The sequence below is a fragment of the Tyto alba genome, unplaced genomic scaffold (assembly GCF_018691265.1).
Source record: "Tyto alba isolate M040663 unplaced genomic scaffold, T.alba_DEE_v4.0 Super-Scaffold_13, whole genome shotgun sequence".
NCBI lineage: Eukaryota > Metazoa > Chordata > Aves > Strigiformes > Tytonidae > Tyto > Tyto alba.
This window is the reverse complement of record NW_024881275.1, coordinates 20,728,648-20,872,826: the sequence shown is the minus strand read 5'-3', so window position 1 is coordinate 20,872,826 and position 144,179 is coordinate 20,728,648. Positions and strand designations below refer to the sequence as shown.

The following is a 144,179-nucleotide window of genomic DNA, read 5'->3' as shown; positions in this document are numbered from 1 at the left end:
AGCGTGGCAATATTAAGCCCCCTGTGATTCCAGTTTTAAAAATAAAGTCACACTCAGAGATAACAAATCTGTGATTACTGTGCCCATTTCTGGGATATACTTTTCTGGGATATAACAGGATAGGTAGAAATGTGCTGGCATCATAGGTATTGCCTCTATAAGTATATGATCATCCAACAGCTTTGTGGAACTATAAAGAACCTGGTATGTTGCTCCAGTTAATGATTGAAGAGAAGAAACTCTAAAATTTAGGTGTTTTAAAAAGAATTCAAAAATAAAGCCAACTAAAGGAAAACATCAAAGCTAGATTTATCTCAAATTTACTTGTACTCAGCCTGAACCAGATACAACTTCCAATTACTTAGTAATCGGTGGTGCTATTTACATTAAAGGTAGGTAGTAGAGCTTATACCTATGGTGCCCCTGTAAACCTACAACAAAATGCAGTCGCATAGCATCCATTATGAAAATTAGTGAGGGAAGGCAAATCCCAGAAAACCTAAAAATTATAATACCAAAGTCATTTTTTTCGACAACATAAACAAAAAGCTACGGGAACAGGAGTAACTGGTTACAATATCAATTTGGGATTAAAAAAAAAAAAAAAATTCAGGAGTATCTATGTACAATAAAGTACTTTTTCATCCCTCCCCTTTCTGAATACTAGATGTGTGACTGACAAACATTTTTTCCCCATCAAAATCTTGACAGACATGTGTAGTTCTTCCCTGATCTCAGGGAAAGATGTGTTGTTAGCACGTAACGGCAAAGAGTGCAAAGTGTGTATCTGAAGAACAGAACTGATGGAAGCACAAAACAGTGACATGCAAAAAGAAAAATTCAGTTTCTTTTTTTTTTTCCTGTCTACCTACTGTCTAGTCAAGTTCTGTTGGGAGCCTGTTTTGTCTTGCTAAACCTGTGATTAAACCTATAATGGTACACACGAAAGGTTACCGCTTCTCAGAGCTGGAGCAGGGCAAGGAAATCTCCTCTGCATGATGGGAGAAGAGGTGCAGTGTCAGCAGTGACAAGGTAGGTAGCAGGCATCTTGGTGAGGGATTGTTGTGGTTAAAGCTCAGAGGGCAACTGAGCATCACACAGCTGCTCACACCCCCCTTCCTACTCCCCAGTGTTGAGAAGGAGACAATGAAGCAAAAGTCTCAGGATCCAAGATAAGAACAGGGAGGGATGACTCACCCATTATGGTCAAGGGCAAAAGACAGGCCTGTTAGGGGAAGAAAAAAAGAAGGTAAATTTAATATAGGCACTAACAACAACACTACTTAACAGACAGTATAGGACAGTGAGAAGCATCACCAGATCTTGAGAACACCTCTCCCCACCCCTCCTTCTGTCCCGGGCTCAGCTTTGCTCTCAATATCTCTACATCCTTCCCCAGTGGTGCAGGGAGCAGGAAATGGGGGATGCAGTCAGTGATGCTGCTTCTTCCATTTCGGGGCCAGGGCAGGTAGGGAACTTCTGGCATTGTCTCCCTTCTCCAGCATGGTCCCCCTCTCACAGGAGACAATCCTCCATAATATTTCTCTGACTTGAGTCCCTCCAATGGGCCACAGCATTTCCTGAGCTGCTCTGATGTGGGACACACTCACATGTTTCAGTCCTCTCAGCGCCAAACTACAACAGCAGAGGCTGATTCTTCCCGCAGAGTCCCAGCCTCCTTCGGGTACAATTGCCTGTGCTGACATGGATCCCACCACAGACTGCAGGCAGGCAACTGCTCCACCATAAACCTCCATGGGTGGTGTTGCGGGTCACAGCCTTGCCATCTCACCACAGGCTGCGTGGAGGTCTCTGCTCCAGTGCACCTCCCCCTGCTCTCCTTCTTCGGTCTTCCACTGACCTCCGTGTTCACACAGATGTCACAACATCTCCTCATAACTCCAACTCCTTCACCAGGTTCCCCTTCTTAAATACATTACCACAGAGACACGGCCACCATTGCTAATTGGCTTGACCTTGGTCAGAGATGGGTCTGACTTGGAGCCAGGGGAGCTTTCAAGAAGCTTCTCACAGGGGCCACTGCTGTAGCCCCCTCCCCCACTACCAAAAACCCCACCACTCACACAAACCCAGGACAGGGATTAAAACAACTCATAGACTCCATGTAGTAGCAAAAGCCACCATAGCAGTGACTTCCTGTGAGAATCCTGAGAGGGCTTACTGGTATTACCAGTGTCACAGCCAGAGTGAGAATTGTTTACTTGAAAAAAACAGGCCCTATCTAGTGCACCTTTCAACAAAACAATTACAAAATTAAAGAATTCAGTGGCATTAAGATATTTTTTTTTCCTGATCAATCAGAGTCAAACTGTGTGTTGCATTAACTAAGCTGTGCAAGAGTGTTTGCACCTCAGATGATGCTTGCAAGAATTCCTGTACTCCTAATGTTAAAAGTGTGATTTTTAAAGTAAAATCAGAATGAACAACCTTAAATTTTTCTACATCTGTCACACCCACCTTAAAGCTATTAGTTAGTACACATGAGGACTTATCCAAATGACATGACCCTTCTGACCTGCTTCCACAACATATCTTCTCACTTATGTCCTACGCTGCTTTTCCTCTAGCATACTCCTGAACTCCCATTTGACTGTTTTCAGAGGTATGAGAGTACTTTTTTTTCCAATTAGCCCCATACTCTGTTACCAGCTGTGCTTCTGGCAACCCTGGCTGTACGTTTTGCACCCACCATTGTTATGTGTCTATTGACATGACCCCTGTCCTGATGGTAATGTCAAGGAAGTTATTGGAAATTATCATTTTTTAATAAACGCCTACATACCTGTCGTGCTGTGGACTATTGCCCTCTGGAGTTCAAAGCTGGGATGAGCTTTTTCTCAACATAAAATGTCTTTCCCCCCCAGGCAGAAGATTTGCCACTATTTGTCTCTTTTCCCTCCATTAAGTGAGTTTACAACTAAACAGGAATTTTTCTGGCTTTCACTCAGCCTGATCTACCTGTATAAAGAGTGCTGAAATATTTGCTCCTTGACATTGCATCTTTTTTGCTTTAAGACCAAGCCAGCAGTGGAGTTAATCTTGGTTCATTACATCGCTAATGTTTATATTGACTTTAGGACTATTTCAAAGAAGTTTAGAAGTCTTTGGCATTTTGGGGCATCAGTGATTTCTTGTTCCCACACATTGCCATTAATTATGGAAATTATTGTTTGAGCTCTAATAGGCGGTCCCAGCTATCATAGAGGGAAAAAAGTAAAAAAAGATAAAAAACTCAACTAAATTTTTGCAGCATTTTGAAGTAAAATTATAGAAAATCAAGTTGAGAAATAAGTAAGACCCTCTGAGATTCTATTGCATTCCGTGGGAATTTGACTGTTCAGAGCCACAGGTTTTTGTTTGTATTCAAAGATGCTCACACAACTTAATTGGTAAAAGCTCTGGTCTTGAAATACAAGTTTGAGAGAGTGGGATTTCTTTTACTCATACTTGCCAGTGAAAGAAGTGAAAAAAAAAAAAAAAACATAAATTGGAAGGAAAGGAAAATACAGATAGAAGTGTTTATTCCAGTGTCTGTGCCAAAGTCCATAGGTTTGCAGGGACTACAAGAAATCACTATGGGCTAGAGGATTAACTGCTATCCACAGTGGATGTGCTAGTGAAATAAATGGAACACCAAGTTCTGTACACGTTTCTCAGTGAGATATGCATGTCTGTGGTGTGTGCATTATTTTAAACAGTAATGAAGTAATGAAATTACACATTTTCCTGCCATATTTTCCTTGTGCTGAATTTAGTGTAAATTAAGTAGTGTACAGACACAGAAGACTGGTAACTGAAACATTTATCAAAGCAAGCTAGGCTTCTGGAAACCCTAAAGCTTTCTGCTTAATAATACCAATGGATCTTGGTTTATTGTATTTTTCTATAGCTTATGGAGTCATGCTCTTTAAGTATGTGTAATGTTTACCTGTATATTCCCTTATAACAGCATTTGAACCCCTGATTACATAGTTATGGGAGATGTAGGGAAAGTGGTCTGAAAGAGAGTCAAACTCCTTAAGATTTTGTGAAAAGAGGTGCCAAGGCAAGGCACAGAGACCTATAAATAATCTGACAGGGGAAATGGCTGTGCCAGACACTATCCTTCTTGGACTACTAAATGAATCAACCAGGAGACACACATCCATAGGAAAACAGACTCCTGAAGTTCTAGTTGTCTTCAAATTACCTATTTTTAAGTCAGTGGTTTGTAGAAAAGCGCTACTCCTAGCCCAGGTTCAGAAATACACTCAGAATGTTCACAATATGCTTAACTAGATTTAGCTGCTGGCTTTCCCCCCTGACCTGGAGACACATTCCTTCTCCTCCCTTTTGTTGGATCTAGCTATCAGAACTAACCTTCATTTGTTTTGGGTTTGGTAGGGTTGGCTGGTGGTGAAATTAGGCAATGCGCAGCCAGTGTCGTAAGGGGTCTATGGGAGTGTGGGCATGAGTGAGGCAAAATCTCTGGTGGTGTTCCTTTGGGGAAACAAGTTAGGCAGCCATCCTGCTGCCATTGGCATATACAAGGAGCTTCACTGGACCAAATGAGACCATTCACAAATAGGCAAGTCAGCAGGACGTAGATGTCTAAATAGTATTGGAAAATCTGTCCCTTAAAGTCACTGATAAGGAATATTTCACTTGACAGGAGCAACATAATATAATCCTTGCTTTACTATGGAGTCTGAATAAAATTGCAGGCAGCCAGTGTTGTTAGTACTGTTCCTAATGAAGATATACAGAGCTCTATTTTTGGAGAGTCTATAACAGGCCTCGTGACAGCCCATGGAGATTTATACTGCAGGATGTCCTCAGATATCTACTGGTTTCCCTCCCACAAAGGTATTCCACGGTCCTACAGACTTTGTTCTGATGCATCTCAGGAGAAAAAGCTGCTTATTAACTGGTCTAGTGTGAAGTATTAACTGATGGCCTTGCATTACATTTTGTCATGCATTAAGCTTTATACAGTCACTTAAAAAATCAAATCCATGCCCATTTATTCTGAATTCTTAATAGATATTTTAGCAATAGTAACAGGAGCATTTCTTGGTTTAGCACCAAAAAAAATCAGATTTTAAAGAAGCTGAAATACTAATCAATGATTCTTTAGGCTGGCTTGGTTTTTTACTATATCAAAAAAGTTCTGCAAATGCTTAAATCCCCCGAAGTCTGTTGAAAAAAAATGAAATCTTCTTCTCCCAGACCACAGTGTGGTGAAATAAATTAGTATAATGATTTATGTTTACGGTTTTAGTCAATTCTGATAGAGATTATAGAGACAAAATGACAAACTGCCTTAGAGGTAAACTTAAATCATGTCAGCCAATCTTTAGTTTTTCCTTACTCTAATTGCTCCTCTTGTTCATTTATCTTCCTAGGCAATCTTTAGAAGAAATACTAGTTCAATCAGTGCATGTGCAAACCACCAGAGATAAAAAGTTTAGCCTAATTTGTCTCACTAAATTGTAATGCCTCTAGTAAACAAATCTTAGTTTGAGAGGAAAGCAAGAAAATCTAAATAAACACCCTCCACAAAATATTCCTCTTCCCTTTGCTACACATAGGGTTGCTGATGTTTTATAAATCTTGCCTTTTCATGCAAGCAAAACAAAAACATATGCACAATATGCTTTTGCAGTTACTTGGTGTAGTTGTTTTCAACTATTCATGATAGTTGTTAAGCACAAGTAATTTTGTGTTATTAGGGAAAAATAATGCAAATAATTAAATGGCAAAATAAAATACTGTATTGCAACAGTTGTGTAGTATGTAGTCATAAGAGATTAATTTTAATTGCTTTTTCTATGATTTTGAAACCAATACAGTTTTGCTGCTTGTAACATGCAGAATTTCTTAACTTGGTATAGCTTTATTGCTGTTAATCTTATCTTCCTCTCACTCAAGTGAACAGTTTTTGCCACTCACTTTGAGAGAAGTAGGTTCAGCCAATTAAACTCTGCTTCCACTAATGTATATCCTTCTTCAACAGAAGTGCTTGGCATGAAAAAGCATGAAAGTGTGTGAATCTTTGCAGAGCAGAGGTATAAGACAATGAACACTCACTGAATTGAAAGCATCCATGGTATAGATTAATTCAGACCGTTCATTTGATTTCTGGAAAGTTAAGAACCCTGAATGCAGACTGTGTTTTCTAAAAAAAGTCCGCAGCTCTATTCAACTGCATGCAGTGGCTCATTTTTAGAGGACTATTTCAACGGCTACACTTTTGTTGTCTTTTTAAAGCAAGAGTCCTATCAACAGGAGAAATCTCATTAAAGGGAATTTTGCCCTTATAAGGCTTTCAGGTTCCAGACTTTCTGGGCATCTCAGATTAGAATCTGATCTCAATAGCTAGGTTTTCAAAATACATGTGTGTGTCATTACTCATATAACTAATACCAGCAACATGAATCAGACCATATATGTGAGAAAATGAACATGTATTTTCAAAAGCTTGCCGGATTGGGCCCTAATCTTTCTTTTCTTGTAAATCATTAGGATCCCATCAGATTTTATGTGTAGCAATTTTTGTTATATATCACTGCATAAACCTTGGTCCTGTGGCTCATACTCTATAGGGAGGAGAGACATTTTTAAACAAAAAATTACAGCAGTATCCATAATAAGGTCATTGTCTGAGACATCTTGTTATTAGACAGCATGCTTGCCAAATACATATGCACTGGGTGGAAAATATGCTTTCTTTCTAATTAAGAAATTAGAGAGTAAAGATAAAAGTAGAGCATCTCCATTTCTGGACAACAGAGACATAACTCATGTCAGATACTGCAATTCTTATCACTTTCTCATTATGCACATTTATCATGGTCATTCATCTACTTATCAGGTCTGCATGATGGTGCAAACATCAAAAAAGCACAAACAGCCATAAGACCTCTAAAGGAGCATGACTTTGGGCCTGACCTTTGAAAACATATCAAAAATACATCATGTTCTGTCTTGGAGACAGCAAAAGATTAAAACTTTAAAGATTAAAGACAAGCCTGCAGTATATATATATATATATATATATAAAATCTCTATTATCAACATATTTTTAATGATCTGTGTCTCTTTTTCGCTCTCACATTTCTCATTCCTCTGCCTGGGAGTAAGGCTCTCACATGTTTTAAATTGCCACAGTTCCCCACTAAAGTTTATCACAGCTGTGGCAGTTTACACAAAATGAGGATCAAGCCCAGCATCATTTCTGAAAAAGAGTTGGTCTTGTCTACATCCCGCTGTCTAGGGGCTTTAAAAGGACCTGACTACACTCTTGTGCATTGCCTCTGCAACTCTGGGAACAGCAGAACTATACGAATGAGAAATCAGAAACAGGTCCTCTTCACACTACCTCAACACTCATGGAAGCATAACAGGACTTCTTTTTGTGTGTGTCTTGCAGAGTCCTTACACAGACACTCATAGCCTGACTACACAGACGACCTAATAAAAATAAAGGTTTCTCTCTGCTAACTTTGTCAAGTGATCAGCAGGTTCAATAAATCAGAACAGTATGCTCAAAGAAAACCAAACTCTGTTCCCAGAGTGCATTGACATGCTGAGTTTTATAGCTCTTCTTTGTAAGGATGGCTGTCAGAAGAGCTATACATAAGAGTATAATTAGGAAAAAGCACATCAAGACCTGTTGGTTGCTGCAACTGCAACCTGGTGGAAAACAGAGCAAGTAGTTGAGCTCCAGCAAGTTGGTGTCCTTGCATTCATCTCTCATATCCTTTGACCAGCCTCTGGGGGAAATTAAAGGTGAGCAAGGGCAGCCTGCCTCCTTACCTTGTAAGGCACAGGGAAGATAACACTGCACATTAGAAATGGCAGTTGACATGGTGTGTCACATCTTCACTGAATGGATTCAGCATCATACTCGTAATGAGCATCTGAAAAACCATATGGAACTGGGAGATGATCAGGCAAGGGGTGGCAAGATCCCATCCTTAATCATTGCTTTAAGTTCCAGGCATTGCAGAAATATATGTACCCTGGCTGCTTTAATTGTAAACAGTACTGTCCCACTAGTACCTAGCTATATGGACAGTGATGTTTGTGGTCCTGAAAGTAACAATTGCAGATGGGAAAAATGTCACTGAGAGCTCCATCTTAGATTTATATCACTTTGATGGGGTTGCCTGGAGACCCACTGTGACACCAAACATACGGGTGTTCTCAGCAGTTTTTCTAATATCCCCAGTGAGGGCCCTTAAATGATATGGCATATCTGACCCATAATGGAGAGACAAGGATGAAACAATGAATGTGAAGAAAAAAAGATGGAAGAGTAGTGGTCTTGGAAGTCACCAAGAAAGGGCAAAGAAAGCCCTTTCCCATTGATCTGAGATTCACAGGATAGGACTTGTCAACATCTTCAGCCTAACAATGCTGCCCTGCAAGAACTGCTTTTATGAGAAAGACCATGTTCAACCTCTAGAGTTATTAAAATACAGATTTTTTTTCCTGAGAGTGACAGCAAAAGTCTAAATAAAAATGGTCATAATTTTGCTATGGAGATGTCTGACTATTACAACCAGGATGTGACTATAATGCCATGTAAAATAGGCCACCAAGGGCTTACTCTAGAATAAGACTATCAGTGGTGAGAGAAGGTGCACCACAGAACCCATATGAAAGAAAATCTGTGTTTCTGTTACTGATCCCTAGAGCCTCAGGTTCCTCAAGGTTTTACAATGTTAGCACAGGACAATCAATTCAAATACCGAAGCACAGCTCTGAAACTATCCAAACAAAACCAAACCAACAGTCACAAAGAGATAAATTATGTGTTTGAGCGCTGTACACTGGAGTTACCAGAGCTAGATAGAGTAGTGGCATTGTATCACTGGAGTTAAAATGCATGGGCAGAAGACAGATTACTAATGCACACAGAAAAATCAGGTTAAAACTGAAAGATGACAAGCTAAGCATCACTGTTTTACAGACTGAAGTCTGGGCAGATGGTTAAAGACTCTGATCTTTTTACACTACTTCACACGCACATGTGATGAACCTGTAGCCTTGGGGAAAAAAAGGAAAACACACCTACATTGCTGAAATTACAATATAGCAATAAGTTTTCCTCTTCGCCCATGTTTGTTGGGTTTTGGTTATATTGCCAGACCTTATCACACTCAATCTGTTACATTTTACAGAAAACACTGAACATGTTAACCTGAAGGTCCAATAAATTATACACAGCATATTCTGAGGAGGTTTAATGAAAAAAAGTATCCTTTAAAGTTTAATTCATGGCAGTTTTTTAAAGCAAGACTTATGGTCCCAAATGCCTTTAAGTGGATCTCTCAAGCCCCAGAATGGAAAATGCAATGCAATATAATTGCATAATCTGACTTCAGTGACGGTATTAAGACCACCTGCTGGTATTAAATATGAAACCCTTTGTGAATCTCAAATCTAATTCTGGGGGATTCATTTACTACTCTATTTGCACTGCTGTAGGGTATAGGCTGCATTTGTAGTTTTCTGCTCCTAAAAAATTTACCTTCCTGGAAGGATAATTTAACTTGTAATTAAGAAGATAGTCTTCTAAATAATACATTTAAAAGGAAAGGAGCGAAAACTGTCTTGTAACAGACCTGTTTCATAGATATGCAAAACAAAACAATTGAAATAAACTGCTGCTCCTGCAGCTTTGTACAGCAATTAAACTAACTGTAGAAGAAGATGCACATACTGAGAGAAGATACACAATTGTTCTAGGAAGATCATTGGCAACATTTAATCAACCAGAACAAGATCTCTTTGAGTATGAAATTTTAAACACACAAAACTAACACCTAGAGATTGCTATAGAAATATATAAAACATAGAATTTAAAAATAAATGCTATCTTGGTCAGTGACAGAAGCCCTCAGTTGTTGCGGGCTGCAAAATGGCATAAGCAGTATAGACAAAGCACGATGGGGCAATAGATCACAGTAATAACATTTGCAATAAACAATCACAGAACAAAGCAGACATCTATAAAAATCCCATGAGGAATTTGCCTTATCCATAATTTTTCTTTACATTTGAGAAAGTGTGTCAGGAAAGGCCATTACAGCCAATGGCACCAATTAATTTCTGCAACTTTTAATGACATCTTTCTGGGTAAAAACCTCAGATAATACCCCAGGCTCATGATTGATAGAAGCCTGTGTTTGATTTGTACCAGACTGTTGATTTTTTTAGTATTTTTAAAGAGTCCCAGTGCAGCCAATCAAGCAATCAACATGAAATACTCAGATCTTCTCTTGTAAAGTACAAGAAAACAGAAAGACAATGGGACTTCCTTCATAGTGTTGATAGAGTATTGGTGATTTTATTTCGGTAGCTCTCCAGATGATGGATTACTAGAATTTTTATTCCAGAAGAAGACGATAACCAAAAAGAAATCTTTGATTCTCATACCATTCTGGATATTATTTTACCCTTAAAAGGACTGTTGAAATGAAGAAGAGATAAAAATAATTGATTCTGAGGGACAAATCATAAGAATAAACTGATTTCATGTTTGTTTTTCTCATCTTCAGCTAACCAACAGGTTTCAAGCATATGATAAAATCCAGGCTGGAGTTCTCTCATAGATAAATATTTGGACAATTTAGAAAATGCAAACACAATTCTCATTTTTTTTCTGGAAGAGTTTAGCAACAACATTCCCTTATACATTGAGATCAACTGTAGAATTAAACAGAGCCTGAAGACAGAGGTAGACAGCTCTTCTTGGCTGTCTAGCAAGCTTCCTACACCCATGAGAATAAATCCTGATGTCCTCACTTCTGTAGCAGTTAAGACATATAGAACTACTGTGATATTAAAAATAAATAAACAAACAGGCAAACAAGCAAACAAATAAATAAGATTTCTCAATGAAGCCAGGGAAAATCTGGTATTTGTGGATTCATTCTACAGTGCGGCTGAGCATGCAGGAACAGTGTTCGTGCACATTTTTCTCTTTGTGTGTATGAGCACTGGGGGGTGATGCCGGGATATCACAGCTTTTAGCAAGAACAAAAACACAGCGGGGAAAGTGACAGGGGCTGGTTTGCTTAGCTACCTGCTTAGAATGTGAGCACCACAATCGCCTTGCACTGTTCTCATGCATAGCTGGCCAGGCCTACATGCATCAGAAAGATACGGCAGACAGTCCTGTGAACTCTGGTTTATTGCACTGGCATAATCGTGCAAGCCTGGTAACGCGGCGCGGGGAGAAGCAGTCACACAGCTACGGGTCTCCTATGCTCATGAGAATGCCTGTGGAAGTGTCCGACACCCGACGTCCGAAACTTCGGATGGAGGTTTGGACACGTGTCCTCCACAACGGCTCAGGCACTTTCTGAGTCTCTGTGCTGACCTTCCTGTATCTGTTGGTGCCTGCCTCCACATGCCTTTTTAATTGCTGTAGATGAGATGCTTGTCCACATGTAGACTACACCACAGGATGATTTCTCTCAGGTTTAGCTCTCAGAACAGCCTAACAATAATTTTTGCAGTTATGAGCTCAAATTAATTTCTGCAATCTGTGGCTTTGACATTTGATGATTGTTAAGGGTATGTAAATAAGCAATGGGAGAATGGATCTCACCCACAAAACTACTTTGAAGTGTCCTAATAACATATATTTAATTGATTTATTTGGAATATTTTCTGAATGTTAGAAAGTTTTGAAATACTATAGATAAGAAGGCATGTACCATCTAAATTTGATCTTCTAATGAGCAGCAAATAACAGGTCACAGTAATGATCCTAGATGTACTGTATTTCTCAAGATTAATACTGTAACCTTGTGAGGTAATAGTTTATTCCCCTCTCACTGCTGATTAAGAACCCAAACTGCTGGTGCAAATGGTAATAAGCTGTTTAGCTAAGTGGTCTCACCTGGACTGCCATCAAGGATTGTACCAGCACACAGAAATGGGCTAATCCTAGCCAATTCAATTCATTAGTGGGGAGTTCAGAACTGTAAATTCTATGAAGCTGATGTATCTCATTCCCTCCAAGCTTTGTATACACAGTATTAACATTACTTCTTTTTAAAAGACCTCTCCATTACACTATACTTATTTTAATCAGTACTCCAAAGTCTTGCAATTTAAAATACCTCTCTACAAAACTGAATTTTCTTTTACTGTTCTAGTTCATTAAAAAAAAAAAAAAAAGAAAATAACTTTGTCTACTAGTCCCTCCCTGACTTAAAAAAGTTACAGTTATCTCTCTACAAACAAGCTAATATTTCCATGTTTCCTTTGGCAAAAATAATTTTCCATGACAGTTTTATAGTTAATACTTCTTTCATTACAGGAATTCCTTCTTATATTATCCATTATAGGAGTCATATCTGCTATCCTTGCATACCATATAGCTATCATGTAACTATGATTGCACCAGAGGTTAAAATTTGACTCTCATAATATGTATTCAGTAAAAATCTTCAAGTTCTTCTTTTCCCAATCATTTCCCCTCTCCATTGCTTAGTGCCATCTCTTTGAAGAATAATTATCTACCATACAAATATAGTATCTGCTCTTGTGAATATCAGCTATGACAAATTCAAAGACTAGGATTATTACCAGTAATTATATTTACTTTTGTTGGCAGAGCTACTCAGAAGAATAGCTCAGTAAATGCAGTTCAGATATGAATTACTGTGTAATGATCAGGAAAGAGATTTTGGAAAAAATGTCACTGAATTTTGGATACAAGTGCCATATTTTTCTCTCCTGCTGCCTTTGTGAACTACTGGGAATACTCAAACTAAAAAGTGAAATATGTCACAGATGACTCAAGTAAGCATGAGTTTGTTTTGTGAAAAGACGGGTGTTTCATCCCAGAGCCTAATTCAGCAGATTTATCTGCTACAATTACAGCGCTTTGATCACTCCAGAATAGGTGGTGTAGTGCAGGGTGTAGCTGTCCTTTTCCAATTCACTCTCCTTATCAGGATACATGTCTGTTGATTTGTGGGAAGCTGGCTGTTTTTCGTTCCTGACAAACTCCAGTGATTAAAATGTAGTGGCTTGCTCTTGTTCCCCTGATAAAGGTGACAGCTGCAGAGTTTCCAGTGTTAGTGGATATGGTCCATGCAGATTGCTTTTTAATGAAAGCAATATATTATCTTACCTAGAGACCCTGCAGCCTTACCTTGTTAATGTATTCTGCCTTGGCACCACATTCATCTATAAATTAGTTGTATTAAACATGCTTCTTACTATTTATCCAGTCTCTAAAGAGTTGTGTTTTTTTTTTTTTTTCCTAGTTTATTTTGTTTGTAACTTTGTTTCATACCTCCTCCAGCAGCAGCATCATACACACAATGAACAGTGGTGTAGATTTTTCATAAAAATTACCATTAAATAATATAGTCACAGACACCTCCATACCTGATGACTTGATAATCCTTCACATTTGTCCATTAAAATGTGCACTAAAGCATGTGGAATCAACAACACTTGATTATAGAAGTCCTATCTGTAAAGGTTTTCACCTTCACTGTAATTTTAAAATCAAAATGATAGAAGTAAGTTATAAAATAAAACAAAAACTAAGATTAATTTAAACAAAGTTGTACTTCAGTTTTGTAGCCTTGTCTCTTTCAAATTGTCTGAAATAAGGCAGACTGAAAATTCCAGCTATGCTATACATATCCTTTGACAAAATCTTCATGTCTCTGGAACATTCAAATGCCAAATTCATTATCACCATGAATGGTCTGTTCCTCAGATATAAGCAGTGCATTCACTGTCAATAATTTAAATTATTTCCACCAACATTCATCTTGAAGTAAATTTCAGAAAAGTACTGGAGTATCATTTAGGGACCAACTTCTGTTTTTCTTCTACTGGAATATAACTTCTGTTTTTCTTCTAGTGGAATATATTGTCCATTTTCTTCTGTTTTTCTTCTACTAGCATTTTTCTAGCAAAAGATAAATATTTTACCTCAATTTCTCTCATAAAATATGCATAAAAATATAGATGTTTAATTACATTCCTGTTATTTATTCCTACATTATAATGAGAAACTAGTACATTGATATAAGTCAAAGGTGATCATTATATTATCTTTAAAAATCTCCTATATCTATCATAATAAAAAAAAAGATAAATGCTTCAATAACCCAGAAATATACATACGTGAGCTACTAACTACTGTGAAAATGTTTTATAAATCTTAAAATTTAAATATGTTATGGTCAGTACAAAGACTTTTTCAGTGGATGGTATTCTGAATTTTGTACTTGAAATACCGGAATTTAACTCCTTTCAAGTGCCTGTGTGTCTCTGCTCCATTTGTATCTTTGTTAACAATGCATGTACAGTAGGAGAGATAAGTAAGGGATTACTAAAGGATTAAAGTAAAGCCTTTGGCTTTTACACACTCTGAACACTGCCTCCACAGTTAATTTTTTAAATTTTTACATTTTGTCAGAAAGATAACAAAATACCATACCTGTTTATTTCCTCCATCTAAGCCAGTACCCTGCTTGTCTACTCATTCCCTTAGAAAATATTCTTCACTTGTCTAGATATTTTACAAAAAGAAGGATGCTCTTGAATTTCTCTTAGCAGCATCTTTGATGCTAGAGAATTATGTTATTTTCTGTCTTGCTTTTGTTGCATTGTAAATTTCAAATTACCTGGACCTGTGAAGATTTCTTGCTTCAAGAGAATACATTATCATCTTTTGGTTAAATACCTAACATCCACTGAGTCTGTGAATGCAGAGATAAAGACAGAGAAAAAGAGTATGTAAACCTGTAATTCTGAGTAGGGCCATCAAGCCTTCTGGTCTCTTAACCTGGAAATATGAATTCGCAGCTTGGGTGCAAACTGCACTTTCTCATGCTCCATTTTCTCTGGCAAAGTTTTTTTCTAAAAATAGATTAACTTATTCTCCCTGAAAAATATGTGAGATGTATTAAAGGTATAAGCAAACCTCATGCAATATTGTACTATTATCCAGGCCCTCCAAAGCTCTTTGAAATCAACAAAAAGGCTCCAGCTTCCTAGGTTATTTCAGACACATGTATTTGCTCCTTGTCAATAGAGGTAATTTTATTTTTGTTTTCTTTCTTTTTCCTATAACCATCTAAAGTCCTGATTATATCATGCTGACATGTGAATCATATGTACAATAAGTAACAGAGGTCATAATTAGAGATTTAATTCTTTAACAGATAAATTAATTCTATCCATGAATTTGAGTCCCTGCAGAAGCCAATTTCATTTTGCTATTACCAGAAACAGGATGATGAATTCATACAAGTACAAAACTGAACTGCACCAGTTTAACACTGTGTTTATGTGCTCTGTAGCGATCTAAGGAGGCTGCCTGTATGTACTATACACCATCATTCAACTGCTTGGAATGAGAGTTGATTATTTGAATGGGTGCCTGTCTTATCAGAATTAGTTCTAATAAAATGGAATACATTTAATACGAAATTTTCTTTTAAGCATTGGATATCTTTACAAGATAACTTTACCTCTTTACTTTGTATAATAGTATTGGCATTGCTGTCACTGCACTGCCATATTTGGCGGAGAGTTCATAGTAAACCATGTGTTTCACAGGTCTAAAGTGTATTTTATTTAATTTCAGTAATTTCTTACTTTTTGGTAGTTTTCATAAATAACAAACTCAGTAAGTGATCAGTGAAAGAGCTTGTAAAGTGATGTATTATGATTTAAAATTTTGATACCCATGTAGAAAGAGATCAAATGAAGCACCTGCATTCTCAACTTTCTAGGAGATATTAAGGACCATAATTAACTTATTTTTCTACATTTTGACTTTGGCATGCATGCATAGCCTCTTGAACACACTGTCTTGAATGCTTAGGATCCATTCCATCCCCTTTTCTTTCATCAGCTGTGACTCAGGGTTACAAAGCCACCAAATCAGACAAAAACTGCTAAACCTCCCAAGTCTGCAGCCATAGCCTGTGTAGCAGGGAAAGGCAAGAGCCAGGCCTTGTACTGTTCCTGTGCTTGGTCCCAGATAAATCTACAAAGGTGAGGAGAAAGTGTGATGCAGCAAAGACAGAGGATATGACTCCACCATCAGGAGAGAGAAGGGAAAATTACAAAGGCTCAAAAGGAAAAAAAAAGAATTTTCATTTTGTTCTCATTAATCATTTAGACAACTGTACAGATCCACAAAATGTATGCAAGCAAACCCACAGAGTGCTGATTGCAGCATTTGTTCTTTACATATAACCAACCATTGCTTTGCAAATTGGTTCCTCCGATATATTTCCCCATAAATAATCTGTTTAAAGCAAACATTAGATACACTCTATGGGTTGTTCTCCACTATCTTTTTTGTATATCGCTGTTGCACAAAGAGATTTTGACTGACAAAATAACATGCTGGTATAAAACAAGCAGAAATTCCATCTCATAAATCACAACAGAAAGAAAAGAGATTATCAAACAACTAAATAATGCAACCCACAGCAAAACATACCAGTAAATCATACAAACCAGGGTAAATTAGATAACACTGTCCATATACAATTACACCGGTTGGCTCCCACGACAGCCTTTAAATGTGACATGTTATTTGACATGTATGCAATTAGGGCTTAAAATCAATTTTTTTCTATTCCATTTAAAATAAAAAATGTACTGTTTCCAAATCAAATGCTACCTTTTTAGTCAAGATGGACAAGAAATATCAGGTTAGCAGCACCTCAGCAGCATAATGCAAGCCAGTAAAGGACAGTTTTCCTGGTTACTGTGAAAGACCAGATCCCAGGTCATTACTGAACACTATTTACGCTCATTTATTATTCCAACTTTTTTTTTTTTTTTTTCCACTGGACCTATTGTGAAACACAGGATCCACTGAAAAGCAAAAACTCTAATGCATAATTATATTGATGACATGGTAAGTATCAAAGAGGATTTAGCTCTTTCCAGGTAGATGTGCAATATAACACCCATAGCATCTCTAGAGCGTGGTCCCATGGGAAAGTGACAGAAGGGACACCCTGGTGCACACTGAGCACAGAGCTGGCAGGAGGGACATTGCTGATGTGACGTTTCAAGGCTGTAAGTGTCACATACCTACTCCGCTTCCTTCATCAGGAAACTCAGAGCAGCAGTGTCTCCATACCCATCTCAGTGGAGCATTAGAAACGCTGACTGGTTTCAGTGAAATTTTGAAGAATAAGATCCCTGGAAATGTGTTCAGTGTCACAGCATCACTGGGTGATAATTTCCAGCCCGAGTCCCAGCCTCCATTTTTGGCTACACACTGGCACATGGGCACATCAAATGGCTCCAAGGCTCTAGGCTGACAGATGGGGAAACACAAAGTGACCAAAAGGCCACACAGGTGCAAGCAATATCTAGATTTCTACATTTTCCTTACTTCCACCTGCTCTTTCTCTCCAGCCCTTCTTGCTGCCCCTGGGTTCAGAGCCTGTTGCACGGCCCTCCCAAAAGCACTCCTTTCCCTCCCCATGAGCTGCTTCCCCTCCCTGTGACTCCAGTTCTGCCACAACTGCCCAGACACCTAAGGAGAGGTAGGCAGACAGAGAAGAAGGGAACTGACAGTAGCTTGGGCAGATGAGAAACATGCAAAATCCAGGAACCTGGAAAGGTTCCTGACCTGCAAGGGGCTGCAAACCTAGTCTCATCTCTTAATCTCTGTGGAGTTTATGTTCCTTGTGGTGGGGACACATGAGGGCTATGCATAGGGTATACCCATGCTGTGCTGTGAGGTGCAGCAGACTGATGCTCCAGCTGGTCCTAAGCAAGTTCAGCTTGATGCTACCTTGTGATGCCTTCCTAGAGATGGACTTGACGCACAACTCTAGAGAGGATAGGTAGCTTTCATCTCAAAGTCTTGATTTGTATTCTGTTTCACACACTTTCCCCTCACCTTTCCTCCATAGCAGTCATTAAAAGCTAGTATCTTCTTGCTAGCTTCTCACTGTTTATTCAAAGCAGGGTGTCCTGACATATGGGCAGTGCTGACAGTTTAAGGACTCCACCTGAATTATTATTGTGTGCTCAACATCTTCCTCTCTCCTCCATGTGTTTGTCAAAGAAGCAAAACCTTCCTGATCCCCAAAAGAGCAAGATGGCAAAATTAATCACAAAAATTTTCTTTTAAAAATGTACGGATATTCCCTTTAAGTTTCATGAAGATTTTTGTGCAGTAACTTTGACATTTCTTGTGAATTTTCCTGTAGAGAAAAAATTGCTCAGAAATACATGTTAATCATAGCTTTTAATCAGATGACTACTTTAAAACTATGAAAAATAAAATTATGATCTCCTTTATGTGTAAAACCGCTAAACTGATATTAAAATAGTATTATGTAGCCTGGTGCCTTTATCCCTTTTTTTTCCCCTTGCAGTCTCTCTGTTGTCCAGACACTTGAAAAAAGTAGTAAGGAAGTACTTTACAATTTCTGAAAAAATACTTTTCCAGGTCATAATGACAATTTTTGGCCTATTCGAGAAATCAAACACAATGTATTACATTGCATCTGACAAGAGAACACTCCAAGAAGTGAGACAACTGTACAAGGTGGAATCCCAGGGAATGGATAAACATTTCAAGTAAATAAAAATAGTTTCTGTTGCCATTCACTAATTCTTTCCTTTCTGTCTCTGTCTTGTGTCTGAATTGTAGGCTGTTGCATCAGGGATAGATTGTCTTTCATGCTAGTTCTTGCTTAATAAACACAAATGGACTAAGTGTGAATTATACATAACAACTCTTCACTCTTTTATTCCTGTAGAGAGCATGAAACCTCAGGAAATAATAATTACTAAAACAAACTCTTCTGCAGTGATCGTGGTAATAATGACTGTACTTTATGACAGGGTCTTCTTACAACGAGGTTCCCTCTCAAATACTTCCGTGCACTATGCTGTTGGCATTAATTCTGTGCTGTTGAATCAGGCCCAGAGATAAGATGAATTCTGGTGATGAGTGCTAAATCAATTCTTCACTACCTATCCTTTAATTCTATGTGTGATTAAAAAAAAATGCTGCCTTGTGAGTGAAAACTCATTCTGTAGTTTTTATCAGTTTCATCCAACACACTTGATATGCAAAGGGCAAATATTCTGGGAAGCTGTCAAGTCATGTTCTTGACTCACCATGGATGCAAACACATGCTATTCAAAATTACTTTCTTGGAAAATCAGACAGGGTTGAGAGCATGACACACTTTGTGGCTGATTTTTTCTGAATATAGAGGAAGCAATACAGTCTCACTGGATTTCTCTTCTTTTTCAGACCTGCCCATTCCAAAAACACGCAAGACCAAACTGTGCATTAGTAGAAGGAGCAAAGTCAAGTCATCAGATGTGCCTGTACTAGTCACCAGGGCGTGATGGGGAAGAACATTTTCTCAGATTGCCTCTTGCAGGGAAGGAGGATGGGTGCAGGGAACGGATAAAGGACACAGCTGCACACGGTAGTGCTTCTCTTGGGTTGCTAATTTTAATTTTGGCTTTGCAAAGGGCAGCGCAGACCGGAGCCTGGCGAGCACTGTCTCCCATGTCACAGAAACGTTTCAGCGCATCCTTAAGCTGGGGGACAGCACCTGGCAAACTGTATTTCCCCCCTCCGCGCCCTCCCCGCTCGCAGAGGACCACACAAGGCGGCAGGCGAGGCGGGCGGGGGGCAGCGCCGGGGCGGGAGCGGGGCATCCCCCCGCGGCGGGCGGGGCGAGGGGGGCGGCGGGGTGACCCCCGGCTCCTGACCGACCCCGCGCCCCGGCGGGCGGGGGGCCCCGCCCGGCGGACCCAGGCGGACCCGCCGGCCGCCTGCGGGCGGTGGAACCCCGGCTCGGAGGGCGGAGGCGGTGGCCCGCTGCCCCACTGCGGGGCAAGGGCCCCCTCTGCTGCCTGCCTCGAGGAAATGATTTTCCGGGGGAAACACGCTTTTTCGGTCGGCGCCGGCGCTCTCGGACACGGCGGTGTTGCTTCAGGGGGCATGTGAAAGCCTGGCATCTGTCCTGCTGGAAGGATGCCCAAAGGAAGGTTTGGTATCTGTTCTTTGCAGCAAGGCTGTTTGGGAGGAAAGAGGCGATGAGGTCACTTCACAAGCGTTTTTCTCCACCTGTGCCCGTTGCTACCTGGTCATGCCACAATCTTACCTTATGACACATGAGATAACTGGTTATTTTTCTCCCCTTTGCTGCTGTTACCCATGCCTGGATGGGAGAACGCGGCAGCGCACTCATCACGTGCAGGCAGTCCCTTCTCTTAGCCAGTGCTGTGAAAAAGTGGGCAGATTTACAGATCTTATTTATGATGTTAGCAGTAAGCCAATATACCATACAATCAATGCACAATCAATTTTCATATCTGGAGGCAGACAGAAGGGCAAAACTCAGCAGTCATCTTCCCAGCCGTACAGTGACAAATGACTGTGTGACAGTTCTGCTTATAAAACATTCCTGGTGCTTCATGTAAAAGATCAGGTAGGTCATCTACTCCATGCATGAGAAGGGGCACTGATCTTACTACAGTAAGGCAATTCTGGGCCAGTCTGCCTCCCCTGTTGTGACTGTGGCTGTATTTTCTTACCGAGTAACACAGCTTCTTACTGAACCTCCTTGCTTTGCTGTTGTCCTTTGACAAGCTTATCTGCTCTCAGTCTCTGCCTGGGCATCTTGTTGCTCATCGTTACAGTCAAGAAGCTGGAAGGAAATTCCATAAGAGTTCAGATAAGCTCTTACCAATTATTTGCAAGGCACACACTTCTCACTTTTACTCTTTAATTTTACCAGCCTTATGGGCAGCTGCAGGCAGCCTCTACTGTAGGAAGAACTGGGCTCAGCGACAATCAGGAAGCATAACTCAGTAACACCAAATAGCAAAGAGCAAAAGTGGAGAGAATCAGATAAAGCAAAAATCATCACCTTACATATTACCCTTCCTGTCTCCTAGGGTCTACCTGATATATTTGATGGCTTTTTCCAAGCGTTTCATTTAAGCTTCATGCATTTGTAAAACTACAGTAAGTGTAACTGGAGGACCAGCCTCATCTGAATAAAGGTAAGCCAAACATTCTTGTGAAGTCTTGCTGTCAGTGCTGAAGCAGTAGCAAAGCTGAGGACCTGTTGTGAGAGAAGTTACTACTATTCCCATGTCTTTTTTAGGTAACAACGAAAGAGAAAAGATATTTTAGGTTGGATTAGCTGTGGTAAATGCTTGGGCTCTCATGTACTAGTGTGAAAACCAGACTTAAGGGTACCATGCTCCTCCAAGCTGATTCCTCTGTAACAGGTGGACATGCACTGATAATTCTGGCTAACGGAAGAAATCAGACCAGGACACTACCTGTTCCTCTGCCTGTCTAAAAAAGCTGCAGTGTTGCCTGAGAGGGCAATGGTCTTTTCCAAATAACACATTTTCTCTGTCATACATTCTCTTCAATAAAGGTGTTAAATTTGGGTGGCATTTGTTCCTGAAGAAAACTGACAACAGAAAAACAAATGCATCTCCAGCAGAGGCCAGTGGATATTTCAAAATAAAACAACTTATCAAAATATGTGCTAAATGCTGTTTCAGAGACCTGTATAGACTTGTTTCTAGAAGCGCTCTCCGCACTTGTTGTTCATTGTTTCACAGTCCTCTCTGCCAGTTTGTTTCTTTTCCTGCAGTTCTGCTTCACACTTTATTTTCTGACACCAAGTTTTGTATTTGTCAGTGCATAAATAGAACCGGGATTGTAAAAATATTCCGCTTGGCAGCCAGGCTTGGCAGTTCCAATCAATTAGGACCATTAGTCATGATGGGATGGAGAAGGCATCCCAGGCCCAGGGTGTATAAATGTTCTCAGGGCCCAAAAATTCTCTTGGCAGCCCAAGCCCCAAGTGATTCAGTCTACTTAAATTACTGTTTTCCACTGTGCCTGTGTTGGTCTAGTGTGGTTTGCCTCACACTTCTGGAGTGAGTGGGACCTGGAGAATTGTTTCTGCAATGCTGACAAGTCACCTACTTATCTTGGGCCCTGACGGTGAGCACCAGGGATAGGGGAGGTGGTTGACAGGTCTCTGGTGCACAGTCCTTGTGGATGCGGGTGGGCAGCCTGAAGCATATGATGGTAGAGAAACTGCAGAAGTGCCTAGCTTCCTATACCCACACTGTAGTTATGGTCAGTATTCATAAAAGTAATGAAGGTAGAACTTCTAGATCAGCTTCATCTGCAACCCTACTCAGCTTCTACAGTGAAGTATGGTCCAACCCAGCCAAGCCAAGAAGCAAAGCTCCATAGGAAATACATTAAAACAAAGAAACACTGGTTGCACTCCAGCCAACAGCTCACCCTTTCCCTCTGACTAATTGCTGAACAATTCCTACAACTGATTTTAGGGGCATGTAGTGTGCCAGTGCAACGTGTGGTAAATTAGTATTAGTTGTTCGTCACAATTGTGTTGATATCTACCACACAAGTGAATCACAATCAAGATAACTTCCTTACATGTTTACTTACATGCCTTACATACACAGATTCAGCCACAAGGCAAAAAGGTGTTTCCAACAGCGATCTGTCTGCCTGCAGCTGGGGAGCATGTGGGTGCATTGCAACACCATGTCATGTTAGTTCACCTCAGCTGTTGCACAGAGAACAGGGAGAGACCAGGACCAAAAATAACTCCATTGCCATCATAGCTAAGGATTCCTTGGTTTTGCTTGGCAGCAGATGCATCTTGTGAAACGTAGGTTCAATTTCTCCCACATGGGCTGCACGACCTGATACCAGATCTAGCACCCAGCTTTCGGAAATAGTCCTGGGTGCAGCAGACTGTGATTAAGGCAAGCACAGAAGAGATCAAATTCATCAGCTCACTCAACACAGGGTATAGTTTTGAATTTAACATGGACTATGGTCAATGAGAAAAAGAAAGCATTCTTTGTCCCAGCTCTGCCTATACTGCAGTCAGTGGGTACCCTCCTGCAGCACAGAATGTATACTGTACTCACAGAGCTGTGTCTGTTATATACATGTATTAATAGCTGATCCTTTCTATCAAATTTTAAAATGTTGGTTTTGGAAGACCATTCCGCTGGAAATAGTGCTCTGGTTCCCGCAGCAGTCTTATTTTGCTGAATTGATGGTTCAGGTGCTGTTCTTGTGTACAGGTTAGTTTCAAGCTATGAGGACAGCCAGACATGACCGTATCCTGATCTCTGCTCCATTTCTCAAACTGGTCACTTCGGGCAGCCCTTCTCCAGTTCTCAATACAGTTCCTAGAGTTTCCACGTCCTAACAAGCCCAAGACCAAATTTATGATCACAGGATCCAGGCAACAGATTCAGATCATCTCTCAGATTAACCTGAATGTGGACCCATCCTCTTGGTTGATAACTGCAGTCTACCTTATAAGCATCTTCTGTTGAAAGTCATAACAGACTTATTCACTTGAGTGAGGTATTTTGTCAGTTTTGCTTCTTGCCCAGAAAAAAGCATGCTTTAAATTAACATTTTTTTTTCCCTCTGGCATTGTAAGACCTATTTGACCTACTATTACTTTTTTTCTCCTCTCAAGGAATTCTACTTTGTGTCCCTGTACTATAAGTATTCACATTCTTTATTAGCCTCTGCTTAAGCTTTGCTAAACCCAGGATTGCTTACTTGCCCTACAAATATATGGGTCTCATTTACCTTTTACAGTAACCAAAACTGAAATTATTGATTACCTGTTTCCTTCAGGACACGTTGTTAAACTGCTTCACTTCCAAACCAGAGAAACTGCACACAGCAGAAAATCCCCCTGAAAATGTAAAAAGGTCAATGGTGCATTTGATGACATGAGTGCTTATGAAGCCACATAATTCATCATTTGTTACTACAGAACTTGTTCCTAGGGGGATTAACATTTGCCAATAAATATACCATATGCTGGATTCTGTATGGAGATTTTTTAAGCTACCTTACTAAGTCATTAAGGATCTCCCATGACAACTATGACTAAAATGGGCCAAACCCACCAGGGTTCCCTAGACCAGTGAAGCATGTGGGTTAAGGGATGAAGTCATGTCTCATTCGTGTACCAATTCTTCAGTGAGACGTTTACAATTAAATAGCTTTCTTGTGACTTGTCTTTTGGGAAGAACTATTACTCCTCTGTGAAGACATGGATTTAACCCTTCCTTCCCTCCAGAAGGAGAGGAAAGGAGAAAGAACACAGGTGAAGGTAAAGAAGAATTTGAGCAGCAATTAGTGGCCATTATAGTTTAGATTCCAACAAGAACCATGGAAATCAAAGAAAGGTTATTAGCAGTTTCTTATTACTATCAAAATGTAACTTATTTTTAAATCAAAAGACCAAATAAAAGGAATAAAGCTAATTTAGGAAGTTGGCCTCTCATAGGAAGGTCTCGTGTGTTCCACTTTCGTGCTGTTACGGTCTTTCCTTAGCGAAGCTGCCTGAAGCTGCAGAGGGAGAAAATGGGCTTTCCAGTGACTGCAGGAGGAAGCTCTGTGAGACAGACACAGGCATGAGCTCAGTCACGGTCTGTAGCAGCCTGTACCAACCAGCTGAGAAAATCTTTTTTGCAGATGGTGAGAAAGCATCAAATTGCTTCTTTGGATCTCAGCTATCTTTCCTGACTCCCAGAGCAAGATAGTTAATACCTCTGTTGCCTCCTGTCAGGCTCTCCTGTGCTATGCTCTGCCAGTGAATGAAACGATGGCTCTCTAAAAGACACAACCTGTCTTTATACATGTACAGACTGAAGTGCTCACACAGAGCTGTGTTTACTTTTGATGTATAAACATTATATATAGACACCCAACACTGCATGTGCTGAACTTAAAGCTAAATCCCATCACTAGAGACAAATTCTTTAAAGAACTAAGAATGACTGAAGGCAGGTCCACAGCATGTGAGAGACTGTGAGGATCTCTGGAGATGAAAGACATTTCTTAATTGTAAACACTGGAAATAATTCCCAGTATAGCTGAAAATTAATGACAAAATTCCCAAGGAACTTCATTACAAGGAATATTTGGTTCATTTGATACAGTACAGATGGCTAAATTTTATCATGATGGATACAGAGTAAATGACTGAATAAAAGAGGCAAAGAAATTATGAAATAAAAGCAATAGTAGTTTATATTTTCTTAAGTGATCTTAAATGGATGCTCAAAATGGATATAATATTAGGCTTTTGACTTCTTGAAAAACATTTTGCCCTGTTTAAGTTTCTGTTTGCACTAACAGAGAGATTTCCTGAAAAAAAAAAAATGTTAAAATTGCACAGAAACTTCCAGCTCAGGTAATATTCAGATGAATGCAGGTACTACTATAATAATATATATGTCTCATTTTCTTTACCCACTATGTAGAATTCATGTGAGAATTAGCAGTAACTCAGCAAATCTGAGAGGAAATAGAATAAGAGAACAGTACGTGTCTACTCATCTATTTAAGCATATTCTTAAATTTGAAAAACTTTAAATAAAGCCAAACCCAAGCAATTAACAACCAGGTAATCCCATTGGCCTGACCAACTCAGAAATGGCATTATTTCAGTGATACAAAAGAAAAAACTTCATAAAACTGTCATATGGGACATTTTTTCCAAACTAAATTTGAAACAGTTGCTATAGCCACAACAAACCAAGGCCAGATCCATACATGAAGGCACTATTCTGAACCGAACAAAATGAGCTATCTGATCAACAGATTTTTTTTGCCTTTCCATGCTGTGGAAGTTGCTGTGTCTTCCTTTTTTCTCTCCTAATACTTTAAATAACTCTTCATGCCACTGTTTGAATAGTTTAAAGTTGTAGTGTACCTGGTAATATAAAATGAGTGCTATGTAAGCAAACAATGCCTCCTGCAGTCATGGGTGGTACTCAGGAGAAATGATAGATTTTCTGCGTGTGTTTTGGAATACAGAGCACCTGAAAGTCCACATTACCTTGACCATTACAGAATGGGTCTGCTCTGAGACACGTCAGGGAAATGACACCGAATGAGCTTTCAGCGAAAAACAGTGCCTGACAGCCCAACTACTTGCAAATCTTTAAGTTATCAATTTTTTCTTTCCTATCAATAAGGCAAGAAAGAAAGCAGAACGAAGACATTTCACTAGATAGGCAGTTAGCAAATCCAACTTCTTGAGAGCAAAGGATGTTGACTAGCTGTGATAGCTGTGAGAAGCCATCTCATCCAAGTAATTATGATACCTCTGAGATCTGCAGGTCTATTGCCTGTAGCAGGACCATGATTTTTGGCTGCCAGAATTTTTTTTCCAGCAGTCATTGCTACAACCTCTGTAGACTTCTAAATGATTATTTTGGCTGATGAATCAGGGATGGCTTGAGGTCATCATCTACAGGCTGATCTCACTGCTCTGCAGGTGTCAGGCCCTGGCACCCAGGCAGAGATGATCACTGCTGTCTTTTCAGCCGTGTTGTAACACAAGCTAATTACAAGCACCGTGGTTATAAAAGGGAATGAACTTTTCCCCCCAGTATTCTGGCCACCAAAATTTACATTACTACTAGCAAGTTTTGAAATAATTAAATATCAATGTAGAAATTCCCTTTTTAATAACAACAGATTTCCTCTGGTTTGAAGATGAGGTCTCAAACACCCTTTCAGTTCTCTCTCAACAAGGCTGCATCCCAAAAAAGCACATACACATGTGCTTCTATGTTGATTTCGTCAAACCATTTATGTTACTCTTCCCTCTCTTGCCATATGCACACCCACCCTACAGAAAACGGAGCAAAGCGGTGAAGTCTCATTATCAGGCACAGCTATCAGTGTTTTGGAAACCTGCATAATCTTGTGCTACCTTAACCCCGAGCACTGTTTGCCACTTTCAGAGCTATCCTGAAATGTTACACGCTCTGTCTCCCTCTGGTGATCAACAAGGCCGCGCAGCAGTGAGCATCTCTGTGATGCTCTGGTTTGTCTGTCACTAGTTTCTCTATCACTAGTGTTCCACATGCAGAATGCTGTTAGTTTTCCACTTAAAACCCAAATGATTGTATGCAAACAGTGTTCACATTCTTCCCTGCAAACTTTAGATTTTGCAGCTTGGTCCCTGCCATAATAATTTTGTCAACAGTTTGCTGAAATATATTCCTGTCATACTTTAATGCCAGAAGCTGGAGGCCACATTAAAGAGCTATGGTTTAAAACCTGGAGCATGCTGCACTTGAAGTGACACCAAAAAAACCCATCTGGAATACAGAAACCAATACTCTAAGAATAGTTGTTAACTGGATGATCATACTACTGACTTACAATTTTGCAGTTACTGGGTTTCAAATAATTTCAATGCACACACTTTGAACTTAACTTCTAAAAGGTTTCTATGTGAAGATCTTTCCAAACTTATGTTGAATCAAGTTCTAAATATATCATTAGGAAAATTTTGGCTCTGAAAAAGGCTTTTATGTGAAATATTTCTTAAACAGCTCTCTGGTGCCTTGCACAGCATGCTTTCACTGCTTTGAAGTTACCATTATTCTGAACAAGCAGTGTTTGACTGACATATGTTCCGCTACATAAGTGCATACAAGGAGCACAAAATGCCAGAGAAAAGCTGTTAGGTTAACAGGTAGCTGCCAAGTTATATCTTATAACTATGTGACATCTTAAATTCTTCTGATATATATCTATACACTTACATATATATGTAAAAGAATATCTATCAATCCATCTATCTATCTATCTATCTATCTATCTATCTATCTATCTATCTATCTATCTATCTATCTATCTATCTATCTATCTATCTATCTATCTATCTATCTATCTATCTATCTATCTATCTATCTATCTATCTATCTATCTATCTATCTATCTATCTATCTATCTATCTATCTATCTATCTATCTATCTATCTATCTATCTATCTAATCTATCTATCTATCTATCTATCTATCTATCTATCTATCTATCTATCTATCTATCTATCTATCTATCTATCTATCTATCATCTATCTATCATCTATCTATATATCTATCCATTCATCCATCCATCTAGAGGACAAGGGTAGAAGTGAAAAAAACCTCTCTCTCAGAAATTGATTTCTCCTGTTTCTGGACCCCATGTTCTTTCTGCTTTCAGAATAAAATAAGATTGTTCCAGTAACTTAACAGTCCAAGAGCTAGTGAGTTCCAACAGCTTTAAAAGGTGCACTTAGAGGAGAAGTATGAAGAGGGCTCTTGACTGCCAAGAACTTATCTAAGAGACAGTAATGGAGATTTCTGAGTGTCTTGGCTTCTTTGGTTTTAATCAACACCAAATTGTCTTCCCCTTAGTCTCTGCTGGATATGGCCTGGTCCTTGTTTTAAAGGCTGTTCAGAGCAGATAATGGATCTGTTAAACACACTCAGATAATAGCCTAAAAAATTTATGCTGAAATAGAAATATCTCCTAACTTTCTATTGAAAAAGACTGGAAAAGGATGAATAACAGCTCCCTAACAATGCCTACTATTTTTCATGTGGTAAATTTCTTTACCCAAGGAAACCAGAAATTCAAAGAGTGAGCGTCACTACTTTTCCAGTAGTGAACTTTTATAAATAAAACCTCAAAATAAATTGGAACATACATAGGCATTTGATCCCCATATGGTTGTTTTGTCTGTTTAACACTGTCTAATGAAATCTGTGCATATTTTATGTTTGCTGCAGAAGTATAATAAAAAGCAAAGGAGGAGAATGCCTGTTTGTTTTATTGCTACAGCATAAAAATAATTTTCTTCCTGTTTCTTTTCTGTGGACTCTGTTGCAGCATTTGCTTAGCTTGTTCATATGAAGACACCAAAAGCATTCAGTGTGGATACATACACTGGAATTTCTTTGTGAGTAATCTTTCTACACAGTGTCTTTTAATGTTTTGAAGTATTCTTTAAAACACATTTAGCACCATCAGGTTTGTGGAGACACAGCAACTTCTACTGAAAACTAGCAAACATTTTCTTCAGTGCTGACACTGGATGTCACTGGATGGCAATTTTCCTTCACAGAATTAGAGATGCTCATTAATATGGTTGACTGTTTTCTAACTACTTCATGTGGTAGAGGGAAAAAACCTTCAGAAAAGCATCTTAAGATATGATGCCCAGGAATGTATCAGGCAGACACATTCAAGCCAGTCAGACATCCAAGTGACTTTTAGGTGAGAAGAGTCAACACTGTGCACACAGCACTGCTCGTACTTTGTTTAAAATAAATGCACTTATTTCTTGCAAATGCATTCCCAGGGGATCCAGAAATTATAGGTTATCGATTTTGAGGATATTTATTTCTCCTGTTAACATTTTATGAAGTCAAAGTACATTTGTGAACTGAAACATCATCTGTAAGTGGTGCTCTAAATGGTATTCTCATTATCAAGTGTCTCAGAATGTAATTCATACAAATGCAGCTGCCTCAGCTACTGTTTTCGGGTGTAAATCTTCACTCTAAGATAAAGTTTTTTGTCTTGTCTAAGAAAACTGTCAGGTGTCATGCTCCATGAAACAAAAGAACTTGGTTGATTTATTTACCTGGTCCCGACCAAGTAAATAGAAGACCTGGAGCAACACAGATGTAACCAGCATCTTACTGTGTATTACCAAGCGAGACCTTCTTGAGCAACATCAGAGAATCAGCCCCTGATGTCAGCAGTAAACAGTGAGCAATGCGGCAAGTGCCCTGCAGAGCAAGGTACCCAAGAGAGCAAGCAGTACCTGTAACAGATTTACCCAATGACATCTTACAAACATTTTCCCGAACAACAGGAAAAGTCTCACCAACATCCTGCTTTACACAGGTACGCTCTCAGTGCTGCTCTGTTCTGCACACGCCTTGCCCCATTACTGGTAAAGCAGGCAAATGTGTAGGGCACCAGCACTGCTGCCACTTTGCAGGCGTCAGAGCAGTGGAAAGAATAGTGGCTATAGCTAGGTGAGAGGTGGAAGTATTTTCAGCAGCAGCTACTGATGAAGATGCAACTCTCCTGTCCTCTTTTCCTACCAGAACCTGGCAGTAAGAGCAGCAAGTCTGGTTTTCAAGAACCACTTGCCAATGCACCTGTTTCATGCCAAGAAGTCAATCATTTACCACTGGGACAGCAAAAGTAACTTTTTACTCTGCTGCTTGAAGAAGCCACATTTATCATCTTGATATCTGTAGGATGCTTTTCTATGCGTATCTCCGGCACGGGAAAGGCAGAATCCACATTTGAACAACAGGGAAGGGAACTGAGGGCTAAGTACAGGATCAGGATCACTCCCAGGATTGCCACTCTCATCTCACATTTGGTCTACTGTCTTGCTTGGGCAGTGGCAACTTCTCTTCACCAAAATGGGCACATTTAGTTGGTGGTAGAGGCTCTTCCTTTTCACTAAACCTGGACTGATCATTTACCCTCAGTGAGTGATCTCTCCTCTCTTCTCCTGTGCCACTACTGCACGTACAGTGAAATCTGAAGAATATTTTCTTATAGCTCAGAAACTGGTGCCTGGTGAAAACTGGCCTTGCACTGAGCAAAAGGATTTTCTCTGTTTTCTTAATGGACCAGAAACATACTTCAGAAGCTGCCATAATTTGAATAGACAGTTTCAAGGAAGCCTAAAGTTACATCATCTATTTGATTCCTTTGCAAACTTATATGTGGATATTATTTGATCAATGTTCTCAAATAATAAATGCCACACCACAGACCTGTGGCAGGACTGTTGGATGTCTTGACAGTGTTATAAAATCCATGAGTTGTAAAGACCTCAACAGTTTTGTCTCTTAAGCTAATTCTGCCACAATTGAATCACAGACCCATTAAAAGAGAGCAGCCTGAAAGAGATCTCAGGAGGTCACCCAAGTTCAAACACGTGCCCCATGGCATTTCTGATGGTTGTTGCTGGCATGTAATTTCTGACAGTTGTTTCTCCCACCTGCTCTTAAAATCATCCAATTATGACTTTCTCGTCCCCCAGACTGTCGATTCCAGTGCTATCATTACTTGCGGAAAGTTTTGCTAACACATAACCGCCCCCTTTGTTACAGTTCTATAAGCATTGCTTCGTGTTCTACCCACAGTAAACAGTATGCAGAGCAACAAGGAGGGGCATTCATTCCCATTCTCCATTTTAGCTGTGTACTGGAAGACAGTTGTCTTGTCTTTCTCACTTGTATTTTTTATTTTTTTTTTCACTAAGTAACTCCTTTTCAGTGTTTCCTCATGGCTTTGCAGTTGTGCACTTTTGTGTTTCATTGTTTAATGTATTTCTAGGTTTGCTGTCCATATCCAAAATGTAAATATTGTCTTCATAAAATCATAGAATGGTTTGGGTTGGAAGGGACCTTAGAGATTATCTAGTTCCAACCCCCTGCCATGGACACCTTCCACTAGACCAGGTTGCTTAAAGCCCCATCCAACCTGGCCTTGAACATTTCCAGGGATCAGGCAGCCACAGCTTCTCTGGGCAACCTGTTCCAGTGTCTCAACACTTGTACAGTAAAGAATTTATTCCTTATACCTAATCTAAATCAACCCTCTTTCAGCTTAAAACTGTTACCCCTCATCCTATCACTGCACTCCCTGCTAAAGAATCCCTCCCTATCTTTCTTGTAGGCTCCCATTAAGAACTGGAAAGCTGCTAGAAGGTCTCCCCAGAGACTTCTCTTCTCTAGGCTGAACAAGCCTAACTGTCTCAGCCTGTCCTCATAAGAGAGGTGATCCAGCCCTCTGATCATCTTCATGGCCATCCTCTAGGCTCACTCAAGCAGGTCTATGTCCATCTTATACCAAGGGCCTGAGAGCTGGACACGGCACTGAAGGTGGGGGCTTGTGAGAGCGGAGTGGAGGAGGAGAATCACCTCCCTTGACCTACTGGCTACATGTCTCTTGATGCAGCCCAGTATACGGTTGGCTTTCTGGGCTGAAAGCGCACGTTGCTGGCTCACAGGCAGTATAACATCCATTAGCACTCCTAAGTCCTTCTCTGCAGGGCTGCTCTCCATCCACTCATTGTCCAGCCTGTATTTGTGTATGGTATTGCCCCAGCTCAGATGCAGGACCTTGTACTTGGCCTTGTTGAACTTCAGGAGATTTGCATGGGCCCACCTCTCAAGCCTGTCAAGGTCCCTCTGAATGGCAGCCCTTACCTCCAGCATGTCAACCCCACCACACAGCTTGGTGTCATTGGTGAACTTGCTGAGGGTGCACTCAATCCCACTGTCCATGTTTCCAACAAAGCTGTTAAACAGCACTGGCTGCAACACCGACCTCTGAGGAACACCACTCTACATAGAGAGTAACACCCCTCATCTCTGCCTGTCGTTTCTAAAGAGCCTGTATATTTCCATCCCACCACTTCTCCAAGATGCCAGTAAGATTGCAGCCCTACAGGTGTGTACACATCTCTAGCTCCCCTTGCTTATTCCCCATGCTATGTGTGTTTGCATAGAGACATTTAAGTTGGGCCCCTGGTTAAGCTGACTCTCTGGCTGTAATTCCTTTGTGCTGCTCCTCAGGTGCTCTCCTGCTGACCTGTGACCCCTCTCCAGGCTCTGGGCACCTATTGATGACATTGACATTGAGCTGGTAGTAGTGGGATGGATTGAGGTTCTCCTCCCCTGGCAACTTTGGTTTAAAGCCCTCTTCACCAGATTGTCAAGCCTATGACCAAAATGCTCTTCCCCTTCTCTGACAGTGGACCCCATCAGCCCCCAGTAGGCTAGGTTTATCAAAGCAAAGTCTTCTCCTACTACATGTTAATACAGGTATCTATATGCATGCATACACAGACACATATGTATATGACCGGTCCATAGCTTTTTGCATTGCAAAACTCCTGAGTTGATCCCTATTCTGCAGTTTTTCAAGTTCCTACAGATATCTCTATGCCATCTACATGTTAGTTTAAGTTCATGTCTATACAGGAAGGAGGGTAAATCAGGCCTCTTTCCTTCCAGACCCACACAATTTTGTTGTTTCTTGGAACAGTATTGCTGACTGACAAGAGAGATATGTAAAAGTTAGCTCTGTTCCAACAGCCTCAGGATTTCTTATCAGTTTCCCAAATATACCCAGAATAATTATTTTCCTTCCTCCCGTACACTGCTTGCCACTAAGCACACTGGCAAAACACCTAGCAGTTAGACTGGGAAAGGAAGTGGCTGTGCAGACGTCAAAAACAGAGTAATGTTTCTTTCAGGAAACAGATGGCTTGAGCTAGTATTTATAGCTGCCCATATATATGAGACAAAAGCAGTCCATGTTGCAAAATCTGGAGTATCTGGAAAACTGGTGATGCATTATTAAATGTGTGCAAGGAGGATGGAAGTTGGATGGTGTGTACGTAGTACCCCTTCGTTAGTTGAAAGAGGTTGTGCAGCATATTAAGAACCTACCTGCTTTCTCCTGGCTGAAGTCTCTGTTACTTGGGTCAAAGTTACATATTGACTGGCCAATATAATGAAGAAAAGATGGGTACAAATAGTGTGCAGTATGTCTGGTGTATGCAAGAAGGTGGTATGACAGTGATATTGTGCAGAGACAGAGGATGAACTGCAGGTTATCCAGTGATTGGGCTTTTTCACTTGGGCAATTTATACTCAATATAGTCGTGTTTGACAGACATTTTTGGTTACAGGGCATGTACTATACTTAATTCTCATGCACAACTGTGTACTTACTTTCAAACTCAAAATTAACTTATAAACTGAGAAACAGGGTTATACAAAAGCTAATTATGTAACAGGTTATACTTGGGTACAGGTGATGTACAGTTAGAATAACAGTTCTGAACTTACAATAAGAAATGCAATATAATTTGAGAAATTATTCCTATTGTGTCATTGAGAAACATTTTCATGACAAACAAGCCTTGCAGTTTGATGCTACAAATGCAGGGACTACATTTTTCACAGACCTTTCTGTCAAATTTCATCAAGTAGGTTTTTAAAAGGCTAAGAAATATTTAAAGAGTACTGGGAGCTGAATCTTAGTCTACATGCAGACAAAAGTTGTCTTACCATGAGATCCATTCACTAATCCAATAATTCATACCTAGCATATGATGTGCTGACATTTTTACTTTACCTTTGACTGTGCTGCATGGCCACATTCTGACACCGTTGTAATGGAAGGTGATGAAACGTGCAACAAATCTGCTCTCAGAGAACGTGTTTCTGAGACAGTTACCATTTTGTTATAAATAAGTGGATGTTGGAGTATTTTTTTTGCTGTTATGCTGTCAATTGTATTTTGTTATGCCATTGATCTTATGTCAGGTTGATGTTACCAAAAGGTTTCTGAATGACAGTTACAGTGAAATGAATATTAAATCTAAACTGTCTAACTTGTCTCCTTCATTGCCTTCATACACCAGCTATGCTGACTACAGTTATTTTATTCATTAGTAACCTAATAAACCAATGTATTTGCCCTCTAATATGGAGATTGAAAAGCAAAAAGATAAAAAAATTACTAAAATGCTGCTTTACTAATACAGGACAAACCATAGCCCGCCATCCTGCTGATGAAATAAAGTACCATACTTGCAGTTTTGATACTGAATGTGATCCATATGTTGCTCATCTCAAATACCTGAAACAAATGAATCAGCCAACCATGAAAAAAACAAGGCTCCTAACAAATGATTTTCATTCTGCAAAAGAGGAGAGCCAGAGATTACATGAAATTGGGAATTCACTACTGGTCTCCAAAACCTTTGATACAGAACTACAGGACAAACACAGACGTCTTATTCTGACATCTTTGAAGGTTAAAGAATATGAAAAACCATTCTTTGTGGTAACCACAGGTACAGTTTTACTAGGACACACATCGGTTCACTAGCAAATGACTTCGCTACCTCCTTTTGATCAGAAATTTCTGAGTGGAAAGTGGAGGACCTTTTCTGCCAGGGGTTGCAATTGGAAGTTTTGTGCTCCTGTTAAAAGCACTGTCTAACCAGTATTTTCTGAAGATGTTTGCTGAAAAATTCTTGATCAACTCTTCTGCCTCTGGGAAATGCTTACGCTTTGCTGACAGAAGCCTGACTTACACTCATGCTAGGAGGGATCTGCCTGGAGGATTATAAACCAAACAGAAGGAGTTATGGCACCTGAATTCTGTAGCTACTAAGGATACAAATATGCAGAGCACACACTTCAGCCAGATGAAGATCACAGAATCAGCATTTCTCCAATAGGCATGACATCAGTGTACCACATGTAGGCTTTGGGGCCCTAGGTAGGAAAGAAACTACAAATTAGGAACAATAAAATCAGCAGTTTATAGAACGTGAGTTCACCTTCTCCAGAGACAGAACCCTCCAGACACTACTTTTCATGCTTACATCAAGTTGGCCTCTTTTCCACTAGCTAGCTTTGAAACTGGTTTCAGGCCCCATGTGCTCAGGAACTGTGGATAGCCATATGAACAGCACGTGTAGCTCTCACTGGAAACACCCAGCCCTTTCCAGCTGTATTCAATTACTCAATTATCTGGGAGTCTTTGACACAACGTCAATAACCTAGCAGATATCTTTAACCACAGACCCTGAACATCTTCTGGCATCCCTATCCTATCTTATTTAGTAATGTTTATTGCCATATGATACTTGCATAATTTGATTCACCATGTACTGCATGAGAATATACTCTGTAGAAACTGCTACCCAGCAGAGAGCAGGTGACTTTTAATTCCTGTCTCCAGAATAGGTAACTTCTTTCTTCCAGGATTTGACAATTCTTACATCTTGATCAGTTTCAAGTCCTTTCATCGAAGTTCAGTTTTATCCCCTGCTACAGATAGATACGGCAGCCTTTACACATCTCCAGTCAGCCAAGACCACTCAGCAGGACTGCTGCTTCTGCCATTCACATGACCATAGTCCACACTCCTCACACTCTCAAAAATGCCAATTGCCGATTTGTTTTAAGACCATCTACAAAACACAGGATCTCTCCTTCCTATGCTCTCTTTCAGCACTCTGGCAACTGCAGCACATGTGTCTCTTCTCACTTTGCATTCAGATTTTTCATACACACACAGACGACAGGAGGCCCAGTTAGAGGTATTACTGTTCCTGGCTGACAGATATTTCTGGAGGTTTGATTGTTTCTTTAAACAACACAGCTCAGGTCAGCTAGAGTGCTAGGTTTATTACTTTAGCTCAAAAATCAAAATGTTGCCAAGCGACAGATAAGAACTGTGGAAAGAAAGTCAGAATTTCATTTCTGTAAGTGCATACTTTTATTATTTCTATTTGTGGGTTTTTCTGCTGATCCCTCTGTTGGCTCCATTTTATCCAGTAGTACTGTGTGCTTATCCAAAGGCTATAAGCAGGGTGCCTGGGGCATTCAGTCATCTTGGTCCATGGTGGCTGTACAGCCAAACATGACATCACTCTGAAGACTGATCCAAAGAAAGACATTTATCTCACTTAATTAAAGGCATCCAAATACTAAATAACTCTTCCAAGAGCTCTACTACCTCAGCTTTCCCTGTAGTAAGTAGGAAGGGACTGGTATTCGTGTAAATGAGATCCTGTAACAGGTAGAATGAATTATATTCACAAAGTCCCTCTCTCTTCTCACTGACCAGAAAGGAAGCCCAATAGCCAAGATGAACACAGCAAAAAACAGGTAACAGAAACTGCATAGGAAGCAACTCCACTGTACTTAGTCAAAATCCTCTTGAAGTGCCCACGTCATTTATTTACTAGTTCTTCAACTGCAGGAATTTAATTTGCCTAATCTCATGATTTTTTATGTCCCTGCTGACCGCAGAGAGCTCAAACTACATGATCTTTAAAGGTTCCTTCCAACTCAGATCACTCTATGATTCTCTTTGTGATAAAAATTTTATTTGGCAATCTTCCTATGGCTTCCCTGTGTTCCATTACAACAGTCAGTAAAATATCCCACGTGTATTTGGATCTTTCTCATCAAACTGTAGCAGTCTTCAAATGGAAATATATCAATATAATCAAAATAAAACAAACATGCACATACATATTTGATATAAATAAATGTGTCAAGTAAAGATTGTCTAGTAGTGTGCTTTTGGATGTTGTGCTATATGACAACCTTGCAGAATGTACTCATAGTTTACCATAAATAAAGTGAATTCAATAAGAGATTGCATTTTCTCTGAAAGGTTCAAAGAACATTCAATAAAAGGATCATGACAGCTTTGAGTGAATATGGACTAGGTTTTAGCAGATTACTTGGTAATTTTAACAGAGCTGAGCATGTTGCCAGTGTTTAGCAAGTAACAATAAATGGTAATTTCAAATTGCATTTATGCTTTCTTTTTATTTCTATACATTTTAAAGCTGAAAAGGGACCACTAAATGTTAAAGCAATTCTTGATTCAAATGATTGACTGAACTGAAATCCTGGTACTGGACAGTGTGTCATTATCAGATGAACACCCAAAAGACCAATAAAACACTTAAAAGCATAAAAGTTGAACACTGAAGTATGAGAAGTATCTGCACTCCATAAGTCCTATTAACATCATCTTTATTTCCTTTTTACAAAAAGTAGAAATAACAACAGACAAAACGTACTCAGAAAAATCAATGCTTTTGCCTTGGTCTCATTGAGGAGCTGAGCAGGCAGAGTCCTGGCTGAAACTTTGACAGTATATGCCATTGACAAAAGAAATAAAGATATATGACAATATATCCATGCAAGACACAAAGTACAAAATGTGTTCTGTGGCCCAACAAACATTTTGGAGGTTGCCTGTGTCATAACAATTTTCAAACTGTTACTTTTGCGCACCCATGCCTTTACACAGCACAGCTTACAAACAAGTTACATATACACACATATCATAAAAAAGTTTTGTATATGGTCTAAACTGCTACAAATTAAGGCATCCTAACAGCTGCTGTTTTGCTGGTGAGGGGTATGTCTCATATTAGTGTTTCAAAAGGATATATTTCAGGTATTTCAAAGTGAGACATCATGAGATGTGGTTTAGAGGAAGAACTCCTGCAGCTCTGGTTCTTCAGTACTCTTTTGACTGTCAGATCTCCAGCTTTTCCTATTGAAGTCATCATGCCTGGAGAAAAAAAGAAGAAAATTACTTTTGGTAACACTAACAATATAGTGGGATTTGCCTTGTGTTTGAGTACCCTGTTTTATTCAATTTGTGAGTATTGAACTCTGAATTAATCTTTCTCTCTGGGCTTATTTCTGTGGACATGTATTACACAAAATACTTTTAATACTGTGGATTCTTACTGGCTTTCTTGTAGCTCCTATTCTGAAATCAAAACTGGAAACCAATGGAACGATGAGGAGCTTTTTAAGTCATGGCATTAAGTAGTACACTGTCATAATGTTCTAGTGATGATGGACAGAATGTCCAAAAATTCCTCATCCTTTAGGGTGAAGTACCATAGTAATAAAAAGATCCACTACAACAAACATTAGACATATCCTATTTGTTTCTGTAAGGACTTGTAAGGGAATCATTTAGTCCTCATTAATAATCACCAAAGACAAATAAACACTTTCAGAAGATGATTCATCAGACTTACTGCATGTGACTACTTAAGTAGAAGATAGTGGCAAAGGCCATAGGAAAAATGGCAAGCAATAATTTTCTTTCTGACACAGGGCCTATATCTCCTTTAACATCATAATTTATGTAAAACCTCCATTAAAATAATTAAGATTTTATTAGAGACACAGATAAGGATAATTTCTCTATTGTGTGTCTTAATTTCCACACTAGGTAAACTTAAATTAAAAAAAAAAAAATTTAAAAATCTATCTATTGTGTATGAGACTCAAATGATAGCTTATCAGCTAAAGTAGAAAAATTAAACACTAAGTATCGGCAACACTCAGTTTCTTCACTTCCTTTCTTATGCCCTTGTTCTGAATCCCCAGTATGTTCCCACCCTCTTCAATTAATCTTCCAGCTGAAGGATTTTTGATTACGTATCCAGCCCACAGCAACTTCCAAACAGGTTAAAAGGCTCATTTTTAGTTATTACTGCTGAACAGTAAAACTCCCACAAAACAATCATGACTAGTTGGTTTGTTCCTGCAAAGGGCAGATACTAGCAGGAGGTTAAAAACCCACAGCAAAGGGCAAGAGTATGTGTATAAAAAACTTGCCTTAAACTCACATATTTGTGAGCCTGATTCTTGCAAGCCGTAATAGCTTTATTTCAGTCTACAATCACCACAGTGAACCGAATATCCCCAAGAGACTGATACTTAGGATGCTTAGATAACCTTGTGGCCACTTCAGGATTTAACAGAAGCTGACCTTCTCAGAGACTTGTGGGTCATAATAAGAGGGCATGAGGGATCATTTTATTTTAAAATTCCCTTCATTCATCTAAATTACTGTTGTCATATACCCAAAGCAAGAGCAAAAGACTCAGAATTGAGATAAGGGAGGTAGAATTCATAGCACTGGGTTTGGGGGGGTAAAAGAGGAGCACTTAACATGCATTGCTGATGCCAACAGTATGTTTAGCAGTAACCATGGAGCTTTATTAAAGGATGCTTTCTAAGCCTAAGATAATTTGCATCAATTAACTACTATATTAGCTTAGACTTGCAGTGCTGAAAGACCTTGTGGCTGAAAAACCATGTCGAGGTTCACTACGCACTCCGAAGACCCCATTTCATAGCTCCACAGTTGCACTGTGAGCTCAGAGAGGACCATTCTTAGCTAATGCAGATGTCTCTAAGTGACAACGCTGAACAGACATGCCTTTTGCAACGGTGCCTGCTGGTCTGAAGGAAACATATCACTCATCAATATTACTAATTACCAAATTTCTAATTTATTCTGGTGCCCATGTCACCACAGAACTACTAAACATCCCCTCATGCAACAGGCACTGCATTTTACAACAGGACAACTGCAGATTGTTTGGGACAAAGCCTAAAGTACTTTCACATTGATTTTATACTGTACTAGTTTGAATTGTAACTATTTTATTAGACATACAGATAAGCATCCTTTTTCTAGAGTATGTATTTGAAGTTGCAATTTATGCAGCACTAGGTCTGGCAGTGGGATATCTCTTAAGTTAGATCTACTTAGTATTTTAGAAGCATGCCCGGTTTACTATCCAACAGAAACCTGATGGTAGATTCTGCTGATTTCCCCTGATGTATGAAACAATTTTTGCTGTTGATTGCTGCAGCTAATACAGAGTTTTGTATAGATATGGTGAGTTAGTGCTTACTTTAATGTACTACAGATCTCAGATGATTTAAAGTGTGGGAAAGAACCATTCATTGGCATACATGTAAGATGGAAAAAACTACAAACATTTGCTTGGAGTTGTAATACACAAGAAACTAGCCAATCCTTCTAAAAGGGGAAAAAATATCCCAACCCATCCTGCACATCTGAAATTTACTCTAGGGCCTGAAGTAAAATAGGGTGTGTCACATTTTAAAAGGACATTAGAAAATTTAATGCAATCTTCTACTACTAAGATGTGACTGATTTGGAAAAGTAAACTACAAAACCTTGATGTACTTGGGTATTTTGAACGAAAAAAAAAGAAAAAAAACCCCAAACAAATGAAATAAATAGAACATGGAAACTGGTGGACAGGAATGTCATCTGACTCAACGTAGATCTCGTATAATGACTTCAGATTTCAGAAGATGCTAATAAAATCCCCTATATAAGAGTCTAGAGTTAAAATGGGTTTGGGACTATGTCCAGGAATATAACCCCTTAATATAACAATCTACAGAGGTTTAAAACACCAAAGACTGCACTGTTTTCCAGACAGGTTCTTTTTCAAAACAGCTCTGAAATGGTAATTACACGGTCTCCCCAGACCATCCAGGGAAAATTCAGTGTTTAGGGGCTGGTAGTGCATGTGATTGTGATATTCTTCTAATATTTAAACTTCACAGGCTACAGGGCAGCATGCAGTGGAGTAGCGGCAGGCACCCATTTTGCCATTCAAAAATCACAACAAACGCTAAAAGGCAGCACGAAGGCTGGCTTAGAAGCCCTGAGAACCTCCAGGTCTGCATTCTGATTTCTGAAAAGCACAATACATCTTCCATTCTTATGTGATTTTTGGAACTCTCATGCCACAGACCCTGGCACACAGTTTGCCCACTTCTGCCCTAATCCGTGGGTACAATAACGGCCTCCTCAAGCTGTGCCCCTGGTGCGCTCTGCTCCTCGTTCCCCACTCTCTGGTTTTCCACGTGCCCACCACCACGGGGGCAGCTTCAGGACACGGTGCCTGGATCAGCAGTGCCTGGAGGGACAGCCAGGAGTTCAGGTCCAACCTTCACCCTCCCAGCAGATGATTCTGCAGCTCTGCCGCGGCAGCCAGACTTTCCCTGTCTCTCACTGCTTCTGGGGAATCGCCGTGCTGCCAGGGATTTCTCATACAAGAGCATTTACACAAGGCAATACTGAACTGCAACAACTGGCTACTTCCAAGAGGTGGCTCTAACATAAGGATAAGATTAATGGTTTTGTATTACTCCATGGTCTGGAAAGCAGCTGGGTGTTTTGACTGGAGGCTGCCCACTGATGCTCCCCCAAACAGCTGCTGTGCAGTCCGTTTTCTGAACTGGAATTTCCCTCCTTGTTTTCAGGAGAGAATGAAACCTCTTGGAAACCTCACAGTTCTGTTTCTGATTTCACATATAGTGTGCCAATGACTTCAGAACAAGACTCATTTCCATTATGGAAACTGAGTTTTTAAGTATGGGAAGGTCCTGGCATTAGAAAACAAGTGAACAAAAAATATCACTAAACATTCCAAACTGCAGAATGTCTAATTTATAATTTTCCCAGAAGTATCCTGAAATGTATAATTTTGGTGTGAACACCAGCCATTTCCAGGCCTAATGAAAGGATTTACATCTCAGTTTAACAGAAAAGCAGTATCATCACAAGAATTTGTGAGTGTTAAGAATTGAATAAAAATGACAAATAATTTTTACAAAATATTTGCTTATAAAATAAACACACGTTTTGTCAAATGTTTTTTTTTTTCCAATTTGTCTTTATAGACCTTGAGGAACTGGTCTCTATCTGCCTGAATAGTCCTGATGGAACATGTCTAAATTAAGGAGTTTGAACACAGTCAAAGTTACCAGACTTTTAAAAAACAGATTTAACTTTGAAGTCTGAGGGAGAGTAAGAAAAATGTGTGAAAATAGGAAAGCACTAGACCTAAAGTACAGCATTCTGCCTCATGTTCTCTGTACTCCCCATTTAGCGATAAACTGTAGTCTTTTTGCTCTCTTCATGAGAGGAAATTTAATTTCCATTCTCATCTGGTACTTGACTTTCATTCAACAGACACTGACTATTCAGCCAAAGTGTGCTATACTCCCTGGTGGATTTGTGAGTATGAATACTTTCTATACTTGGAACTGAAATCCTATAGCCAATTCAATGGTGACATCAGCAGAAATCCATCATAAAATTCCACTTTTCTAGGAATTCAGATGTTCATCTGTTAATTTATTTCCCTTCTTGTGCATCAATCAATTCCAGTATTTCAGTTATAAATAATGTTAACAAACACATGGAATTTGAGAAATCAAAGAAAGAGAGATGCTAAACATCACCATGCATAAGCACATACCAAGCATAGTTACACAGAAGTTCTTCATTCAGCGTGCTAGAGGAAAGACTGGTGTAGCTGAAGTAAGGACCCTAAGAAAGTACAACATCATGTGAGTTAAAAACATGCACTGAGCTTACCACATGCATAACATGGAAGTCTACCAAAACATGCAGTCGAATAGTCACAGTAACATTTTAACAGATTTCTTTTTGAGTTAGTAAATGAGGCTGAATCTGTTACCTCTTTGAGATGTGTGCTGTGGTCCTTTGGGTTTGTATGAAAATGTATTCTTTCCACAATTTTGATGTTGGCAACAATGACATACAAACAGGGCCTTTTCACAGACAACATGCATTTTACAGTGCAAGCATCAATACTGTTAGAATTACCCCATCCAACTCTTCAAATTTCTCAGGGAACTATGAAAAATGCTCATGACCTTGCCATCTATCAAAACATCTTTGGAGACAGACTGTCTTTTCCTCTGTCACTATAAAATCTGAATCACTTTTTTGAAAAAAAATTGCCATTGTGTTATGAAAATACTTCTATGTTAAATGGGCTGTTCAACTAGATGGTGCATGTCTTTAAAGGCTCAAATCAGTAGTTCATACTGTGATTCTGACTAAACTTTAATAAATGCAGTCCCACTTCAATTTAGCCTATTAGGTCTCCTTTGAATTTTTCATTTCATTTCACATTCTGCTACAGCACTACTGTTCTAGTGGCACCCGCTAGTATGGATTCCTCACTTCATCCCAGTTCTCCCTCTCCACTGTTTCTTTCCCATACCCATTTCGCCTCCTCTATGCCTAAAATTTTCCTGTGTTTTTCTCCCATTACTTTGTCATACTTTTTACAGTATATAATTCACTATTCCTCCTCCTCTTGGCCTGCTTTATGTTCTTTTTTTCATCTTGAAATTACTCTTTTGTCTCATGTCTTTCCATCAACTCCTTCCCTCCGACCCTGTCTTTCACAGAGGATTAAATCATCTACCATTCCCTTTCACTCAACTCTTTATTATATCTCCAGATGCTCACACTTCTCTCTGCTCCACAGACACACTGCACTCACAATATTTTCTACCTCTATCTCTTTCATTCAATACCTCTTCCTTTGTCTTGGAAGATACATTTGTTCAAAGTATTTTCCCCTTTATTTTGAACAGGAGAGCCAACCTCTTAATCTGTTGAGCACAGAGAGGGGATTTTCTGGATCCAGTACTTTTTTGCAACAGACCAACCACATTCTCTGCCACAAGAAGACTGTATTATGAGAGGGTGGACAAAAAAGGCTGGGTACTGACAGCTTCAACACCTAGGGGATGGCTGTAGATGCCACAGAAGCAGGAAAGACCACTTCTGCTATTTTTCCTCTTTATATTCTACCACTTATTCTTATCTTGTTGGCCTCATCAGTCTTCGCTGTAAGACAGGATAGGGCTAGTCTTTTAGTTATTTACTCCTCAGAAATCCCATGGATTCAAGCGTGACATTCTTGTATGACTTGTCACTCACAGCAACATCAAACATCATTTCCAGGTGAGTCATGTCGCTGTGGAAAGCTTTCAACATAGAACATGTGAACCATTAGCACTAAGAGTATGGACTGTACATAAGCAATACCTGCCACTCCTTAGAAAAGCTTTCCAAAAGTAAAACAGTGGGTGGACTTTCTACAGGACAAATAAAGTAAAGTGCTTGTGTGCATCCTTTTGCTACAGAAAGGCAGGAAGAAGAAGATGTCAAACTTATTCATTACTTTATGAGACAAGAGGAAAAAAAAGGCCCTTCCTCCTTTCAGTGCACTCACTGGCTTGTTTCTTCCTTTTGTGAGAGCTGCTGGATTTCCCTTGCTGTCTGCTGTTTTCCTTCCTAATGAGGTAAAAGGCAGCGTCGATGAGGTTTTGATCAGGTTTGCTGTTTGACAGTTGTTGTTGTTATTTTGGTTGCCACTCAGTGTCTCCATTATGGAGCGAAAGGTTCCAAAAGGCCTTTTCAGCTGGTCCCCCACTGGCTCCCCAGTACTGGGCAGAGCTCTCATGGGTCCTTTGCCCCGGTCTTTATCCTTCTCCTCATTTAGTTCTGACTCTGCTAGCTCCACCTGCACCACAGGCTCCTCAAAAGTTACTCGGAGTTTCAAATTTTGGGAGGTTCTGCGTTTTGAAGATGGAGACTTGAGAGCACTCTTAGGGCTGGTGGCAACCTTTTGAGCAGTGGCACTGTCTGCGATGGACGGAGAGTTGTCTCCACAAAACTGGCTCTGAGGTACAGTACCAGACTGATATGGGGCTTCATTATCCAGATCACTGCTCTCTGAAGTGGGGGAAGGACTGTGACCATCCACAGTCTTAGAGACCCTGATACCAAAAGGGAAGCGGCGTCCTGATGCGGAAGCGTGTTTCTTAATCATCAGGTGCAAACTCTCTGTGCTCTCAACACTCTCCACTATGGGCTGAGGCCTTGGTTTTTCAGTTCTTTTCACAGGGGTGTTCTTGTGGTCCTCAGAATTAGCTGAGTCTGTGTCAGACTCACTGAGCGACCTCTGCATCAGTTGCCTCAGTCTGGCTAACTTCAGCTCCCTTTTCTCTGGCAAAATCTTCTTCACGTTCTTGGAGGATGCATGAGCATCTTGAAATTCCAAAGTCAGCTTTTCCTGCATACAGACATTTTCAGAGATTTCCTTCCCCAACAACTGGCGCAAGATTTTATCTGAGTCCTCATCTTTTATCTTGGCTCGAGTGCGACTAGAAGTTCCCAAGTTGCCAAGAATCTGAATCCCATCTTGGGTGTTCAATTTACTTTTTGGTGGAGACAATTCATCTGCTTCAGATGGTTTCCACTGGGGTTTGCCAGAAGCAGGAGATGATGGCAAGCTTAAAGAAAAAAAAAGGAGGAAATACCACAGCCAAATTAATGCACATATAAAATGTGAAACTGCCATTTCCAGTGTATGTGTCTGACTCAACTTATTGTTACTTATCCTCTTCATCGCTACTCACATGGAATTCATTACTATGATGCCACAGCAAAGATTACACAGAGAAGGATGTAACGCTGCTTCCACTCCTAATTAGGATTTGAGTCTCTTCACTTTCTCCTTCAAAGAAAACTGCTCAAAATCAAAACTTAGAATGGTTATTTCAGTGCCAAAGATGACTTTCTGAGGAAAACTTTAGAGAAACTACTGTTTCCTATTGGTGGGAGTTGACATGTTTTAAAAGGCGAAAAATACCCACAAGGCCAAATGCCTACTACCCAAGTCACATCATAATACAAAAGTAGCTTGTTCTAAATACTGTGAAAGTAGCAGCTCTCTGTACAGCAATGATTTCATAAATCTAAACTTCATCTGGTATTAATAATAGCCATATAATTCCTCATAAAAAGTCAGGGCCATTTGCACTCAAAACCTTTTCAGATATGAAATACTAAAAAGCATGAGAATGGTGACATGAATTTATTTCAATACTATTAGAATAATAAATTAAATTTAAAACTCCAAATGTTACATAGTGAGGAACCAGTAATCTCACTTAAGTCTGATTTGCAAAGAATGTAAATTACAGAGACCATTTATTTCCCCGTGACATATGCCAGATCTCATAAGATTCCACATTCTTATTTTAAACCACTTTTCCTCTAAGCAAGGGTAAGGTGAAAAAACTGTTAGTGTGAGGCAGTGAATTCATAAATTTAATTTATTTTTTTGCAAGCAACTTCTACTCTGATGAGTCCACAGTTCTCATAGTGTAGAAAATTCACGTGCCTATACCAGCCACCTCAGTTTCAATTAATTTTGTGGTTTTTTTCCTGTGGCAAACTGAAACAGACACTGAAGAATATGCATGTATCTACAACAGACATTCCTAGTAAAAGGGATAGCTCCTCTTAGATCTGCTACTGGCTCTGTGGATGATGGTAATATCTGTAAGAGGCTTCTATATGGAAGGAGAAGTAGAAGCCAACTATGAAATAAGATTTTACAAAACAGAGTATCACTTTCAGACTTGCTCACTTAACTAAAAAGATGTTGAAACCTACCCTTTTACATGAATAATGAATGATGAAATATCTGCTCTGACCTGATCTTGTCTGATAACGAAAGTAAACCAGTCCTGGTGCTCACCAGTGCTCAGATGTGAGACCACATGGAAAGACCAGTCAGCAAAAATCACAGAAAGCAGATGAGCTGGAAGACAGCGTTTGGTCCCACTGTCCATTGTCCCTGTTGAGCTGGCAGACAGTGAAGACAAAGACTATGAATCTAAAAAAAAGGCCAAAACAACTCTTTCCAGTGTGGTTTTCTACTTCAGCAGGACTTTGGAGTTTACAGTCCTTTCCCAGCTGAAGTACCTTTACACAAATCCGTCTCCGATTCCAATGTCTTTGTTATCTACTTCAGTAACTGTGTGCACTTGTCTGAAATGCTGACACATGAAATTAGGAGATGGAGCATTTGGAGAATGAAGCTTAAGGTTCTGTGGAAAAAAAAGCAGTAACTGATCCCGTGAGTTCAAACTTGATGACCCAAAGCTCTGACCACCAGTGCCTGAAGAAGCTTTTATGCTGGCTTTATACTTTAACATATATGTAGCTCCCTAACAACTCTTAAACAAAGAGAAGCATTGTATATGTCTTCCAGAGAGGAAACTGAACTAGAAGGTAATGATAAACTGAGTCCTATTTGCATGTGAGTTACTTAATTCCTTTCAAAGTCCTCTTCATAGTGCTATCAGAGAGAAGTTGTGTGCTTGCTTGACTTTTGCACATCACACTGAAAGTCTGTGGCAGAAGTCAGAGAGATCAGATCCCGTCCTTTGCCTTTACTTTCTTCCTCTTTAATGTTACTCAGTTTGTGTCTATTTCTGGGACTTCTGACAGGATATGTAAGCAATACATAAAATTTCTGGAGTTTTGACTTTTTATACAAGCTACTGCAGGCAAAAGATTTAATGAGCATAAGGAGTCTTATTAATCTGAAAGCAGGTTTTGTTGGTAACTGGCTTTATGAATTACTGCTGGCAGTAATGTAGGGTGGACCACCACAAGGTCAAATTTTACAACTTTCCTAGGGATTTCTAGGATCCTCTGCTATTCATCTAATATAAAATATATTCTATTCCACTTCCACTGTAAATTTGATTTTCACTCTGTTGGGAAACAGTGACTGTTCATTTCATACTCAGAATTTCCAATATTTATAAAACATTACACACTGTCAAATTCTAGAAGCTCAGCTTCAAGCCCACAAGGTAAAAAAAAATCCACACTTACTTTACAGAACACATTTATTACTTAGACAGGTCACAGCTTCTCCTGATAAATGATGTACCATTAAACTGTAAATCCAGATTGCAGCACAATTCTAGTCACCTTACCTTGGGGATGTGGGCAGTGACTTGCCCTCTGACCTCTGGGCTTCTAAAAGCTGCTGGAGTTGGTTCTGTAATGTCACACGTTCCACTGTCTGCCTGCAAGAAAATGTAAGACTGTTTACCTTGAATTGTAAAACTGTCAGCATTAGTAAGCTACAGGATAACTGATACTACCCATTCAACTTTGTATTCAAAAAACAAATCCTCTTCACCTACACTTTACATAGTAAATAGAGAAATCATAAATAATAACATAATCAGAGAGTTTGTACTTGTCTCTGAATCCTTGTCGACATTTTGTGATCACTGTACAAGACCAACTGAGAGATGTTCACTTGTCACAGATGATGCATTATACATCATAAAATGACAAGTGTGGGATCATAAGCAGCAGTTCATTGGAACTGAGTGACTTACATCAAATAATAGTCCAGAAACAAAAATATGGCAGAACAAACTTAGGGCAGCTTGGTTCTTACATGTTTGTGTAAAGGAAGAGGAAAAGGACAGATTAAGAAGTCACTTCCAAATTTGATGGATGGCTTTTACACAGCTAAACGATAGCTCAGACATGTGCTCTCTCTTCTTCTCTCTGCAAATGAACTCAAAGAGAAGCATTTGCCCACTGGGAAGGCCTGGTCCAATCTTCTTTAGCTGCAGGATGGAGCTAAGCATGACCTCTGTGTGTTCAAAGCAGTAGGGAAAAAAAAATCTACTTTCTGCCCAACCTTACCAAAGGTCCTACCTGTGCTCTGCACTCATCTTATACTCAGTAGTGCTGTACCTACTGCAGTTTATCACCTTCTGTTGCAGGGGATGGTTGAATCTAGATGATCTTTAAGGTCCCTTCCAACCCAATCCATTTTATAGATTCTACGACATCCATATTAGAAACTCCATTTGCCACTTCAACTGCCACAGACAACACAATCTCTGTTGTCCCGCCACAGACTTATTTCAATAGGAAGGACTCAGCTGAACAAGATAACCTGCAAACTTTCAAGTAGTTTTACAAAAATGAAGGAATAGTTCAATTTGGCACTAAAAGTTTTTCTCCCTCTCCCTGCCCATCCAATTTAATCCTTCTATTCACCAAAAAACCCCTTTAGCTTGCCAACCACCACAGATAACATTCAGTCTTGTTTAGTGACCTGTACGTTCCATTGCCTCTGAACACTACACAGACAGAATTATTGGGAAACTACTAGAAAACAAGAGACTTACAACTTTTTGTTACTGTACATAAGCTATCTTTCACCTGGAATACAATTGGTACCTTTGGTTTTATTCCCTGGTCCTGATCAAATGACCATGTGAGAATTACCTTCTATCTGCTTCTCCCACGGTCTGCTTCTGTCGCTGTAGAAGTAATATGTTTTTAGTACTTTTATTCTTGTTGGACCTGCAGAACTAATACAGCTCTCCACCAGTGAGCTGGACTCTTTCCTAGCTCACATGCCATCAGTGGAAGAGTTAGCTGAGTTCCAAATGCAGTCTTTGTAATTGGCAATGTCAAAGCCAGAAAGAATCCAGATGACTTTTTAGGCTAGGGGTTCTACTTGCAGGGCTGGCAGAAAACAAACGTTTTACTTTTAACATAACAGAGTGGATCTGAAAAGTGCTACAGAAATAAAGGTGGGATCTTGACGTACTGCCTTGACATCACATTTTACAATACAACCTTGCTTTATGTAGATCCTTTCCTCCTTTAATTTTCCATCTTCCTCTTGCCTACACACTTTCTTAGACTATTTTAAAATTACTCCTACCATCTGTCAACATTGGTTTATATTGCAACTCCCCAGATACTCTCTTTTAAGAGCCAGGGAAGTTTTCATTTGAGATTAAATTGTGATGCAATTTAACCGTTTTATTTGCCTTTTATGCTTCCTTCGATTTCTATTTCTAAATATCTAAACTTATGCTTTTAACTTTAACAGAAATCTCTGACACCTCTTCTGCTGAGTTAATGTTCTCATTCCACTTAATTTTATTGTGCTAAAAGAATTAAAGTTACCTCTATTTTCACAGTTTAACTAGTTAGTAAATAGTTCACAGAAACTTGCCAGCACTATCCCTACAGATATATAGCATACACATATATATCTAAGATAACATTGAAAACAAGGGATCACAATTTCTTGGAACAAAGTATTGCTAAATATTGAAACCAGATTGGTTTAGGAGACAAGATCACTGTAGCTTCAGTGGTAAGAGGGTCTACCTTCTTTATGGCCATAATGGCCACACATTATCATTATATTACCAAATATAAATTATGGCTATAATGACCACATTCTGAGGGTCTTAGCTTGGACAACGTTGTCAGTCAGTAATACGTAAGGACCCTTCCATGTCTGCTTAGACAACTGTGGACCCCAGCCACCTCCTACTGAAACCAAGGAGCTCAGGAACTGAACAGGGAACAGGCTGAGGCACTGGGCTCTACTGAAGTATCTTTCGTAGTATGTTGCTTTACTTCTCCATTTTCTTTCAAATAATACCAGAATGGCCACTCTACAAAGCAGAAAATAAACCATCTTAACTAATTAAAAAAGCGATGATTATTGTAAAGTTTATACCGGGTTTCTTACTATATCTCTATATAACACTTACTACCACACAAAAAAATCAAACCAAACCAGCAACTTGAAAGCACCTTACCATACCACTACAATAATTTGTTATTCAGCTATTTTTAAAGCAATTCTTATGAAGGTTCAGGAAAACAGTGGATTTCGTTTGGAGAACACAGAAAAGTGGTGGAAACAAAGGATATTAAACTACTTTCTCATCTTCATATTTTGACTCATGGTTTGCTTTGATCTTTGCCTTGCCAAAGATTTTGGTATCAAAAGGATCAACAAGTGTCTCATTTATTAATTGCTTTGCACATCCAGGTCCATAAATGTAAGACAGTGCAACCCTTTGGGAATGCAGGTAGAGCCATCTGTCATCAAGCATCATTGTAAAAGAAGTCTAGGGAAGCATTAATTTTATGCCATTAGTTCTGAATTGGTCTCTTCAAGTCAGGAAAGCCCAAAGCGTACAAGTCATTACTGCTAATGTCATCAGTGCTAAAACCCATATATTTGTGCAGGTAGGAATTTTCTGCACTAGCAGCTATGGGTTTTTTTTTAGGCAGATGATATCAGTGAGGGAATAACTAAGACTGTAAGACCCATGGAGACCTCAGGAAGTAAAATGAAAACCAGTATTTTGCCTAGACTCTGTGAGAAACTTTTGTGACTGTCCTAAGCATGTAGTTTAGTTCAGAAAGTCTTATTGGATTCACCAAACTTCTATTATTAGCAAGAAATGCAAACCAAAGCTTTTATTTTGAAGCCAGTAACAGCAGGTTTTGTGTGTCACTTTCCTTTCCACATATGGAAAGAATTGTTTGGTTCCTTCCCTCTTTTATGGAAAAGTCTCAGTTAATTCTCCTGTGAAGATCTGATGGAACATTAGTAGTTATCACTTACTTCCTTCTTTCAAATATAAAGTCTTTTCTCCCTGAATGGAGACTTAGACCCAACTCAAAAGGTTTTGTTATATTCCTCTGTATTTGTCATACGAGCTGCTTTGGATCAAATAGCTAAAAGACTCCGGCAAAATGTGATTTCAGTGTTTTGGTTTTGTGCATTATTTTCAGGAATGTCTCCAAAGAGTGTGATGGATTGGGATAACTTCTCTCTAGAACTGCTCTGTGTTGTCTTGATGACTGGAAGAGCTCATAAAAAGGGAATGAAAGAGTACTTTCTTCCTTGGTTTAGGACCTTTGAAGATAGGTCTTGGTAGGTGCTGGTCTAAGACAGTTTCTGTGCTGCTGCTCTTGTTGCACAGTATCAACCACATCAGTGTTCCTGTTTTGGGGGACATACAGTGTGATCAGGGAGAGGCTCTTATCCCTGGCTAACAAGGCACCCAGAATAACAGAAGATTGCACGATCAGCTCGTGTTTACAGCAGCTGAGGGAAGGCTGGGAAGCGCATAAGGACCTTCTGTGTTGATATGGACCATTCGATCCATCATGATACAATCATAACTCCTCTGTCTCTAGAACAATGCCCATTAATACCAGTAGGAGTAGGCAGAGAAAATACAGGAAAGCCAGCTCAGCTGCCCAGGTTGGGGCTCTTCCTATGTAACAGTAGTCTGAAGTGACAGACTGTAAACTGGACTTTCAGCTGTTGTCATCTGATGATATCAGGATCTTCAGAGGTGCTGTAGCAAATGAATTCTCCTGCTATGCTAGAGTTAAGGCCCCTTGAGAAGCTGCCCCAGGCATGTACTTTGTATGACCCTTTGAATTTTATGCAGGATGAGGCTGCAAAACAGCAAGTCTTATTCCATCATACCCTCTGACACGGGCCTCTGAACATGGTCCATTGCTTCTATCACAGCCACTCACAGCCTGAGGCTTGAAGTCCAAATAGCCATGCAGAAGCTGTTCTTTCAAGCAGCAAATATAACATTTCACTGCCCCTGTAAACTGCAACAGAGTTGCACAAGACACATCTCTTTGTAGAAGGCGAAGAAAAGGCTGCTGCTGCACTTACCAGTGTTAAATCTGAAGCCTGAAAAAACAGGCTGCTGAAGGGAAGCAGATTTAACTCCAGCTGAGACAAGCAAAGGCGCCCATCAGGAGCCAGATAAGAATCATTTAAATGACTCATTATGTATGAAGTCTATGAGATGAAAAGGGGGAAGTCTTGGAAAAGTGCTAATGCTTTTGTCAGGAAAGTCAGAACTAGACTATTTCTATGGGAGTAAACAGCCTGCTGACTGACATAACAAGTCTTTCTTTTCTGTATGAGAGGTAACACTTATATGAAGTACTGGGTGAACACTGAAGACAACTGAAACACAGAGAATCTGTGGTTGTCACTTCTACTGCCTGGTGTGTGCAGTTTTTTTCTGCTGAGCTATGGGGAAAATAAATTTCATTATATATTGAGATGAGTCAGATGCTAATGCAGGCTACTCAGGAAATACCCTATGTTCTGTTCTGTTCTGTTCTGATTTGTCTATTCTAGTATTTCTCAGCAAACGAACCAACTACAAAACACCTGGTACTCTGAAATCTCCAGTGAATAGTGTCAGACTGTAAAATTATGGAACTACGAAAATTGTAATAATCCTTAGTTGACTGTATTTATGACAGTACAAATGTAAAAGAAGAGTGTGGATATCACAAAGAGAAAATGCCTTATAATATAATTTATATATAATATATATATGCCTTATATATAATTTATAATATAAAATTTAGAGGTACAAACATAAAAATAAGCATACTTCAAATGCAGAGAGGTATTCTGTAATGACAGAGAGGACTGCTACTACACACTCCTTTTGTTGTAAAAGCAGTACAAAATAGGTACCGGGTTATACCAAAAGGGTGAATTAACAATAAAGGATAATTTTTACTCTTTTTTTCAAGACACCCAGTTTGAAACTAAATATTGTATCACTGTAATGGGTTGGGCCCAGCTGGCAGCCAAGCATCCACACAGTTGGTCTCTCACTGCCCCTATCTGTCAGTGAGATGGTGGCAGAAAACAAGAACAGAGGCAAAAAGCTCATTGGCGAAGATAAAGACAGGGAGATCACTTACTAATTACTGTCATGGGAAAAAGATACTCAACTTGGGGTATTTAACTTAATTCACTGCCAATTAGCATAAATATTTCATTATTGATTCAGGTATTGGTAAACAATATAGGACAAACAATTAGAACACCTATTCTCCCCTTTTCCAGGATCAACTTCACTCCCAGGTTCATCCGCACTCCAAGCCTCTCTTCTCCCTCATTCTCAGGCTTCACCCCAAACACCTCTCTTCCCCGCTTGTCCTTGCTGCAGGTTAAACCCAGGTCTTTTCAGTGAGGTAAGGAGCAGCACAGGGCAGTGTTCCTGTGCAGCAGTTTCTCTCTGCTGCTCCTTCCTCCTCACTTTTTCCTGTGCTCCAGTGTGGGTTATTTACAGGCTGTAGACCATTTGGGAAAGCACTGGCTCTGGTGCGGACTTATTTATTATCTGCAGTCCTTTCAAGGGGTGTACCTGTTCTAGCAGGGATACTCCATGGGCCACAGTCCCTTTGGGGGTGTGTCTGCCCCACCATGGTGCAGCTCCTGCTCCTCTGCCCTTGCTGTTCCCTCTGTCACTTTCCTGTTACCTCCCCATCTCTGGCATTTTCTGACCTTTCTCAAAGACATTTTCACAGACATGCCACCAACTTGTTTGATGGGCTTAGCTGTGTGCTGCAGTGGGTCTTTTGCAGAGCCAGCTGGAACCAATTCCATCCAGCAAAGGGCAGCCCCTCACCTGTTCTCACAGAGGCCACCCCTGCAGCTTCCCTGCTAACAGTCTTGTAATTTATACCCACTCTAATTACCCACACGCTGCTTGCATAAAATTATATGGTCTCCTCAAAACATGGAATTGTCAGAAGCCACTTCATGGCTTGTGGTAGCTGCCAAGCTCTGGACCATGTATCTAAGTTGAAACAACATTAAGTCAGTGCTGATGGCATCTAAGAGTCTTATCTTATGAACCTAACCTACTGACACGCTGTGCCACAGTAACTGCACCTACAATAAATTGAAGCAATTGCATAAATGCATTTTTCAAAATAGCAGGCTCTTTACAGAACGTTTATTAAAAAACATACTAAAATATTAAAGGCAGCTCCTATGGAGAAAAAACAGAACAAATTTCCTGAGTGACTGTGGTCTTTGGTGACCTTCCAAGTCCAAAAAACCCCCTCCAACTACTATTTCCATTATTCCTCCCAACATCAACACTCAGCATTACAAACTGGGAAGAGCCACTCACTGTATATAAAAGCATGCTATGAAAAGAGAAATTATGATCTGTAATAATGTGATCCCAAGGTATGCAAAGGGAAATGGGACCAGATCACTTCATACATACCCTTTCCCACTCCCACTCCTTTCATCTATATCCACAGCAAACTGTCACAAAGAGAACAGGTGAAAAACTGAGCTGATAAAGGTGAAGGGGCAAATGCTTGGGAGCAGGAAAGAGTAGAAAACTAAGGTAGAAATATGACTTGCTAATATTACATATGAGAAGCAGAAAACAGACAATGCTCATAAATTGAAGACAAAGTAGTGTATTGTTTTAAGAATGTTCTCACTGCTAACAATGAAACACTTACTCCTTCAGCTGCTTAGTGAGCTTGACAACCTGAGAGGCCAATGACATACATGTCTCCACAACTACTAAGTAGCGGGAACACATGGTGTGCCCATGTCGCTCAGCACTTTGTGAGGGTTTCTCTCCCATGTGGTTTTGCATGGTGACATTTGCTCCGTATTCAACCAATGTCTGTAAAAACACAAAAGGAAACATTGACACTTGTAAGTCTCTGCTGTGACTTCTGGCCAACTACAAAAATGTCTGGATGAAAAGCAATCCTGAATAAAATGCCTGATGATGTTGGTCTAAGCCAATAATTTTCAAAAAGCAGTCACTGACCAGTCTGTATGCAGCCTGAACTCAAAACACATAACACCAAAATCTATCACTCATGTGCAAGGATAACATAGAAGAGTGAGCTGTGGTTCAGAACTATAAAAAGACTATATTCTTCCTTCCTCTTCTCTTGCATTTCTATTTAATTTATTTATTTTCTGTTTCTTTGTTTGTACAGCATAGCATGACTTGAAGCATTCATACAGTGAGTGGGACAACCAAATGACAACAGAGGACTTAGATTTACACACCTATTGATTCTCTCCTGAGCCACAGTAATAAACTTTTTCAGATGTACCTCTCTATGCATTACTGAACATTGTGCTAACTTTGCACATGGTAGACCTAGAAATGAAGACATAGGCAAGTGCAATTCGAAGGACATCCATGATAGATAACATCAGGGTCCAGGGAGGTGTGAACACATTGCTAGACAGTTTATAGAGGGTGGTGATTAGCTGTAATGGTTTACCAGGCCTGGTATCTGCTGTTCTTTGGATCTCTACACTTGAAGACATTGCAACACACTCTTAGAATCTCATTTTAGGAACGTCTTGGCTACAATATTTGCTGACTCCTCTTGTGGTTTAGCTCTCAATTTCCTACCACAAAAAAACCTCTGAGTTTAAAACACTCAACAACAGCAGTCTCAATGTCCTGATTTCTTAGTCAAGTGATGTTTGGATATGAAACGTATAGCAAATACTTTCCAACAATTTCTTTTAGGTCAGACAGGCACAGATTTCTTTTTGCAGAAAGAAATCTGTAGAATGATTTTTTTCAATCTGGCTGGTTAGATGTGTTTTTTTAGTGTGTGGTTTTGTTTTGTTTTTGTTTTTGTTTTTGTTTTTTTAATGTTGAAAGAAGTCTCATTGCTTTGCACTTGCTTGGGTTACCCCCTATTTTCTTTTAAAGAGACACTCACATACGTGTCAGCTTTTAGTACTGAAACAAAAAATAATGGCTTATACTCTGATGTACATCCCTGTGTTACACACAGTACTAGTGGAGAATTCGAGCTTGTTGTTGGTGAACTGTCCAGGCTGTGAGCATGACATTTGACTTACCTCTGGGATTTGAATCCAGATTGTTGTATGGGCAAAAGAAGTTCCACCAGCCTAATGTCAAGACACCCAATAATTGAAGCAAGAATTGAGACCAAACTTTCACACTTTCTGGTGTTTGTGATAACCAGTGTTATGCAGTATTTGCTTTACTGGACAGCCTAGAATAGGACCTAAATGTTCTCAGCAATGTTCAGACACACATTGCTCCTAGCATCTTGGAAAAAATTCTGAACAAAATCATAACGCATCCAAAAACTACATCATCATTAACATTACACATACACATGCAGAAGAGGAATTGCATGGCAGAGCTCTTGGTTGACTTATTCAAGCACAGCTGGTAAGCCATCTAGCACAGAGTGGCCTTGTTGACTCAGAACAGCAGGCACAGAGAGCCCGACATCTGCTGACAAAGGGAACTTATGAACAGTCTTGCACTGCATCTCATGTCAATAAATTTGGTTTAATTTGCCAATAAAGCAAATAAAGAAGGGAGAGTTATGACCCTGCAGAAGCAGACTTGTAACTTGGAACATGATAGGAGTGTCACCTGCTCATAAACACAGTGAATGGGAGGCCTAGGGAATCACTGACAGCCTGTGACCCTCCATCTTTTGTACTGCTACATATAATCTCCCTGCCTCCTTTATCACTTCCTTCTCTTTACCACATCATTCACTGTACGTTGTTTTAAATTAGACTATAAGCTTACTGGGCAGAAGGTTTATTTTGTTTCACAGCACAAAACATCAACTACACTTAAGACTGTGAGATGTTATTGAAGTGACATTACTAACATTGCAAATCTTTGTTGTCATTAGATATTTTCATGATTTATTCCTCATGGCTCCACTTCAAGACAAAACACTTGTTTATTTGTATATTTATCTACAATAAAATAATCTTGAGAATTCTAAGCCATTTATTAAGGTTCATTCTTCATGGGGAAAGCAGGGCTATTCTCTTTCTGGTTTAGTTTTACCCATGAAAATAGCCTGCAGATGTCACCACTCTGTTCAAAATCATCTACTCCTGCAAATTCTCATTTCTCCTGCAAACGTATTTTACATCTTGATGAGGCACTGTTGAGTTAGCAACACTAACTAACACACCCCATCACAACAGTGCTCCCCATTAGTACATGATAAACATTTCTTCTATCCACTTTTTTTCAACTGATCATAGCAATTGTCTGTCTACAATAAACACACTAGATTTAGCACAGATGTGATGTTTTGTTTATTTTATTCTTGTAAGAGTTTGTACAGGGTCCGTTCCTGACATCTTTAAAAGAAAGACATGTTACATCAATGAGAAAATGCAGATGGTCAGGTCCTCCAAATCTATCTGACTGTATTCTTTTCAAATCTGTTCAGCTCAACTGTTACCCGTGTTTCTTTTTTTATTGCGTGAGACTCTCAAACTGGCTTTTTTTTTTTTTTTTAAAAAACAGTGTGCACAAATATATTTAGATCTCTGAAGAAGTTAGCTAGTGAGAATTGACTAGCCATATTTCTTTTGGTTGAATGAATACAAATCTCATGTATTTGCAGTGGCCTAAGAGGTGCTGTGGAGCAGTTCATGTGTAGTAACAGGATTAACATATTTCCTTATATATATATATGTGAGTGCTTAGACTCTGAGAATTACTACTCCCTAGATATGTTTTCCTCCCCTACTTGACTTGATCACTTTGATTTCTATTTCTTGCCTTTCTGTCATGTAGTTATTTATTCTTTTATCTATTTTTCTCCAATGACTAATTTATGTCTCAAATATCTTTCTGCAGTCTTCTGGAATAATTTTATTATTATGTCTTGTCCAAACAGCTCTCACTCAAAGTGCTGACAACACCAAATACTGAAATGTATTCATGTGACTAATGGTTCTAGTAACTTTGATGGACAGAGATGGACATCTGCAATTCAATGCAAAGTTGAGACACTTCACCTAGCCACACAGTTCAACCCTACAGCTTTTTTGGTATGTCTGCACTGAACACTGGTACTATACAGAGGTATCTAAACTGTTTTTTTCAGATCTGCCTCCCAAAAGTACTGTAGTTGTGTAAGCCTTCTCAGCAGGACAAAATTATCCCTTTCAGCGAATTGATACAACACAACTATATGGCTCTCAGTGGTCAGGCTGATTCATTGATAATTAGTTAGAAATCACCGTCACGATGCATTGTTTAGCATAAATACATTCAAAGATTACAAGTCTGGAAAGGATTGTTTACTCAGAGTGGAAATCCTTCAACACACAAGAAATTTATCTGTTAGAATTCCCGTAAGCCAGAGAGCTACAACCATTAACTGGAAAAAGAACCATAAGGAAAATATCAGAACAGTAAGAAGTGTATGCATGTCTACACTGGCTGCCCTTTCTTAATAAAAAACCATACACATTAGCTGCTTATATGTATAAACAATACAATCATGCTGTCTTCTTGCAATGCAACAGTTACTTTAGGCAAACAATAGCATAATTGAGAATAGATCCAAAAAACAAGAGCTTTTCAGTATTTCAGTCTGAGCCCTGCTGGTTTAAAGTTCTTCTTTCCAGCATAAGTTCATGTACCAATAATTATATCCACTTGTATCTTCTCCTATAGTCATTTTAATGGTTGTTGTCATTCAAGTTTGATGTAAATAGATTTCTGATATAGACATCATTCTACCTGTATGCATCCTAGATAGCCATGCTGAGCAGCTATGTGAACAGCAGTATTTCCATCCTGGTCAACTTCATCCAGTGAAATCCCTTGTTCTTGCATAAACTGGAGAAGCCACAGAAGGATCTTCTCCTAAGGGGAAGGAGAAAGAGATGTCACAAAAGCTAAGAAATAATTAAAAGATAAACACACTAGAATAATACTGGTTATGCCATCTGTTAGAAATGCTGTCCAATGCTTGTTTTCAGTCTCTCTTAACTTTGTAAGACTTAGTGTGTCATGAGTCTGCCTCTGTTTCATTTTGTTTTGTTTTCCCAAGAAAAGAAGCTGAAATACTTTATTTTGTCTTATAAAAAGACATAATAAGAAAAATATGAGTACTGTAACACATTCTGAGAAATTGTACATTAAAAAGCATGCATGCCTGTATGTTGGAAAGGACTCCTGAGGCAGAAGCCTATGTGTCAATCTGATAATCAGCTTGTGAAATTTGGTGAAACTTCACAATCCTCTTTGGAAAATTAAAACAGGAGCACATGCAGATCACAGAGCTGAGCAGTTAGATTCTTCCAACCTATCATCACGCCCCAGCTCTGGGCTGTTATGCAACAGGAGAAGTAACACAACTAAACCCAGCAAATCTCTCTATTGTGAACTCCCAGTGTATTGATTAATGGACCATTTGTATGTGGCTACATGTTGGGGAGGATGGGTAGAGTTGGACCACAAAACTTGCAAATGAAAGTTTAGAAACCAAAACTGATGTGCCATCTTAATTGTTCTTAACATAGCTTTTTGTCTGTATGCGGGTGTAATACATATTTATATGGGTATTCTTTTCTAACAGCAGAGAGTTTGTATATGTGCACTAAGCTTACTTTATTTCTTGTTTTCCCCAGTGGGTTTATTTAAGGAAAAATCTTCTCTTTCAGAATCTTCCATGCCTCTCCAGATTAAATTTCATTGTGCCCTGCTGAATGTGATACATATTGAAAATCTAGAATGAATCTATAGATTGTATTAGAAAGTGAGGTCCATTGAAGGATATCTGACTACAGCTGTACTCCCAGTTTTTGCATCAGAATAGCTGAAAATAATAAATTACATTTTATCTTAAAACTTTTTTACATAAACTTGTATTTTTTATTATCTTCTGTTGACATCTATCATGTGTTATACTGGCTACGAGCTCTAGTTCAAAAGAGCTTTGTAGATTCTAGTGTTGGTGAGGCGAACACCAATGCACAGACTTAACTTGCAGCACTGCAGTAGCTTCAGTGATACATAAGCACATAGTTGCCCACAGTTAGATACATGGCTCTGTAAGAGTGAAGTGTACCTAATTAAAACAGTACTGAAAGCATGTCTAGGACTCTGAACAGTAATCAAGTAGAAAAGTGAAAGAACAAAAATGAGGAAAGGAAATTTTAGCTAAGAACGTTGGGTATAAACCTTTCTTATTTTGTGTAAAAGTACCATGGAAATTTTAATGTCAATGAAAAGGAGATGGATCCTCAGACTCTTTTAAGTATCCTCCAAATGATTCTGCCGATTCAAGCACCTGGATCTCTGCTTACTACTTCAGAGGGCTAGTCTGTCTGGAATTTATCTTCTTCATATTTCCACTTTAACAGCAGTTCTGTTTTTATTACAGGGTGAAGGGGTAGGTATTTTTACTTCTCCTTGGCTGAACGCCCAATACAGCTGACAGCCAGCATGGAGAGATGACTTCAGATCACATATCCCTTTTAAAATACTTTTGAGCAATTTCTCAAGATGCCTGTGGTGTTGGCCAGCAGTGAAGAAGGATTACACTACTCCTATGAATTGCCCTTATGTTTTAATAATTAAAACAAAAATATTTTAGCAAAACTCCTCTGCAGAATTGGAAGACAACTATAGCTTTGAAATTATATATTTCTTTGGAACATAATAGGGACCAGAATGTTAAGCATGTTCTGTGATTTCACGATCATAATCAGTGTGGAGCAAATGATGCTTTCTAGTCATTTATCAACACAGAAATAAAGTGCATGGATGGCTAAATGCAATCATCTGTACTCAGAACTGTCTGTGCAGCAACTGATCACAGGCAGAGAGGCCTACTCAAACAGTTTATGTTTCTCTCAAATGACTATGTTTTTTTTAACAAATGTATCCTATGCAAAAAGCAAAGAAAACAACTATTTCCTTCACTTACATCTAGGGAAAATGAAAACATCATATATCAAAATATACCATGGATCGCTTTAGTAACACAATATTTATTTGGAAGAAAAGTGTTCTTAGGAATAGGTTTATAGTCATCAACTCAATTTATTCAGACAAAATGAAGGATAATAAGAATATTAATAAGATTAAGATAATGGAAGATAATCACATATTTGTTATGTAACAGGAACTGATAAATACCCATGAATTTTCTGTATATCTGATAAATTTAAGACCTAAAATGGTCTTATGTTGTAGCAGTTGTTAACATCCCTCTGGCATATTCTAAACCTACAATAATTCAAACCTCTTTACAAAAAGATTCTGGGAAAATGTCACAATAGGTAATTCCTGTTTTGGGACAGGCTGCAGACTTTGGTTCCATCAGCCAGCTTTTGGAGCAGAAAGAACAACTGATGAAGACCATTTAAATAATTAAATGGACTACAAATGGAAGGATTAGCATGGTGAAGAGTACTGACTCTACAGCTAATCCTAGCCCCATCACTTTATATTAATTGAATAAGATGCCCTTCCCAGTAGAGGAGTAGTAGTGAGTGAAAACAACACATTATCCTTGCAGAAACTACATTAGAGAGGAAAGCAAACATCCCGAGGTGCAAAAAAGGTGAGCTGTTGGGCATATGCATATCTGAATGTCACGCATTCCTCCCCACTACACTCTCTAGTACTATACCAGTACCAAGTGGTGCACAGAACGCCCCTTTAGGTCCCCAGTCATACGGTACCTCTGGTTCCCCAAAGTCCCCCTAAACTATCTGGAGCTCAAAGGCAACAAACCCTTGGCATTCCCCACCATCTGCCTCATATCTGTGCAGTCCACGCAACCATAGCATCTATCTTGGAAAGAAATTACAGCCCTGTGCAGCTCTCAGTCAGGACCTACTGTGTGCACCTAGGACTCTACTACCATCTCCTTTCTGTCCCACGGTGACTGTGCCAGACACAGCTGGTACACAATCTGCCACATACCCATGACTTACACCTCGCAGGGATAGGCCCGCCAAAGTGATGGTCGTTTCTTGCATAATCACATGCTGAAAGAAGCCCTTGCTAGGGTGTATGCTGACCAGGCTACGGGTTGACTTTAAGCTCTTCTCCTTTTCCATCAGATGAACTTATACGTTCCCTCTCTCATTAGAAAAATATAATATTGTTGAGATGTCTTTGGAGTGAGGCCGTGACCGTGGTTTGATGACCTTTAACATAGGAGCTTTGCTATGAACTCCCTTTTGCTGCCGGTTCTAAACGGTATTTACTGAAGAAAAATACGGTGCGCATGTCTAATGCCTGGGGAAACAAGGGATGGGCTGACTCTTTTAGAAAATGATTCAGTAACAGGTCTTCCTTGTAAAAATATTACTCTTGTAATTCTGCCAAGACCAGTGTTTACATGGATTATCTCTTGTGTAAGTAATGGTAGAATAAATTAAAGCTTCGAGGATAGCGCCAACTATGCATTTGAATTTCTCAAAAGTTTTTTTTTCTTAACACAGTTGGGTAAGATACTCTGGCATCCCTTCAGCCTCAACATTCCCTCATGTTTGCAAGATATTTATGTATTATTAAAAAAAAGATAATTGACATTACATGTTAACTTTCTTTGGCATTCAGCTAACTAAGAAAATTTGCCAGCAATTTATCTATCACCTTTTTAAATTTCACGGGTGGCTGATTGTAGCTGGTGTTTCTTAACTGGTAGAGCTTCTGTCCTGCTTTGAAAAGAACCTAGATAAAGTCCACCAGATCTGTTACTGGCAGTAGACAGCATAGCTCACTGAAAAAAACCAAAGCATCAATGGATTTAGTTGGTATAAATATCTTTAGAGATGAGGACAAAATCAGGCTAATCAATTGAAGATATGAATGTAAGTTCACAAGAAACTTTCTCTTCCAAACTTTTTCTTCCCAGTAGCAAACACGCCGTTCTTGAATCCAGTTCTGACCTGGCTCCCAGACTCCCTATACTCAGAGCTAGGGTTTACAGGCCAAACTTGTTACAGAAAGCAGTATGCAAACAAGCAGTATATCCAGCAGGGTCCTAACTTGCACCAGTAACATCTGCACAGTAGGTGAGCGGAGAAATAAAGGTGTCTGTGCACCTATGGAAACAGCAGGAGAAAGGATAGATTTCTAGCTCCATAGCCTTCCAAACCTGCCCCCTCTTTTTCCTTCCAACTCCAGTAAATTCATGCTTGGACAGGATCAGCTAACAGCAGAAATACGCCACAATAATTCTATGGCATTGAATGAGACAACCACACTTGTACAGGAAAGAAAAAGATAATTTTCTTAGTGGTTACATTTTGCTTGTTCTCTCTTAACAATTAAGGGAAAAAAGCATTAGCACAAACATGGTGGGTTTTCTTCATTTATCCTTAATGACTGTTGAAGAAACTGCATGATAAAGTGGCCCATCTGCCAAAAAGATTAGAGAAGAATAACCAATCACTATTCCTTGTGTAGTAGATCCTGGAGAAGGTCCTTTGAAGAGGGGTTACTGCAAGGTCTACTTAGGAAAAACAGACTTTGTGGGAAGAGAATGTGGTGCGATTAAGTGGTATATGCTTCCCCAGACATTAGTAAAGCACTGAAATGCTTTCTCATGGTTTCTCATCATCAGATTTATAGATAAGTTAGGTGTGGAATAGGATTGATTTACAACATACTTTCATATGTAATTCTCAATAAAACTGGCTACAGCTAGACAGATGATGTTCAAATTTCACCACACATCACTGCCAGTATATTGAACTCCTAAATTGTCAAAATTTGCCAAAATTTTTTGTGCTTAGTCTCTTTTGGAGAGAGAATGTGAACTATCCCAAAATATTTGGTGACTTTCTGATGTGTCCTAGGAGTTCTCTAGGGATCATGACAGCTAATCTCCCTAGATTTCTTGGGATTGATAGATTGGCCTAATATGCCAGCTAATCTTCTCCTAGCCATTACTTAAAGCTTAAAAAACAAACCAAACCAAAAGTAAACTTTAGAGGGAAAATACTGAAAAAACCACACAGATTAAGTGGGAAAAGATTTTGCTATATTTGAACTAATTAAGAACACCTGTAATTATAAGGCATTAAATGATAAATATGCTTTATATTGAAATTCTTGTATGAGCATCTAAATAATCTATTTGGAAAAGTAAGTTAAAGTCATACCTGGCCATAGCAACCTGCATAATGAATAAGGCTTGGGTGGTCTTTTGAGCAACTTAATTCTGCAATAGCTTCTGTTTCGCTCACCATCCATCGAACGCACTCCAGCTGACCATTCTAAACAAATGAAAAAATTTTAAATTCCAGCTGTTTCAGTTCTAAACACACCTACTAAACAGGGAAAAAGCTTATCAGAATTATTAAAATGTTATGAAATTCCAGTTTGTTTGAAAATGTGTTCTTTTATCTGCTGTCACGTAGTGCACTTGTTTATCTTGCTGTCCTGGATCCATTATAGTTTGCCTATTGATTATAGCCAATGTGGCAATGTGAAAGTGGCAGTCCAATAGTACTACATAAACAATCTGGTCCCTACTCTCAGATTGTTCAGAGCAAAATCATAGTTCTGTTTCCATCACTTGTACAGCATGGCTCAATGTCTACATGAGATCATTTGCTGGAATAGAGTGAACAGTCTTCCTACAAACTCAGGTCTTCATTGATCACTAATTAAATGCATGCTTCCTAAATTATTCTTATGGATGTAGTATGTGAACACCTAATCCTCGTGGATTAGGACCTATCTGTAGTAGGTACTATACCAACACAAACAAGGAGATGGTTCTTGCCCTGAACACCTTTTACAGCCTAGTCTCAAGATTCCCAAGCTGCTATGCACACTCCTAGTAGTTTGCAAGTTACAATAGAGTGGGATGTAGATGCTGTGGAAACAGATAAACATTTTCTTCAGAGCATGCTTGTGTAAAGGAAAGACAGTTTAGCAGCTTCTCTTGCTGCAGCCCCTTTTCAGTGATGGCATCTTGGTAAAAGCAGTTTGGCATGACCTACATTCCAGCGTGCTCTTACTTATTTTTTCAACACTGATGTTCATAAAGGCTATTATATTCTTTACAGCTGAAACAAGTATTTCAATTGCTAAGCCAAAACTTCACAGAGGTCAACATACATAACATAAAAAGTTGTTTGTTCACATAAAATGGAAAAAGCTATAATGAGGACAGAAATATCCACTTCAGATCTCAATTTTTTTAAAATTAAGGAGATGAATATAATAAATATTAACCCATTTAAAATTACATGAGAAAAATTGGAATAAAATTAATTTGGTATTTGTCTTATTCCTTCCATATGTAATGTATGTATATAAACACAAAAATGCATACCATTTTACTTTAGTTACTTTCCTCTATTTCTCTTAATTTCAGTAATAAAGTAAATCAATGAAACTACTCATATTCTTTTATTATTCTAGAAAAAGCCCCCTCATCATATTTGGGTTCAAATACTAGTAAGGATGACTAACTATGTATTTTTTTCTTTTGTTTTCCTTTGTATCACAACTGAGTAAAATATTTTTGTATTTTTAAAATTTAGGTAAAGAATTAATCAAATTAAGTACCTGCTAAATAAGATAACTTTTCTAACCTGGAAGGGATTTCTCTACAGTTAGTTAAAATAAACTATCAATATGACGGTGTGACTGGCTATAACATACCATTCCTTTTTCTCTTCCTAGCTCATAGCTCAAGGTCAGAAAATGTCTTGAATTGAAAGAATGAATTTAAATTAATTAATTCCTCACTGAGAAATGTTATACATCACCACTATATTGTTGAAATTATCTTCCATGGAAATTTGTGTTCCTGCATACAAGTTTTCTTGTGTTCTGATAGTCATCATACTTATGGAACATAAGCGTGCCCAACATGGTATAGCATTATGGTTGTTACAATGATATAAAGTAAGAGCAAGAAGAATAAAGTCCATTCTATCAGTGTGCAAAAATACTTTGGGAGTGAGAATCAAGAGCTACAAAGTTGATTTATGTCAGATAACTTTAAGGCTCTCATAAAAATTTGAAATGATCCAGGACAAGTCTGGCCATGCAGGTCATCATTAGAAACACTTGGGCCTGAGCACCCCCACTTACATGAAGAACTCCATTACATTTACACACTTTTCTGTGAATGTCAAAGCATACTCCAGTATTATAGAAACTAAAGGAACCAGTGATTTAAAAAGCTAACCTTTCTGGAGAAAAAGACAAAAGGTTTTGTTTGCTTATAAACATATTATATACCTAGGTTGAAAAAATAAGAAAGAAAATTATTTCCAACTAAAGTTGTAAGACTTTAAATTGGCAGATTGTAACTATTCAGTTTGGACATGGGTAATATTGAAGCTAAACACCTTACTTTTATAATAGCATTTAATTAGTAAAACTAGATATCAGTTTAATTTTATATTCATATGGCTTGTACCACAAAAAGCAAAGAAAACCAACCCTGACTTGTGCACCAGGGCCACAGGTGACTGAAATGGCGTCTCAAAGATGCAAACTGGCAGGTTGGAATACACCAGTCCTCTGTCACTCGCTGAAGTTTTCCCAAGCAGCAAATAACAGTAAAACCCCAGCAAAACCCAGAAAATGTTGTATTATATTTCGCCCCTTTCCTTGTTTCTTGTTAAGGTACTTAGTGGCTAAAAGGAATGGCACTCAACCATTCAATCTCACTTACTAAAGAACCAGAATCAGTATGGTTAAATTATCAGCCTTCCTGTACACCACTACATTTTATTTCAGTGCAGCAACACCAATAATTTTCACATTTTCCTACATAAGGAAAATTAATGTCAAAGCTTACAGGTTTTCCTGTAAGCTTTGACATTAATTTTTGCAGTTTCTAACAGATTGTTCCATAACATATACATTTTAACTTTGATGTGATTGTTCTAGAAAACCAAGAAGTTTCAACTCCAGATGCAGATCAGAGGTTTATGCTTTGTAAACATGTTCTCACACTTGTCTTACAAGATTATACCCCTGTTTGTAAAAAACCAAGAAACTGTTATTCTCTCTAAAGAAACAAATGAGACTGAGTTAAATAAAAGTTCCTTAAAATGTAACAAATATTTTTAGTCAGTTAACTAATTTAAAAATGAATGTATATTCATTGAGAACAACATATAAAGTATCAATGTTACACAGCTGATATTGTAACCTGCATAGTAATCCATTTTTATTTGTTTATGTGGTACCAGCCAACAGTTATTTTTGCTCTTACTTAACAAAATGCTTGAAGAATAACATCCTGCTGGATATACCACTGCTGTCACAAAAGGAAACTAAATGACCTTTATGTCACCTTACAGCAGAGACAAAGTTACCTTTATTGCTAATCCAGCTGGAGTTAGCTGCTCAATGTTTCGTTCATTCAAACAGTCTTCACCCATCAAAGATGTGAGATGCTGCAGGCATTCTGCATGTCCCTTTGATGCTGCTACATGCAACAGATTGTTGTCACATTCATCATGGATCTTATCCAGATTATCTGCTGCTAAATGTGGCTGTTAAAGAAAAAGAAAAAAAAAAAAAAAAAAGAAGAAAAGCATTACATTAGTTACAGCTAAGGATAAAAAGATACACAGAACATTAAGTCTCACACACCAAGACACAAGCCAAATACAAAGATGTTTCCTCACAGGCATGTTCTTTTCTAACTCACAACCAGGAGCTTTTCACTTCACCATACAGAGCTTGACTACTATTAGCAAAAAGATAGAGGTGGGATGCTCACTGGCTTGATTCACGGCAGTTTCTCTCCTTCACATGCAGTTGTCATACAACAGTACAAGCTCCTGAGTAGCTTTAAGTCTTTGTACTAGTTTGATCAATGAAGTAGCTGCAAAAATACCCACAGTTTCATAATTTCTGTCTATTTTGTGTTTGGTTTCTCTGATTTTATTATTATTTTTTTATTTGCATTATATTGATGAACAATTGAACAGAAAATATCCAAAAGTCCTAAAAAAAGTTCCTGAATAATTTTGCTCATCACAGAAGTGGCAGTTTATGTTAAGCACAATTTAAAATATAGTTAAAACACATGACAGAAGACTTTTATTTGATAGCTTGTTTCCATGAAAAAATTTGTTGGAATATTTACCCGAAGTACTACACAACCATGACCTAATACATTATTTCTGCTCAAATCTAGTTTTGAGACAAAACATCTGTATTGAGAAACACCAGGAGGAAAACAGAAGAAGGGAGACAGAGTAAATGAGTAGCAGTGATAAATTCCTAGAGTTGTGCAGACTTGCCAGAACACTGTTCAATGAGTCCTATTCATCCAGAGGTTTTGACCTTTTTGGAAAAAGGACACATTTTCTTTCCATCTACCTACCTACGGTGGTCTCTTCTCCTCCCCCGCCTCCCCCCCCTCCCCCCCCTCCTATTTCAGAGTGAATTTAATTCGCTTTTATTTCTTACTGAGCAACCTAATATTCTCTTCTGCCTCTGTCTAGTCTTTGAATATCTGCCTTTGTTCTTTCTGCTATGTTAATAGCCTGCCTTTGTGCTTGAGCTAGACTGGTAAACAAGGAAGCTAAACAAAAATCTAACAAAAACAGTTCTTGTACATACACTGTGCCTCCACCAGCCGTTCTGAGTGGAGATCACATGCTCTGCATCATTGTGTTAACTTGCATCTAGTTACTTTGGAAACCATCATTGATAGTGCCTGATCACAGTGCTAGAATTTACTAAAAAACTTCATATGGGTCAGAGGCCAATGAGGCTTTAGAGAAAGCTCCTGCCTGAGAATGCTGCTGCAACAAGGCAGCATAAACACTCCTGAATAATAATCAGAATACAACAGAAGCCCCTCTGTTCCCATCATCAGCCTCTAAATAACAACTGAGGTAAACCAGCAATAATTGAACAAAGCGGCCCACAAACGTTGTGAAAGGCAAAACTCAATTAAGATTTAAATTCAATATTTAAGCAATCTCAGTAGTTAAAATGCCTGCCCTCTATACAATTTCAGTGTACTGCATAAACTAGCTATACTGGCCACATTTATGTAAAACTAGTATCCTGGTTTTGATAAGCATTTGATTTAAAGTTTAAAACTTTCCCTTTGGAAGCCCATATGGTCAATTTCTAAGGAAAGTACAAGATAAAAAGGGCAACGGTTCAAAATATGCACTTCATCAGCTTTGCTGACTTAATAAACCACATCACGGATCACCCTTATTCTATGTGCTTTATGAAAAAGATGATACTTACCAGCAAAGATATTTGGCCTTCCTTCACAATGTTTAAGATGCTCTTAATTTTTTTCACCTCTTCACTCCTCTCTTCTGGTCCCCCTGCACTGCTCCAGTTCATACTCAGTTCCTCTATCTGCTTGCTTTCTGCCACTGCCGTCTGCAGGTGGAAAGTCCTCAGGTGGCAGTTTGGCATAGTCTTCTCAGTTTTGTGAGTATGAGGATCAACGAATGTCCTGCTGAGGAAGCCCTTGCCCTGGGCTTCAGATTCATGGACTGAGCTACACTTAACTAAAGGCTGGGAAAGCTCTAATTCTTCTGTTAAATGCTTGTGCTGGTCAAGGACAATGGGCTGCGTTTTTCTCAGCTGAGAGCCTTTCACAGGAGACAGCACACAGAACTGTGTCCCGCTGGCAGGCGAGTTCTCTGTGTTGCCTGCAGAGCAGGTCTTGCTACTAAGACCATTCACTGTTGAACATACACCCAAAAGTTTTTTCTCAGGAGCTACCTTTGTAAAAGGAACAACTTGCTGGCTTGATTTAATATAAGGCACATCCAAAATTTCATCCATATCCAGGTCATAGTGCTCCAGCTCCCCAAGCAGAACAGCGGGCTCGATGTTTTTGCTTTTAATACTCTCCCCTTCTCCTGGACTCTGGTCATCATTTGGAGGTGCAGACTGAGAATCACTGCCTTTCTGGTATTCTCCCTTCTGGTTCTTCTGGTCATCACTTTCATTGTTCTCAGAGCTTTCTGGCTGGTGCTTTAATGGAGAAACCCTCTTCACTGGTCTAAATTTATTGCACACATCTGCAATTCCTGTTGGTTTCTGTGCATTTCCGATAAGAGTTGAGACTCCACAATTCCAGCTGCTGCTGGAAACTAGAGAAATAGAGGAATGTTATTTACAAGTGATTACTACCAGACGTGTGACATGTTATAGCATGCTTTAAAGATACACCTGGCCAAACACCAGGAGCAAGAGTTACATGATAACATGCTCCATTCATATTTAAGCAGATTTAATGGCACCTCTATCAAGACAGTGGAAGAATTTGAAAAGAAACTTTCTTCAAACAGGACGCACATTGTAATCAATTACAAATAAATTACAAAAATTACAAATAAAGTTGTTGCAATCAAATAAAGGACATCAGTAAGAGCCTAATGGCATTTACAGTGGTCTTGTCCAACTATGCTAGTTTGTGCTCTGCTTTTTTTTATTGCATGGAGACTCATCATAAGACTAGGATGATTTTCTGGGAGGTCAACAAAAGGGTTAGTCAAAACTTTTTAGTGTATTTGTTTTAACAATGGTAACAACAATTTACTTTTTAAGTCCTGTTATCTCTGGGAGATGTATTTTTCATACAAGATCTGAAAACTCATAAGAATAATGACTAGAGTCTGTAACTGTTCCATTTGGAGAAGAGAAGGGTCAGGAAGAATTTTATCTGTGTGTATAAATACATAATAGGAAGCAATGAAAAAGAGGGAGTGAGGCTCTTCTCCATGGTGCCCACTGACAGGATAAGCGGCAAGGGGCACAAACTGAAGCACATGAGATTCCATCTGAACGCAGTAAAACACTTCTTTACTGTGAAGCTGGTCAAACACGGGCACAGGTTTCCCAGAGACATTGTAGATTTTCAGTCTGTGGAGATACTCAGAATCTGACTGGACACAGTGTTGGTCTTAGCCTGCTCTAGCTGACCCTGCTCAATCAAGGTCATTGGACCAGATGATCTCAAGTGGTCCCTACCAACCTAAATGATTTTGTGATTCTCTGATCTGAAAATTAAGCCTACTTTTTCAAGTACGATGTTTCCTTTTCCACTTCTCCTCTCTAGGTTGGGCTTCTCTGTCAAACTTTCCACCCCTTACATATATAGCCTGTGTATGTACACACACACACACACCCCTCTGGACATTTCAGCCCATTATATCAGTGAACTGCAGGAAATGGAAGCTGATCAGTGAATCTGACTTGCAGAGAAGAAAGGGAGCTCAAGGCACCTGAACTCTTAATCCTACTGAACTTGTACTCTTTCACACAGTCCCAGCTGGTGAGATTTATGATCTCCATAATCAGTGGAACTCTGGCAAAGAGTTCTCCTTATTTTGTTATTTTCAGTTGAGGGAAGGCACTAAAACCACTAAAGCCTTCAGGCAGTTTCTATGCCCCTTTCAGTCTACACTATGAGTTAATGCATTCTGAAAGTCAAGAATACTGTTTAAACAAGGCAGATTTATTACACGTGCTAACTGCGTATCAGTGGGATCTAATTTGTGGTCAAAAGACACAATTTGCCATGAACACCCTCCTAAGGAAACAGATATATACACTTTCAGTGCAACATTAATGTATGAAGTGAAAGATTAGTATGGCTTAGTAGTTAAGGATGCCTGAAAATTACCTTAATACTTTTGGAAGCGCTTAAGAATACATTTCCGAAGAAGAAATAAAAATAATAATAATCAAAAGGCATGTAACTTAGTGGGCCAATACAAAGAACGTACTGTACTAACGTATTTATGTATTGTATAAGATTCTAGGTTCAAAGGCCTACACTTTTATGTTGGTTTTATTTACATGTGAAATTTTTTCCAAGTGATACAGGGAAATGGATACCATATGTTTCCCAGCTGTTTTCTTCTGACAGGAACTATTAAGCACTCAGTATGGAAATGAATTCTGTCTGAGTTTTATGAAAACACTGCTTTCAACACAGGGGTCTAGACAGAGGAAAAGGCATCAACATTTTGTTTGTCGTCACTTTATTTAAGCTTACATTTATTTTGTTACTTGGCTTTCTCCATTTTCTAAGCTTAATAACACGCATTTACATAAACCACTGATGAAAAAATTGTCAAATTGGACACTGCAAAGCAGCGATGACCTTTGTTACAAGTCTGTCTCAGATCATTGTTAAGTCATGTATTTCTCTTTTCTTTCATTACAGTTAAAGCAGAGTGAGGTCCTTCCATTTTTTCATTGTTTCTCTTTCCAACATCTCTTTACAAACTGTTTTTCCAGAAAACAAACTGGAACACTGAGAACAGTTAGCAATATTTTTACTGACTTACAAACATATTCTTCACTGAACTTGGATGTTGAATTTACTCTTCATTTAGTGAAGGATTAGAATATAATATTTAACCACACAGCAGTAGAGAAGAAAGCAAGTCAGACTGGTAGACACAATCCTTCTTTGTGCTGTTTTCTACTTGGGTGCTGTACAGGCTGCATCAGTGCTTAGACAGTTACAGCATGGCTTCTCCCTACACAACACCGAAACTACAGGCCAGAGTGGACCAGGGAACGGCTTGAATCTGTTCCATTCTGTTTTCAGATGCTTGTTCCTTGAAGAAGGAAAAGTAAGTGCTGCCTATGTCCTCCAAGGCACCAGCACAGCAGGAGTTATGTGAGTAGTCTTCAACAGCTGCTCCAGGGGAAAAGCCCCTTGCTCATCTCTCCATACTTATGCACTCAGGCACGGGGCCACTGGAAGTCTGGGTCAAATAAATACTGTTTCATTCTTTTATAAACAACAGTAAAGGATGATCTGAATTTAAAGCAGGGGACTAGAATGTGGAGCCACTAGGTTGATTCCAGAATCCAACAAATAATTCCGGTATAATCTTGGATAAGCCATATCTCTTCTGTGCAACGGTATCTCAAATGTCAAAAGGTGATGAGAATTTTTTTTCCTGTATTGTCAAAATTATTTCTTTAAATTTTATTCATTAATATGAGATATTTAAGGTGAAACCACTGTTGTGTTGCTAAAGTAAAAAGAGAGAGGAACACAAAAAGTGGGGAGACTTCATTTACATCAGTAAAGAACTGTTGTGCTGTCTGATAGACCTGAGGTGCCAAAGCATTTCCTTGGCACTTAAGAAAAGAGTATCTGATGAAAAATTGCAAAGTCAAACTTGCAAAAGTAGTTCTTCACCATATTTTGTGCAAAATGCGAATAAAGAGGATCTGTAGGCTTATTGCTCCATTTATTCATTTATTCATTCATTTATTGGTGTCCTAGAACTACTGGGGGCCAATAATCAGAAAAGGGGACAATTAGGAGACAACTTCTCTTGCAGTTTAATCACTTAATTGGAATTTATTTTAGGAATAAAGATTTACCTTGAACTTTCTCAAACAGTTCCTTATAACATGTTTCCAATTCCATCTGTTGACTTCAGAGCATTGTTCAACATCATCTCTGTAGGGCATTGGGAGGTGAGAGTGGGAGTTTTATCTGGCATACGAGCTTCTGTAGAATTACAGGGTAACTATATGAGATTTGTCCAACCAGAAAGACTACCTCATGCACAGATGAAACTTCACCCTTGTGACAGGCAGTTTCTGTGATACTTACAATTTAATGCCAAACATCAGAATACTTTCAAATTGTCCTGAGTATAATGAAAATAACAAAGAACTCAGCTTTTACTTCAGCTCTATAAAGAAACTACTACTGAAATGAATTGCTGGTGTGCATGCAAGAGCCTGTTTCCTTGAATATGGGTACAGTAATATTCTTTAAATAATGATGGCTTCATGAAGTTTACGTCATTGGTGACAGAAATAGAAGGTTACAAAAGGATGTATATCACACACCAGTACCATTACAAAATGAACATACTGCGGTGGTATTTGAGTATGTTGCTATGCCTGATTTTCATGAACCCAGAATGACTCACGTTCAAAGAGGACTGACTGAGGAAATGGTCAAACTCCTAACAGTGTGTTTCTGCCACTATGGACTCATTTATGTTTACGCTTTGACCAATGCTCTGTAGTCATGAATGCTGCTGTTGAACAGATGGGACATAGAACAGGCAGTGGTGCAGGCAAGCAGGAAAATGGCAGTAAAGATCTCAGCCATTTGCAGACCAGTTGGCAACTGAGTCCATGTTGCTCTATTAGGTCACCTGACACCTACACACAGGTTTAACAGGAATGAAAAAAAGTATCAATCCACTCCTGTTCTTCAGCAGGTGGCAACCAGTGATCCCCATCACAATACTACATTCCTCAATTAAATCCTTGAGACTTTTTAGCTTGCTGTCTCTGTTCCTTCTCAGGATGGAGAGTAATATCTTATAGACAACTGTGCTGAATCACAGTCCTGGAGAAAAACTAGATGACTTCACTTTATCCAAACAGTTATCAGTCAAAAATGTCATTAATGCTTCCACCTAATGACCTGATCTGCATCTAGACTCATCTAATTCTAAATTCTCTGTATTTCAACTTTTGTTTTCTATGAACTCCATACCTGTGCAGTCACAAACCACAGTAAAATTGTGATTAATGAGGAACAATAAGCTGCATGGGCTCTGGAGCTGAGAGTCCTGGACTATGGTAAGACTATCTGCTGATTTTATTATGCCTAACAGACCCTCCAATGGTCTATGAACCTCTGAGGTTGAATCACGGTTATTCCTTGCTGACAAAGTGGGAGCATTATGGTTGCTACCTTAGTAACACTTCCCCAAAATAACTTGGTTGCAATGTTCTTTACTGAAGCATTTATTTCAAAGTCCTTGAGCAATCTGCTGTAACTGGAACTGCTCTCAGCACAGGGAGATAGACAAGATGGCCTTCAGAGGTGCCTTCTGACTTAAGTTATGCTATGATGAAGATGCAACCACCCTGAAAGAACATTGCCTGCCTGCACGAAGTAGCAAGACCAGAAACGAAGTGCAAAACTGACAGAGACAAAAGACACTGGAGGCTTTTACCTCAAAACCTTGTGAGTATGTACTTGAGAACTCCCAGTACACAATATTGGAAGGTACTCTCTACGCTTGCTGACAACACAAGAAACTACTTTACCATTCAGGCTTCAATTTTTACCCTTTAGAAAGGGTAAAGAGGAGGACATTGCGAACTACTAACCGGTTAGCCTCACCTCTGTGCCTGGGAAGACTGTGGAACAGATTCTCCTGGAAACTATGTGAAGGCATATGGATGACAGAGAGGTGAGTAGAGACTGTCAACAAGGCTTTACCAAGGGTAGACCATGCCTGACTAATCTTAGTGGCCTTCTATGATGGAGTGACTGCATCAGCGGACAAGGGAAGAGTTACTGATGCCATCTACCTCAATTTCTGTAAGGCCTTTGACACAGTCCTCTGAAACATTCTCACCCCTAATTTGGAGAGACAGGTTTTGTGGATGGACTATTTGATGCAAAAGGAATTGGCTGGATGTCCATGCACAAAGTGTTGCAGTCAACAGCTCAGTGTTCGATTGGAGATTAGTAATGAGTGGTGTTTCTCAGGGGTTTTGTGCTGGGTTTATGTGGGGATGGTTTCTGGTAGCTGGGGAGGGGGCAACAGGGGTGGCCCCTGTGACAAGCTTCTTGAAGCTCCCCCAGCTCCAAGTCGGACCCACCTCTGGCCAAGGCCAAGCCAGTTAGTGATGGTGGCTGTGACTCTGTGATAACATCTTTAAGAAGGGGAACCTGAGAGGAGGAGAAGTTGTGAGGGAAATACCTAATGCAAACACCAAGGTCAGTTTGAAGGAAGAAGGGAAGGGGTAGGAATGTGTGCCGGAGAAGAGATTCCCTGCAGCCCATGGTGAGAGGGCAGGCTGTCCCCCTGCAGCCCATGAAGGTCCACAGTGGAGCAGATGTCCACCTGAAGTCCATGGCGGACCCCATGCTGGATCAGGTGGCTGTGCTCAAAGAGGGCCAGGACTCTGAGGGAAGCCCATACTGGAGCAGTCTGTTGCTGGGAGGACTGCAGCCCATGGAAGGGACCCCATGCTGGAGCAGTTTATGAAGAGCTGCAGCCTGTAGGAAGGACTCATGTTAGAGGAAGTTCATGGAGGCCTGTCTCCCATGAGAGGGACTCCATCCTGGAGCGGGGGAAGAGTGTGAAGAGTCCTCCCCCTGAGGAGGAAGGAGCAGAAGAAACAATGGGCAATAAACTAACCACAACCCCCATTCCCTGACCTTTGCAGTGGAGGAGATAGAGAAATCGTGAGCAAAGCTGAGCCCAGGAAGAGGAAGGGGTGGTGGGAGGGTGTTTTCAACATGTGGTTGTATTTCTCACTGTCTTACTATGTTTGACTGGAAAATTAGCGTTGAGGGTGTTCAAAATAAATTTGTGCTCTTTTTTCTTCCACAATCAAGTCTGTCTTTTGCCCCTGACCATAACTGGTGAGCCAATCCTCCCTGTCCTTGTCTTGATCCCCAAACCTTTTGTTCTATTTTGTCCTCCCCATCTCTGAAGGGGAAGGAGTGAGCAAGTGGCTGTGTGGTCCTCAGTTGCCCTCTGGGCTGAAACCATGTTCAATTTTTACTGGGATTGGTACCGTTCAATATCTTTATTAATGGCATAGACAGTAGGATTGAGTGCACCCTTAGGCAACTTTGTGGATGGTAACATGTTGAGTGGTGTAGTTGGTCCGCTTGAGGAAAGGGATGCCATCCAGATGGACCTTAACAGGCTTGAGGACTGGGTCCATGTGAACCTCAAGAAGTTCAACAAGACCAAGTGCAAGGTCTTGCACCCTTACAACGAGGGTAGCATGACAGTGGAACAGGTTGCCCAGAGAAGCTGTGGATGCCCCATCCCTGAAAGTGTTCAAAGGTCAAGCCTGATGAGGCTTTGGGCAACCTGGTCTAGTGAAAGATGGTCCTGACCATGAAAGGGGGGTTGGACTAGATGATCTTTGAAGGTCCCTTCCAACCCAAACCATTCTAGGATTCTATGATTCTATAAATGAGTACAAACTCTGTGAGGTTGACTCCGTTGCTACCAAAAGATGAACACACTAAAATTACTTTCCTTTATCTGAAACTCTTCCTCCTTGCTTTAAGAATTCACTTGCTGTGCAGTTTACTTCACTTTCTATCATCCCCATTAAGAAAGCCTGGGATTAGCACTGACAACTACCAATACCTATTCAATATTTTTTAAAATGTAGTATTTCACCATATTGCTCATGTACTATATAATCATCTGGGGACCTGCAGTAAGTATATACAGAGTTTCACATTTGGAGTTTTACTGTCCTCTGAGAGAAATGTCTGAGCGTCTTCCTTGTGATATGACTTCAACAGCGACTCTTGGATCAATTAAGACTTGTACTCATTCCAGGTCCATCTAGAGCACTGTGATTCTGACTTTGTATACAGACACTGAGGTGTTGTCAACACTAGGGAAACTTAGACAATTCCTCAATGCTGTTAACACCAATTTATCTCTAACACTGGCAGCAATATTGGGGCTCCAAGAGATGGAAGAAGGAATGTTCACATAAGGGACATAGATTGATAATCCAAACCAGTTCTGAATATCTATTTACTGTTTTCTTAATATCAGTGAAATCATATTTAACAATTTTTAACTGAAGGTGGCACTGTTTTACAGTTTTAATTTATTAATAACTTACAGGAGCACATTTTAGGATTCTTTAACATAAGCTCTATAGCATAAGAACCTGAATTAAAGAACAACCCTGCACAATAAGAACATAGAGGGTTTGTTCCCATTTAAGTGGAATTAGAAGCCACTCTAAAGAAGAAAGAGCGGGTAAACAGAGTAAATAATAATTCACCATTTTAAATAACAGGTACATTAATGCAAGCCTCAGTGAATGAATAATCTTTCTTATCTTGGCTTGAGGAAGAACACTACAAGAGCTGCAATTTCTAAAGCAGAGGATATAGAAAAGACAAATAAGATCTCAAAATTAAAATTGGGTTTACATTTGTCCAGACTGATCTGAGGACATAAAAGGGAGGTGGCAAATAAAGTTCTCGTGAAAAATCAGAAGTCATTCTGGCCCAAAATGTGTAAAACAGGAAGAGGGAGGATGTGAAAACGAGGTAGGAAAAGATCTTATATATAGCTATCACAACTGTCACTGCATATTAATTATTGTTTTTGCTGAGAAAATTCTTCAGTATTCTACCAAGGACTTATCTAATCAATATTGTATTGTTTCAGACCTATTTACATGGGAGGTATTTGGAGCACAACAGACTCTTTAAAATTAATGTCATATAACACTACCTCCAAATCAAATTTTATTTAAATTTCTCTTATACCTAAGAAACTACCAAGACTTTCAGTCAGAAATTGTGTCCAATTTTATAATCATTGATTTATTTATTTTTCTCAAATATGAAACTGATCTTCTGAATGATTTTGTGAATGACAGTTGCTTTGGGAATTAATAAAGGAGTGCTGAAGGGTAACTCCTAGAGATTAAAGATGAACTTGCTTTTATCAACCTGTGAATATAGATCTAGAGTAACATATTGTCCCCACTTGACACATACATTCAATGACCACCAAAAGTCATCATAGCTGGCAGAATATACTTCAACAACAATATGGCTCAGTGAAGCTTGTTGAACACAGATGTCTTGAACCATTTGCTCAAGTGGCATTAGAAAATCTGCCCAACAAATTACATGCTTAATAAAAAAAGCATAAAGTACTGATTTCTGTTTCAATTCATCATTTTACATTGGACAATGCCAGAAATCAGTTGGCAGGCTGGCTAACCATGTCAGAAAAATGAGTTAGCTAGATCCATTTTTAAACTATACTCTTTAATTTTCTATCTTTGAAGAAGAACAATGCCCATCTTAGTAGTTATTATGCTAGTTACAAAGATCATTCTCTTGAAGCATGATGGTAAAGAAAACAATTGCCCTTAATCACACTTTACTGTGGATAAACAAGGATTTGCCCTACACCTTTACTACATTCTCATATGTGAATTACTTTGTAATTTGAGGGTACTGACATGCATACTTTGGCCCCAAGGGTCCTCTGGAATTTTCCTGAGTCAGAATTCTCTAAATTCAAGGAAGGACACAGGGAAGTCTGGTCTGAGACTGTACTGACTGCATGACTTTCATGCACATCTTGTAAAAGAGTGAGGAAGGAACCACAGGACTAGAACACTGTGGTGTCCAATAAAGGGAGGTGCCAGTGGGAATTCAGGAAGGAAAAATGACAAGTTGGGATATCCTTTCTCACACTTCTCTCCTTATCTAAAAGGACAGGTAATTTGCACAAAAGTTACAGGCAGGCAGAAATAGTTAAAAAAAATAAAACCAACGATTTGTTGAAAGGTCTATGTGAAATGCTTGAGAAAGCACACTGACTGATAAACACTGGTATGTTTGCCTAGGATTAAAAGTGCTTAGTGTAGTTTGAAAACCATGTAACCATACACTTTCATGTTTGGTTTACATGAAATGGGGAAAGAAAATTGGTTTTACAGGAGTATTTACTAAACTTATCTGCAAACAATGAATAGTAAGACTTCCATAATATCAGCCATATAGTTAAAAACTATAATTCCACAAAGAGGAACTGTCTGGTTTAAATTTGTTCTAACAATCTTGGTGAAAATAGTTGTCTGCATATTTATAGATATTTTTAAGTACAAAGTTGAATCTTATTTTCTCTATAATTTTATCTTAACTGTCTTAGTGAACTCAGGATTTTTCTGAGACAAAATTGATAGAGAATTATTTCTTAAGATTATTAGGGTCCTGACATATCTAATCCTATGGCTAACTTATGCTTAATTTACAGTTCTCTTACAAAAATAATTCTTGGATAGTTCTACTTCCATATTCTTCTCCGTTATAAAGAAGAAATGCAAACTCCAACTAAGCAGAAGACAGTATGAGGTAGATCAGTTCTTTGTAAAACCTTTGAGTTTTTCTATGTGTAACTACTCAAATTGCCAATGGAATACAGCTATAATCTATCTTCATCAAAAAAGCACATAACGACAATAATTTGAGGAACATTATTTTTAATTGTCTACAATATGAGGAAGGTAAGAGACTGTTTCAAAAGCAGCTATGAAAATCAACAGATGGGGCCTTACACAATGTTGAATGATGCAGATCTGTTGATACTTCAACATACTTCAGATACTGAAGGCTGTAAAGAGCTGTAAAGTGATACCTTCCTGTTCAGTACTATATGTTTACTCAGTGATTAAGCAGAGTAAAAATAAAATAGATTTTAGTACTATTTCCAGTTCACCAAAACTCATAAGTGATAAGTAGAGGGGAAATATAGGTTTTAGTACTGTTTCCAGTTTGCCAATGCTAAATACAGCGCTAAATACAGAGCTAAAGACCTCTTTTTTGACTCAAGACTTTTAAACAAAACTGTGAATTAACTTCCACTGGCAGACTCCCCAGTGCTACTACTGTCTTCCAGCAATGCCTGTATTTGCATCTGTCAACCCCTTTTCAAGGCAATAGATGAGTGCAGATATAATGAAAATCATCATTAAAAATGTCTCACTGCAGAGGCACCATGAAACAACAGAGCTACAAAATAAATTGTCAATATCCCTGGGTCTTAAGAAAGAGCTCATAACCAGTGCTTCTTCATTGCTATTGGTCTACATTTTAATTTAGGACTACTATCTGAATTTTAAAAAGAATACTCTTCCTGAAAACATATATTGATGCTGCTGCTGCAGCTAAGCAGTCCTCATGAATAAACCACACATGTCTTAGGGGGTGTTCTTGCTCTCCTTCTCTGGTTCACCTTGCTCATGAAGCAGCTGAGTGAATGAGGGGCTTTAACTCTTTTTATGACAACACAAGATAATGCCCTGCTGCCACATGATCAGCTCCTAATACTGATAGGCAGAGAGAGGAGGGGGGAAATGGCAGTAGGGAGAAAACAGTGGGGGATGGTGATGTGGAATTGATGAGAGGGGTACTGGGTGGGGAATCAAAGGGGTGACAATGAGGGGCAGTAAATGGTGGGGAGGAGAATGGTAAGAATGGGTGGAAGAAGGGTGTAGAATAATGCTGGGAAGAATATTGGGAAAGACTTGGGGGGGAAAAACAGGGAGAAGACTAATGGGGAAGAATGGTGGGAAAAACTGGGAGAGAATGTGGGGGAAGAAAATGCAAGATCTGGGGAGAAAGAATGGTGGGGTGAACACTGGGGAGACTGGGGATGAGGAATAGTGGGAAAGAACAGTAGGGAGAACAGGTGGGAGAACAGTGGGGTGAATGGCAAAGAAAATGCTGGGGAGAATGGGGAAAGAAGAATCAGAAGAGGGATGTGGGGAAGAATGGTAGGAGGAATGTCAGGAGGAATGGTCAGGAGAATGGCAGGGAAAAATTAGGAGTAGAAGGGGTTAGACGTGGGAGAGAAAAAGGGAAGGAAGGAGGAAGAATGAGGGAAGAATGGTGGGGAGAAATGGAGAATAGGCAAATGGGGAGAGACTTTGGAGAATGGGGCTAAGAATGAGCAAGAAGGAGGGAAGAAGAAGGGAAGAAGGGGAAAAGAGAGGGGACAAAAGGGGAAAAAAGGAAGAAGAAAGGGATGAGGAAGGGGGAAGAAGAAGCAAGAATGTAGGATGAAGAGAGAAGAAAAGGGATGGGGGTCAGGCAGCACAAGGACAAAAGAGTGTGATGCAGGAGGATGGGGGTTATATGGAGGGGAGGATGGTGGAGATTGGAGTAGTACAGGGGGAAGACTGGGGTAGAATGAGGTAGAGAAAATTGAGGGGAGTGAATCAGGGGTCCTCTCCCTTTCCACTTCCTCCCTGTCTCTGCTTGCAGCAGGTAATACCGTGTGTGCAATCACTGCTGTGCCCTGTGCGGGCAGCAACGTGGCAAGTAGGTATGGTAAGAAGAGCTCTGCTTCCCTTTACTGCCAAGGGTAGTGGCGTATGGCTGTGATGACTTGGCTTTTAATAACTCTGGTAGAAGTAGATCTCAAAAAGTTTTGACTTAGTTATACACCTCAGAAATTTACACCTGTCTGAAAGGAAATACAGAACTAAAAGTTGCCAAAGTATAGCACAGTTCTTAAAGCCTTCTATCATCCCACAAATTCCAGGTCTCATGTTTCTGTTATAAAAGTATTTGATGAGACATTAACAAAAGTTCAATTAAAACATCAGAAAGCAAAATAAACTTTTCACAGTGCAACAAAAATGCTCCTCTCACCAATTCATTTCTCCTCAATCAGGAAGAGAAAAACAAAAGCGGATTAAACTGATTTACAGAGTGAAAAACAACACTGAATGCACTTTTTGTCAGGGGGGCAGGGGGAAGGTCTCCAGCTGGTTCTCATCTATATGCCATGATTCTTCATTTAGTTTACACTATTAAACTAAAAAACTCAGCTTTAATCTTAACTACTACAGTATGCCTTAGAGTAGATTCTATCATGTAGCATCCTTGATACAGTTTCAGACTCTGGCAAAACATCATCCCTCAAACTGGTCGTGGCCATATGGGTAGTAAATGTATCCAACATTTTTTCATTGGCGCCTACATTATTACGTCTTGTCACCAATGGTTTCTCGGGTTTTCAAGTAAATTGTTGCATATACTGTGGTTTGGAGCTGCTGAGATGAAGCCCTACATTTATCTATATACAGCCAAATCCTTTTTTGGAACTTTTTTTCCTTCTAATGAACTAACATCTGTTGAAAAAAAAAAAAAAAATTCATGTTTCCAGAAAGCTCTACAAAAATGAGAAAAAACAAAACAACAGAACACTGCCAAGAAGCCACTGTTGCCAAGTTGTATATGATAAAAAGCAGTCTCGAAAATGATGTGTGGATCGAAGTGGGCATCATACCTGATCTATCTTCATTTTGTGAATCACACCTTCTACATAATTCTGGGATGGTCTTGAGAGAAGTTACAGAATACTGTAAAAAAGGAAAAAAAATTAAATAATTCAATTAAAAATATAAAAAATAAGACTTTCAAGAGTTCCTGATGTCATGGGCACAGCCTAAATCTACCAACCCAAGGGTACTTCTGGCAGTCTGATGGTCTTCTCAGGTTGCATGAGACAAGCAGATGGCATCTGTTTTTGTGTGTCACCTTGAGGGACATAAAACAGACTTTCAAAGCTACAGCAAGCATCTCCCCACCTCAGATTTCTTCTTCCTGAAGTTCACCATTATTCAAGCCACAAATACATTTTATATATCCATTCTTTCCATGGCATGCAAGATATATCAAAGGTGAGAAAAGATCTAGGCTTCGTAGTGAACGTCAAGGGTCTCATTTTGCCCACCTGAGCATCTATTATGGTGATTATACTGCAAGACACTTCGTGCTTAAAAATTAGAATTTCAGCATTCACAAACCAATATGTAAAAGCAATGAAGGATATTTGCACCTTAGAGATCTGATTTCAAGGAGGGATGCATGTACATACACAGACAGCAGGTCCATTTCTCTAACCTATGCTTTACTAAAGCAAACTGGCATTATTACTCTGCTGTGACAGGATACACCTGATACTAATCAGTATGTTATTCTCTGAATTCAGCATTAAAAATGAAAAAAAAAAAAAAAAAACCAGGGATGACACACATATCTTACTAAACAGGAATCTTTTTCTTATGGATTTGTGGAATACCCTTGATAAGACACATGATCAGGTGTTACAAAACCACACATTCTGACAATGAAGTTATTTAATAGCAAGCCTTCCTTAATCAAATGATTAAATGTTACAGGAATCTTCACTTAAACAAATTAAAATCATTATGTCTGTGAAAGCTCAATGTCTTTGCTCATATATAAAAAAACTATTAATATTTTGGAAACTAAAACAGAAAAAAAGCATTTAGGATTAGAACAACTGAAAATTTTTAAAGAATATATAAACACCATATGTTTTCAAAGAAACAGATATTTTTAGCTTGTGTTCTATTGACCAATGAAGAAAAACAACTACATATAAAACCACAAGCTTTCCACACAAAAAAGAAACGGTCATACGTTTTCCTGTTTTTTTTTTTTTTTCCTGACAGTTTGCCATTCAAAGTTTGATGTTCTTCTAATGCACAGCTGGGAATCTACTTCAAAATAATCTAAAGTCAACCTCATGTGACCAACTGCAGAAGTAATTTACTTCTCTGGTGCAAGTTTAAGACTGTTGCTCAATTGGTTGTAATTACTTTATTAAGCCTCAAAACCCTCACATTCCTTACTTTTTCCCTTGCTGACCTGATTCAGGGATGTATTGAGAAACCTCAACTACAACAAGAATCTTTCGTAAGTATACCCAGGATCAACACCAAACTTATTAATTAAAATGTGTGGCAGCACTCCACAAAACTACCAAGTGACTCCAATCCCCATTAAACATGAGGTTGTCTATAAGGCTGTGACTGCTCCAGGATGTGACAGCCTAAAGCAACAAAGAACAGGACAGGGAGAAAGATGCTACTAAATACAAATTAATACAGTTTAAACACAAACATGCACAAATAGGTGTGCTTCACTCCAGTTACTGTTTAATAAACATTGAACTGTTAAGCTGTACATCTGTCTGTTTCAGCACAAAGACTCAGAAGGCAATGTTGAACTGGTCTAGTAAGATTCTTAAGACAATCCAAGGAACATGTCTCCAAGGAATATGGTAGCTTCATAAGACCAGCTGGTGCAGTTTAAACTATTACACAGTTTGTAATTCAATTAGAATGAGGCCTTTTCTATTCAATTGCTATGTGTTTTGTCAGGCAACCTCAAACACAGAAAGCCATTTTTCCTTTCGACTTTTTCCCTGTTCTTTCCTGGAAAAAAAAGATTTTCTTTCTGTTTCAACATTGTACTGAAATGTATTCAGCTACCACCTCCCACCACCAAAAATCTATTAAATGATATAAATTTGATTATGCATTTTAATCATATTTGTTTGATTTCATTAACAGATTTCTTTCCACTCACATCTGTCCTCAAAAAGACTTCTATGCATTTACATTGCTGTCATCTGCATTTTGTAGTCAAGATGCAGAGCACTGGCTTTTGGTCCAGGAAGCAATTAAAATTACTCTTTAAAGTGGACATTTCCCAACCATAAGCACAATCCACTACCAGCTCTTCCCTCTAGAACTAGTTTCTCTCATACTTTTGCTCCAGCACTGATCATCAATGTTTTTTAGTTTTTCTTTAACCAACACTTTCATGGTTACTAGTGGTATCACAGGGGGACAGCAAAAGAGGTTGAAATTGCAACCTTTCCCTGGAAGAGAATTTTAGATGTAATGGTTATTCAATAGCATTAAAAAATTTTCCACTTTTCATTCCATAATTTTAAATTGTTTGACGTGCAAAATTAAACACCGTTTCTGGCATTTCACCATTAGAGTAACCATGACAACCAGAGTTGAGGGCCATGCCCAAAGACAATGTGAGAGTTAAGCACATTGGGTTGCTTTGTTAGTCAATGTTTACTGTGAACTTTAATATTTAATCAAAGTGTATAGTGGCTGGCGGTGAAATTCAGTACCCAGACTAAGGGTTTCTTCCCAGTATAATGCATGTAACAGCATTTTTGATTACTGTTTGAGGTTGGGTTATTTTTCTGCATTTAAGGCAAGCCTATGTCCAACCTGAAATAGTGAATTTCAGTAAGCTCTTTAAGAACTTTGTAAGATGGAAGAACAGTATCAAGAGCAAACAAGAGATAAGAAGCAGTAACAAGTATTCCATGCCAATGCAAGATATTCCAAATTTTTTTCGACACTATTAATTCACGGGAAAAGGTAACCTCCCTTATCATAAAAAACATTTGTTCATTATGTAAAACTGCACTACACACTTTGACTTAATGCAAATGTTAAGCTTTTAAGTTTCACGTTGTTCTCAAATTTTAATGCAATTGATTTTAAACCCGACATATGAGAAAAAACCCTTTAATCTACAGTAAGGCTCTTCTGTGCTGTGCCACTTGTTTGACACTTGCAGACTCACTTGTGCCTGAGAAGTATCAGAAAGAAGAAATACTGGATCATGAGTAGTGGCATACAGATTTATATACACAATAGTAAGAAGATGTGGATTTAAAAGGTTATTTTTTAACATTCTGTTGTGGAGAATACCTTTAATGTCTCCTGAAATGGAGTCAAGGGGCAAAGTTGGACACATACTGTGACTCTCAGACCACATCATCTGAACCATAACACCTGCAAAACACTAAGGACCATGTTCTGCTTCAACTGGAGTCAGTATCAAAACTCAACAAATTCACCTCCACTGGATCAAGACACCAGTGACTCTGTTCTGCTCGTAAATGCACAACTCCTTGTCTTCATTTAGATAAAGATACCTTCCTTCATTATAGCTAATTTGTTTCCAGGTGTTATCACTGTAAGCCATTTAACAGTCTCATTTCAGTTTATTTGCTATTGTGGAAAATAAATGGCTTCATTAATGCTGAAATTCCATTAAATTCGTATATATATATTACTTTTGCATAATAATTTATAACTGTGCAACACCACCCTTTTTCCTAGATATTTATTTGAGAGTAGCAAGCTACATAGAGAACAAGTAAAGCAACAATACTTGGCCTGAGGTTGTAGTAAGATTTTTCTCAATAGTAGTGTCAATTTAAACAGCTCCAGATCAAAAAAGTGGAGGAAAGAGATTATGCTAGCACCGTGCATGTGAGAAGTAACAGCTTCCCAGAATGAACTTCTCACTTAATGGCTGTGATCAGCGTCTCTGGAGTACTGGTTGGGTTATTCATGCTATGTATTGTTTATAGCCTCTTATATGGACACTTCAGATGTTATTGTACCCTTTAACTTTAAAGGACACCTATATAGACGCTAACACTGGTAAAGGTACAAAATGTTTGTCTGAATCTAACATTTTCTGTGAACATTTTAGTTATCTTCATTTTCTTTCATTCTGAAAGGGGAGAGAGGAAAACAAAAAAGAGAATTACAAATGAGTTTATCAGCTGGATGTGAAATAAATCAACCCACTGCAGCTAGTGACTGTGCCTGCACAGCTGTGCAGGACCCTCCATGCTGAGCCCTGAAGCCCTGGTTGATTGGTAGGCAAAGTCTGTCTGTGTGTCATCTGTGTCTCTGTGTGAGCCTGAGGGGTGACTCAGCTCTTCCCGTGGCCAAGGAAAGGTGATGGCAGGCTCAGGGGGTGACCTGTGACAAGTAAATGGGAGGCCAGGAGATCTACCATATTCCTATGGCACACATAGTTTACATCTGCCCTGCTAGGTGAGGATTGGTATTAAGTTTTTCAACCTGTTTCAAAATACCTGATTTTGATTCATACAGAGCTATTTGAATGATCAGAGCAATAATCAATACACTCAACCCCAAATAGTTTACTAATATTGAGCAACAGGAGCTCTGGTTATGACTAGGTCATTTGGCATTATTTCTGTAAATCAAGAAATAAAATAGTTTCAATTTTCACAGTTTGTCAGTGCAATAAAAATCCTGCATTTTAATTAAAGGATTAGGAAACCTTCAGGTAACCATAAAAATAACATGCAATTTACAAGCAGGAATAAATTTATGGGCAAAATCCAGAGTACTACTGGGAAAAAGAGGAAAGTTTAAAACATACTTTTAATAGTGTATCTATCACTTAATGCAAATTAAAGGTAATTATTTTTTTTCTTCCTTTCTGTGAGCAGTTATTCATGAATAAATAAATTCAAGTATTCAGCTTGGTTGCTTAACATCACTGCAGACAGAGTTATTGTTTTTGTTTAATGTAAACAAGAGTCCCAGAAACCTACTCTGCTGTCTAAACTACACCTCAGATATACTACACCAGATGGATCTGGAATAGTACCTTCTTAGTTTTTACAATAGGCATCACATTTGCACCCCAGGGCCCAGAGGGATTTGGTAGATGTAGTTGCTAAGCCACTCATAATCATATTTGAAAAGTCAAGGCAGTCAGGTCAAGTCTCCAGTGACTGAAAAAACGTGAGTATCACATCCATTTTTAACAGGGGTAAAAAGGAGGACCCTGGGAACTATCAACCAGTCAGCCTCACCTCAGTGCCCAGTAAGACCGTGGAAGTTATGCTGACACATAAGGATAACAGAGAGATGATTAGAGACAGTCAACATGGCTTCAAAAAGGACAAATCATGCCTAATCTAGTGGCCTTCTATGATGGAGTAACAAGAACTATGGATATCATCTACTTCAACTTCCATAAAGCCTTTGGCACAGTCCTACACAACATCCTTTCCTCTAGTTTGGAGAGATAGGTTTGATGGATGGATAAGGAATTGGCCACATCCAACAAGTTACAGTTAACAGCTCAGTCTCCCAGTGGAAACCAGTAATCAGTGGTGTCCTTCAAGGGCGCATACTGGAACACACACTATTTAATATTTTCATCAATGACATAGGTAGTGGGATTGTGTGCACCCTCAGAAAGCTTCCACATGACGCCAAGCTGAGTGCTACAGTTGATTTGTTTGAGGGAAGGGATGTCATCCAGAGGGACCTTAACAGGCTTGAGGAGTGGGCCCACGCAAATCTCATGAAGCTCAACAAGGCCAAAGTCCTGCACCTGGGTCAGGGCAATCACCAGTATCAATCAGAATAGGGGACTTGAGAGGAGGCCTGCACAGAAGGTCTTGGGGATACTGGGAGATGAAAAATTGGACTTGGCAACACGTACTAGTAAACCAAAAAGCCAACCATATCCTGGGCTGCACAAAAAGAAGCGTGGCCAGCAGCGTCAAGGGAGGTAATTCTCCCTCTCTACCCTGCTCTCAGGAGACCCCACATGGAGTGCTGTGTCCAGTACAAGAAAGACATGAACCGGTGAGTGGGTCCAGAGGAGGGCCACAAAAATGGTCAGAGGGCTGTAATACTTCTGGTATGAAGAAAGGCTGAGAGAGTTGGGGTTGTTCATCCTGGAGAAGAGAAAGCTGCAGGGAGACCTTCTTTTTACCTTTCAATTTATAAAGGGAGCTTATAAGAAAGATGGAGAGAGACTTTTTACCAGGGCCTGCAGTGACAGGACAAGGGGCAACTGAAAGAGGGTCAATTTAAATTGAATATAAAGAAGAAATTTTTTACAATTAGGGTGGTGAGATACTGGAACAGGCTTTCCTGAGAAATTTTGGATGCCCATCATTGATGACTGTATTGGGTTTATATGGCAAACTAGCAGGGGAGGCTTCACAGGTAGCTTCTGTGAGAAGACATCAGGGGCTGCCCCTATGCAGGACAGAGCCAGTTCCAGCTGGCTCCAAGACAGACCCACCGCTGGCCAAAGCTGAGCCCATCAGCTATGTTGGCAGTGACTGAGATAACATATTTAAGAAAGAGTAAAAAACAGTGTGCAACAGCAGCTGGGAGAGAGGAGTGACAAAATGTGAAATAACTGTACAGACACCAAGGGCAGTGAAGAAGGAGCAGGGGAGGTGCTCCAGTCATTGGAGCAGAGATTCCTCTGCAACTCATGGAGAAGACCAGTAGACATCCACCCTGCAGCTCATGAAGGACCTTGCGCTGAACCAGGTGGATGTGCCCTGAAGGCTCCTGCAGCCTGTGGAGAGCCCATGCTGCAGCCCACTCCTGGCAGAAACTGTGGCCTGTGAGGAAAAGCCCATGCAGGAAAAGGTTTTCTGACAGGACCTGTGACCCTATGGTGGACCCACACTGAAGCAATCTGTCCCTGAAGGACTTCACCCTGTGGAAAGGACCCACATTGGAGAAGTTCATGGAGGACTGTCTCCAGTGGGTGGGACCCCACGATGGAGAAGGGGAAGAGCATGAGGAGGAAGAAGCAGCAGAGACATGTGATGAACTGAACGTAACCCCCACTCCCCCTGGCTCCCTGTGCTTATTGGGACGGGAACGTAGAGAAGTCAGGAGTGAAGTTGAGCCTAGTAAGAAGGGAGGGGTGGGGGGAAGGTGTTTTTAGATTTGTTGCTCATTATCCTACACTGGTTGATTGGCAATGAATTAAACTTTTATTCCCAAGTCAAGTCTTTTTTTGCCCAAGATGATAACTGGTGAGTGATCTCTCTGTCCTTGACTCACAAGCTTTTTGTTGTATTTTTCTCCTCATCTTTTTGTCGGAGGGAGAGTGATAGAGCAGATTGGTGGGCACCTGGTGGCCAGCCAAGGTCAACCCACCACAACAGGTCTTTGAGCACCCTGATCTATTGCAAGATATCCCTGCTCATGGCAGGGTGGTTGGAAGTAGGTGACATTTGAAGGTCCCTTCTAACCAAAACCATTCTGTGAGTCTACAATATTGGAGAAAAACACAGCTTCATTTTCTAATACAAATGCAATGTAAACTAATAAAAAGAAACCAAACCCCCTTACATATCTATTTGCCTTTTAAAACAAATTTCTGTCTGATTTTTATGTCTACTACATTTTGATCATTTTGTCTGAAATGGTCTACAAGGGTCTGTACTATACACAGTGGTTTTCTAACTCAGGTACATTTATAAGTGCATCATTTTAACGGCCTTCTTGCTGACATTATTTTCAGTCAGTACTTTTCGCACTGGATTAGAACCAGAGGGCTAACAGGAACCATATAAATTGCTAACACTGATGCTGTTCAGCTGGCTCTTTCCACAGCAGGCTAATGATAAAATGTGAAGGTCAGGTATCTCTAAATTGTATATGGTGAGATATGAGTACAGCACTAGAATGACCATGAATTCTCTTGTTAATCTGGATTCTGGCAACAAATCCTTTGTTCTGTTACCTGCTAAAGCAGTGAGTAAAACTGCTACCTCTATAATTTGTGCTGGTTTTTTATTCAAAGTTCATCATCCAATGAAAGCACAGCCTATTAAAACAGGCAGCTGTTCAGCGGAAAAGTGAGTAACCTAACCCACCAGTATGTAGCAACAGCCACAATGGGAGAGACATGGAGAGGTTACATCTATTATGTTTTACAGTTTTACAAAACTGAGTATAGAAACAGATACCAGGACATGATCTAGCATATAAGAGTAATAAAAAGAAAGTTGCCCAGAATAAGGTATTTACTCAGGATTGGCTCATTGTCTTGTAATATTTTGTGCATTTGCCATATTCCTCTTTAATAAAAATTCAGTGTTACGATAGGTTTAAAAAAAATCTTTTCCAAAAGGAATCTGTCTGTGAATAAAGCATCTGGAATGTTTTAAAATGAATCAAGGGTTCCAAATGCTAAAGGGAAAACCAGGCCCTTTGTAAAAAAAAAAACAAAAACCAAAACACAAAACAACAAAAAAAAACAACCAACCAACCAAACAAAGCAACAAGCAAACAAAAAAAGCAAACAAAAAAACACAAAAAACAAAACAAAACAAAACAAAACAAAAAACAAACAAAAAAAAACCAAACAAGGAAACAAACAAAAAAAAGCAAACAAAAACCCCCAAACTATAAAATGATGAAAAACATTAGAGGGGATGGTGGCACACTTTCTTTGATCTGAAAACTGAATTAATACATTTTCTTATGATGGATTTAATGCATGAATTCAAGTCCACTGTTAATCAGACTTTCAACGTATTAGCAACTCTATTACACACAAAGCAGAAACACTGGTAGTACGAGTACTGTTATGAATAATAGAATATATTGTAACAGTGCTTCCTATAAGATCCACTAACAATGCAGGTGAACAGCGTTTTTGCATGCAATTACAGCTGCAGTTGTTTTAGTTGTGACACTAAGGATCAGTACTGTCTATGAATCCCTGAAAGTCCTTCAGCCTCCTTCTGTACTCTACCATGTCACAGGTAGCTATATCACATCTACTCATAAATCGTGCGGTATTTGGAGATGGCTACTGGTGGAAAGGGCAGAGTAACACCTTACGTAAGAAAGGAGCAATTCAAAGGTGAGAGAGGCAGGATTTCTCTTACAACAATACTGAATTGAACTGAATTCAACTGAATTATTCAATTCAATTTTACAACAATACATTTAATTAAAAAGAGGTAAACTTATTTTGGCACCTAAGGCTAACATCAGAGCGCATAATACTCATTCAAGACAAGAGAGTAGATAAGCAATCCAGAAATAAAACTAATTTCTGAATTTGATTTACAAATCATCTTTACTAACTGAAGCAAGCTTTCCTTCCAAGCTTATTAGAGACTTCCCTTACAAAATATCTTTATTCTAGATTCAACCTATTTGAATATTCCTATATATGAGACAAAATGGACTGTGGCTTCTAGCATCAGTGTTGCTTGTTGTATCTGGATTGAGATATCTATGATTGTCCCAACTTGAGCAAGTAAAGTAAGACTCATACTTACCGATATATCATCAGTAAAATCTATTTCATCCAAATCAAGGTATTCAGGGGCTTCCATTATTCTTCTATGGACATTTTGGGTGAGTCAGCACAGTAGTAAAGACCTAATTAAGAAAAGAGAAATGGATTGTCTACTAAAGAGTCAAAACCACACAGATATGCTTTAATATAGTTGCTAGATTACTGAAAACAAATTGTATAGCAATGCCTTTCATAACTTAATCCTAAAAGCTAAATATGATTTGCCATCTCTACTCTGCATATCATGAAGCAGCCATTTCAACTTTTAGGGAGAACACCTAAGTGGTACTTGAACTGGAAGTCAAAATGCTTGATTCAGCACCACTCAGTCCTTCCAGAAGTTCAATATTGATGTAAAGACCTAAGCTGTTGAGCACCCTGATGATCCTGCCACCATAGCTGTGTTAGTGATGTATCTTCTTAAGGATTCTATTACTTACTGGCCTGAACACAGCAACTTCTGTTACTATAGTTTCCCTCTGCTCAAGAAGGCAGAAAATAACTGAGGATCATGCTGTGCACAGAAAACAAAACCGTATCACACCTTATCTCTGCTTTACAAGCAGACTAACACATGATGCAGTCAGTGCTTTTGATTTATCTCTCCTCAGCCTGCAAATGCACTTCCCCCAAAACAGTAACCAAGCCAAAATCAGAATTACATCAATGTAAACTGATTATCAGGGGCCTTAACCATTTCCTCACAGCAAGGGAAAAAGAAGTAAAAACTCTCTTGCAAAGCAAGAAATTTGGCTGGAAAAGTCAGTATGTAATTCTGAATAAATTGGAGCTTAATCAATCAGAAGATCAAAGACAATAAACCTCTCATTACTTTCTTAAGCGTAATTAGAATGAAGGTGTGCATTATAACTACAAACAAGTATAACAGAAGTAAAAGTGGAAAAAGAATCTATTTTAAAGGAAGCTGAAAAAGAAAAGTGTGATGCATTTTTAAATAATGTGAGGCACTACGTAAGTGTTGAGTATTATTATGGAAGCAAATTAAATCCTTCTAGTACATAACAAAAGGAAATGCCTGAAGGAAAAAAAATAATACTAGCCTAGTTTATTCTTATGACAACTGCCAAGAAATATGTTTATGAATACTGAAGTCAGCTGTACAGGTCTAAATAAAATCACTGTGTGGAACATTCATATGCACTTAAGAATGTCCTAAGATAATGGGTTTGAGGAAAATGATTTTCTGCAGGTGTTATACTTACTGGCAAACAAAACCTAAGTCATTAATCTCCCTCATAACACCCCACCCAAGCACAAAGCTGATCTTAAGACACCTGTTCTTGAAAAGCTATTAGAAGAAGAATCAAGAGGCAAATCTACAGTCTTAAACTGAAACAACTGGAAAAGCAAATTTTTATTTCTCACCAAGTTACTGAAGGTAGACTATTCAGCAGCATTTGTTCTTTAAATTAAAAATAAAATAAAATAAAAGGCAAAACCCATGGGTTTTATTTAATGTATTAGGATATTTCAGCTCCTTGCAATATAAAAAGAAAGGAATTCCTGGGGAGGAAGGCAGCATGTAAGAACAACCTTAGCTACCTATTATTGGTTCTCACTGTCGCTGTTCGACTTGAGTGAAGGAGTGGGAAAGGAAATGGCTACAAAAAGCTAAAAACACAATAAAGCCCTCAGTCCAACTTGATATAAGGAAACAGAAGTGCCTTTTCATTTTGCACAATTCCCAAATGATATGTTTATTCTTAGAGGGAACCACTGAAATCAGACAAAATCCTTGCAATGAAAAGGAATTAGCATTTGTGAAAAGGTGTGGCACGTTCAAGTCTACAGATTCTTTACACATTAGAGATTTTGCTTTCTTAACTGAAACACAGAACTCCAGTATTTTTAAGGTTTGTGCTTTAATGTGTTGCAATTGGGTGACATTACAGCCTACCTGCAGCAAAGTGCACTGTTACGGCATTGGGTTTGCATGGCAAGGTTTTCATAGCAGGGAGGTTACAGGGGTGGTTTCTACGGGAAGCTGCTAGAAGCTTCCGCTGTGTCTGATAGAGCCAATGCCAAGTGGCTCCAAGACAGACCCACCACTGGCCAAGACTGAGCCCATCAGCAGTGGTGGTAGTGCCTCTGTGATAACATATTTAAGGGGAAAAAAAATGCTGTGCAACTGCAGCTGTGAGAGAATAGTGAAAATATGTGAGAGAAGCAACTCTGCAGACCCAAGGCCAGTGAAGCAGGAGGGGAGGAGGTGCTCCAGGTGCCAGAGCAGAGATTCCCGGGCAGCCCGTGGTGCAGCCCACGGTGAGGCAGGCTGTGCCCTGCACCCACGGAGGTCCAGGGGGGAGCAGGTCTCCACCTGCAGCCTAGGGAGGACCCCATGCTGGAGCAGGTGGCTGCCTGAGAGGCTGTGACACCAAGGTAACCCGCTCTGTAGCAGGCTCATGGCAGGACCTGTGGACCCATGGAGAGAGGAGCCCATGCTGGAGCAGGTTTGCTGGCAGGACTTGTGACCCTGTGAAGGACGACTGCACCCTGTCGAAGGGACCCATGCTGGAGCAAGGGAAAAGTGTGAGGATGAAGGAGCAGCAGAGACAATGTGTGATGAACTGAATGCAACCTCCATTCCTCATTCCCGGGCACAGCTCAGGAAGGAGGATGTAGAGAAGTCAGGAACAAAGAAGGGAAGTTGAACCTCAAAAGAGAGGGGTAGGGGGAAGGTGTTTTAGTTTTTGTGATTGTTTCTCACAATCCTACCCTATTTTTAATCGGCAATAAATTAAACTAATTTTCCTCAAGTTGAGTCTGTTTTGCCTGCTATGGTAACTGGTGAGCAACCTCCCTGCCTTGATCTCAACCTCTGAACTTTTTAATCTTATTGTTTCCCTTGTCCTGTTCAGGAGGAAGAATAAGAGAGAAGCTGGGTGGACATATGACAGCCAGCCAAGGTCAATCCATCACCGTTTTTCTCCACAGAGGTGAAGACTAGCTGTCAGTTTATCACTGACTATTGATACCAGCTCAAACCAAATTATTAATTCACATTTAGAAGAAGGACAAATGCCGAGTGTATATGTACTGTCCTACATGAATTACAGGATTGTAGAATCTACCCAATATCATTCTGTAAGGTGATACATGCGTGGAGTAAGAATGAGAATTAAAATATAACATTTTCAAGGTTAAAGACATATACGGACCATAACACATACAAATAGCCAAAAACAAACCAAAGCTTCATTGAGTTTCAGTTTTTCACTGCAGTTAAATGGATTAAAAAAAACCCCACCCAGTAAGTTTAAAAATCAGTGGAAGAGGTAAATAAAGCTACCTTAAACATGCCACATAATAAGCCAGAATCAAGAAGTGACCTCAGGTTTTTATTTTGGAATTAAAATCGATTTATTCAGGTAAAAAAACTCCACAGCTTTAATAAAAGAACTACTATTACTGGTTACCACGTATCTCCAGATATTAGAATGAAAAGATACAACATTTCAAACTTATTTTTCAGTTTTAAATTGCAAGAAGCTATTAAGGCAAAAAAATGCTGCATCCGTCCATGGATGATGAAAGGACTTCATTTTCAGATGTACAAAACTCATAATGCCAGTCCATAGTCTTGCAACATTACTTCCCCAAAATGCTACCTTCTGTCTTCTCAAAACATAAAGACTATGAAACACACACTGGCTGAAGAGAAAGTTGGTAACCAAAACAAACATGTTTTCTCTATGGAAAACTTATCATTCTGAAGATAGTGTTCAGTTATATGTAAAGAAAGTCAAGAGACTTATGCATTGTTTGCTGTAAGATTTTAATTTTTTTCTCAAAGAGGTAAAACTGGACAGCAACTCAGGACAAACACTATGACCAAATAAGATTTCCCATGACTATACCTGGAGTCTTATTCAAGAGGTGCACTTTTTTGATGCAGTTTAACATAGCAGACTATATGATGTATAATGCAAACCATATGGTAAGGATAGTACTCAGAGTTGTGACCTTTGCAATGGCTGAATCCATCATATCACCAGAAGTATAAACAATCTGAATAGCTTTCACAAGCAGATCATAAGCACAACTAGTCAAATTCGAGGTAAAAATAATTGCAACCAAAATTGCAATTGCCAGCAATGGATGACATGAGATGAATAATGTATTTCCAGCACCAACACCAAACCAATACAGATGACTGTCTCTAGCTTTCCAGCAGGAATGTCTGACATTTAACTGATCAATTTTCCTAACTGTATTTTGGAAGCTGGTCATTAATCATACCACAAAATTTTAACCCAAAAAGGGCATTTCTTGTCTGACAATTTGGCTTGCAGAGAGACACATACATGCACATACACATTTTATACAGGTAAAAGAAATCCCATCTGCTTCCAGAATTCACAGCTAGAAAAGGAAAACTGCATAAACATCACCCATATGTATTCAAGAAAAAGTGGTTTTTAGTTTCATGAAACAGTTCCACCAGAAGAAATCATACTGCTAAAAATTACCACACAGATATGTGGTAATAGTAGTATCGGTATAATAACACACTGGATGCATTGCATTGCAAGAGATATTAAACAGTGATTAGGTTGTAAAATAAAGCAAATAATAAAAATCATCATTCTTCTTTTCAAACAACAGCAACAATCTCTACTGTTTTTCTAAAACAGATTTCCTCTGCTGTTGTCTTCAGCTAGAACTAGTCTGAACTCAAATCCTGTTACCAACATTCAGTAACATTCAGTGAATGAGGGAAAAAAGGGGCAAAGAAAGCAATTCCCAGTTAAAAAAAAAAAAAAAAATAGAAGCAATGAAGTATTACATATAGGGAACAAATCCATCACTGGCATGCATTACCTACAGGTGAAATGCTTACATTGTTCACAGATTTCCTTTTTAAGGTAGATCAAGCCCTGGATTTGTCTCACCACTCGGCCTCAAAAAGTCACACCAACAACATCCCCTCGGGGCTGGTGTGCCTTTTGAAGATGAAGACAACTCAGTGTGGGAGGCGCAGGAATGCTTCAGAAGCCAGTCCTGCCACTGACTTTGTATGGTGAAGCCAGTGGCCATCACCTTATCCATACTAGTGCACATCAGGCAAGAACAAGGCCATACGTCTGTCAGCTGGCTGAGTGAATGACGAGGCTGGTACGGCAGGCAGGAAGTAAAAAAGCATCTGGTTCAGTTACTTGTTTTGTTCGCTCAGTGCTAAACTGTGGACTAAAAAAGCGTAACTTTTAGGTGGTGACCCCTTTGCAACAAGGTTGTAGCGAATTCAGTAGCTTTGAAAAGAATCTGATCCAATACCTCAGCCAAAAACAGTCCCAGTGCTGAATGTGAAAAACCAAATCCAAGACGGAGCACAGGGGAAATGTCCTTTATTGAGTCAAAACAAAACAACTAATTGAGAATGCATCACTTTAATTATTTATGGATACATAAATGACAAGAATAAATAACTATAAAAATATCTGCTATCAATTAAATGTCTACTTCAGTTATAACTCTAAGAAATCCCGCTAAATACCACATAGGATTCTGTTTTCCACATCTCAGAAATATTATACCAAAATATTTGGGAATTTACTTAAACTTTCAATATATAAAGTAAATCAGATGTAAATACTTCTATAGCAGTTGGCAAAAAGCTGTTTCCTTAAGCACAGTTAATATTAAAGATTTAGGCTTTAAATGTCGGAATGCCATGACGGTTGCTTTTTAATTAGGGGATAAGGTTACATTGTACAGTTATAGGTCTAAGATAACAAACATATTGCCCTTTCCTAAGCATCAGAGGCTATAGTAGCTCAAGATGAACAAGATTCATATGCAGAAAGGAAAGACTTTGCATCTTTAATTTAAGCATGCAGTATGTGTTTCAAGTAATGCTTGAAATCTGGCAAGCATCTGAATTTTATTCCCTAACATTAAGAAATACCAAGAGCATAAACCCAAGTTTCTTCACTTTCAAACACATAGAACAGTGTAATGTTACATTATTATGTTAAATGTATTTAGCATGCAATAAAAAGCCCAGCACCTGATTAAAATCTACAGTTCAGGAAGACACATCATCTGTCAGCAGTAGGAAATACCTATAACTTTGAATTCAGTTCCTCCATCCTCATATTCCACTGTAACAGTCAAGTTCTGCCAAAAATTAATTTGACCTTGTAACCCTATTTACTACACAGTATAAGGAAAACACTATAGTATGTTCAGGAGCACCGCCATAATTAGGGGATATGAGAGCTGGACTATTGAATGAGGGCAAGTAGCCTAGCAAAGGCCACTGGGTCCTAGCAAAGCTAGTCTGGGCTAACAACACAGCTTCTTTCTCATATTTACATTCTCTTACTTGGATATAATCAGTAAATATTCAAGTACATGACTTTGAGAATGTAAAGAGTGACAATGCAGCTCAGAGGTTCATTTGCTTTTCAAGCATACCACTTCAGCTTCATGCATTCAAATAAAATGACAAGCTGACATATGGTTAGACTATATCAACACTTGAAGTCATATATGGGTTTATGGTATTATAATGCAGTCTGAAGTGCATGGTGCAAACCATTTTTGCTACTTTCTAGGGCTCCTAAAGTGTTTTTTCTAATTACATGAAATAACATTTTTGCTATTACTTGTCACACTCAGTGTCTGGATTGTCTATTACTGATTGAGCACCTCTTTTGTACTAGTTTGTTTTATTTACTTTTATTTCTTCTATATAAACCAATAAAAATATATCATGCACAGGAAAGTATCTGTCCAGTCAAATTTAAAATATAAAAATATAAAGGGAAGGCTCAATACGAGCAGGGGGAGATTTTAAAGAGTGAAGATGAATTTTAAATAGCAATTTGTTGTTAAAAAAAAAAAAAAGAAAAAAAGAGAAAAGTTAACAGTGAGTCTGCAAAGTGATGTGATTTCTTTCAGTGAAGGAATGAATCCTGAGACCAGGATTACTTTATCCTTTATTGCATTTATTCAGAAGTTTTCCTGAGTTTAAAAGTTCACAGCAGCAATTTGTAATAGTATGATACTTCTAAAGCAAGTCAAAATAAAAGCACTGCTTTTAATCACCATACAAGTATCATCAGTGTACAAATTACACTGATAGGACAGGAAGAAGGAAAGCTGCAAAACACAACAATTTTCCAGGACCAAAAGATGCTATTTTTAGAATTTAACTTCAGAAAAACTCTGCATTCCAGACATGAAGAAACAACCCACCTGCATCCCTGAAAAGTCACAACTACTGAGCCCAGTTCTGTTTCTAATGAAGTCAATGCACATTCAGCACTGGATATAGGTAAGAATAAATGCATCTGGACAAATATAATCAAACTTCACCTAGTCATCTGCCTTGACCTCAAGATCACATATTCATCCATATTGCTTGGATGATTGCTTGGAATAAAGCAAACCTGTGGAGTCTTAAGGGAGACAGGACAGCAATGTGTGCTGTCGGCCCAAAAGGTCAATTGTAGCTTGGGCTGCATGCGGTGTGGCCAGCGAGTTGAGGCAGGTGATTCTCCCCCTCTACACTGCTCTCATGACACCCCACCTGGAGTGCTGTGTCCAGCCCTGGGGCCCCCAACATAAGGAGGACACAGACATGATCAAGCGGGTCCAGAGGAGGCCATGAAAATGATCAGGGGGCTGGAGAATCTCTCCCATGAAGAATGACTGAGAGAGTTTGGATTGTTCAGCCTGGAGAAGAAGAGAAGGCTCCAGGGAGACCTTATTGAAGCCCTTCCATACTTAAAGAGGGCTTATAAGAAAGATGGCGACTTTTTAGTAGGGCCTGTTGTGATAGAACAAGGGGTAATGGTTTTAAACTAAAAGAGGGTAGATTTAGATGAGATAAGGAAGATATTTTTTATGATGACAGTGGTCAAACACTGGCACAGGTTGCCCAAAGAGGTGGTAGATGCTCCATCCCTCAAAATATTCAAGGTCAGGCTGGACAGGGCTCTGAGCAACCTGATCTAGTTGAAGATGTTCCAGGTCACTGCAGAGGAGTTGGACTTGATGACCTCTAAAGGTCCCTTCCAATTTAAACCATTCTACGATTCTGTGATTTCGAAGAAGTCATGTGAAGGTAGGTAATAGTGCATGGTTTAACTACTCTATTTTCTACTCCCATGAATTGCATTGAAAATTAATCACAACTTGAGAAATTTTAACATCAATTATTTTTAACAATTACAATGACTGACACTCTGTGGTCTGTAACTACTATGTGTGACAAGATGCATAGAGTGGAGATATAGTATGCTTATTAAGACACAGGTCCTCATGTTTGTTAACTATTTTTAGTGCACTGTATAGTACCCCCACATAACTTACTGCAAAAGGAAATTGTTACTCCAAGGATGACATCTAAGCTCCAGTAAAGTATAAGTAAGCTTTGCCATTAATATCTGTGTGACTAAGACATCGCCCACCTTAAGGCAAGGAGTATCTATTTAGCTGTTAGGAAGTACTTCATTCTTGCTTTTTTAAATACTGTTCCATTTAGTGCTCTCATGAATAACCATCACATTTAATTTCAAAAGAGAATGATTCTACTTCTTCACTCTCAAAAGAGAACAGCAACCTAACAAAAAGAAATCAATATTCAGGCTACCGAGTGATCTGAATAACTGAAGAGTTGTTTTTACAGTAACACAACTTGAAACAAATCAGCTCACTACAAACCACCCCAGATTTATCATAATAAAACCATCCTTTCCAATCCATGTTTTTTTATTTCCTCAAGATTCAAGTATGAAGAATACTGGACTCCAAGCATTCAGCCAGAATATACACACTTGAGCATTCTGGAATGAGGCCTAGAAAAATAAACTTGTTTGTTTCAATTATCCTTGAAGTAGAAACCTTTGGAGTTGGAAATTAATAGTTGTTATTTTAAAACTGAAACAGCATACGTGATTCAAGCACTGTGCACAAGCTAATGCACTGTCTGCTTAACTTTAATGACAGGTTCAAAACAAACAAGAGGTCAAATGATCTGTTGAAAAAGATGTTTCATTGGCTGTATTTGATTAATTTATGGTTTTATTCCCTTTGAACTACTACCAGGCTATCTGTTCTTAATATGAAATATCCTTCTTTCATGCAAAATTGATATGCTTACTTTATTGTACTCTAGCTTACATGGCAACTGTTTCAGTTACTTCACACCAGCTTACTCTTTCTATGGGCTTTAAGACTCACCAACATGCAGATCAAAACCAGATCAAACAACTCCTATCTGTAAATTACATGTATATGTACGTATAAATGGAGGGAAAGACCAGAAAGAAACCTCACTAGAACACACAGGAAGAATATGTGCTGTTTCGTTACCATAACTTATTTCTATAATGCCACTACTTTCAGTGATCTAATGACAACAGAGGCAGTAGGACAGTAGCTGTACTGGACACCCTTTATGCATTTGGAGTGGAACATACAGTTGCTGTCTTAGATGCAAACTGCATCCAAACTGTAAGAAAAGTAGGTGGTGGGATTTAGTCCTACTTCTAACATCTTAACTTTGGCATCAGAAGTGGAACCTGGTCTGGCTCTACCACTTACCCGCTTGCCAACTCATGCTAGTAAGAAAAGCAATGCTTTAACCAAAGTGCCATGCACAGAGGTACAGTTTCTACTGACTGAGTGTGTTGCAGCATCATCCTTTCCTCTCCACTGTGACATGTTGTTATACTTCTCACACACACGGCCCACAAAGTAACTTTAACCACTTATTTCTATAAGCTCATTCCTTATTTAGTAATTTTCCATATTAAAAAGAGATTTTAACTGTGAGGGAAGATAAAATGAAACAATGCACTGTTCAGTCTTCTCAGACATTTTTTGTTAAAGGGCATTAAATTAGTCAAGTGTGGAAAATATCTTGTAGCTCTACTTCTATTGCAACTTTCATCCTGCTTACCTAAACTGTGGGCTACTATTTGCAGGTAGCCGCTGACTCTATTTAGACATCACGGCTGCTTCCTTCACTTGTTTAAAAAGGGTCTTTAAATGGCAAGGAGCTTCTTCTTCCTCAGTTGAACTGTTCTATGACTATGTATTTAACCTCGTGTTATCTTCAGTTATGCCTCACTCTCAAAACAAATTTGTTCAGTCTTCCCACTAAACATCTTGTGACAGCGTGACTCTAAAATGACAAAGTGTTTCTGCTTAATGTATGGAATAATAGTTCTCAAATCTCTGTTACAAGAAAAATACTAATGTCCCTTTGAAATTATCTACTTGTAAATTTAAAAAACAGTCATCTAGAGGCATATGAAATAGTCACCAAAAAAAGCAAGGTACTTAAAGTGTGACATTCTTATCATTCAGATATGAAAGGGTCACTTTTTCCACCCACAAAAATTATCATCATCTTCCCCTTGAGAAACACTTGATTTTCTTACATGAAATGTTTCAATGGTTTCCAAAAAATTGACACTTGAGGCAAACAGTGCACTTATAAGCAGATATTTTAACAGCAAAGATTGAATTTAAAAAAATATTTTTCCATTAACAAAAATCAACTTTCAGAAAATGAAAATTCATTTTCTCAAGGGAAAATATACCTTCTTAAAGGAAAAAGTGAAAAAAATGAGCAAAGACATCTTTAACAGCTTTATGTATCCTCAGAAACGACTCATAGATAGATCAACATTATCCCTCAAAAATAGCACAGAGTTGTTGAGGTTAAAGCACAGAATGCCTTAAGGTGGAAGGGTCCATCCTTTCCAGGATCATTTAGGCCAACCCCTCTGCTCACACATGTTCAGCTAGAGCAGGCTCAGACCAGCACTGTGTCCAGTCAGATTTCCACAGATGGAAACTCCACAATGTCTCTGGGAAACCTGTGCCAGTGTTGAACCAGCCTCATGGCAAAAAAAAAGTGTTTTCTTGTGTTCAGATGGAATTTCACATGTTTCACTTTGTGCCCATTGCCTCTTGTCCTCTCAGTGGGCATCATGGGGAAAAGCCTTGATCCCTCCACTTCACCCTATTCCATCAGGTATTTATACACATGGATAAGTTTCTCCTGATCCTTCTTTTCCCCAGGCTCAACATTCCTAGCTCTCCCATCTTCTCTTCATATGAAAGAGGTTCCTGTCCCCTAATCTCTGTAACCCATGGGATTCTTCCAAACAGATCTCTGAAGAGATGTATGGACTAGTATTGGTGGCTGTTATTTTAACAGTAACTTCTTTCTCTAAGCATTTATTTTCTATTATGCTAGTTTATAAATTTGTGTGAAATTAAATAAAAGGAAGTTTACATTTCAAACGCCGGATGTCATAGGATATCCAACATTGAGAACTAAACCCAAGGCAAAGATGAAGACTAATTTTGCATTTTATATACATTTTTACAATTTGACATGGTTTCAATGCTTTTTCATTTTAGTGACCTTCTTATATATTGCAGTATTTAACAGAAAAAAGAACATAAAAGAGACAATACTGTTTAAAGACTTTTTAGGGTGTGTAGATAAAGAAATACCTATCAAAATAATTGTTTGGATAATCATAATATACACAAACTGCAATTAGGATGTACTTATCATTTCATTATGCTGTTCATTATGTCCAAGATATCCTGTTTGTTCTGCCTGTACAAACAGAAAAAAAAAAAAAAAGCAAAACAAAACAAAACAAACCCTATTCATGAAAGCAATTCTTTAGAGTGTTTCAAAAGGGAACTGGAGCTGGTAAACACATGTTCTTATGGGAAATTGCCATAATCCTGACTATATCCCAGCAGGCTCTGAAAATATTTCTCACAAAGTCTCTTCTATAAAATCTAGAGCATATGTATGACAGACTGTGTTTCACATCCTTTTAAGGAACTTGCTAGATTAATGAAGAAGACATTACTCTTGCATTCCTTTCAAATGTCTGCCTTTTGCTGCAGGTATGCTGCAATTTTTGTTTTCTCTCTTATTTCCATTATTTCTGCACATTCATCAATCTGTGAAAGAGGCCATCAAAATTTACATCTAGACTCCCCACTGACAGCATCTTACTGTAGTCTTCTAATGCACTATATCCAATGCATAGTCTATTGATAAATGCATTTCATTACATTCGTACCATTAAGCTCCTACTACTCTTCCAGGACAATTATCAGAGAAATCAATACAGTTGTTATTTTTCATGTGGTTGCTAAGAGGTTTTGAAATTGATCTTACAGTTTTTTTATTACTATTGACTGATATGTCAAAAAGAACACAAACAGATCAACACAGCTCCCTTACTAATTCTCATTCACCTAAATATCTATAAGCCATTAGGGACTGATAAAAATCACAAATTTCTGGATGGGGATCACTAACATTGATGAAAATTTTTAAAAACTTCACCACTTGAAAAATGTAAATCACTCTTTACAGTCTAAAGTGGACAGCATGATTTCCTTCTTTATTTTTTCTTCACTACTTCTTTTCTAAGTCTTTAACCTCTTGAATCAAATAAAGCAATTCAGAAAACGAGATCACACTAGACATGGAAATATTCTGAATGCAACCAGAGAAAAATGAAATAAATATCTTAAACTGTTTATTCTAAATATAGTTATTTCAAATTCTAAATCAGACACCTAGCAATTAGTCTTCCTGAAGAGCTCTATGATCCAGTGTCACCTACTGTAATTATCTATTTTTACCAAAACCAGAAACAGTAGCTGTCAGAACTCTGCTAGGACTACTGCGTATGTTGCCTCTGAAAGCATGCATCATCTCCACTCTCAGCTGCTATTTCTTCCAGAATTGTATACCAGACAGATGAACAGGCATGCCTCACTGTCTTCTCCTCACTGGAGCAATACTGACCTTTACGATCTGTACAAGTTTAAATTATGTGTTTAAAAGGTATCACAGATGAGGATAGGGGGTGGGTGCACTTCTGCCCTGTGTAATTTACTACATTTGTAAAAAGTGGACTAGAAATCCTTCATTCTGCTTTACCACTATTTTACTCTCACATACACTTACTTTGTATTGCTACAAATAGCTACAAAAAATGCAGGAGAAAGTAGAAATCAGACCTTTAATGAACATCCAGAAATTTATAACCAATGCCCTCCATGCTGAAGTACTACACATGGTAAGATTAGTTTTTAAACCAGTGTGCTTTCCTTTACCACATGCAAAAATATTGCAATAATATTTTTAACTTTTTGGATGTCAGTTGGCCGCAATGACTCGCTACTACAGTTGGAAACCAGACCACAGATGTCCTACCGCTAAAGTTTAAATCTATCTCTTGGGTTTGACTCCACACTATAAATTACTAAAACAAACAGAAAAACTTTTCATTTGCACTTCTGTTACTTTCCATCCAGGACTCTGCTCTCCAGACAACTTTTCAGACTCCCCTGCTCCATTACATGTGGCTCTCTTAAAGCCCAAGATTTTCAATGCTCTGCCTAAAGGACTCTAGCTACTTCTGTGGGTGTCACTGTTAATTAAAGACACATGGAAAGGAAATGAAGGAGCCAAAAGGCAGCCTTGTTGTCTGGAAAAACACCAGAATACATGGACATGGGTGACAACGGTAGGAAAATTCAGAGCTGGATAACAGAAAATGATTGCAGCTGAGAGAAATAGTCTAGTGCCTCTTGTTTAAGCATATAAAGAAGCTAAATAACTCAGAAATCAGCCCCAAATGAAAAACTGGGGCAATGACCTCAAGGTTTCAAAGGTAACGGAAAACCAAAAAGACGAAAAAGGATGAGGCTATTGAAACTCTTAAAAACACTTTTTATTTTCTTTTTATATATTCTACTCAAACTTCACTGAACAAGAAGTCATTCATAAACCTATCAAGCTGTGTAGTGAGCTAGACAGTGAGAACTAGGAAGTTTAATAGCTAAAGATGATTAAATAGGGCCTAGTGACGGGAATGAGACAACAGAGATACACTTTGCTATTGACTGATTCATAATTAAGTTTTTTACTCAGTAGCAGCTTCATTTTTGCTCCACACCAACTACATTTCTGTTTAAGGTGACAAGAAAGCCAAAACCAGGTAATTCTGATTCCTAGTCACTAGTTTTCCCAACTGAAATTATGCAACCGTATCACTTAAGATGACCTCTGAAAGGGGTTGTAATGTAAGATACAGAAACTGTATGCCCAAAATGCTTATCATACAAAGAGAAGGACTGAGCTCTCACCATTGAGCTACCATCTTCACTTCCAGTCCCCCCCCAACTCCTCTACCTCCAGTGAGATAGCCTGTACTGCACTCTTGAACTCTTCTCCAGTAATGACTATTGGGCCCACCAGGAGCAGCTGTTACATTTAGTACAATATGTTGACAGGGATTATTGAAAGAATGTACAGCCAAATAACACAATCTTTGTTTTTTCACTAAAAATTTTAACAACCAACATTTCTACTCCTAGTTCTATAAGGTTGTAAAAGAATAAAAGTAGAAACTCGGAATACATGTATTTACTGAGGAAAAAAAAGACTGACAACATTTGGCAGACAACAGCTTAGCTTCACAAGCAAATATTTAGTTATCTGCAACTGACAAGTAAGCAGAAACACTGATTGGCTAAATTTGGTTTAAAATCTGCACAAGTAATTTAGCATCAACGTTGCAATGTTTAGTTTTTAAGTAAACAACACTGTCATAGAAAAGCTTGTGCTTGTGGATAGTAGCACTGTAATTTGCAGTTTTATTAACATAATTTTCTGCATCTATAAAGCACATCATCACTCTTGGCATGTGATCAAGGTACAAGTGTAGTCCCTTCATCACTGGGAATAGATGCAGTTGGCTAGGCAGTAAGACTGTTACTCCATTTTTCCTACAAAGGAATATTTCTTTTACTGCTTCTTTTTCAACCCCACACAAGCAACAACACTCCAGGTAGGATCTGTCCCAGTTCCGGGAAGAGAAAACAGCTTTAATACTGTTCAGAACAAATCAGCACCAGTTGCAACTGTTTAAGAGATTATTCCTTTTAAATCAGCTCCAATCTTTTCCATTCACTTGTTTTAAGGTAAAGGGGCATTACATCTGGTGAGCAGGGAGGAACAAGGATTTCCTGGTTCGTATATCCTACTACACTTAAGAAAGTGTTGTCAACACCAGTATCAGCATTGTAGAATACTATGTCAAAGGTGGGAATCTTATGTGGTCCAGGAATTTCATATGTTGTTTCAATTATACAGATGATTCACTGATCTTTATCATAGTCATATAGTTTGAAAAAGAGCTCTGGACTGCAATGTCAGTTCAGCACTTAGCTGCTACTGATGAATACAATCTTAGGTTGCTTGTTATCTAGCAAATCTGTCTTCCACGAAGTATATTCTTGCTACTCAAAAGTCAGTTATAACTCTCACAAACGCTCTTAGGAGATGAGATTGTGTCTTACAATTCCAGAAGAACCCGGGCTGAGCAAAGAAAAGAGTGCACTGTCTGCAGATGCCAGAGTCCTCTGTGAACTGGTGATTGGGGTTCACATAAAATATGAATGTCTCTTATGTCATCACCATCAATCCTTTTCTGTAAATAGCTGAGATATCATAGTAAAACCTTATGTGAACTACAGTGCAGATACTGCCTGCGCTGAACAGGCAGTTACTCAGACATACAAATTTCACAGTTTTGTCATCTTAAAAACAATACTGATTTTAGTGAAGGCAGAGTAATAAGGGCAAATGAATTCTCAATCTGACTGAAATTCTGGATGTGACAGTCTCCAACCCTCATAGCCGAATTACTCAAAGTTTTGACTGTTTATGAAGAATTTCACCCACTTCAGCTGTTCAAACACACAAAGATCCAACACAGTCGCAAGTGCAGAGAAGCAACTCAGTTTTGTAGCAGTACCATTCTTGGTGGATTTGCAGAAACACACGCAGAGCATAAGAAGTGCTGGACAGTCACACAAAGAAACTACTAAGCACCTTACGGGAGAGTTTGAACAAGAGATTAGGCACATGTGTAAACCGTAACTGGTAAAGACAATAATCGCTACTAACTGATAGATTCAAAGAGTCCATCACCAAAATTCTTACGAAGCCACATTCTACCCTGCAAGGTGACTCAACTTTCCATTTGCCTGCTAATTAGTTAAGGCTTATACAAATTCTCTAAAAATGTAGCAAGACCTTTTAAGCAGTTACTTCCATGCTAAGGACAGTGGATCTAACTCAGATCTAAGTAGGATCTTTCAGGATCAGCTGGCAGTCTCACTAGGACAGAAAATACACTGTTCTGTATATACAGAAACCAAGAGTTCATATAATAAGTATTTCTACAGAATATCAACCTCTATCTAATATACTACAGAACCTAACATTCAGACTTACTCTGAATAACAGACAGGATTTGCTGCTAATGTAACAGATTCAGCTATCCACCTGAAAACCAGGGCTGCCAAATTAGCCAGTCTCCAAAACTGAACTCAGGGGAAGGTACTTTAGCCCCCAGAAGTCATGACATATGTGCGCTATCCAGTTCAGAAATCTGAAAAGCTTCCTTTGAGTCTAGAAAAGAGCAAGCACTGATTATTCTCCTGCTTTCACCAATGAATGACGTAACAGTTCTGGCATCAGCTGCGCTGGCTCCAAATCACCAGCTCTCGCAGCCAGAACAGGGTGCTTCAGAGTACTCCATAGGGTGTGAGTGAGGGATACAAAAAAAAAGATTAATATGTCTTTCTTAATGTACACTAAATGTAGCTTTCAAAGCAAGGAAGAGAATGAATTCCTTCACTCTGTGGAATTATGGTGATGTAAATACTGCATTGCTGATTTTTTCACTTTCTCAATTTTATGGAAGCAATTTCCCTCAAAGCAGGTTATTTATTATATTGTCATCCTGGAGGCCCATATCTAGAACTGTAATCTGCAAATATTTTTAAAGAGCTTGTAAGTGCTGTATTTTTTCAAGCATCCTATTCGGTTTAAACCACTCCATTTACGGGAAAATAATTTTTGTGTCTGTTGGTCCTGGTGATTTTTCACATTGCAGTTGGAGATCTAAAATACACTTAGGGAACATTATATTACACTATACCTGTAGTTAAAATATCATTTTCACTTCCTCCTCCCCCATCACAGCAATCAACATTTTTCTAAATTAAAAAAAAGCAAACAAACAAAAAAAAAAACACCAAAGAAAAAGTGATTTTCTTAATTTTGATTCCAAGCTGCTTCAAGAGCCAAAATTACAGCAATGCATTGGTACTGCAATCTTTTCATATGGAGGTTCTAGTAAGATTGAATTTATGAATAATCACACTGCACTATCCCCATAATTAAAACAACCTCTGAAATTGCAAGACCTCAGCAATATGTGAAAAGCAGCTCTGTTAAGAAGGTCTATGAAAGGCTTTTTCCTTTGTTTATTGAAATGGTGAAAAAACATTAAAGATATGGTATCAATGAAAGGACTAAAACAAAACAAAATCAACTGAACCAAAGGGAAAAAAAAGAAAAATTACATATCCTATGAATAAGATTAAATTAGACCAGAAGCACAACCTGGAACAATCAGTAATAAAACAGAACATGCACAAGAGTGGGAAATGTGCTATTGATATATTTTAGAGCACTGGTTGTAAAAAGGCCCAAGTTTAAATTGCGCAGCTAATAACTAGTTCATTGTACCCTCTCTGTGCTTTAAAAATATTTTCTTAAGCAGAGTTACTCAAAGAAGTCTTCAAATACATTTGTTTTGAGTATCGGTAATTTAACACTAACACCAAGCCCAGGTTAAAATAATACATTCACATACAGATCAGGAGATTGTATATGACATAACTTTCCATGGAAAATTATGATTGAGCAGAAACATCAGGAATTCTGTTCTTCAGACATTTTTGAAATGTGAAATCTGACCAGAAATGTTTGCTTAACTAAGTAAGCTTAAAAGATACTCATCTTTTTCCTCTACTTCCTGCAGAATTTTAGGAAAAAAAGCTACTTCAACTCCGAAGTGTGACTCCTTGGAGAAAATGCATACACAATACTTGCAATTACTAGGAAAAGCCCACTGCAAATTGGATTTATGACATTACAAGTGAAAATACAGCAGCTGAACTAACAAAATCAAGGTGAATGTTGAATTTTTTTAATAACTACCTCTTGTATCAGTAAATTGTATGACAGAAATAAATTTTATTTCATGTTACCTATCTGTTCTACTTTAAATACCAATGGCAATGCAGGAAGTTCATAAATGTGAATCCTCAGGAGGCTTACATGCATCACTGAGAACAGTAAAATGAATGGTTACACATCTGCAGTCTGAACTTTGAGATGAATACAAGCAAATTGTGAATGCACATTTTTCAAATGATTGCGCCCATTATTTTCCACTGACTCATGACTGTTGGCAGAAATGAATAATACATTTTAATATAGTATAGAGATTCAACAATCACAAATACAGAGAGTATGTATGGGTATATATTTATCTTCTATGCATACATAATACTAAAGCTATAGGTTGTCATCTGTTTTTAATACTAAAACACCAAATAATTTATAATGCAGAACTGTAAAATATATACAGAACACTGCATCAATCATGTACAAGTACCAGTGCTGTTCAGTATTTCTGTAAATCCTCCATTAAATTTCGATTTGAGACTGAACCAAAGACTTACATGGATCAAGTCATGGTTGCTTGGAACACTGAAAGAGACACATAAAATGCTGTGCTATTTCATGTCAAGATTATTTGCAGTTCACTTAATTATTTCAGAGATTACCAGTGACTGAAATACAGTGCACTCCACATTAAAGTCAGTGCTTATTCCTTTTCTTTAATTCAGGAAGCAACTACTAGATGGCAATTGGGAGATCAGCTGACAGGACTCCTAAATTATTTGACACAATCAGTACACTGATAATGTAAGCAAAGAAAGACCAGATCCTTGCACAGCTATTCAGAAACATTGTCAAATAAGGAGGAATTAACTATCTGAATACTAACAATGTCTTGCTTCGCATTTCCACATTCCCTAGCAAGCCTCGTTACATAGCATAAGCCATTAGTCAATACAATGACCACAATCTGTTCTGCATGGAGAACACAAAGAAAAATTAAAATTCAACCATTATATCTTAAACGGTGGCTTAATGTATAAAGCCCACGTTGCCTAAAACCTCTCCATAGTAGCGTAATGCTTTACCAAAGTAAGGAACCACCACATGAGAAAGTATGTGTGTGTACACACTGTCCTTGCATTTACTCAGGCAAGACTTCAGAGACATGCATTTTTAGGAGAATTAAACACAACATTCAGGAAATTAATGGCTACATATGATTCTCAATCAACTTGAGGAAAAAGTGATACATGCAAATATGCATGATATTTTCCTTTAAGAACAGTTTACTCCAGGTACAATTTGAAAAGTACTTTGCTGTAACAGTGTTCACAACTTCTGAAGTCTTTTGGCAAAGGTAATGAATATTCAACATCTGCAGCGCTGTTGCAAGTTCATGAAGTACAGAAATAAAAAAGATGCCTTATTTTGGTAGCCTAGTTCTTGTGTAAAAATCCAAAAATAATACACCCTAGTAACAGCATCCACCAGGAAGCAGATACTTGGCCTCGAAGTCAGAGCAGCAAAGGGCTTATGGCAACTACCACTGCTAATGTAGGCTCCAGCACTCATGTTAGGATGAAATCAAGCATAGCAGAGCTCAGCCTTTCCAAACCATGGGTTGGTTTGAGGGGAGGTGGGGAATTCTGTGTCAACATCTTTAATAAAGCAGATGTGACTCATTGCACTCTCATTTAAAATCAGAAACTGAGGTCTCTCTTTTTCCACTGAATCAACAGCACTGGTGGCAGTAGCACTGGAGCAGCGATCCTTCACAAGTTTCTGCTCCCCATACAATCAGTTCAATTAAATCATAGTATAACACTGCAGTCTTGTGACACAGTGCTCAAATCCTGGATTTGGTTTCTCTCCTTAATGCCATGCAACACCCTTATTTGCCTTATCTTCTGTGGTGGCACTGATCATACAAAAATATGGAATTAATTTAATCAGTATACCACCCCCTTAAATCTTCCTAAACTGCTTTTTTGATTGAAGAACACATTTCATTTACAACTGTTGTTTCAATAAACCGAGTAATCTGAGATATCTTTGCTCAAGATATTTCAAATGCTGAAAGCATCTGTTAGGTCATGTTGGGTTTGGGTTTTTTTTTAATTATTATTTTTAGGATGAGAAAAAGGCATTTTTCAAACACTTTCCTGCATCTTTCCTTTTCTCATTTAAATTCCTCAACCCAAATTCAATAATCATACATTAGAATTTCAACACTTTGTAGTCCCACAGTGGTCTGTTCAAATGCTTTTAGAAATATCCTGGGAAAGAACTAATGCCAAGCAGTACTCTCTTAAGTTTTTAACATTCAAATGCTGTATTTGAAGTTAGAAATGTAGAACTTGCCTCATTTACATTTTCCTGCCAAAATATATATCCTGCATTTAGTCCCATGATGATTTTTTGCTTCATGTGAGCTTTAATTATAAATTCAAGAGAAAACGCCTAGTTAAGCAACGTTCCCTGCAAGGGTCACAGTATGTCAAGTGTATCCCCTGTTTGTGTGAAGTCTATGCACTGCCCAGCTCACATGTGGAAAGCCTGCTTTCTCCACAACAAGAGCCAAACCATTTTCCTGTTCTGTCCTCCACCTGCACCCTTTTTCTTCTCTTTTTTAATTTTTGGTCAATCAACTCTATCCTCCCATCCTTTCCACACTGAAATTCATGAGGACATTCAATGGCTAAACTCTAACAAACTGTAATACTGCACATTTTAAAGTGAAACTTCCCATTGATGTAAAGTAGCTTCTACTCATGGTCAGGATCTGGGGCACCAGTGAGTAACCAGCATTACACTTCCATTTGGTACGTGACTCAGCCTTAGGCAGGGCACATTGCACAGAGCATACATCTGACCATATTGTGGCCATGGGCCAAAAAAAACAAACCTTGAACTCAAACAGTTCCTCACAAGAGCTCACTCTCCTTGTCACTCAGACCATCCCACTTTCATTTGAGACTACTTGGTGGATCACGCAAATTTGACTGTATGCATACATTACAGGTGCTTGCTTTCAAAGCACAAAAAAAAAAACCCAAAACTATTAAAAAGCATTTAATAATTTTACTGCAAATATGAACTTTTCTCATAATTAGCAATGGCACTTGACCATTAACATGTATGCAAATATCTTTATTTTGATAAAATTAAAATGGACAAGAACTTGACAATATTTCATACCTGATAACCTAGATATAGCCTATGTTGTTTGCAAAATTTCTTAGAAGTTAAACAGTGTAAACTACTGTAAATTTAAGCATTGTCAAACAAGAATTTTCTATTGCAGTTAAAATTTGATGGAAACTGGAAAATTCAGTGAAGAACAGTGAGAGACATCTATGCCCCTGGGATCAGAATGAAATCTTCTGGAACTATCATTATTTTTTCATTTGAGAAATCAGAAATTGACTGCCAGTGCACTTCTGCAGCCACACAACGTTATCCTATGTAGAGTACTGCTATCCAATACTGTTTTTTTAAAATAATATAGGCAGCAGATATGACCCAATATTAGTGCTCTATATAAGTACAGGCATTAGTGCTCTAACAGAAGTGTGGGATGAGATGATAGCAGAAATGTCACCTGTAGAAGTAGTAATGTTTTAAACTGTAATTTTGTAGTGTCTTCTTTCAGAGATTCCTAAAACCTTTTACAAATATTGAATTACATTTTTGAAACTATGTTAAAGAAATAAACATCACTACATCAAAACCTACAATGTTCTAAAATTTACACATGGGACATTTGTTTGCTTGTACTGATCTTTATACAGAGGTGAACTAAAAGATCAGACTTTAATATTTTAGAAAAGGATATCTACCTCATACAAGACACAACCAAAACTACTCAGAAGTAACAGGTGACTATTTCAGATTCTTGTTTTCCCCTATCCTGCATTTAGCCAGTCTAAATCTTATTTATTTTACTCTGTCTAAGCCCTGTAAGTGAATGGAGGACCATTTATATCTTTACTGCTTTTTAAAGGATGCTCATCAGTATTGTCCAAGTGTTTCACAGACATTCACTAATTCATTCACAATCTCCATTACAAGATGAGAAAGCATTATTATCCCCATCCAGAAACTGGAAACAGAGACAAAGGGACATACAGGAATCCACAGAGTAACACAGAGAAGGGCCAGGGTCAGAAACAGCACAGAGGTGTACCTGCTTATCTGTCCCTATCTCCAGACTGTATTGATCGCTACCAGAAGTGGGAGACAGCTCTTACTGCAGTTTATTTCTTCTACATATCAGATGCCAAAAAGCTCAATGTAGACAACCTTAACATGAAAGCATGAAGCTTTCATGGCTACCTGCTATATAATGATTTAGGTTTCATGCTTAGTACCACACAAGGCCACCATCACTGCGAGAGAGACACAGGCTAGTCAGTGTTGCCTTGTCCATATTAATTGTAATGATGTCTCTTCTTTGTGCAGTGTTTCACAGAATCACAGAACGGTTGAGGTTGGAAAGGACCTCTGGAAGACATGTGGTCCAGCCCCCATGCTCAAGCAGCAACAGCTGGAGTGAGCTGCCCAGGACTCTGTCCAGGCGGCTTTTGAATATCCCAAAGGACAGAGACTCCTCCACCTCTCTGGGCAACCTGGGCCAATGCTTGGTCACCATCACAGTGAAAAAGTGTTTCCTGATATTCAGAAGGAATCTCCTGTGTTTCAGTTTGTGCCTGTTGCCCCTTTTCCTGTCCCTGGACACCCGCGGAAAGAGCGGGGCTCCATCCTCCTTGCATCCTCCCTACAAGCATTTATATATATTGACGAGATCTCTACCTGAGTCTTCCTTCTCCAGGCTGAACAGTCCCAGATCTTTCAGCCTTTTCTCATGTTAAATGCTTCAATCTCTTACTCATTTTTGTGGCCTTTTGTTGGACTTTCTCCAGTATGTCCATGTCTCTCTCATACTGGGGAGCCCAGCACTGGACAGAGTATTCCAGACATGGCCTCACCAGTGCTGAGTAGAGGGGAAGGACCACCACCCCTGACCTGCTGGACATACTCTGTCCCATGCAGCCCAGGATACCATTCACTGCCTTTGCCAAAAGGGCACATCACCAGCTCACATTCAACCTGGTGTCCACCAGGACTGCCAGGTCCTTTTCTGCCAAGTTGCTTTCCAGCTGGGCGAACCCCAGCATATATCGGTGCGTGGTGGTTTTCCTCCCTAGATGCAAGGCTTTGCACTGCAGTGCAGTAACCTGAGGTTACTGTCAGCCCACTTCTCCAGCCTGCTGAGGTCCCTCTTGTTGGCAGCATGACCCTCTGTCCTATCAGCCACTCCTCACAGTTTTGTGTCACCTGCAAACTTGCTGAGGGTGCACTCTGCCCCATCATCCAGATCAATGATGATGTTAAACAGGACTGGACACAGATTTGACTCCTGCAGTACACTGCTAGCCACTGGTCTCCAACTAGACTTTGTTCCATTGGTCATGATTCTCTGGACCTGGCCATACAGCCAGTTTTCAATTCACCTCCCCACCTGTTCATCCAACCCGTACATAAACAGCTTCTCTGTGATGATCTTATGGGAGACAGTGTCCAAGGCCTCACCGAAGCCTAGATAGATACCGTCTACTGCTCTCCCCTGCACCTACCAGGCTAGACATCTCATCATAGAAGTTTATCCAGTTGGTAAAGCATGACCTTCCCCCCATGCTGACTACTACTGATGATCTCTTTTTCCTTCATGTGCCTGGAAGTGGCTTCCAGGATTAGCTCTCCAGCATCTTCCCAAGGACTGAGGTGAGGCTGACCTGCCTGTAGTTCCCCAGGTCCTCCTTCTTGAAGATGGGGGTGACATTTGCTTTCCTCCAGTCTTCAGGTAATTCTCCCAGTCACCATGACTGATCACAGACTACGGAGAGTAGCCTCACAATGATGTCTGTCAGTGCCCTCAGCACTCATGGGAGTATCCGATCAGGGCCCACGGATTTATGCATGCCCAGTTTGCTGAAGTATTCCCTGTCCCAATCCTCTTCCACCAAGGGTACATCTTCCTTTCTCTAACCCTCCCCCCATGAAGGCCAGTCTTGCTAGTAAAGACTGAGGCAAAGGTGGAATTCAATACTTGCACCTTTTCCATGTCCTGTGTAACCAGGTCCCTAGTATCACTTCTTTAACCAATTATCTATGTGCCTTCCAGCTCCATTAACAAATGAGCCAAGGATACCTGCTAAACATCCCCGACTATCATGCAACCTGCCGAAAAGGGGAAGAGCAAGAACAGCATGAAGTGGCTCTCCCATTTTTTAAATTAAAAGTACCTGACTTCAGAACCATCACAAATCTTTTAACTGTTGATGTAATTTCCAATGATGGCTTTTTTGTTTTTTTTCTCCCCCAAAGAATACAGTCCTGTGGGAGGGCTCCCCTTGCATTATGCAGGACCACTAAGGGAACCGAGGACAACTCGGTACACCATGGGAGATACACTCAGCCTCTAGCACCTTCAAACTATGAAGGTGCTGGAACTGTTCAAGAAAAGGATGAATTTTTTACACAATGAAAAATCTTAGGCAGTTAGATCTCCATGTTACAAAAAGATGTTGCTATTGACAATTCTGCTACTGCAGCTCCTTAATATATTTTCTTCTCATTTTACAAGTGGATAAGTGAAAATAGTTAGATAATTTATTCAAGACCACATGGTGCTAGAACCAGGCTTAGATGGTATGTGCTTGCACTCTTGTGTTCCATTTGGTGAACCAAGGCTGTTCTTTTTCTTCAGAAAGGTGTCAAGGGCAGTCATAAGAAATACTTTTTTTAAAGAACTATTTAAGGAAAGATGAGAGAATATTTTATTTATTTCAGTTCAACCATTTATCTAGAAACAAAATATTTTCTTGGCAGATAAGTAAGCTGCAACATTCCACAAGACTGAAAAGCTCAGCTTCACCTTACTCCTGTACAGTGTGTCTCATGTCACAGAAACATATGCCTTGATAGAGTTTATTTTGTATTCCTCTTTGTTTGACAGTACTCACTTTTATGTGAAATATTTTTGTGGCAAATTTGCATGAATTCATCTTTTCATGTCCTAACTTCAATTTTCAGGCCATGTTTTCTCCCTTGTCTTTGATAAATAGCATTAAAATTGCACAGTAAAAGAATTGGATACTCAATAGATCGTTTCAGATTATATCACAGTTTTGTTGCTTTCTGCAATTTTGGTTGGTTGGTTGGTTGGTTTTTAATGGGGAAGGGAATGTCTATTTCTGAAAAAAAATAATACTCAAATCTGATGCACAAGTGTACTTGCTATTGTCAAACTTTACAGCATTGTACCTTAATTAGAAGCTTCATTGACAAGCTGGTGGAATAATTTATCTGACTGACAAAGCAAAAATAACCCTTATTACATCCATTAAAAAACATAAAAAAGACAAACCAAAGAACAAACTCTTAGCAGTGCAGAGCTCTGCCTTGAAATGTTCAAAAACCATACACATTATTTCTCTTAAAAATACATTCAATTCTTTTTAATAAAGTTGGACTGTGTTTTGTATATGATAACCACCTTACTGTCATAGCTGATACTTTTCATATAATTTCACAATTTTTTTCATATAATCGTGCTCTAGATTCAATGCTTTCATAAAGAACATTTTAAAATGCTAACTTTCTAATATTGCCCTGTCAACCTGGCCTCTCATCTGGATTTTAACACTTGCAAAAACATGTGGCCTGGATCTGGAGGTTCCTTAAAGCTCTTAACAAACTTGGAATAGACACTACAACATGAATTTTTACAGTGGAAAATTGCCAGAAGTCTCTCCTACACTCCGTTACCCTTTCTATAATTCCTTACAGAGGGGAATTAAACAGTGAAATAACCAACTAAATTCAGTGGAAAAGAACACTAGACTGTGTCAGTATAATGGATGGATGCCCAGATGCGGAGCATCCACCAACGATGTTGTAGTAAAGCAGTGGGTATGCAGTCATGACTTTATGTCAGCATGTGTAGGAGTATCCACAGTAGTGCTCATCTAGATAGCACAGTTAAAAATAGCAGTGAAGACAGATGAAAGCAGACTTCAGCATGGCTTAACAATCTGTCCAGAAGGCTTGGACAGCCCTCTCAAGTCTAGGCTGGCATGTCTTCACATCATATATAGATCAAAGCTAGTAGAGATCTGTCTGCATGTCCTGCAATCACAGCACTCAATTGCCATGTAGACACATCCAGAAATAGTGCTACTGTAGATATGTTCATCTAAAAACTGCATTTGCAAAAAGCAAAGGCTGGGAACATACCATAAAGCATATGGGACCTGACGAGGAACACATGCTGGAGAGTATCCATTTTGCTAGATTGTATTAGATGGGCTAATTCTGCCCCCTACACAACATGCCTCCCTTGCACTGCTGGAAGACACCATAACATGTGCTTGTTGGCCTTTTCTGTGGGGATTCAGAGAGTCAGGCCAGATTAACCTGATCTTTCAGGTACAGCAACTCACCCAGCTTTCCTATCTAATGCTAAGACACTGTTAAACTCTACAGGCAGCTGGAAGCATCCGTGTTACGTGTAAATGGCACTCATTCCTCTTCACAAAGTACTAACAGCAGATGCCAAAGCCCTAACCTAAGCAGGCACATTAGTTATCTACTGTTTCAAGGCCAGTCATTTCAGAAGAACATCAAGTTATGAACAATGCCTTCATCCACTGCTGCTGCTACCAGGGGCAGAACTTACTGTGATGCAGAAACCCAGAAGCTGACAAAGTCTCTCAAATTCAGGACCTTCTCTCCTCAAACAGTTGTTTGCTTTACAACTGCATTACTACATCTTCTATTAGCTACAAACTATAAACTACTACAGACACTACATCGTCTCAAAGATGACTTACTACCATTTGTCCAGCAAGTGACCAAAGGGATTTACGCATGTTCTTAAACTGACTGTGTAACGAATGATTCACTCCAGGGAGATTTTGTGTGTATTTTGCTAAATCACAACCAGAAGACAAGTTAAGAAGGAATGCAGTTCCTCAGCACGCTTAGCTGCCTTATGAGTAGAGTATAAAGACACACAAACTAGTGTTGACTCAGACAATTAAAGTTCTGGTAGGAATTGGATCACAGCAGCAGGGATTACATACAGGCCAATTTACCACGAGAAGAAGTGAGCTAGTGAAATACAGAAAATTCTGAGAGCAGAGATAAAAATCCTGTGCTGCTGCCTGTCTCTCTGTGGAAACCCTGAGCATGTGCACAGCCATGCTCCACTTTGCTGTCTGGACCAGGGCATCTCAGTTCTCAATCACAGCTAAACCTCCAGTCATCAGGCAGTGCTGTTCCAGCCATTTCATCCCAGATCCAATTCGTGAAATGCTTTCCTAGGAAGTGCAGAGAGGCAACAGTTAACTCCTCCATATAGGGAGCATTGCAGTAAAGAGCAGAAATACAATTTCCATTACACTGTTTGCTAGTGTGCTTCATCTATGATCCTCAAGAACAACTGTAAGGAGGTGGGTGAGAGTTTAATTGCTCTGGTCAGTCTTAAGAGAATGACAGCTACAGTTGCCAAGTATGGTGTGAAAAACCTACCCATCAGACTGACACTATCAATGTTTTTGAAAGCATTACTGAGCAGCTGAGATAATTGCTAAATTTGTGTCATATATACCACTAGTAGATTCATAATGCTGAACAGTAAGTAATGATTTTATATTAATCTCTCAGATATTGGTGCTCCCAAAACTCTGTTCCAAGAAATGTTGTACTGAATTATTTGTAAACAATGGCTTCCTGAATATAGAATTAAGAGTCTACTTATCACCAAAAGCAGTATCATAAGAATTTATCAAAGATACAACATGGTACACTAATACAAACAAACATTAACAGAAACTTATTTAACTAAACGCAAAACCTCAAACCATTAATTTTTGAAACTGCACCATGTGTTCTCTAACACTGTATCACAAATTTTGTTTTCTTCTAACTTGGAACTAATTGCTTTGACAGCATTTTTTCCAAGATCTAGCCTGCTCAATCATAGCAGCAACTACTGTTATCAGTTAGACCGTAAAAGGTAGTTTTCCTTTCCCTATAGAAAACTTAAAATGTCACATGCAAATAACTAATACAACATTATATAGAGAGAAATACAAATAAACTCAGCCTCCTGAAAATTATGCTGTCAAATTGCTTTAAGCAAATACCGCATCAAGATGTAGAATGTATCATATTCAAAAGGAGAGTGGAAAGCTGAATTCTCCTTTTTCTAACCAGCTGCTCGTTCCATGGGTACACTGCCTCGCTCCATTCACATTTACCACAGGGACACCCACTAACTTAAACGTGAACAATCTTAGTCAAGGGGCTCAGGTAACTATGATTCTGCAGATATGAAGTGAAAAGCATTGGCAGAGTTTAAGATTACAGTATTTATACGAAGTTGTTTACATTTAGCCCCCATAAATTCCTTTACCTGTAATTTAAAATCTGGTTTAGGTTAATGAAAAGCAAATAATTAATGATGTAAGAATAACTCAATTTCCTGGTAATTCCATTCTGTAGCTCAGGGTATGTTTTTGCCCATGTCCTAGCAACAAGCACAAATAGTGTGCTTTATCCAGTGCTCAACATACAAGTTTACAAAATTATAATATCCGAGTATTTAACAAAATTAGGACACACACCTTAAAACTTTCTGAAAGTACAAGAAAATAAATTACTATACTTAGACTGAGCACAATGGAAGTGTGGGTCAGGGAATGTGACATGCAGCTTATTTACCTTGCCAGCAGTCTTCTGCTTCTGTGTGCACTATATTTCTGTTTTATTTTGCTGTATTTTGTTTGCTTGGGTTTTGTTTTTAAAAACAACTTGGACAGCATTTACAAATATTTAAAGAAATCTCACCATGCTGACAACTTCAATATTTAAAATCTTGAGCCCATTCAAAAGCAATTTGGGGCTCTTCATAAGTCTACTACCGAGACTCAATTGGAACTGACAGCGTAGCATACAAAACGCAGAATATTTACAGTTGTATTTTAGCAAAATAGAACATGAGATACGTACATGCACGTATAAACATGCCAGCAGTTATATGTTGTTAGTCTGGCCAGTTAAAGGTATTTCCTATTTCTTAAGAAAAATGCTAGTCAGTATAGCTAAATAACTACATGGATGAATAACCAGCAGAGCAGTATAGCTTCAAATCGTAATCATGCGCATACCCCTGTCATGCACATGCGAGAAAGCTATGCAGCACAGCCTGATTTTAACTCACAGATGTAAACAAGTTTGCTAGAATGGGTGGTGGGGGAGAGGAAGGGGTGGGAGAGGGAGGGGAGGAGACTTGAAGGGAAGTGTTAAATTCCCGATTAGAATTTAATTTTAAATGCTAAATTCCAGATTGATACAGTAACAGTAAGGCAGATGGGGGAGCGGAGGGGAGAGTGGTGATGTCGATTTACACAGAAGGAGAGGTCATGTAATACACTGTGTTGAGCTCAAAAGGTAAGTGAGACAATGCCTTTTTCTATGACATAAACAAAGAAAAAATAATGCCCGCAGTCTGACTGCAAACAAGAACTGGGGAGGAAACGGAACTGCAAAGGAAATGCTTACAGCAAACCTTACAAACCTAATGCTAGGTTTTAGCCAGAAAAATACATTTTCAAGAGTTAGTCAATAATTCTTTATAAAGTGCAAATCAACCACATTCATATTGAAAATAAGCTTTTGTAAATGCTCCTTAACATAGATGAAAATATACCTCATGAATGATTGCCACAATTGCCAAACTATGATAGATGAATAGTACTTCTCTTTGATACCTCTAAGATATTCAGACCTCCGAGTCACTTGGAGCTCTATCTTAGAAGATGAAATTACAGTTCGACCTTAGACAGGTAAGCAGCAGGTGATATTCCTACCACAATAATTAATTAATTACTTTTCCCCCTCAGTTAAAAACTCTCTTGAGACCTTAAATCAATAAGGTAGCTGATGCATATGTTTTATTTTCTTGTTTCCAGTGGTTCCACTGTGAATATAAATCCATCATACAACCACATTTGCATTTAAAGAGAAAATCCCTTGTGTTTACTATGCACCTGCTCCATGTAAGCCTATCTTCTCTGCCTCCTTTGAGAAACAGACAGATCTGCCGGAAAAAGAGAGAGCACAGACACAACACTCCTCCAAGTCTTCTTGCCAATCATCTAAGCATTATTTCCTTTAGTTTAGTTATGGTCCTATTCTGACAACAGTTGAAAAGAACAACTACTTGCCCTTCCAAAATCCAGTACTTCTCAACTTTTTTTAACATATTTTTCATCTTGACATTGAACTTATATGCTTCAACTGTACAAAATCACCATATCTTCTAAGCAATATACAGTAGAGCATTGGTACATGTGTTCCTTACAAAGACTTTCAATGGAAAAATAGGAACTTTATTTTACTTAGCATTAAATAACATGGCTGCATAAGGAATAATGAGAATATTCTCCGTCTGGTGTTTTACTTTCAACTGTAACCTGAAATAGATGTAAGTTTATTCTACTAAAACTGAAATAAAATGGTAATTGTTCCCTTCTGCTTCCCCTCCTTGTTCCAGTAACCCTGCTTGTGATTCATGGGTTGCTCCTGGACCTTCATGCAAGTAATCAGACAAACAGGGGTGTGCTCTGCTGCACATCCCATCTAATCAGCTGAGATGTTTAAAAACCGGGTGAGTGGAGACAAGGTGCTGCATCCCACAAAGGCTGCTGGAGGTGCTTGTGAGGTGCAACATCAACCACTCCATGCATTCATGACACCGAATGATGCCATAACCACGAGTACCAGCATCCCTGCACTACTGCCAGCAGGACTTTCGTGCTGCTGCCCGTGACGGTCACGTCCCCGGCACTGGGCTGCCTCTGGCCGTGCGCTCCCCTTTCTTGCCGGCATCTCATCACAGCGCGGAGGCAGCGCTACCCGCATGTCTCCATTTCAGAGGACAGAAACCAGAGCGGCCACAGCAGGGCTGTCACGCCTTCCCCTTCCTGGTTCTAATCAGGCAAGTGTCCAAGCAGGACGGAGCTGCTTGCACCTATGGAGTTTACATGGGGACAGGTTTCGGCTCCCAGCGAGACCTGACAATTTGGAAGCAGAGGGGCAGTAAGAGGCACTTCCTAGTTTCTTGGAAGCTCTGCTGATGTCTTGTCAAAAAATAGCTATATGTAGATATTTGGAATTATGGTTTTCCAATCATGAAAAAAATAAACGCAAAGTGACCTATCACTTATTCAGTGTACTCAGGGGAGGGACTGCATCTCCAAAGGTACGAGTCAGCCACCTTGTCCAACCAGTCTACCTTTTACATGCAGTACTTTGTAAACTCAGAAGCTGGCCTCAGAGAAATCACATCATGCTTACTTACCACATCGCTGCCATTAGAGAATAAAACATTAAGAAGAGGAAAAGTTTCTATCTAATATAACTTACTGTCTTCTGTAGGAATTCCTTACCTGAAAGACTGACCACCTCCTTATCTCAAAATGCCACTTAAAAGCATTCTGAGGAGCCCACCCTGGACTACTCGCTCAAACAAGGAATTTTTTTAACTGGCTGGTCTCTTACAGGCTCCTTGGATTTGAATATAACTCTTCACTGGCCCCTTCCTCTGATACAATTGTATTTTACTTACTTTTTCAACAAGCTACAAGCCACATTTGCTTTCTGCAGTGCACTGAGTCAATGACACAGAGCAGAAATCACAAAGATCTGCTGATTTAAGATACCATTAGTGACTGGGTGAAATGGAACAGTCAGTTTGCATAAGTCAGTCTTTGACACATGAAAACACGCAGAAATGAAACATACTACAGCTTACAAAAGGAGCCTTTTCACACCAGTCATGGGCACTATGCCCCTGCGTTAACTGAAGGAACACCTAGAGGAAAAGTTACTCTACAATTTCGGAAATATAATTGTAGTGTTGAGGCACGTTTCTTCTTGACAACTGAACAGGTCAAACTCTAATTATTTTATTCACATGAACACTCCTCACTGTGTCTGATCTCCCACTCGAGCAACCTCGCAAGCCTGCTCTCAAGACCAGGTTTCCAGCTTAGGTGCAAAATCCTCAAAAAATGCCTCCAGTATGGCACCAGGTATCCTTGCAGGCTTAGCAGTATGAAGAAAGAAGTACATTACTATTTTCACCGGGCAGCCCATGAGCTAGTTGCAGAGGTCGTTAGGGTGAAGAAGCTCATGTTTATGGGTGGTAGTAAGGCAGTGGGTCATATTACTTATGGATTGTTGGGAGTTGCTGCAGTACATATAACTACTAAATTCAGTAAAGACAGGACACTAAGAAAACCTACTACTACATCAGGCTGCTCAAGGCTTAAATATGGGCACATCACTCAACATAATTCCTGGCAGCAGGATCAGAGCAAATCGCACAAGACAAAGTAATTTTGATTTCCCTATGCTACAATTGTATCCCTTTCTTCATCCATTAAAATACCAGGAAAGGGTCGAACAACCAAGTGATTTGCTTCAGAATAATTTTTTAAAACCTTTTTTAGTTACCTTTTGCAGTTGGATCACTGAGGTGTACAACAAGGCCATGCTTCCAGGATTTTCTACGGAACCACTGACACGAGCATTTTTTTTGGTGGGTTTTGGGGTGAGGAGGCTTTTTGAGAAGCAATTGTGACTGACCAATAAATCTCTAAGAGCTGTGGCATTAAGCCAACCATTGAAAGTGCCATGAGGTGACACCACTGACAATGAAGATTGAGGCTATTTAGGATCTGGTTTGCATCCAGTACCATCAGGACCTGATCCCTGAGTTCTTCTTCATATAAATTGCATTTGCTTGCATAAAAACGCTCACCGATATGGGTATGAAAAAGGTTTGATCCTTGGTGCTGCAAAAGCACGGATCTCAGACTGACCGAGGCACAGTTTCTCTACCAAACAACTTCACATCTGCTTCCCCACAGTCACAAACATGCAACTCCTGCTTGATTTTCTGCCAGATTTCGGCATGCCCCGGTGGGACAGGAGGGCGCGGGCGGCTGTGTCCCCGCCAGGGACGCCGGGCTCCGCGCAGAGCAGAGGCAGATTTGCATCGGCTTCGGGTTGTCGGCGGGTTTCGCGGCGCTACCGGGGGTTTTGCAGCCGCACTTCGCAGGGCTGACATCACGTATGTGCTCAGCCCCAATAAACCACCGCCCCCCCCCCCCCCCACCCCCCCCCCCCCCGAGTTCAGCCCTGATTTCATGCGGAAAGCACTTCCCCGGGGCGGGCTGGCGGGGGCCGGGGCTCGCCTCCCCGCTCCCGCCCCCCGGCCGCCTCTCCCGCCGCCCGGACACCCCCGCTCCCGCGACCCCCGGGGACGGTCCGGCGTGGGGAATCCCGCAGCCGCGCCGGGCGCCTCCACCACCCCCCGCAACCCCCTGCGGGGGATCCCCCGGGCCGGGCCCGCGCTCCCCTCCCGCCGCCCCCCCCGGGACACACACCCACACCCCCCACACACACCCACCCGCCGTTGTCGGCGGCAACAAAGCCCCCCGCCCGCTCCGCTCCGCTCCGCTCCGCTCCCCTCGCCTCACCCCTCCGCTCCGCTCCGCTCGGCCGCGGCCGTTCCACGGCAGCCGCGGGGGTGATGGAGATGGGGGAAGGACCCAGGTGCCGCCTCTCCCGGCTGCCGCCCCCCGCCACTCCCCGCCCCTGCCCGTCCACCGGCTCCGCGCCGGGGGGGGCGGTACTCACCCGCGCCCGCGCCTCCTCCCGCCGCCGCGGCGGAGGCCTGCTGCGTCACAATGCCGCCGCGCTCTCGGGGCGCGGGGGGCGCTGCCACGTGACCGGCGGCGTGGGGAAGGGGGGGGGGGGGGGGCGGGACCGGCAAATGCCCCCCACCTCCCCAATCCCACCCGTCCTACCCGGGGCGTGGGGAGAGGCCCCCTGCCCCGCCCGGGAAGCCCCGCGGCCGGCGTGGGAAGGGGGGGGGGGGGGGGGGGGGCGCCTCCTCCCGCCCCGGGGCTTGCTGGCAGCACCCCACGCGGGTTTCACGCACGTGTAAGGCGGTGCCCGGCGGCATCTGACGATGCCGCGCAGTCGTGCCAGAGGCTGAGCGCGTGGCACTGTGCTGCACTAAAAATACCTGAAAATACTGCGTTCAATCTGCTCACATCTGTTTAAAATAAAAACTTGGTGGGTTTCAGTTTTTGTGTGTGGATTTTTTTTTTTTTTTTTTTTCTGCTATAAAATCTGGAAAGCGTCGCCGCTTCCCTGTGGTTCGCGCGGGTGAAGCCGGTGGCACCCTCGGAGACATTCCCGCTGCGCGGGTCCCACCTGCGTTGCCGAAAATCGGTGTGTTTTTTTTTCGTTTACCGGGCGGAGAAGGGCGCGCTTCCACCCAGCTGGCCGGAGCGCCCGGTAAACCCGCCCGAAACCCGCTGTCAGGCGCTGCGTGGGGATCGGAGTCCTCGTGCGTGGGCTCACCGGGACATCTGATGGCAACAGAAGAGCAGGACAGTGAACACTTGGCTGGTTTTCTTCTTTGTGATTGCGCCTGTTCTGTGCCGTGCTTCCACAGCATTCATGGGGTTGTGGGTTTTTTCCTTTGCTGTTCATAGGCACATTTTCCATCCTGTCTCTTAAACGTACCCTTTTACACACCTTTCCATCTTCCCCTGCTTTTCTGTGCTTTTACATTTCAAACACAAAGCTTCTTACATTTCATTTTCTCTGATGAGAAAATGCTGCAAAAGCCCAAAAGATGCATGTAGGAAATTAAAGTGAATTTATGCAGGTTTGGCATTTTGGAAGAGTATTGCCCGCAGAACACACAGAGCACACTCAGCAGTACTGCAAGTATGCCCACATCAGTCAGCACGTAGCACTGCGCTGGGCAAGTATCTCTGGAAACAGGGAAAACAGTTCAGTCTCCAGATCAGTGTGTCGCTGTCCTTCCTATAGGGATTTCCAGTGAAAGTGCTGATTAAATTGACACGAAAAATCCAAAACAAACAACAACCCCCTCCTCCCCCTCCCCCACCCTCCCATTCTGCTTAATCCTGAGACATAGTCATGAGACAGTAACAATGCTGAGAAGCTTTTGGTCTGAACCCAGTGACTTAGAGATGAAAGGAAATATAGTCCTCCATGGTATGTTCCTTGAGCTATCTAAGTGCTGCAGCACCATGCATTTTCAAATATTTTGCAGCTCATTTGACATACTTGCCCAGAAGTGGAAAACTTTTATATTTCTATATTCTTAAATTGCATTTTTAAGATGTGTAGAAAACAAGCTTGATTATGAATTACAGTGAATACGAATCTTTATGTGCAAGGCCAACTACGTGGAGAAATACTATCTTAACCACCTTAAAAATGTATGTGCTGATTGAGGGTCGTGGTGGGGGAAGGTTTACTTTGGAAACGTCTTTTGCTTTTATGTCATTTGCTTTTATGAAAGGGCATATTTGGACACTGCACGTTTCACACTTGTACATATATGGAGATTAAGTAACCATTTGGGGTATTTGTAATGCATTTGATTAGGTGGTTTTGTACAGGAATGTTGGTCAGCTGTGTGTGATTAAATGGGTTGAAAGGAATGCAGGTCAGCTCCAGAACACGATGTCATATAGCAGTATGGCCTGCTTGACGAACAGCATTGATGAAAAACCAAAACCAAAAAAATCTTATTTTAATTTAGAGGCTATAAATACCATCCATATGCAAATACAGCTTGTAAGATAAAAGCTTGCCAAGTGTCTTTGTGTATGTTATATATGATACTATCTCAATTACAGCTGATAACCCTGTTTATATATCTACTTCTGAACTCATTGCTGGAAATATTGTTTGAATAAGAAGTGCTGATTAGACTATATGGCTGTACAAAAACTAAATTATGATATATAACTTCAGGTCTTGTAAGAATTTCAGGGTGAATTTTTACTGCCAGTTACATGCACCATATTTTTGGTTTTTTGTCTAAAATAAGATCACAGAACACTAGCACTCTTCTTACTGTCTATGCAGATACAAAATTTTGCTGAAATAGAAACAACTTCTCATTGGTAATCCTATTCCCAATAGAGTAAAGCGGTTCAAAAATGTGTTGCACATTGTTTTGCTAGTACATTTCTCCAGGGTCATTTAATGTTCCATTGAACCTTGGTGTTCCTACTTGATGAAGCCAAGGCTGGCTGGTATTTGCATCAAAATGGCACAGCGTATGGTTGGATGCACATGAGAAAAGACAGATCTTATGTGTGCTAGCAGCACTTGCAAAACTCAATTCTGTGGCCCCCATCAAGGGCCCATAGCAGTCAGCAGCAATCACAGCATCCATCAGCGATCACGAATCATCCATCAGTGTTAACGAATACAAGAGAAAACCCTCCATTACTTTTGAAGTTCCTCTAAGAGATGACCCTGAGACAGATTTAAAGTGTGGTGCTTGATAATACTGCTTATGAAGACATGACCGCATTTTAGTTAAGGCACAAAACCCATGGAGATATGTCCTGCAGGAGCTTTTCTATTCCCGTGCAGGACCAACTCTGGTGCCTCTATGCTTGTTCCTGGAAATGCGCAGCAGTCCTGCGGTGGAATAGGTGGGCAGGAACAGAAAAGAGGCAGGAGGAACCTGGAAGAGATGAGACCAGTAACGTAAAGTACGTTGCCATTTTTTTCAGAGCAGCAAGGTTGGGAATCACTGCTCTGGGGTACAAGTAACTTAAACAGTCGGTTATACTGCAGGGTTTTAAAAATACTTCATATATAAAGGCAGCCTGTGGACTTCCAGATGGTGACCTAAGACTGCTGACGTGTCATATCTCCACCAAGGAACATCACCAACAGTATCATATTAAGCAAAACCTAGCGATTACAGGGTAAGTGTACCTCCTGAAATAACAAAGAGCAAGCTTTAATTCAGTCATATGATGATCCATGATGACTCACGGCCATTCAAAGCAGTCATCTGGACACTTATATGTTCTCTTTTTTTAAAAAAAAAATCCCACTCAGTTTTGAGGACCAGTAAGAACAACTACCATTTTTAGACCATGACACAATTTACGTTCTCATTTCAAGAGTGAGCTCAAACCAGATGCATTGTTTCTATCCTTACCTTCAGATTCTGAGTGGAATAAATAGAGCACAGATCAAGTCAACCTTTTATCTAAATTTCGAAAAACATTGTTCTTAGTTTTTCCTACCTTCAGTTTCCTCTACAATATATCAAATATTTTACTCAATTTGGAAAAACAATTTAATTCTGAAAAGCATGTAAAAATATAGCAATACAGGTATAGGCACAATTTTGTTAGACTTAGAGAATGTGAACAACGTTGCATAGGCTGTTAGAAGTACTGATTTACCATTTTGCTTTGATTACGACAAACAGTACCATACACACATGCTGATGAATAAGTCTACCATCTTAGATTCACAAAATTGCTATACCTGAAGGAATCGTGAGACTGTGTACCTGGAACTGCAATAAAAATGAATTGGTTTTCTGATATGGTTTTGTACTGTTTTCTGTGTTTATAATGTTTGAACACAATCTGTTAGCCCTCAGTGGGGGAATCTGCTGTCAATACATTTCAGAAAGCAAGAGGTTGCCTAGAAAAGAATGCAGATTGGATCCTCATCCATAAGAAAAGCTAGGATTATGAAAAATTGAATAACTAATTAGAAAATGTATTTCCGCATGTACAGCTTTGTTTCTGGGATTGTGAAGGAAGGTATTTTCTGTAATCTCCAGAGGCCATTTACTTGGCAACTAGCATGAGGGGAGAGGAGTCTCAAGCCTGGGCTTTATTAAATACTTATTGATTTGATCTATTCTGTTGGGTGAATCACACAGAGAGTTTCACAGTGTGGCATCCAAGATCCTGCTCACACAGTCAGCACAACTGTGCAGAAGAACTGAAGATAATATATATGGTTGGAAAGCTAGTACATGATGTTACTGGATCAAAAGGTGAGGGACAATTGCCACAATCAGCTACTCTAACTTCTGGAATAAAGCCCCGTAATTCCTGGTTGAACTAGATAACATTTTTCAGAAAGTGATCAATTCTGATCACTAGAGTTCTAACAACATAGTTCTAATAATTAGTTTTGCTGTTAAGTTATGGATGCTTGATCCAACTTCTCATTCAGCCATTTGAGTTTTGAAATTCTGACACTGGCTTTAGTTTTGCCTTTGCCTGCTGTAAATCAGAAGCTTTCCATTCTAATAGATTTTCTTACCATCCATGTATTCCCAGTATATTTTCAAGCCTCTTTTCAAAAGTTTTTTGGACAGGTTATAAAGGATTTATTGGTATTCTCTGAGATTTTGAGAATAATACAAGCCCCACAACTTTGAATTCATTAATATTTTATGTCACAGATTTTCATTCTGAAAATTAATGTTGGCAAATTGGAAAGCTTTTAAGTGTGGTCCTCAAAACAAATTACAGATGGTAATACATCTTTTTTCTTTTCTTTTCTTTTTGCTATCTGTTATTCCTCTGCTATATTTACAAAGACCACCTTTGAATATGGCCACATAAAAATGTTGTCACAAGGTGAGATGGACCTTGAAGTAACGGATTGCGTCCTCTGCTCCATAACTGCCCTGGTATAGCTCCTTCTCCCTCCCATGCTGCAGTCAGATCACTTGCTAAGGGAATGTGCTCTTGTTAAGGGGCAAGTGAGCTTCCACTCATCAATAAGTAGGCAAGAGCATGCACAGAAGCAGAACCCACAAAGCAGCTGAACCCCTCTGGTTCCGGCATTAGTTTGTGGCATTACAGGTTGCTGGTGGGATTCCTCGGCTACTGTTTCATACTGGGAATACACATGTACTTGGATGTCCAGAATTACACTCTGCTTTTGTTCCATTCTGTATGTGTGACCTGCATTTTTTAATGTGACCTCACTAGACAAATAAAACAAGGAAAAAAGGAACAGTTTGGTTGTTTTTTGGTGTTTTTTTTTTTTGTTTGTTTGTTTTGTTTTGTTTTATTTATATGATTAGAATATAAAGATGTTGTGTGATGCCAATTTAGAGATAAGACAAAAAGTCAAAAATCTTGGAGTTTAAGTTCCACATCGATTTACACGTATCCTTTTCAATTCAGTAGGGGTATGAATGAGTCATTAGAGGAAATCCTGACTGGGCAACACATTAAATTGGATGAAGACCAAATATTATGTTTCATTTGAGACTTAAGCAAAATCTATACCACCATAAACCTATTGTAAGAGTTAGAAGTGAATTCTAATCACAGCAACCCTATGAATTAACGAAAACCTTTACCGCTATAATCAAAACATCACGACTAATTTAACTGTTTTGAAGATTCTCCCATTAATAACATTATTTTGGGAAATTTTATATCCATGCTTCCTGTCAATTTCTTGGCAGAAAGCTCCATCCGCTGAATTAGGTCAAAGCAAGGCGTTTCAAACAATCTTCAAGTAATTGCTAAAATAATGTTATGAAAAAAACAGTCTGGAGAAAACTCTGGAAACCAGCTGACTGTGTAATAAAGGCCTAAAAGGAAGGCAAAGTAAGACTTCTAGACTACTTTGTAATAAATCTCCACACAAGAAAGGAGGACTATTTCTCATTAAAAAGTTAGGGTGGAAAAGCTTCAACTTTGGGAGTTGACCAAATGTGAATATTGAGTCCTGGTACTTCTCTGCTGAAATTAAGAGTTCTGCAATAATTCTCGGTGGAGGCAACTTGGGGGCCATGGAGATAAGAGAAGGAGTTTCTAGGCAGTTAGAGAGGTGGCTGGTTTTTGTTTTCTTGTCCCATTGGATCTCAGACAACACAAGCAGACACACAGATGCACACATCTATCTGCATATCTATCTATATGAAATGAACTTGTCACAGTGATAGCTAAAAGCAACCCTGAACATCAGTTCTTAGAAGTAAACACCAATTCTTTATCCCTCATAATCCTCTGAGAATCACTTAGAAGACAGGATTCATCTGTTGGGTTAGCTTAACAAATGAGAGCATACAGTCCTTCTTACAAAAGTAAGGGTGCTAACAGTGGCCACACTACACAATTACAAACCACTCATTGTGATGCCTTCTTAAACAACCTCTCAAAATACTCCTGTCAAGATCAAAGACACTACTTTGGGTAAAAATAATAACAGAGCTTCAATATATTGAGGTGGATGGTGGCAAACAAACATGGCAGTTGCATAGAAGTTGAGTACAGGCATTTCATGGATGAGAGTCAACAGGAGGCTACAATCACGTTCACTAGAAGTGCTGTTTTGTCCTAGAAAACAGCCAGTTCACCTATCGCATCGGAGAAAAGGGAGTCTTATTTTTGTGACGAGGTGTTGAGGGTTTTCACCTCCTCAGTGGCTGACAAGGTGCTTCTGAACATTAGAGTTCACATCAAGAAAAAAAAAATAATTCACATGACTACTTATTTAGGAAATCTGTGTTCACGAGACCTTACTAAAACCACCTCCCTGCCTGAACTTCTGTGTATAAGATCTGAAATAGTAATATGAACAAAGAAAAGCACAGGAGAATCGTGCTGTCATTTACCATAATAAACATTTCAAATTAGATATTTTTTATGCAGTATTACACATTCATAGTAGATAAAGTGAATTGTCCTGTGAATTTCAAACTGACTTAATCTGACTGCTTGATGACTGTATAAGGAAAGCTTGTGTTTCCTACCCTTGTACAGAGGCAGTTACAAGCAAGTTTATTTCAGACAACATTTTCCTTTGGCTCTGCTATGTTGCGTTTCACTGTTGTAATTATTTATCTGTTTGCCATCTCTGATATCTAACACATAGCTATTTAAAGTACTGTGAACTAAAGAAGAATCAATTTATGTTATTTTTTTTACAACTTTGCCATTGCTACTAGATAATATGCACTCTTATTTGTTTGCAATAAATAGTTTGTAAAAGAATCACAATTATAAAGGCATATTGGATTGTGGTACTCTTTGTAAATATCCTTGACAAGTAGATAAAGACTGTGGGCAAAATAGACCAAAACCTAATTAAGAAACCACATGTAACAATGTTGTCCATAAGGAAGAAAGCATATTTTCAAAACAAAAGCTGAACTGAAGTCTAAACTAACTCCCTCTGAACTCAGAAGACCAGTTCTGACATGGTCAATGATACACAAATTATTTTCTCCCTCTTCCAACACTCAAATATGTAATTATGAACCAGCAATAACACAAATTGGTAATTATCATTTAAAGTCGTCATTTGGTTGTTCTGATACCAAATAGGGTTTCTGCCAAAGAAAACTTTGTCAGTTATTCAAATAGTATTGCATTAAACATTTAAAGGACTTTGAAAACTCGAAACAGCAGACATGTCCCATGGGATTCACAGCTCATATTGTCAATTCATCCTCTGTCCTGTGATCATCACTGTGATTTACAAAAATAAAACCAGAAAAAAAAACCCAAAAAACTAAAAAACAATATGGGCCAAATAACAGCTGTTCTAAATTGTCATAGCTTTTTGCAGTCAAGGAAGAATGATGCTGATTTACACCCATGGAGATTCCAGCTCTGATCTTTCATTCCCTTCCTTCCAATATGTCAACAAGGATCATAATAGTAGCCAATCATAACAGATCTTACACAGTATTCATATTTTCATTGTATTTGTCCTCTTAGTATTGTGTACTAGAGTTATTTTTCTCTTTTCTCTAGACATTTCCTTTTCTCCTCCTCTTTCTTTTGTGTTTTTTCCCTTGAGATATTATTATTATTTGAATTGGCAAAGCAGCAGGTTCCATTTCTTTTCTCCAGAAGAAAACAGATTTATTTGAATCTCTCTTGGCAGTGTGTTCCCCACCCATGGGCCACCATGGAAGTACCAGCCTCTGCACTTAGTGACAACTCCATTGTTCTAGATACGTGTTGTTATTGTGGTGTGCCTGCATAATGAGGACAACTCCAGAATACTTAGCCTGCTGAGAGGTTACAAAATGAAGATGTGAAATTATGTCTTCTCTCCTTCTTCTAGTCTCTTTACCATACAAGAGGATTACAAAGGGACTTGAAACTTGTCAGCTGCCAGAACAGAATTTCCTGATTTCCAAGGAAGCCTTATGTTAACATCTAGCTGGTTTCTTACATGAAATTTGTTCTCCCAGTGCAAGAACTGGCAGTTGCATAATCAAGGCATGACTGCACTGGGATGTGCTAACCTGGCAGATGGTTCCTCTGGAGCTGCTAGCAGCTGGTGTAGTTTAGAAATGCCTTTTGGTCTCTTTAAACTGTTTGGGAGCTGGCTTTGGACCAACATGAGGATCAAGCTATTCAGTCCTTCTCCCCCCACACCCCTTTATTTGATTTCCAAGTTCAAATTGAATGCTTCAGAGAATCTGCATCAAGAATTTGGAGTTTAACCCAGAAACTTATTGGAACAGATGCTGTATCTGTACTACCAGAATTTGTACAGAGCTAGGCTGTCACATCCTTCACCCTGTGGGAAATTATTTTGGGCCAGATATGGTACATTGCAATAATGAAGCTTGAAGGCTCACAAGCTTGTTGGTCATCCTAACCAAATCTCCATCTGCCAAAATAGGCTGTCTCCTGTCCAGTAACAAAAACAAAGGTACTTTTGCCAGCTACTGCTTTTTGGGTATCTAGTAATGGTGAAGCATGACAAGGCCAAGTTTAGAACCAGATGTAAGAGTCTGAGGTCAGTTGTTTCACTTAAGGATGATATCAGCAAAATTAAAATGAAAATGAACGTTCAAGCATTGGAGATCATGAAGGTAACTGTGAATTATCCAAGAAGGATTTGTGAATTTTAAGGATAAAATAGACAAGATTAATTGTGGTCTGACATTGGTAGGTGTCAGAAGCTCACATCTCCCTTTGCAGCCACCCCATTTAAAGAAAGCAGGAGAATTTTCAGTCTCAGCACCTGTCAAGGTGAAACACTCTGATAAAATTTTTCCAAACATAGGTTGTAACATGGAAGTGGAGAGAATCCTGAAAGCAGAAAAGGAAGGCACAATGAATAGAGAAAAGTAGGAAGCATTCAGGAGAGGGGTTATACTGGGTCTAGTGTGAGTGGCTGAAAACTTGGTTATGGTGTGTAAGAAGGTTGGGAGTACAGTCAGGAGATCCAGAGAGAAAATAGGTGAGAGGTGTCAACTGCAAGAGAAATGCCTCCAAGGAATTTCAGGTCATATGGAGTAATTATAAAATATATTGTTCTTCTGGTAAGAACAGAGAGTGCCTCCGTAGGTGCCTAACTGACATTTATAAGGTAGAGGAATTCTTCCATGTATTCTTTTTGTTTCTCTTTTTACACGGAAATCCAATGTCATTGCCAGTGTCAGCTCATTGTTAACCATCTATTTTGACATTGCATAGAAATAGCACATGTCCCTGGACTGCTGGATGGCTTTTCAATGCCCTATTGACTTAAAGGAAATAGTAAAACATTTCATGCCGTTGAATATGAAGTAATCTTGACCCAGCACCAAGATGCATATCTCTGGCATTGTTCTTCCCCTTACCAAACGTTCTCTCAGCCAGCTGCTAGTTTAGATTTAATATCCTTGACTTGATGTATCCCTTCTGTTTGCTCTATTTACTTCTTTTTTTCAGTTCATGTCATTCTTCCATATGTAACACTAACTAGGAGTAAACAACAAGAAAAAAACCTCAGCAAGATTATCATCAGGAAAAAGAAAACAAACAAAATAACCTCATCTGATCCAAAATCCTGTATATAGCTACAGGGGTAATTGTTGTCCAAATGAAATGAAAATTTGCTTGTAACATCTAATTTCCCTGGGGTGGAAGTGATCTATTCATCACTCATCTTCTCTCTCCCCCTACTTTAGCTCCTTGCATCTTGATATATCAGTTGTGGAAACATGCATTTCCATAATTTCACTCCATATCTATCCTACATTTTCCCTCATGGTCAGCATCATGGCACTATGGCAAGCAATGACAAAGTATGCATGCTGCTTAGAGCTGAATCTCTATTTCATTCTGATTGCAGAGTGGCTTAAGCTAAATGTTCTAGGGATGTAGAGTTATTGGTGAAGATGCTGCAGTGGAATTTAATTTCTAATCTGTTTCAACTATTCAATCAACTATCCCATCAACAACAGACAAGGCAAATTCATCATATTTTTAGATACTCATATCCATTGGGAAGAACTGTCCATTATCACCAGTTTTCTCTAAGGTAGAGCCAAATTAGATTTCCAACGTAAGTGGTCAAAAATACAGAAAGAATTACATATATTGTAAACATCATGTTACACTGAAAAACTATCCCATTAGGTAAGTGGATGAAAGTTTAAGGTCAAACTTAAGGTTGGCTACAGAAACCTCATTCTTAAGATTTCAAGGAAAAAATAAGTATTAAAAAAATAATACAGAGTTTCTTTGAATTCTCTTAATCTGCAGTTGGTGAATTTTAGTTCACTGTTTCTGAATATTTTCATGCTTTAAGTTAATGGAAAACTCTTTTTCTTTTACTTCCCTTCCCTTCCCTTCCCTTCCCTTCCCTTCCCTTCCCTTCCCTTCCCTTCCCTTCCCTTCCCTTCCCTTCCCTTCCCTTCCCTTCCCTTCCCTTCCCTTCCCTTCCCTTCCCTTCCCTTCCCTTCCCTTCCCTTCCCTTCCCTTCCCTTCCCTTCCCTTCCCTTCCCTTCCCTTCCCTTCCCTTCCCTTCCCTTCCCTTCCCTTCCCTTCCCTTCCCTTCCCTTCCCTTCCCTTCCCTTCCCTTCCCTTCCCTTCCCTTCCCTTCCCTTCCCTTCCCTTCCCTTCCCTTCCCTTCCCTTCCCTTCCCTTCCCTTCCCTTCCCTTCCCTTCCCTTCCCTTCCCTTCCCTTCCCTTCCCTTCCCTTCCCTTCCCTTCCCTTCCCTTCCCTTCCCTTCCCTTCCCTTCCCTTCCCTTCCCTTCCCTTCCCTTCCCTTCCCTTCCCTTCCCTTCCCTTCCCTTCCCTTCCCTTCCCTTCCCTTCCCTTCCCTTCCCCACTCCTGTTCAGAGTAAAGTGCACATCATCACTAAATCCATGGTGAAGAGCAGTGGGTCAACTGAGTTAAAATAATCCTTTTCAGTTGTTTCTCTCTCTCTTTTTTTTTTTTTTTTTTAAAAAAAAAGACATACCAGGTTCAAAGTGGGTTATCAAATTGTTGCAAGCTCCCATGCAGAGCATAATTCTGGCTCTACTGAAAAGAGTAAGATAAAATTTCCACTGACTTCACTGGGGTCAGCATTTTACTTGAAATATGCCATGTTTCCATATTGCAAAAGTCAACTCATTTGCCACTTAACCTATGTTTGCTTTTTGCATATCCTGCGAAGCAGACCTATAAAGTTCAGCTCTTTTTTTCTGAGGGGTTTAGAGAGTGCAACAACTGTTAAAATAGGAATTCTTTTATTTGATGTAATTCTATACTTCTGAAATTAAACTGTTGTCACTGTTTAAAACAACAAGATATGCTCAGATTTGTAGGAATGGGGTTAGATTGTAGATTAGTCCTGAAGTATCAGATCCTTCAGTTCTGGTAGACAAACAGTTTTAAAAGCAATGTTTTTTTTCAGGGTGAAATATGCCTAAACTGTTGCTTCTTTTTTTAGATTTAGGGAGGATGTTATTTGGTAAGATGAAAATGCAGATAGTTGATGGAAATAGACAGTTATTTATTCCACTAAGATGTCATTCTTAAAGCCAAGGAATAAGTTCATCACCACTATATGTTTATGGTCACCAGCTTTTGATGTTGTTGTGCATTTGCAATGTACATAATGCAGCCTACAATCTCACACAAGTACAGTTATAAATATCTATGTGCCTTCTTTGTTTAAAACCCATATCTTTATTAAGTTTAAGAGAGATTTAAAAAATATGTGGGTGTTGTTCAAAGAGATTAGTGTTGGAGAAATGCTGACTGATTTTTAGCTACAGAAGTATTAGGGCACACTGCCATGGTAATAGTATAAGCTATGCTAACAGTCTCTGTAATAGGATCAAGCTGGATAAACCTTTCTCCTTACACATGAAATAACACCTTTATAAGTCAGTGTTTTGCTCAGTTATAATCCTGGAAGTCCAATTCATTAAAAGTTTATCATGTAAGATTTTCACTCAAGGAGACTAGCACAGTCTGAAAAGTAGGGCAGGAACTAGATCTATCAGCTCATGTTTGAACATGCAAGTAAATTAATTTGTTTTAAGAAGAAAATTTTGTGATAAATAAAGGACAGTACATCAGACCAATCTTTTCTTTTGTTGCAATTAATTTTACTTGTACATAAGAAGAGCAAACTCAAGTACTTGTACTCTGTGATAAGCTGAAATTTGTGAAGACCCTAATGATTGGATGCATTGCACATATTGTTATTGTGGATGATGAGAAACAGCAAAAGGAACACAACTGCCTACTCTCCCTGGTCTGCTCCTAAAATGTTGATATCCTGTAGTGTATTACAGTGTTGCAATTACAGCAGAATTTATACTTTCTGGTCAGCTGTAACACCCATAGTGAACTGGCATGCCTTTGGAAAACAAAAATGCAGCTACAGAAATTTTACCTGTCTTTTGTGATCACCTTTTCTGAAAGTATAAATTATCCAGTAACGTTATCCAAAAAGTCACTTGTATCTTTCACCATATTCTCCATGAAATTTGATTCAAAGCAAGATCCGTGAAGTATGCAGTCACAACTAGGTTATTATAGACTAAAAAAAGGCTCTCTGTTCATAGGATGGTAGCAAAGACTAAAGGGATAACCAGCCAAAGTAAGCAGGCTGCAGGCAAAATGGGCAGTAAAATTATGAAAAAGATACCAAATAAGAAATGTGCTATAGAAGAACTCAGACCAAGGTTCAACAGTACAGAGATAAAAATATCCACATTAATTACTGTTTGTGTACTACATTTTGTCACATGAATTAAGTTTAGATTGAGGCATGGAGGTTTATTCTCTGTTCCTATCAACCAGCTTTTCTGCAAGCCTGTAACTGGAATGAGTAAGGTTCTTCCATATATCAGAATGTAAAATTCTTTGCTTCTAGAAGTCTTTGAGAACATATTTTCTTTCAGTGTAAATCACTCCTTCCCTATTTACAACTGCAAATTTAATGTCATCTATTTTTTTTTTTTTCTGTAAAAATTGTCATTCTACCTCCTTTATATCCATGAAGAAAATATGATGTTTGTCTTTGCTGCTGCTGGACAGTCTTCATTATTTATTTATAGCAAATAACCATCAAATTCAGCTCTTTTTTTGGAGTGAATTTCCTGTTAAAAACCTTATATGAATATGCTCGTTGTTCAGGCAGTAACTAATATAAAACAATTTTTAAGAAGATAGTACAGCCAACAAATTACCTGTGAATTGTCCTTTGTAAAGACTGCTGTAGGCTTTTGACAGTAACAGTCTGGTGTTTGTAGCCCATCCTTTTGTATTCACAGAGAGGGATATAGTACTTAAGTGAGATAAAGCAGTGCTAAGGAAGTACCAGAAAGAAAACTGTGCTTTTCCTTTGCCTTTTCTGTAGGTGTACTATATGCTGTCCTACGATGTGGTTATCAGAATCAACAGCATGTTTCTGCCTCTCAGCTGAGAGAAAAAGAAAGCCAAGAGTCATTGTAAGCAGTATTTAAAAAAAAAAAATACAGAGAGAAAAAATGTAAATTAACTTTTCTCTTGTCACGTTCATTAAACTGACACACTTTTCTGAAGGTGTTTGTTCTTTTTTGAGTGAAGTACTCACCAATTTATGTGTCTCTTGATTCATCTTTTCAGTACCATGCCTCTGGCCAGAGGCTGAGGTAAACTGTCTTCTCCTATTCCTGTGTAGCTTAGCATATGGTTGCTTCACTAAAACTTTCTGCTCCTTCTACTACTTCTTCTTCTCCTTAAAACAGAGATATCTATATCTATCTGTCTGTATGCCCAAATTACTTCAAGCAGTGATTTCTTAAGAGTTGGCAAGCCTTAAAAAATCTTCATGTCCACCTCCAGAGCTCACTTCAAACCTGAGTTATTTCCTGTAAACCCTTTCCAATATTCAGATGGCTTTTGTCCTTTCTTACTCCTGTGAAAATCTATGATGGAATAGTTGCAATTTCTTAAAACTAACAATATGAAATGAACGGCAAAATCAGGACTAAATTTCTTAGTTTGACTCTGAGAGCATGCCTGTATGAGAGTCTGAAAGGAGACCAATACTTGGTCTGGTTACACTTCATAGCTGAAGCTATATGGTGCTTTAGCATGGCAGTGGGCCTGAGATAATATGTTTGTCTTTCAGCAAAACTCTCAGCAGGCCCTACTGAATTAGTTACAGCACTCCACTACCACTACTAAAGTCACTTCCAGACTGGAACAGACACATGACCATCTGGCTTGGGGCACAGGCAGTGGGGTTTGCACCTGCGTAAGAAGACACACACACTTCTACCTTCCTTTCCAATAATCCTTATGAGCACCTTCCATTTCTAGCTGCTTTTAGCATACTGCATCATGACACTTTAACCTTATACTAAACACTAATTAAAACACATCATGCAAACTTATTACCGTTTTTCTTGTTGTATAATTTGGTAAAGACAAATTCTCATGCTTAAAGAAAAAATATTTTTAGAATCAGAGTTTCAACTAATGTAATTTCATGATTTATGAGGACCATGATGAAGAAAGTAGTGAAAAAGCATAATAGCAACTGATTCAGCTAGTACCTACCTCTTTCCAGAACAGCAATGCTAAAACAATCTCTTTCGTTTTTTAGGACTGACATTAAGAATTCTGATGTAACTTTTGAGCCTGAAATTCTCAGATTATGCTTTCTTGACACAGGGTTGCCTTGTCACCTTAATTTTCTGCCATTGCCATAATATTTAATCTCAGGAGTTCACATTCTGAGTGTCATTGCTGAAGTAAGTGGGTCGACACATGCAATAAAAGTAACATTTTCTAAATTCTTTCAAGAAAGAAGGTTGGGCAGTCCTTCTTAGTCCTTTTCTGTACACAGCTTGATTAAATGTAAGAATCAATGCCATTTGTATAACAACAACAGTCTAAAGAAAAATTACAAGTTACTTTTAGTACAACAAATTTTCATGGGTTTTGCATGAACCTTGATTCAAAAGAAGCCCAAGTGAATTGCACTTCTTAATGTTTGATATACTACTGAAAATTTGATTAATTTAAAAAAAGTGACTTGAGCTGACATGTAAATATCATAACAATAGCAACAAAATCAGTCACCAGTTTATTCATATAAGGCAGAATTCAAAATTTTACTCTTTAAGCCTGATTTTGAGGGCCAGTCCTCTGTTCATAGGTGATGGGTACATTTCAGTCTCACATGAGTGGCTCAGCAGATACATCAAACGAACTGTAAAGACAAAGGCCTCCATTCTCTGCTGGCTAGTCTCTGTTAAAGTCTTTTCACGTGGCACAGGGAAAGCAATCAGTGTCTGGACTTTTCTGACGCTTGAGAAGGTGGTAAGGCTTTCTACCAAGAGAGGACTTTTACAGCAAGGAGGTGGTTATAATCTATTCCTGATCTTTTTAAAGTTACCTTGTTGACTTCTTGCTTCAACTGCAGACACCATTGTCATAAAGTGGACAACCCCTGACAGTAAGAGTATCATATAAAAAACAACGGACCAGCATTGGCTTGGGTTACACAGAGCCAGAAATGTTTTGGTATTGTGGATTCTGAAGGAAAGGAAACATTCAGGTTCAGAATCAGTCCAGAAATAACATTTTTTTCTGATTTCCGGGAGGAAGGGGGGGTGGGGGGAAACCATGACCTTCTGCTTTGCCTGCTTTTGTACAACCTAAATTCAATCTATAAGAAGGAATGAAACAGTCAGCATTTCAGAAGCTTACCAAATAAATTACTAGTGCCGTGTCTATTTGTAATTATAGGTCAGTTCATAATACTGTTGTTAATCACACATTCCAGGGCTTTGCAAGCACTTAAAGGCATATTTTAATCTCTTTGGATAAAGGAAGCTGCCATTGGTGACAATAAAAGAAATGCAGACTAATTCCCTTAGTTCTTACTACAAAATTATGCTTTTCACTATGTTGAACAACCCCCCCAGCACGCAAGCTGTGTGCACTCACATACCACCCATCCTAAGCTATTTCTTGTGACAGTTTCAGCTATGTTATGGAAAAATTCAATGACATACTGTATCATAGCACCACACTGACAGCACTCTCATGATATCATGTCTGGAGAGTCTGATAATGATATCAGAGGTAATGTCTCATAAAAAGCACTCATTGCTAATGTCTCCACAGATGTATCAGATCCAAACAAGCTGCAGGCAGGATACAGTGTCAATAGCATGGGCTTTGCTTCCTGTGGATATAACCGATCCTTTTGGATTTTGGAAGCTGTACAAGGACAATAAGAGTTGTTTTTGTTTTACTGTAGATGCTATATTCAAAAGTAAGGAAAAACTACATCAATTAAAGTTAATTGTCTCTTTTTAACCCCAAAAGGGAAAATGATATCGTTAATTCAGCTTGGTCTGGCTGGGTATTTCAGTATGTACACTGTATAAAATTAAAGCCTAACTGAGACACTTTTAATGACAATCATTATTATACTTGCGTGTGGAATATCAGAATACCTACAGTACCTGGTTCTATCAGGCAAGTTAAAGCAACTTTTACTTCCTTTTTGTGTTACTACATTATTGTATGGTTATTATTTGCCATGTTTTAGTGCCTCTGGCCCAGCTCAGACCAGAAATCCCACAGTGCAGCCAAGACAGGGATGGATCCATGGATCAATGTGGGAAGGATGACAGCAGGAGAAGAGGAGATGGATGGTACAGAAAGTATGCAGCAACAGCAACAACTTCCTGCTGGTACACTGAAACTTTCCTTTGCCCTGAGCTCCCTTACCTCCTAAAACCAAGTATGGGAGGCCACCAGGAGGACTTGTTCTGGGCTCCTCTGGCTCTATCTGATGCTGCTGGTGGGGAGGGAAGGGTGGAAGGTGCTCAGTATGCCCACCAGCTTGATGGAGGCTCAGGATCCTCAGCACAGCTCTGTATGACACCCTGTGTGCTCCCTTGCCCAGAGTCAGTGTTTGTTGCCCAGATCTGCAGCTTCCCATCTATTCCTGGTGTAAGGCATCCCCCCAGCTGGGCTCCCCCCTGCCCAGGGGCATGGGCATGGGCTCTGCTGGCAGGCAGGCAGGGCTTTATCAAGACCCTCATGAGTTTCCTTTGTGTTGAGAGAAAGAAGCAGTAAATTGATGTTCTGTCTCTTAGGTTAGAGACTTACCGAAGCCCTG

At 39.3% G+C, this 144,179-nt stretch overlaps 1 protein-coding gene across 3 annotated transcripts; it reads right to left on the bottom strand.

The window, feature by feature from the left end:
• Positions 1 to 37,496: 37,496 nt before the first annotated feature.
• LOC104360138 (synuclein alpha interacting protein) lies at positions 37,497 to 126,744 on the bottom strand. Of its 3 annotated transcripts, none has more exons than XM_042787967.1 (12): positions 126,610 to 126,744; positions 92,740 to 92,842; positions 83,290 to 83,362; positions 69,695 to 70,557; positions 67,792 to 67,971; positions 64,606 to 64,719; positions 59,216 to 59,341; positions 55,152 to 55,321; positions 47,972 to 48,064; positions 44,404 to 45,466; positions 42,607 to 42,677; positions 37,497 to 38,060 (listed from the first exon to the last, which is right to left on the bottom strand). In XM_042787967.1, the coding sequence occupies exons 2-12, from the start codon at positions 92,794 to 92,796 to the stop codon at positions 37,976 to 37,978; spliced, it is 2,895 nt and encodes a 964-aa protein (XP_042643901.1). In that variant the 5' UTR covers positions 92,797 to 92,842; positions 126,610 to 126,744; the 3' UTR covers positions 37,497 to 37,975. The 3 variants fall into 3 exon arrangements, with proteins under 3 accessions (XP_042643901.1, XP_042643900.1, XP_042643902.1); XM_042787966.1 differs by lacking the exon at positions 126,610 to 126,744 and adding an exon at positions 126,450 to 126,558; XM_042787968.1 differs by lacking the exons at positions 42,607 to 42,677; positions 126,610 to 126,744 and adding an exon at positions 126,450 to 126,558.
• Positions 126,745 to 144,179: the final 17,435 nt, after the last annotated feature.

Excerpts from the sequence above, each read along its gene's own strand:
- LOC104360138 (XM_042787967.1), bottom strand. The coding sequence starts at position 92,796 with ATGGAAGCCCCTGAATACCTTGATTTGGATGAAATAGATTTTACTGAT. Across the intron at positions 59,342-64,605 it reads ATGCAGGTTGCTATGGCCAG|GAGAAGATCCTTCTGTGGCT; the intron begins GTATGACTTTAA and ends CCTTCCCCTTAG. Across the intron at positions 48,065-55,151 it reads CTCACTAAGCAGCTGAAGGA|GCAGACAGTGGAACGTGTGA; the intron begins GTAAGTGTTTCA and ends ATTTTCTTGCAG.